Source organism: Phoca vitulina, unplaced genomic scaffold (assembly GCF_004348235.1).
Source record: "Phoca vitulina isolate PV1807 unplaced genomic scaffold, GSC_HSeal_1.0 scaffold2, whole genome shotgun sequence".
Classification (NCBI taxonomy): Eukaryota; Metazoa; Chordata; class Mammalia; order Carnivora; family Phocidae; genus Phoca; species Phoca vitulina.
Window position 1 is genome coordinate 76,880,538 of NW_022589705.1, and position 122,744 is coordinate 77,003,281.

The 122,744-nt window shown below is 51.7% G+C and overlaps 11 protein-coding genes across 18 annotated transcripts; 3 read left to right on the forward strand and 8 right to left on the reverse strand.

The window, feature by feature from the left end:
- The first annotated feature begins 5,079 nt into the window (after positions 1-5,079).
- On the forward strand, positions 5,080-7,474 carry MARCKSL1 (MARCKS like 1). The gene is made up of 2 exons (XM_032388968.1): positions 5,080-5,356; positions 6,193-7,474. Exons 1-2 carry the CDS (start codon positions 5,270-5,272, stop codon positions 6,703-6,705), a joined length of 600 nt encoding a protein of 199 aa, XP_032244859.1. The 5' UTR covers positions 5,080-5,269; the 3' UTR covers positions 6,706-7,474.
- A 153-nt stretch (positions 7,475-7,627) lies between these two features.
- Positions 7,628-39,387, reverse strand: HDAC1 (histone deacetylase 1). Its single transcript, XM_032388956.1, has 14 exons — positions 39,115-39,387; positions 32,777-32,889; positions 20,542-20,659; positions 15,083-15,157; positions 13,566-13,704; positions 12,965-13,106; positions 11,845-11,937; positions 10,560-10,668; positions 10,337-10,477; positions 9,723-9,831; positions 9,498-9,628; positions 9,069-9,221; positions 8,523-8,571; positions 7,628-8,247 (listed from the first exon to the last, which is right to left on the reverse strand). The coding sequence occupies exons 1-14, from the start codon at positions 39,161-39,163 to the stop codon at positions 8,220-8,222; spliced, it is 1,449 nt and encodes a 482-aa protein (XP_032244847.1). The 5' UTR covers positions 39,164-39,387; the 3' UTR covers positions 7,628-8,219.
- A 3,832-nt stretch (positions 39,388-43,219) lies between these two features.
- LCK (LCK proto-oncogene, Src family tyrosine kinase) lies at positions 43,220-65,667 on the reverse strand. The gene is made up of 13 exons (XM_032417630.1): positions 65,545-65,667; positions 51,773-51,882; positions 51,411-51,492; positions 51,130-51,220; positions 50,798-50,896; positions 50,563-50,666; positions 50,265-50,414; positions 49,821-49,973; positions 49,506-49,685; positions 47,059-47,135; positions 46,813-46,966; positions 46,598-46,729; positions 43,220-43,864 (listed from the first exon to the last, which is right to left on the reverse strand). Exons 2-13 carry the CDS (start codon positions 51,875-51,877, stop codon positions 43,662-43,664), a joined length of 1,530 nt encoding a protein of 509 aa, XP_032273521.1. The 5' UTR covers positions 51,878-51,882; positions 65,545-65,667; the 3' UTR covers positions 43,220-43,661.
- A 2,713-nt stretch (positions 65,668-68,380) lies between these two features.
- FAM167B (family with sequence similarity 167 member B) lies at positions 68,381-69,514 on the reverse strand. Its single transcript, XM_032417645.1, has 2 exons — positions 69,254-69,514; positions 68,381-68,617 (listed from the first exon to the last, which is right to left on the reverse strand). Exons 1-2 carry the CDS (start codon positions 69,512-69,514, stop codon positions 68,381-68,383), a joined length of 498 nt encoding a protein of 165 aa, XP_032273536.1.
- Positions 69,515-71,804: 2,290 nt separating this feature from the next.
- Positions 71,805-78,061, forward strand: LOC116622527 (myotubularin-related protein 9-like). The gene is given in 11 exon segments (XM_032388985.1): positions 71,805-72,008; positions 72,186-72,294; positions 72,534-72,659; positions 72,774-72,947; positions 73,433-73,659; positions 75,132-75,293; positions 75,468-75,609; positions 75,692-75,912; positions 77,420-77,552; positions 77,554-77,572; positions 77,654-78,061. Coding segments are annotated over 11 exon segments (1,629 nt in total). The 5' UTR covers positions 71,805-71,823; the 3' UTR covers positions 77,785-78,061.
- On the reverse strand, positions 78,037-85,218 carry EIF3I (eukaryotic translation initiation factor 3 subunit I). Its single transcript, XM_032388996.1, has 11 exons — positions 85,137-85,218; positions 84,952-85,044; positions 83,749-83,836; positions 83,372-83,437; positions 82,299-82,448; positions 82,080-82,207; positions 79,774-79,884; positions 79,574-79,663; positions 79,138-79,211; positions 78,347-78,439; positions 78,037-78,211 (listed from the first exon to the last, which is right to left on the reverse strand). The coding sequence occupies exons 1-11, from the start codon at positions 85,137-85,139 to the stop codon at positions 78,130-78,132; spliced, it is 978 nt and encodes a 325-aa protein (XP_032244887.1). The 5' UTR covers positions 85,140-85,218; the 3' UTR covers positions 78,037-78,129.
- A 5-nt stretch (positions 85,219-85,223) lies between these two features.
- Positions 85,224-91,850, forward strand: TMEM234 (transmembrane protein 234). Of its 6 annotated transcripts, XR_004297590.1 has the most exons (7): positions 85,224-85,273; positions 85,563-85,714; positions 86,546-86,612; positions 88,739-88,831; positions 89,436-89,692; positions 90,201-90,362; positions 91,148-91,850. XR_004297590.1 is itself a non-coding variant. In XM_032389030.1 (6 exons), the coding sequence occupies exons 1-5, from the start codon at positions 85,258-85,260 to the stop codon at positions 90,356-90,358; spliced, it is 486 nt and encodes a 161-aa protein (XP_032244921.1). In that variant the 5' UTR covers positions 85,224-85,257; the 3' UTR covers positions 90,359-90,362; positions 91,148-91,850. The 6 variants fall into 6 exon arrangements, 4 of the variants coding, with proteins under 4 accessions (XP_032244921.1, XP_032244935.1, XP_032244923.1 ...); XR_004297591.1 differs by lacking the exon at positions 89,436-89,692 and having other exon boundaries at positions 90,289-90,362; XM_032389030.1 differs by lacking the exon at positions 89,436-89,692.
- On the reverse strand, positions 89,859-94,372 carry DCDC2B (doublecortin domain containing 2B). Its single transcript, XM_032389058.1, has 9 exons — positions 94,104-94,372; positions 93,135-93,186; positions 92,621-92,697; positions 92,263-92,394; positions 91,843-91,989; positions 91,698-91,737; positions 90,949-91,084; positions 90,489-90,592; positions 89,859-90,233 (listed from the first exon to the last, which is right to left on the reverse strand). Exons 1-9 carry the CDS (start codon positions 94,370-94,372, stop codon positions 90,138-90,140), a joined length of 1,053 nt encoding a protein of 350 aa, XP_032244949.1. The 3' UTR covers positions 89,859-90,137.
- A 488-nt stretch (positions 94,373-94,860) lies between these two features.
- Positions 94,861-97,960, reverse strand: IQCC (IQ motif containing C). Of its 2 annotated transcripts, none has more exons than XM_032388972.1 (5): positions 97,337-97,960; positions 96,958-97,101; positions 96,494-96,734; positions 96,120-96,238; positions 94,861-95,997 (listed from the first exon to the last, which is right to left on the reverse strand). In XM_032388972.1, exons 1-5 carry the CDS (start codon positions 97,943-97,945, stop codon positions 95,161-95,163), a joined length of 1,950 nt encoding a protein of 649 aa, XP_032244863.1. In that variant the 5' UTR covers positions 97,946-97,960; the 3' UTR covers positions 94,861-95,160. The 2 variants fall into 2 exon arrangements, with proteins under 2 accessions (XP_032244863.1, XP_032244864.1); XM_032388973.1 differs by having other exon boundaries at positions 97,521-97,640.
- CCDC28B (coiled-coil domain containing 28B) lies at positions 97,872-102,544 on the reverse strand. 2 transcript variants are annotated; one of them, XM_032389007.1, is made up of 6 exons: positions 102,416-102,544; positions 101,056-101,246; positions 99,710-99,876; positions 99,397-99,587; positions 99,173-99,195; positions 97,872-98,055 (listed from the first exon to the last, which is right to left on the reverse strand). In XM_032389007.1, exons 2-6 carry the CDS (start codon positions 101,217-101,219, stop codon positions 98,001-98,003), a joined length of 600 nt encoding a protein of 199 aa, XP_032244898.1. In that variant the 5' UTR covers positions 101,220-101,246; positions 102,416-102,544; the 3' UTR covers positions 97,872-98,000. The 2 variants fall into 2 exon arrangements, with proteins under 2 accessions (XP_032244898.1, XP_032244907.1); XM_032389016.1 differs by lacking the exon at positions 102,416-102,544 and adding an exon at positions 101,488-101,560.
- A 3,061-nt stretch (positions 102,545-105,605) lies between these two features.
- TXLNA (taxilin alpha) lies at positions 105,606-120,409 on the reverse strand. The gene is made up of 11 exons (XM_032389071.1): positions 120,298-120,409; positions 119,524-119,733; positions 118,341-118,679; positions 116,790-116,881; positions 114,012-114,182; positions 112,482-112,676; positions 111,731-111,850; positions 111,431-111,505; positions 110,622-110,714; positions 110,128-110,223; positions 105,606-108,964 (listed from the first exon to the last, which is right to left on the reverse strand). The coding sequence occupies exons 2-11, from the start codon at positions 119,699-119,701 to the stop codon at positions 108,638-108,640; spliced, it is 1,686 nt and encodes a 561-aa protein (XP_032244962.1). The 5' UTR covers positions 119,702-119,733; positions 120,298-120,409; the 3' UTR covers positions 105,606-108,637.
- Between the last annotated feature and the right edge of the window lie 2,335 nt (positions 120,410-122,744).

Here is a 122,744-nt window from a genome sequence, read left to right on the forward strand (position 1 = left end):
TGGGGGATTTTTGGTTGGAAAGTTGTAAGCAATCCACATTCCACCCGTTTGGCCGCCTCTTCCCCAGTGGCACCCAGGATCTGAACAGAAACTGAAAGTTGGGAAGAGGGGAGGGAAGGGGGAAGGGAGAGGCTCGGGCAGCCCAGGGCACCCGGGTTGAATTTCTGGTGACCTCATCGAGCCTGGGGGAGATAGGCAGGTGAGCCGGTGACACACCTCTTGGCTATTGGGGAAATTGAGCCCCAGAGAGCCAGCTCGGTTAGTGACTAGGCCTTGGCCAGGTTACACAACCACCCCACGCACGCACGCGTGCACACACACGCACATGCTCGTTCACAGAGACCAAGGGAAAAGCGGGGGGAAGGAAGAAATAAGAGGGCTGATCGGCCTAAAATTTGGAAAGAGAACCTACAGAATCCCTGTCCCTGTGATTTGGTGACTGGTGGAATGGGGGTGTTCTAGTGAAGAGCCCCTAAGATGCCCCAGGACCCAGCCCCAGGTTCAAGGCCCATGACTGGCAGGGAGGCTGCGGACCAACCCAGAACCCGACGTACCCAGGATGCTGGGGAGTCGAGTCCCTGGGTTCCCGAGCCTGTGGCCGCCTGGCCTCTCGCTGCTGACACCCTACGTACTCCTCACGGGCCCAGTGTGAACGCCTCTGGCCGAACCCAGCACTGCTCTGCTCCTCCGAGATCCTGAAAACCACCCTCTGCGAGTTCTGACCTCCACCTCTGCTGCTTGCAGGAACACCCCCTGGCCCCCCGGCTCGGTTCCTCCTCGTAAACAGGAACAATGAGGGGACACATCTCAGCAGGTCAGGAGATAAGGTATGGAAAGCAGCTGGCACAGGGCTTGGCATGCAGTTGGCATGAAAGCAACGCTAGCAGCTGTGATTATTGTGTGTGGTCATTCCCCCCTTCTCAGAACTCTCCCCACTGGTCAAGCATCCCCATGGTTCTGTGCTCTGGGGTCTTTCCTCCCCCTCTCTGCTGGCCCCCTCCCAGACTCCTTCCCGGGGCCCCGTCCTGCTGCCCTTCCAGTGATAGCAGTCCTCACGGCCCGGGGCCTTCCTGGGTGACCTCACGCACAGCTTGGCTCCCCTTACCTTCATCTAGCAGCATCCAGAGGCCCAGATTTCCTGGGGCCACTTCTGACTTAAAACCTACTGTCTGTTTTCCCTGTGAGGTCACTAGCCAGACTTTGGGCCCTGGCCTTTGGCTCAGGAAACACGATCTGATGGCGTATCTCTGCGCTGCCTCCTGGATGTGCTCGCGAATGTTCCCCGGGCACCTCAGACTCAACAAGGCTCAATTCAGCAAGCCCCCCACCCCCACCCCCACCAAGTTCTCTTTCCCTCCGTTCTCCTGTCTCAGTCCACGGATCCACTTGGCCAGCTGTCACCCACAACAGAAAGGCAGGCGACAACATGGTCACCCCCTTCTCCCAACTCCCTCCCAACCCTGCAGCCAGCCAGTCATGGAGTCCTAGGGATCCTGTCTCCAAACCTTGCTCCGGATTAGGCCTGTCCCTCCACCTCCACCCTCACCCAGATGGTTTGCTGTTCCCACTTTGTCCTGCTCTAGACTTTTCCTCCATCCCTGGCCCATGCATGTGCCCCTCCTTCATGCAGCCTCCAGGGCCCTTAGCTGAGCCTGGTCTGGCTCTTTTTCTCCCCTTAAGGCACTGCCAGTCTCTCCCCCAGGATGGGAAACCCCTGAGGGCAGGGGCCCCGCGTGACTCACAGCTGGTGCCCTGCCACTTGTGAGCAGAAGGAGGAACTCTCGTCTTCGTGAGTATGAATCACGGAGTCCAATGTGTCACTGGACAGACCAGCAAACTGAGGCCCGAGCAGAGAGGAGTAGCTCACCGTTACAGCCCAGGAGGAGGCCAACCCGGAGCCAAAACAGGTCTCCTGGTCCAGCTGATGGTCCCCAGAAGGGGATGGGGTGGCTGGGGCTGGGAAGCCCTTGCCAAGTCACCATTCCTGAGGCCTCCGTTGGGACCTAGCACATCTCTGATGTCTCTTCCCCTCGCCAGGCCTGGGCAAGTGCTGGTCCCTCTGCTAGGAAGGCCCAGCCCCCACCTCTGACTCACAGCTCACCTGGCGTCTAATCTGACCCCCACCGCAGGGCCCCCTCAGAGACCTCAAAGTGCACGTTTATGGGGCCATGTTCTCTTCTGCCTTCCTCCCACCTTCAGCCCCACCCCGTGGCTCTCCTGAGGTCCTGGGCTTCCTGCCAAGGAAACTCATTCCCTTCCATCCAGGGAGGCTAGGAGCATCTCAGGCCAGGGCCAGGGGCTGAGGCCTCACCGGAGAAGTGGGACAGTCGGGGGGCCATGTGAAAACATGGGGGTTCTAGTCTCTACGGCTGCCTTTCCCCCGTGCATCCCAGAGTTACCCTGTCCTTCCCGTCCTCCTTTCCCTGCCCCTCGGTCCTGGCAACAGCCCAGACCTGAGAGGTTCTGACCCCCACGGCCTCACACACAGCCGACACACGAACACCAAATGGCTACTTCTTCATCCACACACTTACACAGCCACACACACCCACAGTTGCACACCCAGTCACAGGCAGACACAGTCACCAACACACAATCTCGAGGACAGGCAGGCACACACCCAGAAAATGTCAGAGGCGCCAGGAGTCACCAAGCCTCTCTCACCCTGAACACACACAGCTAAACAAAGATGCAGACTCACACAACCACACACGTGCACACCTGGTCACACACACACACACACAGAGTCACAAAGTCTCTCCCACACAGACAGATACAGAGCAATACACAGTCACACACAGAGAGAGACAGACACACACAGTTGCACACAGGCCCCTGGAGACCCAGAACAATGGGCGCATTGTCTGGGCTAGCAGCAGCTGGGGAGGAAGGAGCCACAGTGTGGACGGAGGAGGCCGTGGGGGCCCCTGTACCACCCCCCTCACGCCCACAGCATCCTAAGCCTCTTCCCTCTTCCAGAAGCCAGATTCTGCTGGGACCTGGATTTACTGAGGGATTGGGCTCCCAGACAACCCTTCCCCGGCCTCCAGCGATGTCCGGTGGGAGACGCACAGCTCCCCTTGGGGTCCAGGTTCCCTCTGGGGCTCTGGAAACTCAGGGTCCTGTAGTTCTGAGGTTCGTCTCTCCTCCTGGGATTTGCCTGTCAGCCCCCCGGTGCAGAGCCTGGAAGTCCGGACGCTTGGCATCTGCTCTCAACCTCTGACCGCAAAGCCTCGGGGACCCGCACAGCCTCCATCCGAGCCCTGCCAGCCGGTGCCTGGCAGCATTGTGGGCTCCCTATTGTGGTGGAGACAGAGATGCAGGGCACGAAGCCCATCCCTTAGCGGCAGTGGGTGAAGGCACCGGTCTCAGTGAGCGGCAGTGGGGCGTGGTGCCCCTCCTATCCCAAAGCTGGCTCTTCTCACCTCCCACTCTGACCAGGCAGTCCCAGATCTCAATGGAGAATTTTTCCAGGGGCTTCTTCACTGTCCCCACCTCATTTTAGTAGGTCTTTCCAAACCCCTCCTCACCCTCAGTTACTGGCATCTGCTGTGTGCCCTTGGACATGTCCCTTTCCCTTTCTGAACTTCAGTGTCCCAGTCTGGAAAATGGGGAGGTGGGTATTAATGAAGCTGAGAATCTCCTGTGGCTTCAGAGTAGGGGTGAGGCTGGAGGCTACGGGGGTGAGTGCTGAATGTAGATGCCACCTCAGCCCTCCTCGGCCCCTCTGTGGTCAGGTCTGTGGGGAGTTCCTGATTTCTCAGGCCCTGGGGTGTCTCCACACCTCACAGCCTCAGGCCTCCCAGGAGGCCTTACCCGTAGGAGGGAAGGAGGGAGGGAGGGACGCGCTGAGCTGTCCAGGACACAGCCTTGCTTTTGCAACACTTTCCTTCCTCCAGCCCCCATCCCCTTCCTCCTGGGGGCTGAGGGCAGGCAACCGGACACACACACATCCGGGGCCAGTCAGGACTCTGGGGTTCCCACAGACCTGTCCATACCAGGGGAAGGGGAAGTGGCAGGGGACTGGAGCTGGAGGGTCTCCAGCCACCGGCTCTCTGCCCCTGCCTCCGGGCTCACTGACTCTCAGGCAGGACAGGCGGCTACGGCTGGGCAGCCCTGGGGGCTGTCCTCAAGGGGCTGTCCCAGGAGCCTTGGTGATGTCCCACCCCTCCACTGGAGTGTTTGAAGTTTTGTTGAATCCCCTCCTGGAGTTCCTCTGCCTGCTTGGGGAGCCCTGATGTGGGGAAGCAGATGTGGGGGGAGAGCATTTGACAAGTCAGACGGGTTATGTCAACGTCTCTGAGCCTCAGACTCTTCAGCTTTCACATGGGGATGGAGAAGCCCCTCAAGGTCACAGGACCGCCCTAGCCGGGGCTTTGTAATGGGTCCAGGCTGAGGGCAGGAGGGACCGAGGGCGAGCTGGTCTGTGGGGGCTCGGTGTGACTGGCTGCCAAGGGACTGGGAGGAGAGAGGAGGGACGGGCCTCACCAGGCTGACCAGAGTGACTCCGCGGCGGGCCAGACCCTCCAGGCTGACCCGGGCAGGCAGGCAGGGACGTGGGTGGGACCTGTGACGGGTCTCCAGGCCTGAGGGGGCGCAGATGCCGGCGCGGGGCCCTGCGGCTTCTATGACCACATTCTCCGGAGCATAACTCAGGACCAGCCCTCTGACGAGTCTGGGCATGTGAGCCCTTCGAAGAGTTCTAGGGGGAGACTGACAGGGGCTGTCAGTGCAGAACCAAGGCGTTGGGGGCCACTCCAGGAGCTGGGGCGTCCACCCTGGGAGGTGGGCGGTGAGAGGAGGGAATGATTGCTCTCCCTTTCCTCTAAGAGCCCCCCTCTGCCCAGCTCGCTGAACGACCCTCCTCTCCCCTTCCCACGTTGGACCCCACCCGTCCGGGGCAGGTGAGTGGGCTGGGGGTACCAGCCCGCCAGCGTCGCCCACTGCGCCAGCGGGGCCCGGGACCTGAGCCCGCCTCTGCTCCTCGATTGGGCGCTCATTTAAATGTCCGGCCCCGCCCCGACTCGGGGCGCATATATAAGGCGGCTCGGCGGGCGGCGGGCGGCATTCTGGCGCGGAGCGGAGCGGTGGCGGGCGCAGCTAGCGGGTCGGGCGCCGAGAGGGGGTGCAGCTCGGTTACCCCCCCATACCCCTCCCCCTCAGGCGCGAGCCCCACCCCTCTGCCGGCCAGGCCGACCCGGCCGAACTATCCCCTGCGGCGCGAGCCCGGGGCGGCCCCGGGCGCCCCCCCCCAGCAGACCCCCCCATCATGGGCAGCCAGAGCTCCAAGGCTCCCCGGGGCGACGTGACCGCCGAGGAGGCAGCAGGCGCTTCCCCTGCTAAGGCCAACGGACAGGTGGGTGCGCTCGGCACGGCCCGACCTAGCCCCCTCCTCCCGCACCTCGCCCCTTCTGGGGCCCTGGGCCGGGGCCGCGCGCTTTGTCCGGCCCGGGACACGCGGCGCCCCCTCCCCCGCCCGGTCCCTTTGTTCTCGGCGCCGCAGCCCCCGCGGGCGAAGCGAGGGGAGGGGCGGGGAGGGGGCGCCGGCCCGGCCCCGCCGCCTTCTTTGTTTGCGGCCCCGGCCCCCGGCGCTGCCCCCCGGCCGCCCCGAGTGCCGCGCGGGGAACAAAGGCGCTGCCGGGCCGCGCCAAGGGGGCGCCCAGGGGCCGCGGGGCGGGTGCCCGGTGGGGGGTGGGGGAGGGCACTCCACCCGCAGACCCGACCTCGGTGGCTCACAACCTTTTTTTAGTGGGGAGCGGAGATGTGGGGGAGAGGTGGGTGGGGGGCCGTTTACACAAAGCGGGAGGCTGGGAAAATGGGCCGTCCAGGTGCGGAGAAGAGCGCCCCGGGGCGGCTTCCCGCCCGATGTCGGCTTGCTGGGCTCGCCCGCCCGCCGGGGATCGGCGGCCGCGAGCGGGTCCCCGCCGAATGGAGAGCGCGCCCCGGGGGAGGTGGGTGGGGGGCCACGGGACCCCAGCGCCTCCTGCCGGCCGCGGCCTCTGCGCGCTCGGCCCCCGCGCGCTCGTGAGGACGGGAGGGAGATGTTTGACGGGATCCCGGTGTGGGTGAGGCTACAACCAGCCTCCGCGGTTGCAGAAGAGTCGGGATCCCATTGCCTGGAAGAGGTCAGGGGCGGGCTGGGGGAGGAGGGGTAGAGCCCCGGCCCTCATTGCTGTCTCCTCTGCCCTGCAGGAGAATGGCCACGTGAAAAGCAATGGAGACTTATCCCCCAAGGGTGAAGGGGAGTCGCCCCCCGTGAACGGAACAGAGGAGGCAGCCGGGGCCACTGGCGATGCCATCGAGCCAGCACCCCCTAGCCAGGGCGCTGAGGTCAAGGGGGATGCCCCCGCCAAGGAGACCCCCAAGAAGAAGAAGAAATTCTCTTTCAAGAAGCCTTTCAAATTGAGTGGTCTGTCCTTCAAGAGAAATCGGAAGGAGGGTGGGGGAGATTCGTCTGCCTCCTCACCCACAGAGGAAGAGCAGGAGCAGGGGGAGATCGGTGCCTGCGGCGAGGAAGGCACAGCCCAGGAAGGGAAGGCTGTCGCCACCCCTGAGAGCCAGGAGCCCCAGGCCAAGGGGTCAGAGGCTAGTGCTGCCTCCAAGGGAGGAGACACAGAAGAAGAGGCAGGGCCCCAGGCCGCAGAGCCGTCCACTCCCTCGGGGCCGGAGAGTGGCCCTACACCTGCCAGCGAGCAGAATGAGTAGCTGGGTGGGGGCAGGTGGGTGATCTCTAAGCTGCAAAAACTGTGCTGTCCTTGTGAGGTCACTGCCTGGACCTGGTGCCCTGGCTGCCTTCCTGTGCCCAGAAAGGAAGGGGCTGTTGCCCCCTCCCAGCCACGTTCCCTCTCCTTTTCCCTCCTGTGGATTCTCCCATCATCCATCTGGCCTTCCTCTTAAGGCCGGTTGAAGATGGTCCCTTGCAGTTTCCCGAGTTAGGTTAGTGATGTGAAATGCTCCTGCCCCTGGCCCTACCCCTCCTGTCCCCGCCCCTGCAGAAGGCAATTGCTGGTTTTCTTCCCCAATTCTTTTCCAAGTAGGTTTTGTTTACTCCCCAAATCCCTGAGCCAGATGTGGGGTGCCTACACTCCCAAACCCTGAGTGTCCAGCCTTCCCCCCACCGTTGAGTTTTTAGTCTCTTGTGCTGTGCCTAGTGGCACCTGGGCTGGGGAGGACACTGCCCCTGTCTAGGTTTTTATAAATGTCTTACTCAAGTTCAAACCTCCAGCTTGTGAATCGACTGTGTCTCTTTTCTGACTTGGTAAGCAAGTATTAGGCTTTGGGGTGGGGAGGGAGGTCTGTAATGTGAAACAACTTTTTGTTGTCTTTTTTCCCCCTCCCATTGTTGTAAATAACTTTTAATGGCCAAACCCCAGATTTGTACTTTTTTTTTTTTTCTAACTGCTAAAACCATTCTCTTCCACCTGGTTTTACTGTAACATTTGGAAAAGGAATAAATGTCATCCCTTTAGTAGTGGTTTTTAATGAGTGGTCTTCTGGGGATAGGGTGAGGAGATCGGTTAACTTCAACCCTTGAGGGAGGGATTAAGGTGAGGGGTAAGTTTGTGGGGTTGTTTTGTTGTTCAGGGGGTTGCCCAGGCTCTCAGGGACACTGCTAGGAGACAAGCTCAGGAGGATGTAGAAATGTACCATTTTATTATTACAAAGATTCTCACGAAAATGAAAATAGTATCTCAAAAAGGGTACTAGACTACCAGTCTCCACCTGCAGAATTGGGCGAGGATAGAGGGCAGGCAGTGGGAGTTCCTTGGCTCACACGGGGCCAGTGGGAAGGCATGATACAGAACCAATCTAAAAATGGCTGTTACCTTAAGGAGCCTGATTGGGGGGGGGGGTCCCTGAAGACCCAGCCACTCCTTCTAGAATGCTCAGTAAGGGCACCTTTCCAAAGCTACTAAGCAGACACTTGGCATTTCAGGATTTCTGTCCCATGGCTGCTTAAGAGTATGCCTTCCAGACCCGGCACCCTTTATGGTTCAAAATTAAGAACTGGGGAAGGATGGTGGCAAGGCAACCACTACAAAAGCTCACTCGTAACATGTGCCCTGGGCTCAGGGCCCTGGTTCCTGTCTAGTCCCTGGGGATATTTATATTTAATATATTTTTATATAAATACACAGAGAAATAGAAAATATAAAATCTGAGGGGTTGTGGGAGAAAGGTGGGGAACTTGGCAGGAAGCCAGAACTGGAGAGGTCTGCTCAGGCCAACTTGACCTCCTCCTTGACCCTGTGGAGAGAGCAGAGACTGGCATGAGATAATATACCCCAGAGGCCTTGAGGCAAAAACATGGGGACAATGACTTCTATAGGACCCCAGCTGCCCAGGTGACTGCCGAGGGCTGGGGCTTCCTAGCTCTGCCTAGAACTGCAGAGACGGACAGACTCGTCCCTGAAAGAGGTCTTTGTAAGCTGCACCAGCTGTCCCTGCGCCTTTCCTCAGCGTAGCGGACAAAGGGGCTGGTGCTCCAAGGCCAGGGAGATGGCCGACAGCTCCTTCCTCACCCTTTGGCTTCTTGCTTCTCCTCCTTGGTTTTCTCCTCTTCTGTGACTTCTAGAACATAAGAGTGCAGGGATGACCAAGGGCTCCCCTCCAGAAGGACCCTTGGAATCTTAGCCTGAAACCCCTTCCCCAACACTACAGCTCGCTGGACCTGCAAAACAGAGAAAAGCCCATCCCAGGCCCTCCCATTGAGCCCTGTTGAGAACAAACAGGTCGGACCGGTTTCCCAGCCTGCTAGTGCCTGAACCCGGTGGGCGGAGGCAGCCCCCTGGGAAACTGGGGTGAAGTGCTGGGAAAAGGGCTTGGGATCGAATGTGACAGCCACACTCCTGACCATAGGGAGCCCAGGCCTGGTAGGGCTCAATCAGCCAGTGGAGATGACAAATTGAGTTTCATTCTTTTGTGCGCCCTGCCACCTCTGGGAGCTGAGGCAGAACCCCACAGAAGGCAGGGCCTGAGTCTGCTCCCTCCTCCCCGTGCCCTGCACAGATTCATCCTCCTCTCTGGTCTGGGGCTCAAGACCCAAGTCGGGTGTGACCCAAACCCACCTTTCTTCTCTTCTGGGTCTTTCTCTTTTTCATCCTCAGTTTTGACTCTCTTGGCTTTTTTGAAGTTGGAAGAATTCTTGCGCCCACCTTCTCCCTCCTCATCAGAGTCCGAGAACTCTTCCTCACAGGCAATTCGTTTGTCAGAAGAACAGACTGGGAGGCAATGGGAAATGTGGGTGAGACAGCAGATTAGCTTTACCTCAGGGTCTGTGCCCAGTGCTTCCCTGTGTGTCCTCCAAGAGACACCAAGGGAAGGGGTGACCAAGAAGAGGGGAAGGAAAATCAGACTCCCTAAATTGTCCGAAGTACTAGAACTTGGGTTTCTCAACAGATGGGTAGCTTGGGAGGAATGTGGAACCAGGAACAGTGGTGGGAAGTCAGAGCTGACTACTGATTGAGCAGGTACCAGCCCCTGGGTCTGGGTCTTACTCGAGATGCGCTTGTCAGGGTCTTCTTCATCCTCGTCGCCACTCTCCTCTGGAATGGCATCCTCAGGAATCACCTGCATTTGGACCCCAGGTGCGTGGGGCAGCATTCTCAGGTTCTCAAACAGTCGCTGTCTATGGCCAATGGTAGAGAGGGTGGCTGGGCTCTGGTTAGGGACAAACCAGAGCCTGGAATTTTCAGTCAGGGGGTGTGTGGGGACATACTCACTTGATCTTCTCCAGGTATTCATTGGTATTCTGGTTGGTCATATTGGAAGGACTGATGTGAAGTTTGAAATCTGGTCCAAAGTATTCAAAGTAGTCATTGTACGGAAGCTCTAATTGGGGCAGGAGAGAAGAGTCAAGAGACCTGGCTACCATGGGACACTGAGAAAAGCATTTGTACGTTTATCTGGAACTGTCAACCCAACGATCTAACAGAGTACTTGGGTACTTACAGGGTTTCAGTCTTTTTAAAGCCATTCTCCAGTGTCCACACACACACAATGAGAAGGCACAGCCCCAGGTTTAGAAAAATTTAGGCGGTGCTCATTGGGAACACTTCCTCACTGACTACCCCAGTTTCCCTACGGAGTAGAAATTCCAAAGCTATAAATAACCACAGATAATTCTGTCTAGACCAGAAGCGGGAAGGAGAGAGGACAGGGTCAAAAAAGGACTCAGGAGAAACGGATGGTCTGACAATCACAAGAGGATAGGCGGGAGAATCAACAACTAGTATCAGAAGAGGAGAGCCCACATGGCCAATGGGAAAGGGCTCGTGAGCTTGAGGACACATGCGCTCCAGCTCTGCCCGGCCCAACCTGGCCCTGGAGCTATTACCATTCGGGATCTCTGTGTCCAGGGCCACGGCTGTTTCATACGTCCAGCAGCGGGCCACGTTGCGGATGGTGTAGCCCCCCCCTCCCAGCATCAGCATGGGCAGGTTGAAGCTCTTCACAAACTCCACACACTTGGCGTGCCCTTCGGTGGGAGAAAGGGGTGCTGGGTTACAGGAGCACCCGGCAGGACCCTGCCCACCTGTCCCTATGCTACACGGTCTCACCTTTGATGGTCAGATTGAAGCAGCCTAACCGGTCCCCGGACAGGGAGTCGGAGCCACACTGTAAGACAACTGCACTGGGCTGGAACATCTCCATCACTTTAGATATGACCTAGAAGGACACGTCCTGGTCACCACTGGCTTTAAGAAAAGTTATGTGGCGTTTGGGGCTGCAAAGGGTGGGTGCAGTCCTGCTCCCTATCACTTACTCCCACCTTCCCACCCTCCCTCATGCTGGCTGGTAAAGAGGAAACATCAGTCTGGGCTTCTTGTTTCCCTACTTGGGATTTCACTTTTCCAATTTGAAAGGCTCTCCAAGATCCTTCTAGCTCTAATAATGCTGAACCTAGAAAAGCCTCCTCATCTTTCCCTTCTTTTCTTTCACTGCCCAAACTCCAGTACCATTTCTTCTGACCCTTAGCTGCATTTGCCCTACACCTTCAGTCCTGCAGACCTTGAGCCTCATATTCTGAGGGAGCACTCACTTTTGTCTTTCCCTTTCTGACAAGATTTTGATGTTACCCAGGACAAAGACCAGACTTTGGGCTTTGCTGTCACCCTTACTACAAGGCATACATAGGCACTTGACTACCTGAACTTACTAGGTTAGTACTCCAGTTAACTGTTCCTTGTGGCTTGCAGGCAAAGATTTAACTCCTCAGCTTGGCATTCAAGGCTCCCTTTGAAATACTGACCCCAACGTACATTTCCTACCACATCCTTCAACAGTCCTCCCACCCATCATACTGGCCTACATACAGTTCCGTATTGGCACCTCTGTGCTTCTGCTGGTGCTGTTCCCCCTGCTGAATGCCACCCCCACCCTCCAGCCTCCACCTCCTTCTTGGGCATGGGCAACTTTTTCAGAGTCCAGCTCAAATATCACCACCTCTATGAAATCATCTCTGACTGCCCTCTCCCCAGCCCAGGCAGTGGTTTGTCTCTCTCTTCTGTTCATCCTGCAAAAACAGTAATGACCACATGCTATCCCGTGTATGTGCCTGCCTCCCACAATGCAGACTGGGAGGTCTTCAGGGGCATGATTCATGTCTTGGATATTCTTGTATCCAACAGAGGGTCTGACCCACAGGAGGCATCAATAACTATTTGGATGAACTTCCTTCCTCTAGCTGACCACACAGCATACAACCCAGGGTTAAAACACATCTCATTTCCCAACCAGCTTCTCAGGGGCGGGAGAGGTCCCTGGGGTATGCTGGGAGTACTTAGCTTACCCCTCCCTTGGACTAAGCCCGATTGCAGCCCAGGTGGTGGATAAGCCACTTACCGGCTTGAAAATGGCCTCATAGGACTCGTCATCGATCCCATCTCGGAGCGGGTAGTTAACAGCGTAATACTTGCCTTTGCCAGCCCCAATATCCTAATCAAGAGGGACAGTAAAGTAAAACTGAAAGATGAAGCTAGGAAGAAGTTCAAGGATGGGGGCTGGAAGGCTAAGGACAGAGGCAGTGGTTCTAAGAGAGACAAGTGGGGCGCAGGAGCGGAGGCAGGGACAGAACAGGGGCATCTTGGTTAATACCAGCCCCCTCACGGGCAAGTCTAGCTCATATCTCTGGACACACCACTGAGCCTGCGCCCAGGCTGAGAATGGTTTACGGAGCCAGGGATGGAAGATCCTACCCCACAGCACAAGACCTCTACCTTTGGACTGGGTTGGAGCTGCTGGTGGCTGGGTCACAGAAATAACACCCACCCTGGGACAACTTTTCCTCCCCAGAGAAGGTAGAAGAGTTCTTTAAAATTGGAAATGCCCACTTATTCTAATGCCACAGCAAACAAATGAATTCGTGCCACTTTTTCACCAGAGGGTTACCGCATGGCAAAGGGCTGGTTTCATATTCATGCTAATAGAAGCAGATACAACAGTTCGATGAGTTAGCTTCCAAGGACTCTTATCCTGAGGTCTACTGATGGGCTTCAGTAAAGGGAAGTGTCTTTAATTAACTATTCAGTATCAGATACAAAAGATTTCCTATACTTTCCTGGGGACAGAGTCCGTAGCTTTCAGTCAGATGATCAAAGGGGAAGGTTAAGAACTCTTGAGATGGTCCGTAAGGGTCCCAATTCCTAGCCCATGGGAGAGAACCTGATGTTTCTAGCCAAAAATTCAAGTCGTATGGGACATCTGAGTAGTGTCATGTAACTTAGCTATGGCCAGGAGGGACCTGTCTTGAGTCATGCGACCCCTATCCCTCCCACCTCTTTGGGCCCCATCACTCCCTTCCTCCAGAACGAGGGAGGGAAGGAGACCAGGGCAGGTACCCTAGGCTGGGGTACGGCGTTCTGAATAGCAGAAGCGGCGGGACGGGGGTTCTGGTGGCACCAGACAAGAGAGTTAGAGCTGGCAGCTGAGGGTGAGTTGGTAGGCCCCTGAAGGGAGTTCTCACCCGTAGGTCCCCAGTTCCTGGGAAGTACTCTCCGTATTTATGAAAGGACACAGTCATGACCCGGTCTGTGGTATAGAAGGCCTCTTCCACGCCATCGCCGTGGTGAATATCAATGTCAATATACAGCACCCTCTGGTGATACCTAGGATCAGAAGGGGGTCAGGGGTCTGGGGGCTCTCTGGGAATGGGACGCGCCAAGGGCGCCAGGTCCCAGCTTACCGGGCTGGCTGCCTCCCTCAGGTATCTCTAAGCACCAGAGACGTGGAAACTGGCTGAAGGAAGGTGGAAGAGCGGCAGGGTGTCTCCAGAGGCCTGACCAAGCCGACCAAGTCCGATCTTCCTACTCTACAGCCAGGGTCAACTCCAGCCACACAGGGACACTCTGGAGGCAGGATCTGAGCAGCGCCTGCCCCTGATCTTGCCGTGGGCTCAGATCAAACCAGGACTCCGTCAAGGAGAGGATGGCCAGAGACACTCACTGAACACATCCTAGCCAGCACACCGCTAGGAAAAGCAAACTAGGGAGGCAAGCCCAGGGGGAGAGGGAAGTGGGAACCTGGCCTAAGGTGCTCCTCCAAGAGACAAGGCCAGGCAGGCATACTTTAGCAGTTCCAGGATGGCCAAGACGATATCATTGACGTAACAGAAGCCAGATGCCTCAGACTTCTTTGCATGGTGCAGGCCCCCGGCCCAATTCACAGCGATGTCCGTCTGCTGCTTATTCAGTTTCACAGCACTTGCTGCGTGTGGGAGAGTGAACATAAGATGGTTAGCAAGCCGTTCTCCCCTTTCCCCAAGAAGCCCAGGAAACCCGGTGAGACGTGGGACCTATCTGACAACGGGACGGTACGATCCACAGGCCAGTCCTCTCCCCGCTCCCTCCCCACTCCAACAGGGAGTAAATAGGACACTGGCTACTCTAAACAACTTTTTTCCAAACTGAGGCTGGCAACCCATCAGTAAGCCTTAAAACTGGTTTAGTGGGTCACGATTAGTGTGTGTGTGTGTGTGTGTGTGTGTGTATTAAACAAAACAAACTAGGATAAAATGACAGTAAAAATAACTGTTCTTCTGTGAAACTGGCTTCAGAGTGAGAACGTGTGTGCACAACCTCGACTGCAAGTGTAAATGTATTTCTTACTGGGGTTCATGGTCAAAAAATGGTGAAGATACTAGACGTATTAGGAGCTCAAAGTACAAACAGGCCCCAGAAGTGAGAGAAATACACACTTGTGTGTTCAGGTGCATTCGCAGCAGTGTAACTTTTAACAGCAATAAAAACATGGAACAAGCCAAGTGATCCAACAAGAGGGGACTGATTATATCGACCGAAGTTGGTCCATAAAATGGAATAATCATGTAGCCACTAGAAATCATGCTATAGACTACTAGAGCTACAGGAATTTTAAAGATTTACTAAGTAAAAGATGCAGACACAAAACTATACACATGTGACACGTTTTTGTAAAATACAGATGTATATGTTATATCCAGATATATACACACAGAAAAAAAAATGGATGTACAAACAACAAAATGGTAATAACAATTATTTGTGACAGTGTGATTGTGGGCAATTTTTTCCTGTGCACCTCTTTGTTTTCTGAGATTATATTGGGAGCTGGGGGAAAGGGGAGAGGACAGAAAACAATGATCATAGGAAAATATATATTTGTTAAGAAAGGGCTTAGAGTAATCGTAGAGGTAACCTAGAAGTTAATAATGGAAGGGGGAGATATGTGGGGAGTATTTCTGACCTCTAAAGGTAATTACTATGGTCTTTTGTAAGACACAGATGATGACACTTCCCATTTTTATAGCACTTTGCAGTTTGCAAATTGCTTCTATGTACAGCATCTCCACAACCCGAGGCCTGCAGGGAATTCCAGTATGTAAGATCTCTTGTAGGAGAGGACAGTCAAGGACACCCGTCAGTACCATGTCAGAGACTGAACCTGGGCTAGGACTGAACAAGAGGATATTTTAAAGACCTAAGGTAAAAACCCACAGGACCACTTTATGGGGTCACAGATCAGTCCTACTGGGATAGCGGCCTAAAAGGCAGACCTCACCAGTACAACCCAGCACAGCCCGTGAGGAGGGAAGTATATTCCTTACCCACAGAGCCACCAGTAGATAACTGACAGAATTCAAACAGGCCATCAAATACTGGACAGTCCTCACCGACGTTGACTTAAAAGACACAAGAGAAAGGTTAGTTTCCACAATTCCTTTAGTTTTTGTTTACATTATCTATGAGCCTATGGGGGCGGGGGGAATAGAGAATCTTCAGAAGACTTGGGTTCTAGTCCAGGCTCTACTACTTACTGGTTTTGTGATTGGGTCAAATCATTTAACTTCTCACAGCTTTGGCTCATTACCTTTAACTAGCAATCATGACATCCGCCTCACCTAAACATTGAGAGGATTAATAGAAATCTTATATGGGGAAGAATATAGCAAGTAAGTACACTTAGAAAATGTTGGCTCTTTCCTTGAGGGAGAAAAACTGAGCTGCTTACTCCTGGGTTTGTTCTGGATCTCACTCCAGCTGACCAAAAGGCAGGGAAGAACTGAGACCTGCATAACTATCATCCACCGAACGCTTAACAATGTGCCAGACACTGTGCTAAACGTTTTAAATTCCTTATGTCCTTTATCCTCATATAACCTTCTAACCTTCTGAGACAGGATTTGGTCTTATTTTATAATCGGGGAAACCTGCTCAGAGAGGTGAACTTCTAGTCAATAGCAGAGGCGGTATTTAAGTATCGGTCTGCCTGCCCTAAAAGCCCATGAAAATATACTCTGGCCTTCTTCCCAATAATTTCTTATACAATCTCAGTTGGTTCTCATCACAACCCCATGAGTTGGACAAGACACCTCAACGCCACCGTCCACAGGAACCAACGGATCCGGAGGATTAGTAAGCAGGCAGCGGCAGAGCCAGGATCAGAGCCCAGGTGTCTCGACTCCCACAGTCCAGTGCTCTTTCTACTACACCTACAAGTGACAACTGGAGTCAAGTTATTTCAGGCCTAAAGGGGCACAAGTACAAACTACCACGTAATGAGGAAACACATGCAAACAGTGATGCAAATTAACTGAGAGGCCGGAATGGAAGCACACCTGAGGGCTGTGGAGTCACAGAGCTAGAGAGGAACCTTAGGGCTCCAAGTCTCCTCTCCCAGAAAAGGCAACTACTAGGGGCGCCCGGATGGCTCAGTCGGTTGAGTGTCCTACTCCTGGTTCTGAGATCGGGCTCCGTGCGCAGCACAGAGGCTGCTTGAGATTCTCTCCCTCTCCCTCCCGAAGTCCTTCCCCTTCCCTCAGACTCCCGGGCTCTTTCTCTCTCTCAAATAAATAAAATCTTAAAAAAAAAAAAAAAAAAGGAAACTACTGAGACATGAATGATACACAGGAAATTAGAGGCAGGGTAGGTTCTTCCCTGCCCCAGCCTTCCTACTGCACCTGTTGCTATCAGCTGGGGTTCCTCAAGTAGAGCAGGGAGGAGCCCGAGGAGGAGGCTAGCAGAGCCCAGCTCAGACTGTGGTAACCTTCTGAGAGACAGCTGAAGCTCAAAGTCTGCAATAACCACAAGTGTTACCAACTCTGGCACTGCCCTAAACTTGAGGGTGCCCTGCCAAGACAAGTGCTCTGAGGAAGTGTGGCCCATGGGGGTGAGCAGTAGTACGTGGCTCTCACCCCCACTGCCCAGGTAAACACTGGGAGGTTGTGTCAATAAGAACTTTGGTCCCTGGGGCCAGGCTCTTTATCCACTGGCAACCAATTGCCCCCTCCTGCTGCTTCCTCCTTCATTGGGTTTGGCCTGCCTAGATTTCCAGAGTTTTGCTTATATTCCCATTTGGGATGTGGAGCCACCATGGGAAGAAATGGTTGTTTTATTTATTTTTTATTTTTATTGTTATTATTTTTAAGTAAGCTCTATACCCAGCGTGAGGCTGGAACTCACAACCCCAAGACAGAGTCTCGTGCTCTACTGACTGAGCCAGCTGGGTGCCCCAAGAGATGGTTGTTTTAGACAGGAGAAAAAAGTATTTTCCTTCAGGCCCCAAACCAACATGTGGTTCAAATGGCTAGCCCATTATTCTCAGTTCAACGAGCTGTGTGACTGGGAGATGGAAAGGGGGGAAATGGGAGTGCAGACCCTCACTTGGGCTAATGTCTGAAACAAGGGAGGACTTTTCGATGGGTTTCCCTCTTCCCACTACAAATACCTTTCTTATTCTTAGGCTGGTGTTAGACTGAAGGGTGCAATACTGGGTGAGAGATGGGAGAGCGGAGGGAGATGGAGAAGACGGTAAATAACACACTGCAGAAAGAGATGCATGGGATAAACAGGGACTCAGGAGAGGCCTTCCACCACTGTGGTGCTGTAATGGGGTGGAGTGGAGGGTAGGAGAGAAAGGGTGTGTGATCAAGGGGAGGCACCCAGGGGGGCTTCAACTATATTGGTAATGTTTTTTTTCTTAGAAAGAAAGACTGGTAGTGGGTACTTGGATGTTCATTCTATTACTTTTTATACTTTTGTGTCTGTGTCTGAAATATGTTACATGCAATGTATTTAAAAGTACTCCAGAATTAGGAAATGAGTTCTATTCTCCATTCTACCACTACTTTGCTGGGTGACCCTGGGAAAGTCATTTCACCTCAGTCCATAAAATGGACAACAATATCTCTAAATTTTGCCACCATAGTTCTCCTTTATCATTTTTCCACCATGTTTCACATTCTGATAAACTATCTGGCAAAAAAAAATTTTTTTAATTGCATTTATTGATGTTCGAACCCATTTCATTTATTCATTATTATTTTTAAGAAGGCCTGAGCCCAGCAGGCCACGAACTCCCTGGCAGGCAAAGGCTGGCTGACAGAGAACCGACTGTAAATGGACAGATCACGCCAGACTGTCAGGGAGCCTACCGTGTACATCACGGTCCCATTTTAACTAATTAAGGTATTAGGTCAGAACTTCTGATCAAGGTTCTCAAAGTCTCAAAATGACCACAAAACATTTATTACATTCTAGCCAAGAGCAAGGAAGCCTAACTTACTTAGTCTTATTACACGTATAACTTCCTAGGTTAGGTGTTGGTAAATACAAAAAAAGAGCTCAGCTCCCACATCCCTGTTATTGTCTCTGTGATATCCCTGGTTATACAGCACTTCACTAAGTGACATCTTTCTATAACCCCATGAATCAAGTCAGGAAGGTGCCTGAAAGTCCTCAGAGAGCCTCACCCTTCCTAACGCATCTTCAATGAGAGAAAATCCCAGACCTAATTTTTTAATGCACAACCTTAGAATGCTAGTTTCAGGAAGACTGGAGCAAACTGGGAGCCAGACCCAAAGCTGGGCATTCCTCAGAGCCTAATATTTTATGTCTGCCTTGATAGATTTGAAAATGAAAGTTGGGACGCCTGGGTGGCTCAGTTGGTTAAGCGTCTGCCTTCGGCTCAGGTCATAATACTGCCTTCGGCTCAGGATCAAGTCCCACATCAGGCTCCTTGCTCAGCAGGGAGCTTGCTTCTCCCTCTGCCTGCCACTCCCCCTGCTTATGCTCTCTCTCTCTCTCATTCTCTGACAAATAAATAAAATCTTAAAAAAGAAAAAAAATGAAAATACTATATCATCATAGCAAAAGTTACTATTCATTGACAGTCAGTGCTATCTCACTTATCCCCCCAACTTCCACTATGAAATAGGCACTATTATCTTCCTTTTTTTTTTTTAAAGGTTTTATTTATTTATTTGAGAGAGAGAGAGAGACAGCATGCATGAGGAAGGGGGCAGAGGGAGAGGAAGAAAGACAAGCAGACTCCCCACTGAGCAGGGAGCCCAATGTGGAGCTCGATCCCAGGACCCCGGGATCAGGACCTGAGCCGAAAGCAGACGCTTAACTGACTGAGCCATGCAGGCACCCCTGTTTTCCTTTTAAAGAAGAAAAAACAGGGGTGCCTGGGTGGTGCAGTCAGGTAAGCACCCGACTCTTGGTTTCGGCTCAGGTCATGATCTCAGGGTCGTGAGATCAAGCCCTGCATCCGACTCTGGGCTCTGGGCTCCATATTCAGTAGCAGAGTCTGCTTGAAATTCTCTCTTCCTCTTCCTCTTCCCCTCCCCCCTGCATAAGCACTCTCAATCTAAAATAAATAATCTTTTTTTTTTTAAAGATTTTATTTATTTATTTGAGAGAGAGAGCGAGCGAGAGCAGGAACACAAGCAGGGGGAGTGGGAGAGGGAGAAGCAGGCTCCCCGCTGAGCAGGGAGCCCGATGCGGGGCTCGATCCCAGGACCCCGGGATCATGACCTGAGCCGAAGGCAGACGCTTAACGACTGAGCCACCCAGGTGCCCCACAAATAAATAAATCTTTAGAACTAAAGAAAGAAAGAAAGAAGAGAAAACGAGGCTCAGAGAGGCTAGGGACTTGCTTAAGAACACACAGCAGCTAAGTGGCAGAGCGAAGGGATTCAAACCAAGACATCAAAGCTCATTTTCTTGCTTCAACACCAAGCTGCTTCCCTAATGAGAATCCTCTCTGCGGACAGTGGGGCCTGATCACTGGCCTAAATAGGTTATGAGAAGCCCTAAAGCCATCTAGAGCAAAGGAAGGAATTCGTCTCATCTTGGAAGCAAATAAGATCTTGTCAACTCAAAGAGCAAATACTGCACTTCAAGGGGGCAGCAGCTCCTGGAGTTGTAAGTGGTAAAGAAGTCTGACGCTTTAAAAAAGGTCTCCGTGGTTCTGTAATCATTACAACCACACAATTATTGTAACAAATAAACTTTCTGCCTTGGGAATCAGACTACCTTGTGGCCAGTAGCAACAAGTGCCACAGATTTGCTGATATTTCAAATAAGCTGTTATGAGCTAATCAAAACTTCTTCTGGACAATGTTGTTTCATTGTTTTATTATATGAGATATTAGGTGCTGAGAGATAATTTCTAAAAAAACACACGGGAGAAGTCAGATACGATAGTTTTTCTCCCACAGCTGAAACAATCCCCATGATTCCTACAAACCGAGTGTAGCTTCTGAGATGCCACCTGCTCTGGGGTTCAGGTCTCAGGAAGCAGAGGCAGAATCACCTCAACTCAAAGATCACATCATCTAGAGTCTGTTCTAAGTGGCCACTCGATTCTCAATTAATACTCACAAAGTGAGAGCAGTTATATTTGTAAGGGATGACACCCAGTCCATTTTACAAAAGAAAAATCTAAGGGCAAGTGACCTGCCCGTCAGTCAGGAGTCAGGGCTGGGGCTTGTACCTCCTGTGTCCCTCTCCCAGGTCAGTGCTTTTTCCATTACAACATTCACAGTTTCCTCGGCATAGTGTTGTGAACAGAACTAGACAAAGATCAAACTCTATTCCTTATAATCAAGATGCAAGGAAAACTAGACTTGAGAAAAAAGCAGCACTTCGGCATCCTTGAGAGGCAGGGGAAAGCAGGCGTCTGCTGAATGGGAGATACTAGGGAAGGCAGAGCAGACCTCTGCAATTCAAAGGCAGATCCAACTGGGGCCTCGAGAGTAAGGAGGGAACAGAATGGACTTACATCTCTGCATCTGCTTGCTGTACTCCGACATGTTATCTGGGCGGATGGAGCGCAAGAATTTAATGTAGTCATCACTGTGGTACTTGGTCATCTCCTCAGCATTGGCTTTGTGAGGGCGCTAGGGGGCAGAGGGGAGAAAGGACGCGTTATTCCCGACCATTGCCAGTCTTCAGTCAGTCTGCTCTGAACACCTGTGTCTGCCCAGCATTGAGCTAGGTGCTATAAAGGTTTTTTAAAAAAAAAAAAAAAAGCAATTACTGATTAGATTAAGGCCTCCGGAAACTAATCTAATCAGGCACATAAGATTATCAAAGGAGAGGCAGCATCAGAAGGCCCTGACAGCAGCTCTGGCTCTGTTGCTTAGGCCAGTCTATCTAGTGAACCTCAATTTTCTCATTTACTAAATAGGGGCAACTTCTACCTCACAGGGATCGTGAGAATTGGATGAGATGTTCAATCTCTTTGTAAATTGTGAAGTGCTTTACAAACTCTTATTTCTTTTTAATATTAAGTATAACAATATATAGTTATGGGCCAAATGGCTCCAAGAGTTCGAGAAAAAAGGGTGACTAACAATAACTGAAATAGGAAATCTTTCATAAATCATCATCACACCAACAATTCTGATCATACCCTCCCCACTGAAGCCTCCTTGACATGGTAATTTCTGGATTATCCTAACATTCTGATTCATCTTTCCCTCTTTTTAAAAATTCTCTCCTCGGGACGCCTGGGTGGCTTAGTCGGTTAAGCGTCTGCCTTCAGTTCAGGTCACGGTCTTAGGGTCCTGGGATCGAGTCCGGTGTCAGGCTCTGCACTCAACCGGGAGTCTGTTGCTCCGTCTCCCTCTGCCCCTCCCCCTTCTCATGCTCACTCTTTCTTTCTCTGTCTCAAATAAATAAATAAATAAATAATAAAATCTTAAAAAAAAAAAAAACCTCTTCCTCTCATCCCTTAAAGGTAGGTCTTCATCTAAGATGACCCTCTGCTTTTCTAACTACCAATACCTTTCTAGTTTATAAAGTATTTTCAATACACACCTAACATTGTTTACCCTGAGCCAGGCACTGTATGCTATTTTGTGATCCTTACAACAACCTCTTGAATTCCGTACTGTTAGTACCCTCACTTTGCCCACAGGGAGGTTAAGTAATCTGCCCAAGGTCACACAGCTGGTAAATCGGACTAGGAACCCAGAGGTCTGGATGCGGGCACTAGCTGACTCTTGTTTCATCCTCACTTAATATAAGGAGGGATGTAAGACTAAAAGATGGAGACTGTTTTATATAAAACACCCAGAGTGAAAGAAGCAAGACTTGGCTCCAAATACTAAGTTGTTTTTACGATATTAAGCCCGTTACCCTCATGGCAATGTTGCGGACGGAGCTTTGACTATCTCTTCTACATAGATACCTGCCCACACTCACTCCATCTTGATTTCTGCTCTGAGCTCCAGATCCACAATTCCAACAGCTTCTCAGCCAGCTCCACCTGTGAATCCTAGAGGCACTTCAAATTCAACTGAATCTAACAACTTATAGAGAGCTCAGAGGCATTCAAACTTCGCTTCACTTCCAGACTTCTCTTTTACTATTTTAGTTAATGACTCCAACATCCACTCAGGCTGAGAAACTAAGTATAATCCTTAACTCCACCCTTTCTTGACTTCCATTTCAATCCACTGCCTATCCCCTGCATTATACCTCCTCCATAATCTTGACTGCATCCACCGCCTTATTTCTCCTATGCTCTTCTTTCCCAGGGTTCCCATCCTCACCACCATCCACCCAGTTGCTCAAGACAGAAGCCACCCTTAATTCTGCACTCCTGATCTACTACATTCAAAAAAGACAAGCCCATCTCAAAAGCTGCCTCTTTTACGAAGTAAAAGCAAATCTTGCTCTAAGAACCTATTTTCATCCCAGGCCACAAAGTTCTAAGAAATATGACCTCACAGTCAAAAATCACAAAACATGCAGGGGCGCCTGGGTGGCTCAGTTGGTTAAGCGTCTGCCTTCATGATCTCAGGGTCCTGGAATGGAGCCCCGCATTGAGCTCCCCCTTCAGCGGGGAGTCTGCTTGTTCCTCTCCAGCTGCCCCTCCTCCCTGCTTGTGTTATCTCTTTCTCTCAAATAAATAAATAAAATCCTTTAAAAAAAAAATCACAGGGGCGCCTAGGTGGCTCAGTCGTTAAGCGTCTGCCTTCGGCTCAGGTCATGATCCCAGGGTCCTGGGATCGAGCCCCGCATCAGGCTCCCTGCTCAGCAGGAAGCCTGCTTCTCCCTCTCCCACTCCCCCTGCTTGTGTTCCCTCTCTCGCTGTCTATCTGTCAGATAAATAAATAAAATCTTAAAAAAAAAAAAATCACAAAACATGCAAGGAAACAAATCATTAAGAGTGAGGGCTCATAGAAACAACGAATAGCAGAAAGATTTACAGAGACCTTGGATATATGTTTAAATGGAAAAAAAAAAAACTGCATTACATTTCTATATACCAGTAAACAATCCAAATATAAAATTTTTAAAAGATACAGTTCATAAGAGCATTAAAAAGAAATACTTGGGGAAAAAAAATCTAATAAATGATGTGCATGACCTTTATGGAGAAATTTATAAAACTTTAGACTGACAGCCAAAATCTCAACAACCCATCAACAGCTAAATGAATAAACTATGGTATATTCTACAGTAAAATACTACATAGCAATTAATATGAACAAACTACAAAAAACAGATAGTGTATAATTCCACTTATATCAAGTTTGGCAAAATTGAACTATATTGTATTAGGGATGCATATTTAGGTAATTAAATTATGATGAAGAGTGAGGAGCAATTAATAGAAAAGTCAGGATTCTGGTTACCTCTGCAGCGAGAGAAGCAGCTGTGATCAGGAAGGGGCATAGGCAGGGTTCTACTTCTTGCACTAGCTGGTGTTTACATGCGTGTTTACTGTATCTCAATTTGTTAAACTGCGTGTGTTTTATACACTTTTTTGTACATGTATTATATTTTACAATAAAGAAGCTAAAAGAAGCCTTTATAGAAGACATTTAAAAAGAGTTAATTAGGGGTGCCTGGGTGTCTCCGTTGGTTGATCCCAGGGTCCTGGAGTCGAGCCCCACATCAGGCTCCCTGCTCAGTGGAGAGTCTGCTTCTCCCTCTGCCTCTGTCTCTCCCCCCACTCATGCTCACTCTCTCTCTCTCTCTCAAATGAATAAATGAAATCTTTAAAAAAATATAAAATAAAAAGACTTAATTACAAAAATAAATAAAAAGTAAAATAAAAAGTCCTAAATAAATGGAGATATGCCATGTTCATAGACTCAAAGACTAAATATTCTCAAAATATCAATTCTCCCTAAGATGCTATAAAGATTCAATAAAATTACAACCAAAATCCCAGCAGATTTGTTTGTAGTACTTGATGAGTGAGTTCTAAAATTTATATAGAAGTACAAAGGGCAAATAGCAAGTCACTTTTTTTTTTTTTTTAAGAACTAAGTGGGAGGACTTGTGCTACTAGATATCAAGACCTACTGAAGCGCTATTATAATTAAGCCACTGGGTATTGGCATATGGGTCAATAAGCAGATCAAGTCAACAGAATACAGAGCCCAGAAACAGACCCACACACAGTGCCTGGCACAAAGCAGGTGCTTTAAGTATTTGTGGAATGAATGAACAAATATGGACATCTCATATATAAAAGAGCTGGCACTTAGGTCAGTGGGGAAACAACTGACTTCAGTAAATCAGCTGCAGTATGGGGGAAAAATTTCAGTGGATTCCTACCTCAAACCGTATTTAAAAATCAATTATAGATATAGTAAATACATATATGTGAAGGCAAACCTATAAAGCTTTTATTTTTTTAATTGTTTTTATTTTTTAAGTTAAGCTCTTTGCCCAACATGGGGCTTGAACTCACAACCCCAAGACCAAGAGCCACATGCTCTACTGACAGAGCCAGCCAGGTGCCCCCTATAAAGCTTTTAAAAGATGAACTTAGGAGAACACCTTAAGAGTTGGGAAGGACTTTCTTTCTTTCTTTCTTTTTTTAAGTAATCTCCACATCCAACATGGGGCTCAAACACAATCTGGAAATCAAGAGTTGCATGCTCTCTCGACTAAGCTAGCCAGGTGCCCCAAGGGAAGATCTCTTGGGACACAAAAGCACTTATAAAGGAAACAATTAATAAACATGACTATATTAAAATCAAGAATTTCTCTTCATTAAAGATACATTAGAGTGAAAAGACAAAACCAGAAGAGAAGATATTCAGAGCAGGGCGCCTCGGTGGCGCAGCTGGTTAGCGTCTGACTCTTGGTTTTGGCTCAGGTAGTGATCTCAAGGTCATGGGATCCAGACCCGTATCAGGCTCCACACTCAGCGCAGATTCTGCTTAAAGATTCTCTCTCTCTGCTCCTCCCTGCCATGTACTCTCTCTCTAAAATAATCATTTTTTTTTAATAAATGATCTTAAAAAAAAAAGATATTTAGAGCAATATACTGATACTGGACTATCTATACTAGAATAAAGAGCTACTACAAATTGGTAAGAAAAAGAAAGCCAAACAACCCAAAAAAGGAAAATGGGCAAAAGAAAAGACATTTCACAGTAGAGGTCATACAAATAGTTAATAAACATATGACGAGATACTCATTTTCATTGGTCATTAGCGAAATGCAAATCAAGCCCACAATCACATACTATTTATACTCCTTTGGTTGGCAAAATTGAAAGTCTAATTCCAAGTATAGGAAAGGATATCAATCAAGGTATCTTTTTTTTTTTAAAGATTTTATTTTAAGCAATCTCCACACTCAGTGTGGGGTTTGAACTCATTACCCCAAGATCAAGAGCCTCACAACTCCACCAACTGAGCCAGCCAGGTGCCCCTCAAAGTATCACTTACACATTGTCAGTGGGAGTATAAATTCATTTGACCACAATGAAAAGCAACATGGCATTTAATATTCATATACCCTACAGTCCAGCAGTTCTAGTACTAGAGAAACAGCCAAAAGAAACTTTTGCATATATATACTAAGAAACATGTACAAGAATATTCAAAGCACTGTTCCCAACATTAAAAAATGAGATACAAATTAAGATCATGGGAGAAGGGATAAATTGAAGTATAATGACAAAAAATTATTCAACAGAGGAAAATGGAAGAACGATAGCTATATGCAGCAAGGTAGATGGATTTTACTAACATAATATTGTGTGATAAAAGCAAGTCACAGGGGCACCTGGCTGGCTCCGCTCGAAGAGGATACAACTTAAAAAAAAAAAAAAAAGATTTTATTTATTTATTTATTTAAGAGAGGGGGGGATAAGCGGGGAGGCGAGGGGGAAGGGGCAAAGGGAGAGGGACAGGGGAAGCAGACTCCCCACTGAGCGCAGAGCCTGATGCGGGGCTAAATCCCAGGACCCTGAATTCATGACCCAAGCTGAAGACACTTAACTGACTCAGGTGCCCCGGAAGAGCATGCAACTTTTGATCACAGAGTCATGAGTTTGAGCCCTACACTGAGTGTGGAGATTATCAAAAATAAATAAATAAACTTTAAAAGGGGAGGGGGTTTGCCTGCGTAGCTTTTTCAAAAAGTTCAAAAACATGTAAATAATTACTATATATTGTTTAGGCATATACACACAGGATAAACATTTTTTAAAAAGCAAGAGAATAATAAACACAAAATTTGGAGAGTGGGGTGTAGGAATACGGATGTCCATAGCACCATTAAAATATTTAATAATGAATAAACAAACAGTAAAATACATACTTTAAAAAGAAGACCAAAAATGGAACTTCTTTTGATGCTTATGAGCCAAGGATAATGTTTATTCCAATTCTGTATAGCTAAGGTCCAATTAAAACAAAAACAGGCAATCAAATAGGAAGATGGGTAAAAGGCTTGAAAAGGGACTTTAGGGGCGCCTGGGTGGCTCAGTTGGTTAAGCGTCTGCCTTTGGCTCAGGTCATGATCCCAGGGTCCTGGGATCGAGCCCTGCATCGGGCTCCCCGCTCAGCCAGGAGCCTGCTTCTCCCTCTCCCACTCCCCCTGCTTGTGTTCCCTCTCTAGCTGTCTCTCTCTCTATGTCAAATAAATAAATAAAATCTTAAAAAAAAGGAAAAAAAAGGGACTTTAATAAGGAAACCTGGGGGCGCCTGGGTGGTTCAGTCAGTTAAGCATCTGCCTTCAGCTCGGGTCATGATCCCAGCGTCCCATGATCCCAGCGGATTGAGCCCCGCATCGGGCTCCCTGCTCCGCGGGAAGCCTGCTTCTCCCTCTCCCACTCTCCCTGCTTGTGTTCCCTCTCTCACTGTCTCTGTCAAATAAATAAATAAAATCTTTAAAAAAAAAAAAAAAAAAAGGAAACCTGAATGGCCAATAAACATAAAAAAGATCCTCGATCTCCCTAGGATTCAAGGAAATACAAATCAAAACAACAGTAAAATATCATTTCATGCCAAGCTAAACTGGCAAAAAATTAAATATGACAAAATCAAGTGTTGGCAAGGACTTAGAGCAACTGCAATTCTTCTATGTTGCTGGGAACTGGAAACCATTTTGACATTAATAAGGGTAAATATGTGCATATGTCCTGTACTATATTCTTTCAATGAAACAGTGAAAATAAATTCAGCTCTGCGCATCAACATGTATGACTCTTCAGGAACATGTTGAGCAAAAAAGGCAAGTCACATGTAGGACTCCATTTACATAACATTCAAACATGTAAAACTAGAACATGTATTGTTTAAGAATTCATACTGGTAAAATTATCTTTAAAAAGCAAGGAGGGGCGCCTGGGTGGCTCAGTCGTTAAGCGTCTGCCTTCAGCTCAGGTCATGATCCCAGGGTCCTGGGATCGAGCCCCACATCGGGCTCCCTGCTCCGCGGGAAGCCTGCTTCTCCCTCCCACTCCCCCTGCTTGTGTTCCCTCTCGCGCTGTGTCTCTCTCTGTCAAATAAATAAAATCTTTAAAAAAAAAAAATAAATAAAAATAAAAAAAAAAATAAAAAGCAAGGAAATAATAAGCCCCAAACACAGGGCAGAGGTTAACTCTGGGGAAGAGAGCAGACAGGATCAGGGAAGGGCATATTGGGGCTTTAGCAGTCATGGCAATGTTTGTTTTCTTAAACTAGGTGGTATTAATTGTATTGTGATTCTTTATACCTTCATATTTTATAAAAATTCTTTCATATCTACTCAATATTTTATAAAAACATTTTTTAAAAAAAGCACAAAAGAACAGAAGGCGATGAATAAGAAGCCTGGGAATATACAAAATTAGCATCCAAGGCAAGGAAGAGAGCAGAATTGTTGATTATGTAAATAGGAAGGTTCCTGGATGAAAAATGAGGATATAGATTCTGGGAGAGATTAATTAGATGTGTGGAGGCAGAATTGGGGGAGGGACCAACTGTGTGAAAGACTTCAAACTTGTCTCCTTCAGGTATAGAGATAGAATACAGCAACTTTTTTTTTTTTTTAAGATTTTATTTTTAAGTAATCTCTGCATCCAACATAGGGCTCAAACTTACAACCCCGAGATCAAGAGTCACATACTCTACCAACTGAGCCAGCCAGATACCCCAGAATACAGCAACTTCTATAAGAAGTCTAAGGAGCTTCTTCCAGGACTGACTCTCAAAAGCCATCAATTTAAGGAGAGATAGTAAATGGCTATCTGTGCTTTGGGAAAGGAATACTAGGATCACAGCCCAGAGAAAGGAGAAGATAGAAGGGATGAATGCACAGAAACACTGTTGGGGGGAGAGGATCAAAGATTCATACTCAATGTTAAGAGGTAGGGCCAGAGAAGAAAATGGATCACATTAAACAGAACAAGTCTAGAGATTTAAGAAAGAGATTATACTGGAGGGCGCCTGGGTGGCTCAGATGGTTAAGCGTCTGCCTTCGGCTCAGGTCATGATCTCAGGGTCCTGGGATCGAGTCCCGCATCGGGTTCCCTGCTAAGTGCAGAGCCTGCTTCTCCCTCTCCCTCTCCCTCTGCCACTCCCTCTGCTTGTGCTCTTCTGTCTATCTCTCTGTCAAATAAATAAATAAAATATTAAAAAAAAAAAAAAAAAAAGAAAGAGATTATACTGGAATTTTGCTTTAGAAGTTTACAATAATACCTACAGATGAAGAAATTTCCAATAAGGTATTATTATCTCTATGACAGCCACTGTTAGATGCTTCCCAAAGAGCCATTCTCTCCCTTCTTGTTAACAGATCTCAATTTGGTTGGGTATTAATGTACTCAGCCAAAGGAATCAAATGTGATTAGTCTAAGCCAACTGCTGCTGAATGGTCTAAGGATGGCAAATGACTCAATGAGATTTAAGGGGAAATCTGCTGGGAAACTTCTGGGAATGGTTTTTCTCTTTAATAAAAAAGGGAGGGGGGGCGCCTGGGTGGCTCAGTCGTTGGGCATCTGCCTTTGGCTCAGGTTATGATCCCAGGGTCCTGGGATCGAGCCCCGCATCGGGCTTCCTGCTCCACGGGAAGCCTGCTTCTCTCTCTCCCACTCCCCCTGCTTGTGTTCCCTCTCTCGCTGTGTCTCTGTCAAATAAATAAATAAAATCTTAAAAAATTAATTAATTAATTAATTTAATTAAATTAAAAAGGGAGAGGGGGTGCCTGGGTGGCTCAGTCGTTAAGCGTCTGCCTTCGGCTCAGGTCATGATCCCGGGGTCCTGGGATCGAGCCCCGCATCGGGTTCCCTGCTCCACGGGAAGGCTGCTTCTCCCTCTCCCACTCCCCCTGCTTGTGTTCCCTCTCTCGCTGCCTCTATCTCTGTCAAAAAATAAAAAATGAAATCTTAAAAAAAAAAAAGGGAGTGTGGGGTAGAAATAGTGGAGAATGATCCATTTGCCTCCAGTTCCCTTCCTCTTTGTATTCTATTGTACAAACACATGATACTTGGAGCTGAGACAGCTATCATGGGATTTCAAGGCAAAAAACAAAAGGATAAAATCAAATAAGCTGGGGTGCCTGGGTGGCTCAGTCAGTTAAGCGTCCAGCTCTTGATTTCGGCTCAGGTCATGATCTTATGGGTCACGAGATCAGCCCTCTGTCAGGTTCCACGCTATGTGGGGCGGTTGCTTGAGATTCTCTCTCTCCCTCTCCCTTTGCCTCTTCCCTCTATCGCTTGCTCTCTCTCTAAAATAAATCTTAAAAAAAAAAATCAATAAGGTAAGGATGGCTGAGCAGGGTAGAATAAGCCTGGGTCCCTTATGACATCATCAAAAAATCCTGGGACCATCTACTTCTAGGCTTCTTGTTAAAATATTGCTTAGGCGGGCACCTGGGTGGCTCAGTTGGTTAAGCATCCAACTCGTGATCTCAGCTCAGGTCTTGATTTCAGGGTTATGAATTCAAGCCCCGCACTGGGCTCCACATTGGGCATGAAGCCTATACATATATTGCTTAGGAATAGGGAAGAGGACAAATGGACACATAAAGACCCTGGAACCAGAGAGATCTGGGTTGGAGTCTTACCTCATCTGTTAATAGCTATGTGATGTTGAACACATTAATTATCCTCTCTGACCTTGTTTTCTCATCTATAAATTAGGGTTGCAATAAGGATTACATGAAATAACAGGTAGCCCTGGCCTACCACCTAAACAATCTTCAATAAACGTTAGTTTATTTTTCCTCTCACTTGAAGATAGCATCCATTTTTTAGTATCTTAATATCACTCATGGAGGTTAATATAGTCCCTGGGGTATGACAAGTATTCAACAAAAATCTACTGAATGAAAGAAAGAAAGAGGGCTTGAGGTAACTTTTTTTTTTAATTTTTAAAGATTTTATTTATTTATTTGACAGAGAGACAATGAAAGAGGGAACACAAGCAGTGGGGAGTGGGAGAGGGAGAAGCAGGCTTCCCGCCAAGCAGGGAGCCTGATGCGGGGCTCGATCCCAGGACCCTGGGATTACGACCTGAGCCAAAGGCAGACACTTAATGATTGAGCCACCCAGGCGCCCCTTGAGGTAACTTTTAAAGATGAGTAAAATACGACTGGGCAGAGTAAATCCTCTCAGTCAGGATAGGGTGGATAGAGGCAGAATCTGATCTGGCTGACTTAGAGGATTCTGAGAGGGAAGTGGCAGGAAAGGAGGCAGGCTGGGGCCAGATTAGTACGGTAAAGATGTGTATGAGGCAGCTCTAGAAGGTCTTGGTGCTCGCTATTCCACATTCAGGTATCCTCTCTTTATCTAAATGCTAGTCTGCTCCCTAAAGTCCCTCAAAACCTCTGTCTGCTACCTTTTATGTTTTTCATTCCCAGATGCCTTTCACACCTGAAAAAGCTCTCTGGTCCCAACGTCTGTCTGCTCCTCTACCTTCCCTCCTTGCTTCCCCAGCTGCCTCCAGTAGCTCTAGGGACATAACAGGGCCATCTGAGACAGAAGACTCATCTCCTTGCAGTCTCTGGAACGGTAAGGAAGGATCCTGCTGTTGCTAGGTTACTTAAGCTGCCGGCACAGACTTTAACCACAGACTCTTAGGCGCTAACCATAAGGCAACATGGGCCCCCAGCCCTTCTTTATTTTCTCATTTGGGCCTTTGCAACAGCCTCCTAACTGGCTTCCCTGCTTCTAAAATGCATGCCTGGGGGCCCCTGACTGGCTCAGTTGGTGGAGCATGCAACTCTTGATCTCGGGGTTGTGAGTTTTAGCCCCACATGGGGTGTACAGATTACTTCTCCCTCTCCCTCCCACTCACTCTCTCTCTCTCTCCCTAATAAATAAATAAAATCTTTTAAAAGTAAACAAATAAATAAAAATAAAATGCATGCCTGTTTTTATCTCTCTTTGATTTAAAATCCATTACCTGGAGATGCCTGGCTGGCTCAGTCAGTAGAGCAGGCGACTCTTGATCTTGGGGTTGTAAGTTCCAGCCCCATAGTGGGTGTAGAGATTACTTAAAAAAAAAAAAAAAAATCTTTGGGGCACCTGGGTGGCACAGTCGGTTAAACATCCAACTCTTGGTTTCAGCTAAGGACGTGATCTCAGGGTCTTGAGATCAGGCCCCACATCACATAATAATGTGGATTTCTAGCTTCTCTTTAAAAACCAGTAGGTGGGGGGCGCCTGGGTGGCTCAGTCAGTTAAGTGTATGCCTTTGGCTTAGGTCATGATCCTAGGGTCCTGGGATGGAGCCCCACATCAGGCTCCCTGCTCAGTGTGGAGTCTGCTTCTCCCTCTCCCCCTGCTTGTGCTCTCTTTCTCTCTCAAATAAATAAATGAAATCTCAATTAATTAATTAATTAATTAATTAAAAACTGGTAGGTGGGCAAAAATCAGCTGGAACAGAGTTAAGCAGTTACAGTCTATGCTCTCTAGTAATTGGAGACTTGTCTAATTCAACACAGTCCCGATCCCTCTTTCTTTTAGGCAGTGGATTTTTTTGATCCTGGCCCATCAGAATTGCTTATGACATAGTACAGCACATCTAATCCTTGCTGACCTCTCCAGCTCTAGGTTCCCCCACTCACACCTGTGACCTTTACACTATAGCACTACCTGAACACCAAACTACTTATAGTTTCCCCAAACACACCATATTGTTCTCACCTCTTTGCCTTTTTGTCTACACTCTTCCCTTGGTCTAGAATGTCAGTCCCCTCCTGAACTCCAAGCTAAATTCTATTCAATAGTTAAATTTCTGCTCAGATAGAACCTCCAGGAAACTTTCCAAGGCTCCCTTCCTCCTTCACTTCCCATTATCTCTGCATCTTGTACATTCTTTAACTGTTGCACTTATAGACTGTACTACAATTTACCTGTGTAACCGTCAGTCTCTAGCACTGGACTGAACCCTTTAAAAACAGAAACCTCTTGGGGCGCCTGGGTGGCTCAGTCGTTAAGCATCTGCCTTCAGCTGAGGTCATGAACCCAGGGTCCTGGGATCGAGCTCCGCATCATCGGGCTCCCTGCTCAACAGAGGGCCTGCTTCTCCCTCCCCCACTTCCCCTGCTTGTGTTCCCTCTCTCGCTGTCTCTGTCAAATAAATAAAATCTTTTAAAAATTAAAAAAAATAAAAATAAAAAATAAAAACAGAAATCTCTATCATTTACAGTGTCTGCTACATAACAGCCACTCGACACATTTGATGAATGAGTAGTTGAGAAAATGAGATGAATAACATATGACCAGAGCTGATGGGGTTAGGGAGCGGTGGGGCTCCCAGTAACTCACATAGATTTCCATTTTTCGGTAGAGACCATAGTTCAGTAGCAAATTGTGAGTCATGCGGATTCGGTGAGGCTTCATTGGGTGGCCTTGTCCATAATAGTAATTTCCAACATCCCCTGAAGAAGGAAGAGTGACAATTTCAGTGACACAGTTAGACCCACTCCCAGGAGAATCCAGGAGTTTTTATAACCATCTCCTAGTCAAATTCTTTCTCTTTCTTTCTAGTCTCCAAGATCCTTACCCACATCGAGGAAGGGTAACTCCAAAATAAAAAACACAAAACAGAAACAAACAAACAAAAAAAGCAGGGGGCCCTGGGGAGGTCAGCACTTAAGGATGTAAGTCTAGCCCACAGGCACTAGACAGTGTAAAAGGTTCATTCCAAAGCTTACTGGAGAATAGCAGGCAGTGAGGTGACTCACCTCACTGTATCTCCAAAGGATTCACTCCCACAACAGGAAAATAACCACTACTATTCAGAATTATTGTAAGTCACAGTTCACCTCTTTCACATTATAACACTTTATGGAGTTAAAGCACATTTACATTCATTTTCTTACTGGATCCTCACAATAACCTGGTAAAACAGTTAGGACAGGAGTATTACTCTCATTTTATAGATAAGAAAACTAAACTCTTATCATCTCTTGCTTCAGCTATAGCAATAGACTTCTTTTTTTTTTTTTTAAAGATTTTATTTATTTATTTGAGAGAGAGAATGAGATAGAGAGAGCATGAGAGGGGGGAGGGTCAGAGGGAGAAGCAGACTCCCCGCTGAGCAGGGAGCCCGATGCGGGACTCGATCCCAGGACTCCAGGATCATGACCTGAGCCGAAGGCAGTTGCTTAACCAACTGAGCCACTCAGGCGCCCAGCTATAGCAATAGACTTCTAATTGGTTCCTCTGCCTTCAACTCAAACTATCTGCCACACTGACCAGTTATTTTTCTAATATACAGCTTTGATAACATCACTCCCCTGCTCAAAAATCCTTAATGGCTCCCCATCTTCTACAGGATAAAGAAAAACTTCACTAGCCTGACATTCAACCCACAACACTCTCCCTCTCCCAGTTCTCTCCCTCTCCCAGCTCTCTGCTCTAAACTGGAGTAGGCAAAATATGGCCCTTGGGCCAAATACTACTGGCTGCCTGTTTTTTAGAAATAAAATTGTATTGGAACACAGCCATGCCCATTAATTTAAATACTGTCTATGGCTGCTTTCACATTATAATAGCAGAGTTGAGTAAACAGTCACCACAGAGACCCACCCACATGGCACACAAGGCCAAACATATTTACTATCTGGACCTTTACAGAAAATTTGCCAATCTCTGTTCTAAACACACTAGATGATTATGAGCATCCTGAACATGGCATTCACCTTCACACCCAAGTAGCTTTTGTTAAGACTGTTCCTTTGACCCGGAATGTCCTTCCTTTTCTGATGATCCTCATACTACAAAGCCCAGCTTTAGCGCCAAATATATTCCTGATCAAAATAAATGGTCATTTCCTCTCCATTTGTATGTATCACTTAATAAATTTTGTTTTGAGGGGCGCCTGGGTGGCTCAGATGGTTAAGCATCTGCCTTTGGCTCAGGTCATGATCTCCAGGTCCTGGGATCGAGCCCCACATAAGTCCCGCATCAGGTTCCCTGCTCAGCAGGAAGTCTGTTTCTCCCTCTCCCTCCCCACCCCATGCTCTCTCTCTCTCAAATGAATAAATAAAATCTTTATAAATAAATAAATAAATAAATAAATAAACTTTGTTTTGTATCTGAATTACTTATTTATCTATTTATATCCATAAGACTGGATGCTCCTTGAAGGCAAGGACAAATGCACCCTGTACAACATAAAGGCTAAATAAAGATTCAAGGAATTGAACTAAGTGAGACTTAGAGATGTTAAGTGCCTATTTAAGATCACACAGCTAACAAGTGATGCAGGGGTCAACTCTTCTGACTCCAAATCCAGTATCCTAAAAGCTGCACTGGGTTTCCCCGGTATCTACTTCAGTTTGCACTTAATCTAGAGGGCTCTGTGAATCTCCTTGGCACAAAGTTCCTGGCACAAATATTCCAAAAATCAAGTGGGGGTGCCTGGCTGGTCAGTCACTAGAGCGTGTGACTCTTGATCTCAGGGCCATGAGTTCGAGCCCCACTTTGGGCAGAGAGCTTACTTAAAAAAAACAAAACAAAACAAAACAAAACAAAAATCAAGAGAACTGCACACCCAAGGCTCTCTCCTTAGAAGTCCATCAGGATGAGGCAGATCTTTGAGCACCAGTGGAAAGAAGGTCCCAACCCCTTATGCATCATGGTTTGGTGGTGTCAGCAACAATCTTCATTCCAGGGAGCAAAGCACTGTGGGAAATGCTACCAATAGCAACCAAACCACGCTCCAATGCTCTTTGTCATAGACATGGCCAGGGACAACAGGAAACTTCTAAACAGCTGGATGTTTAGGATCTCACCCTCTTCTCTGTCTTTTTAATAGACTTTACTTTTTAGAACAATTTTAGATTTATAGAAAAATTACAAAGATAGTAGGGGAGAGTTCTCAGACACCCCACAGGCAGTTTCCCCTATTATCAGCATTCTACATGATAAAATAAGTATTTGTTACAATTAATGAAGCAATACTGACACAGTATCATTGACTAAAAGCCCATGTTTTATTCAAATTTCCTTAGTTTTTACTTAACGTCCTTTTACCCTCTTCTCTTCTCTTCATCTTAGTGAGGCCTCTGAGGGCAAGAACTGTGCTCTCAGCCAGAACCACAAGCCAGAATACAGTATTTGGTGGCATTCAATTGGGGCCCTTGTCTCATACAGACACAGACTGAGATGCAGTAGCAGAGAAGGCAGGAGGAAATTTTGTTTCCAGAGACCCTCAGACCACCTTACATGGGGATTATCAGAATAGGTTCTCAAGGCATTGGCTGAGACATCCAGATGCAGACCCAGTTTGAAGGCAGACAGTAACATGACCATTACCATTACATAATTGGATTCCTGGCTTACCCATGTCTCTGGCCTGGGCCTTAATCCCTAGCAACTCCCCTGCCTATCAAACCTGAATTCAGCCAAGGCTTAGACTTGGGGAACTAAGATAACTTATCTAGAAGGCTAGGGGAGTACCTGAGGGTGGGGCCCAGAGGCACCATCCTTTTCTCAACAGCTTCTAATCCGGTTGCAGAGAGACTTTTTACAAGAAATAATCTTTTCTATTCAGATACTACCTTTATAGTTTAGAGAGCTTTTCCCACTCTTCTCATAGTTTTTCAGTTTTATAGGAGAGTGACCTGAGGCCTACAAAGGTAAAGTGACTTGCCCAAAACTGCAAAGCTTCTGAGGGGCAGAACTAAGTCTGGGTCCCAAGCTGGTGACCTCATTGCAAAACTCCCAAGCGGTTTCTCAAAAAGTAAGAAGTCTCCTTTGTCTAAAGGTCTTTCCACTTTTTCTCATTTTAAACTACGGTGTAGAGATCACAAAACTGTGCAAACTGATATGGCTACAAAGTCATAGGCTCTAGCCTCAAATGGGCCCTCACCACTGCTCAGCAGTCCTTCCAAATTTATTTTCCTAGCTCCCTCTTTCACAACAGCTACTTAACAGCTATCTCTCTTTGAGATGCCTACTCTTCCAACTGCCCTCCCCCACTCACAGGAAAAGGAATATTCGCTTACTTCATGTGGAAGACTCCCTCAACTTTCTCCCCATCCAACTTACCTACATTTGAACTTTTCCTTGCCTCTAAACATGAAGAAACTTCCCCTTGAAGGCTAGTGTCCCTCCCTGTGCCCTGGTTTCCATCTCACCTGGCCTCCTCAGGAACCTCCATCATTACCAGCCCCTCTCCCTGTATCTTCAACCACTCCCTCTGGCTATTTTCCATTCGGATTTTGAATATGCTCAACCCTCAGCCACTACGTCCCCTTTTATAAACAACCCTTTCTCTCTGCCCCAACCAAGCTTCCTTTGAAAAGGGTTCAATCTGATACCTTCTCTTCACCCATCCATTCATTCTTCAATAGACTGCAATCTAGCTTCACTTCACTTCAAACTGTGCACAAGAAACAGTTCTTGCAGACACCTGGCCACTCCCTCCTTCTTTTGGCTACTCTAACTCAAGACTTTTTGGTTCATGGGGGGCCTGGGTGGCTTAGTCGGTTAAGCATCTGTCCGACTCTTGATCTCAGCTTAAGTCTTGATCTCACAGTCGGTCGTGAGTTCGAGCCCCGTGGTGGGGTCCATGCTGAGTGTGGAGCCTACTTAAAAAAAAACAACAAAGAAAAGACTTTCTGGTTCACTTACATTCCCTCTGTACAATTTAATCGGCAAGTATTTATTGAGAGCCCACTATGACTGAGGCACTGTTCTGGGGGCTGAGCATACAGAGCTAGATAAGACACGATCCCATTCCCTAAGGAGATTACTGTCTAAGAAGAACAAACAAGTAAACAGGCAATTCCAATACACAGTGACAAGCGCTATGACAGGGGAGTACAGAGCATGAAGAGCACTAGACTTTTCTCAGTCCACTTCCTTAGAATTCCACCTGGGATTCTCTTCTCTTTCCACCCTATACAACTTCTTGGGTGATCACATCCTCTTCTGTAACTAACATTATCATCTGTATGCTGACAACTACCAAAAATCTCTATCTTCTCATTTCTATCTTCTCAACTGCAGACCTGAATGGCCAACTATCTACTGGATGCCTCTACTTGGATATCCCCCAGTAGGGATATCCCTCAACGAATATTTCTTTAAAAAAAAAAAAAAAGATTTTATTTATTTATTTGAGAGAGAGTGAGAGAGAACATGAGCGGGGGGAGGGGCAGAGGGAGGACAGGGAGAAGCAGACCTCCCACTGACCAGGGAGCTCAGATCCCGGGACTCCAAGACTCTGGGATCATGACCCCAGCCGAAGGCAGACGCTTAACCAACTGAGCCACCCAGGCGCCCCCCAACAAATATTTCTTAAAAATACAAAACCCAAAGTATCAACTGATATAGCCTTGTCCAAACACATCAAACTGCCCAACCCAGGAGTTTGGGATCCTTGCCTTCTTCCTTACCCCTACATTTGTGTACTTAACTTCTGTCTCAGAGTAATAGTTCTAAGGTATAAATGTGATGATGTCACCAGCCTGCATAAAACTTCAATGATTCACAAGTGCACTCAGAATAAAGTTGAACTTCCTTAAAATAGTGTCTCCAGCCCTTCATGATCTGGTTCCCATTTACTTTTCCAGCCTCATCACTTGCAACCTTTCCCTCCACCCTATTCCCTGACCTTCTACACTCTTGCTCTCAAACCTATGCCTCAGCCATACTGTACACACACCTGCTGTCTTTCAAAAATGCTGTCCTCTCTCTTACCTCTAAACTTAATGTCATCTTTGCCTTCCCTGGGCCTGGCTAATAACTCCTGTTCTTCAGGTCCTGAGTGAGATGGCACGTCCCTCCCCGACTCCGCAGGCTAGGCTGGGTGCCTCTCCTCTGTGCTCCCAAAACACTCTGAGCTTTCCTTTATCCCAGCCTGACAATGGAGAGCAATCTGTCACTGCCCATCTCCCCCTCCAGACTGAGAGGAAGATGAGAAGTGACCTGATCAGCCCCATGGCCCCAGCACCTAAACGTCCCTAGTACAGAGTAAGCTGCTCCACAGGCTTCTGTTAAATGAAAAAGTCTGTTTTAACAGGTTGCATCTTTCTCCTTCCAAGCCCAGGGGCCCCATTTCCCAGCAGCAACTGCAGGCCCAGCTCAGAGACTGGGGGAGGGGAGGCTGGTGACAGGAGGTGGTGACTCCTGCAGGACTCTCACCAAAAAGGATGAGGAAGCAAAGAGGCAGAGGAAGACCTTTGTATTCTCGGCAGGAAAACATATCCTTGCACCCTTCTCCGCCAGATCCTGCCTCCCCCCTCAGACTCAGCCTCCCCTCCAGGAGTCCGACTCAAACTCTCCCCATCAGGCTTCCTGAGAATCCCCCCCCCCCCCGCATCAAGTTACCCCAGGCTTCCCCACAAGACCCCCACTCAGCCTCAGCCTCCTCCCTCAGCCTCGACCTCCTGCTCTCAGCCTCCTCCCTCACCCTGACCTCTTTCCTCTGAGCCTCCTCCCTCAGTCTCGACCTCCTTCCTCTCAGGCTCTTCCCTCTGCCTCGCTTTCCTTTCCTCTGAGCCTCCTCTCTCAGCCTCGTCCTCCTCGCAGCCTCCTCTCTCAGCCTTTCCCCAACGCCTCAGCCTCTCCCAGCCTCCCCGCTCGCATCTCCTCAGCCTCCCTCTCCGGATCCGGCCCGGCCCCGCCCCCGCCGCGCGCACGGTGCTCACCGTCGTAGTAGTAACAGACTTTCCTCCGGGTGCCCTGAGTCTGCGCCATCTTGCTCGCCTCCCGTCCCTCCCGTCAGTCGGTCCGTCCGGCCTCCCGCCCGCGGCTCCGCACAGCGTCCGACCCAGGGGGGGAGGGGGCGGGCCTCCAGCCCGCTCCGCCCGTCCCCTCCCGCGCTCACCTATAGCCGCGCAGCCCGGGCACGGCTCCAGCCAATCAGCTTGCGCAGGGACGGCCCGGAACTCGGCAGGGGGCAAGGGCAGCCCCGAGAGGCAGCCGAGGGCCCCCTGGGCCTGTACCAAGGTCTGCGACAGGGGGGTGGGGGAGCTGCCCGGGGACCGTACCATTAGTCCCGGGGGAAGAAAGCAGATCCGTACACTTCACGGTCCCATTTCCGTGTGGGAAGCGTGCTTGGAGATCAGAAGCCAACTTCGTAATTTTGTAGAGACTCAACCGAGGTCTACGGGGCGGGGGGGCGGGGGGGTGGGAAGTGACTTGCACAAGGTCACTCAGCTCGTGACAGGGTTGAACGTGGATTAGAACGGGGGTGTGGAAGAAGGAGAAATAAACTACAAAGGAAAGAAAACCGCTGTGGGCCAAGTACTGTGCAACAGCTTTACCGACGTTTATTTCAATGATTGCTCACAACAGCTTTGGAAGAGGCTTTTTATTCCCATTTTACGGATAAGGATAATGAACTTCAGATCTTTTGTGACCTGCTCAGAGTCACACAATTAGTAATTAAATTCAACTTTCAATAGTATAGATTTTTTTGAATGCTTACTGTGCAACAGAGACACTGTAACGAAGTTGCAGAACCCAGCCTTTCTTATTCCAAAGCCTGCCTCCCCGATGCCGTCACCCAGGAGGACAGAACTGATCCGTTCTCTTATACTAGAGCAGGGTTTCTCAAGCGATTGAAGCTATTAGCATTTGGAGCTGGATAATTCCTTACTGTAGGGGGCTGTCTTGTGCATTCTAGGATGTTTAGCAGCATCCTTGGCCTTTACTCATTAGATACCAATAGCACCCTCCACTCCCACCCCCAGTTGCGATAACCAAAATTGTCTCCAGACTTTGTAAAACTGTCCCCAGGGCAAGGGGTGTGTGTGTGTGTGTGTGTGTGTGTGTGTGTGTGTGTGTAAAATTGCTCCCACCCTACCCTTGAGAATCACTGCACTAAATTGATCAATCATCAACTGTTCATTATTGAAAGCTGAAAGACTGAAAAGCACTGTGATGAGCTATTAAAATAACTAAATACAACAGCATTAATATTTAGTGAGTACTTACTATTTGTGTGCCAAGTAAGTTACAAACTCAGGTCCTATAGTTGATAAGATACATTTTTATGCCTCTACAATTTATTTATTTATTTTTAAGTAGGCTCCACACCCAGTGTGGAGTCCAATGGGAGGCTTGAACTCACAACCCTGAGATTAAGACCTGAGCTGAGATCAAGAGTTGGATGCTTAACCTACTGAGCCACCCAGGTACCCCTATGCCTCTACAATTTAAAGAGTGCTTGGGCATTTGTGTTCCTCACTTGAAAACTGCATTTAGGCCACTAATTATAAAGGTAACAGAAGATCTAAGACTGGGCAATTCTATTATAGAAACAGCTAAAGGGCCAGGGAATAAACCCTGTTTCCAGCTCTGTGTTGCTGCTTCCTGGCTAATAACCTTTCTGACCCCCACTTCCCTCTTTGTAAAATGGAGAGGATAAGAATACAAAGTTCACCAACTCTATGGTTGCACACAGTAGCCAGACAAAGAGGAGGGTGGGGATCAAATGAGGTCATGGGTGTGGCAGCATTTTATAAAATGCAGAACAGGAATTAGAAACTCAGATCCTTCCAGAGGTGAGGCAGGTGGTATAAAAATAAGTGGATTTATATTAGTTTGATTCAGGTGCTTTGCATATTTCTAAAATTGGATTCTTTTTCACTTTCATAAAGCAATATACCTTTTCCCCATCTTTCCTCAAACACACTGCCATCTGCAGGTATCTTTCATTTTCTCACTTTTTAATGGAAATAGAGGTGAAAAACATTTCATTTTCCTCTTCATTATAAGAACAATTCATTATAAGAACAACAGTGCGAGCATGATGATAAATAACCACTAAAACTCAGTTTCACTGTCTGGCAAAGGAAGACTCTGGCAAAGGAAGAGCTCAAGCCCTACCTGAAGGGGGTGGCCACTACTCAGCTCTACGAGGACAGGTAAGCCCAGTGAAGCCAAATCTTCAAGCTGTTTTTTTCAAGAGAAGGCGGAAATCTGTAGTTTTATGCAAAATCTCCCCAGTTTTATAAATTGACTGCTAACTCATTCTGTTAACATACAAGACAGTGGGAAGAGCCATTCTTTTAAAATGTAAGTCAGATCATGGGGCGCTGGGGTGACTCAGTCAGTTAAGCGTCTGACTTGATTTGGGTTCAGCTCATGATCTCAGGGTCGTGAGATGGAACCCCTTGGTAGGCTCCACGCTCGGTATGGAACCATAAGATTCTCTCTCCCTTGCCCTCTGCCCCTCCCCCCACTCGTGTGTGTGTGTGTGCGTGCGCGCGCGCGTGCATGTGTGCGTGTGTGTGCTCATGCGCACACACACTCTCTCTCTCAAAAAAAAATAAAGCTTAAAAAATAATAAAATGTAAGTCAGGTCATGTCATGGCTCTGCAAAAATCCTCGCAAAGTCTCCTTGAAATGGTTCCTGCAAAGGCCACAAGGCCCCATAGGATCTCTACCACTCAGGCCCCCTGTCTGGACCTTGTGTCTCTGTGGTGGCCAAAGGAGCCTCAGGCTGTTCCCTCATCCTGGCCTCTCCTCCCCCATGCCACGTGGCTTGCTCCCTCATCTCCTTCAAATATTTGCTCAATGTCACCTTCTCAATGAGGCCTTCCCAGACCACCCTGTTTAAAATTGCACACTTCCCCCAAACATGACATTCCTAATTGCCCTTACCGTGCTTTATTTTCCCCTTAGCACTCCGCACCTTGTAGCATACCACATCATTTACTTCTTTGTGACTGTTTATTGTCTGTCTTCCCTTACTAGGATGTAAGCTCCATAAGGACAGAGATTTTGTTTGCTTTATCTACTGTATATTCTATGAACCCAGAACCATGTCAAACACACAGATGTTCAATAAATATTTGCCAAGGTGTGCCTGGGTGGCACAGTTGGTTAAGAGTCCAACTCTTGGTTTCCGCTCAGGTCATGATCTCAGGGTTCTCAGATTGAGCCCCATGTGGGGCTTGGCACTCAGCGCCCAGTCGGCTTGAGAATCTCTCTCCCTCTCCCTGCCCCCCACTTGTGCTCTCTCTCTCTCAAATAAATAAATAAATCATAAATAAGTAAATAAATATTTGCCAGATGAATGAATTAATTCAATGCTTAAAAACATCTTGGGGGCACCTGGCTGGCTCAGTCAGTAGACCATGTGACTCTTGATCTCAGGGCTGTGAATTCCAGCCCCACGCTGGGTATAGCGATTAATTAAAAATAAAATCTTTAAAAACATCTTGAAGGTGAATCAAAACATATCTGAGGGGCACCTGGATGGCTCAGTCGGTTAAGCGTCTGCTTTCGGCTCAGGTCATGATCCCAGGGTCCTGGGATTGAGCCCCACATCAGGCTCTCTACTCAGCAGGGAGCCTGCTTCTCCCTCTCCTGCTCCCCCTACTTGTGCTCTCTGTCAAATAAACAAATAAAATCTCTAAAAAATATATTTAAAACAAAACAAAACATATCTGAGTACAAATATAGCCCCAGAATCAGAAGCTGTAAAAAAGTGCTATTGCCCTTACATAACAGGAGGGGAGGGTCCTGGGACACACCCACTCCCTAGGAGGTTCTGGGTAGGGGTCACCCTTAATCCTTTGGGGGGGGGGGGATGTTTGAAGGAGTTCAAAGAACCCATACAGCAAAGTGTAGGAACTTCCTCTTGGCCCCCCAAATCAGCAGAGCTGGAAAAAGTTCAGACATCCCCTCATCCCATCTTTCACCCCAATTCAGGGTGACTTATTTTCCATCTTCTGAACCCCCATTCCCCCCTCCCAAGGAAGAGGAGATGGGAGTGGGGAGCTGAGAGATGTACAATCTTCATCAACAGTCATTTATTGAGCTCCCAATGTGTGCCAGGCACCAAGGAGGAGCACACAGAGGTATTAGATAAGGTCCCAGCCTTCAAGGAGCTTCTTGATGGCTAGGGGAAAGGAAAAGGGGGTGGGCAGAAGCTGGTGTCAATCACAGGCATCACTCTTCTCTCTGGTGGTCTTGGGAAGTAGAAGGGCCGGCAAAGGGACAACTTGAACAGGTGCCCAAGACATGTATACACATACCACACATGCACAAGACACCTGTGTGGGGCCCACACACTATAGAACCCCCATATAACACACAAGAAGTGTATGTGCCACACGTGGGTGGGATTCACACGCAGAGTCCATATGTGCATAGGCCACATGGGTATGACACAGAACTGCATCTTCCCCAGCCAGGTTGGCTAGATGGGGGGAGGGCTCCCGGCCACGGCCAGCTAGGTCTGTCAGGGCTGGGGCTGGTACTGGCCCTCCGTGGCCGTGAAGAAGTCCTCCAGCACACTGCGCAGGTAGTCAAAGGTGGGCCGTTCCTCTGGGCGCTCCTTCCAGCACAGCATCATGAGGTGGTACAGCTCCTCGGGACAGTTGTCAGGTCGCACCATGCGGTAGCCTCGCTCCAGGTTCTGAATCACCTCAGGATTGGTCATCCCTAGAAGTTGATGGGAGAAACAATATCAAGGCTCCAGGCTTTGGACACCCACGGCAGGGGTGATGTTCAGAATATTTAACTGGCACAGTGTGAGCACCAATCCAAAATGATCTTGGTCCGCATCAGTAATAAGACCATATGCTTCAGGTACCCACCGAATGTCAGTCACGCCACTTGGAGTGTCGGCTGTGGCTTAAGCACCCAATAACACGTACATGTTGACTGTGAGACCTTGGGTGAGCCATCTCCCCTCTTTGAGCCTCAGTTTCCTCATCTGGGAAATGGACCTAAGAGTAGCTCCTACCTCATACAGCTGTTAATGAAAATTGAATGAGTGCATATGAAGCACTAAATATAGGGCCTGGAGAGGAGATGCTGCATGAAGCATATCTGTGATTATTATGATTTGGTGGGGAAAGATGGGGTGGTCAGGGCCCAGGGGCATGGGAGTCCACAGACAGCACAAGGGTGAGGCTTCTCTGGCTGTGGGACCAGGCACATGAGATGCTGCATCGGGAAGCCAGATGGGCCCTGGACCCCAGCAAAGCAGACCCTGCAGAAGGTAGGTTCAGCAGGCCCCTCAATGACCCAGATTAAATAATTTGGGGGCCACATCCCTTAAAACCAGGAAATTAGAGGACATAGACCAGGGAACTAAATACCCATGGCTAGAGTCAAGGATGCAAACTCTGCACCCAGTCTAAATATAGCCCATAGACCTACTTTGTTTTGACCCTTGTCATGTTTTTATTTTTATTTATTTATTTATTTTTAAGTAGGCTCCACACCCAGTGTGGAGCCCAATGTGGGGCTTGAACTCAAGACTTTGAGATCCGGACCTCAGCTGAGATCAAGGGTTGGATGCTTAATCGACTGAGCCACCCAGGCGCCCTGCTGTGTTTTTAAATAATTTGAATCAATCATCAATATTTGGATATAGGCAAATTTTCCTAAAATTCCAAGTTTTGGCTTCCCTTGAAAAAGAAAAGATCTGGGGGCACCTGGTCGGCTCAGATGGTTAAGTGTCTGCCTTTGGCTCAAGTCATGCTCTTCAGGTCCTGGGATCGAGCCCTGCATCGGGCTCCAGGCTCAGCAGGGAGTCTGCTTCTCCCTCTCCCTTTGCTTCTCTCCCCATTCATGCTCACTCTCTGTCTCTCTGTCTGTCTCAAATGAACACATTTTAAAAATCTTAAAAAAAAAAAAGAAAAGATCTGTTTTGGGGGTCCCTATGTCTTAGTAGCAACCATCTTCTGAAGCAGATGCAAGTTCATCCAGGTCACCATTACTCCCCATTGTCTCCCTGACCCTGAAGCCATGTGTCAGTTGCCAATTATCATCATGCTTTCAATGCTTTTTTTCATCTTTTTAAAAATTAATTAGTTACTTGATTTATTGATTTATTGATTTTTAAGTGAGTTCCATGCCCAGTGTGGGGCTTGAACTCATGAGCCTGAGATCAAGAGTTGCATGCTATCCTACCTGAGCCAGCCAGGTGCCCCATACTTTTTTTTCTTCTAACAGAGAAATTCTCCATGGGTCCACCTCTATGGGCACAGTGGAGGAGCAGTAAGGACGCTTGGCAGGATGACTGGAATGTGGTTCTAGTCCCCGTGCTGCCCTTGGACTCTGATGGGGCCAATCCTGGGCAGAGTAGTCCTTCAGGCTCTCACCTGATTCTAAGGTGCCTTTACCTTTCTAGGAGCAAAATTCTGTACATAGTGCTCTGGGGATGTGGGAAGCTTCTGCATATCCAGCCACTGTGCTCCGTGACCTCTCTCCCCTGTCTTTGTGTTCCATTTCCTTTCCCCAGAATTTCCTAGCAAGTTCCTTTCAAAAAATTCCATCTGTCTTGGCTGAATTCAGGGGTAAAGGACTTTGTCCAGAGGCTAGAGGAAGGGATGGGAGAGGGTAGGAATTAGTCATTTATATGTCTCTCTCATTCTTTAGATGGAAAGTTTCAGAGGGAAGGGAAGTCAGTGTTTAGTGAGCACCTCCTGGGAGTCAAGCTCTTTCACAAATAGTCTCCGTTGTTCATATCAGGAAACTGAAGCTCAGAGAGGTGAAGTCACTTGCCCAAAATGATGATTATTAATAAAACCTAGGGGCTCCTGGGTGGCTCAGTCGGTTAAGCATCCAACTCTTGATTTTGGCTCAGGTCTTGATCTCAGGGTCATGAGATCAAACCCCGAGTTGGCTCCATGTTCAGTGGGGAGTCTACTTGAGATTCTCTCTCTCCCTCTCCCTCACCCCTCCCCCAGCTCGCTCTCTCTCTAAAATAAATAAATAAATCTTTAAAAAATAATAATAATAAAACCTAACACTCCTGAGTGTTTAGTATGGGCCAGGTACTGTTCTAACCTCATAATTTACAGATGGAGAAAGAAAGAATGATCTGATCAAACCCAAACAGAAAGTTAGCATCAGTGGCAGATCTGGTAATAAAGGCAGGCCTTTTCCCTCCTGAGCCAGATCCACTTCTACCATCCTAGGCTGCCCGTGTCAGAACTTAAGAAAAGAGCTGCGATTATTGAAGGAGGAGAGAAATCGAGACAGACATGGGAGCCAGCCCTGGGAGACATGGCACCTGACTGGGCATGCTGGAGTCCTGAGTGAATACAGAAAAAGCAGCTAGAAAGATTCAGAATCTGAACCAGGGATAGATGAAGTGAGTGGACAGACATGGATTTGCTGCTCTTCCCCATCACTCTTTCAGTTCCTGCCCTTGGCCCTGACCTGGGTAAGGGATGCGGCCGTGGGTGACAATCTCCGTCAGCAGGATCCCAAAAGACCACACGTCCGACTTGATGGTGAATGTCCCGTAGTTAATGGCTTCTGGTGCTGTCCACTTAATGGGAAACTTGGCTCCTGGAGGGAGGCAGAGTGAGGTCACCTGGGTCTGCTTGGCCAGACCCTGCAGGCCCCAGACTTCCCTTATATCGCACACCTACCCTCCCTGGCTGTGTACTCGTTGTCCTCGATGAGGCGTGCTAGGCCAAAGTCTGCAATCTTGCAGCTCAGAGTGTCAGATACCAGGATGTTGGCAGCCCTCAGGTCACGATGGATATAATTCCGCTCTTCAATGAATGCCATGCCCTCTGCAATCTGCAGACCAGGTAGGAGGTCAGCAGCCCTGGGCCAGACATCCTTATCCCACTTGGCTGTGCGCCTGCCCAGCCCCTCCCCAGTCTCCTTACTTGGGCTGCCATGTCCAAGAGTTTGTTGATGGTCAGCTTGATGCCTGGGGGGGTCTTGAGGAAATCCACCAGGCTCCCTGTGAGCAGAAGCAAAAGTTGCTCACTCAAGTTGCCCCAGCAGAAAGCTCCCAGACCCTTCTCCCCTAACTGGCTGTCTAGAAGCAGTACCTGATATGTGGAAAGAAGAATAAGGGGTGAGAATGGAGAAGTGTGCGTTCAAGGTGAAGGTACCCAGGATCTATGAAATCTTTTCCTGGGGCCTAGGATGGAGCATGCTTGGAGAAGTCTGTAAGCTTCTTGTCACCAATGGGGTAGAGTCCAGACTCCTTAGCCAGGTGTCCAAAACCCTACACGGTCCATACTGTAGTTTCTTCTCTTTCCCCCACTCCTGCCTCTTTCATTTCACCCACCCTAGACAATTTTGAGATTTTTCACATAGACCACTGGGCTCTCACCCCAAAGTCTCTTTGTCCCATCTCTGTCTGCTAAAAATTCTACTTTTCTTTCATGGCTCAGCTAGACTACTCCTCTAGGAAGCCTCTCTAGACCCTACCAGGCTAATAAATTGCATCATTATCTACATTCCCTGTGACATGCTGGAACTCTCCTGTGGCAAAACTCTGGTTTTCCTAGAGTTTGTGCCACATAATGAAAATGAACTTCCCCTGAAAGCAGGAGCCTTGTTTTGTCCGTCCGTGTTCCCAGTGCCCAGTCCAAAGTAAGCAGTGATAAATGTGTGCTGAAGGTATTGAATGGAGTATAGAAAGAGGTGCCTGCGGGGCTGAGGGACCACGTCTGGGAGCAGAGGGTGACTAGGAGAAGACCAGGGTTGAGAGTTGCTGGAACGGAGCTAGTGACTGCTAGCCCTTCTCAAGAGATTAAAACCCTGTGTAAAGACTGCAACAACCTAAGTATTCCCACTACGAGCACTGAATTAGTCACCAAAGATAAAAGGCTCCCCCAGACACAGCAAATATGGAGGTATCTACTGCCATTCCTACATCAGGTCCATGGCAGATGCTGCCGATCAATCCCAGCACTCATTTCCAATGAGCCTCAGAATCCTCCTCAGCACAGAACTCTAAGCAGCTACCAAATGAAGTTGGCCCACAGGGCAAAACCTATTTGCTACTTCCAGAATCCATTAGCCAATTAAGAGCTTTTTTTCCCGCGGTGCCTGGGTGGCTCAGTCGGTTAAGTGGCTGCCTCCGGTGCAGGTCATGATCCCAGGGTCCTGGGATCGAGCCCTGCATGGGGCTCCTTGCTCAGCAGAGAGCCTGCTTCTCCCTCTCCCTCTGCCTGCTGCTCCTGCTGCTTGTGCTGTCTCTCTCACTATCTCTCTCTCTGTGTCAAATAAATAAAATCTTTAAAAAAAAGAGAGAGAGAGAGAGCTTTTTTCCCTTCCTGGAAGGTGGACAGATCTTATACGCCCAAAGAATCAGAGCCAGATGACAACACAAACTTACTGAGCAGTTAATATATTGCAGACACTATTCTAACTGCTCTATATACACTGACTCTTTCATCCTCACAAAGGCCCTATGAGAAAGTTACTATACCATTATTATCACCGTTTTACAGATGAGGAAACCATAGCACAGAGCAGTGAAGTGATTGGCCCAAGGCCACACAATCGTGAAAGCAAGATTCTAACACAGGCAGTCAGATTCTAGAGCCCTTAATGACTACTCTAAATTATTTCTGGGTGAGCCCATTCAGATTTCTGATGTTATACTCCGGGGAAATGAGCACCGGAGATGGGACAGGGACTTGGCCTGTGTCACGGCAAACTGGTGACAAAGCTGGACCTGGAAACTTTTTTTGGGGGGGGGGGGCTAGAAACTTCTATCCACCTTCCTGGGTGCTCTCAATCAGTCCAAGGGAGGGCAAGGGGCTCACCTAGAACTGAAAAAGAGAGATTTGGGGCAGATCTGCCCTCCCAAGGGTCAGGGTCAAAAGGAAGAGAGAAATAGGGCTAGAGACCCACTCATTTGAAATCAAGCATCTTGGCCCTCCTGAGTGGCTCATGCGTTAAGCGTCTGCCTTCGGCTCAGGTCACGATCCCAGGGTCCTGGGATAGAGCTGGGCTCCCTGATGATTGGGGAACTTGCTTCTGCCTCTCCCCCCTGCCTGTTCTCTCTCTCTCTCTCTCAAACAAGTAAATAAAAACTTGAAAAATACAAGCATCCCGAGATCAAGGTAGGACTGCAGGTCAGGGAAGATGAGAAGTGAAAGCTCTTCCAGAGCCTGCCACCTTAGACTGAGCTCCCAGACAGGCTCGGACATCACACCCTCTTCCCGTCCCTAGTGATGAGTCTTTAGGGACCTAGGAAAACAAGAAGCCCTCGGTGCTGAGCCAGGCGAAAAGGCAGATCTCCTCCACCTTCTATCAGGGGCAGAGGAGATGGCAGCGCCCCCCAGCAGTCGATCACAGTGGCGGCACCCACCGTTCTCCATGTATTCCGTGATGATGTAGATGGGCTCCTGGGTGACCACCGCGTAGAGCCGGACCAGTCTCTGGTGTTGCAGCTTCTTCATGAGGTTGGCCTCGGCCAGGAAGGCGTCGGGGGACATGCTGCCCTGCTTCAGGCTCTTCACTGCCACCTTTGTGTGCTCGTTGTAGTACCCTGGGGCCGGGAGGGATTGGGGAATCACTGGGAGTCCGAGCACCCGGAGCCTGTCTCGGGACTCTCACGACCTCAGCGGATGCCTCCCCTTTCCCCTTTCCCCCTTCCCCGCAGTCCCGGGGGACCCTCACTCACCCATCCACACCTCCCCGAACTGGCCAGCCCCCAGCCGCTCCACCAGCTTCAGCGTCTCCCTAGGAATCTCCCACTCGTCCTCCCACCAAGGCTTCTGGGGCTTCTGGGTCTGGCAGGGGCGACTCAACCGCGTGCACAGCCCGTCCGAAGCATCTGCGAGCACAAGGGAGGGGGTTAGGGCCGTCAATACGGCGGACTCGGGTGTCCCCGCTGAGTCCCCACCGGGCCAAGTCCCCGTCCAAGGGAAATGGACTGGCAGGGGATGCGTGGGGTTGTCACCCGACCCTGGGCTATCGGGTACCGCACCTCACCCCCTGCGGGGAATAAAGGAGCATATGAGATGGGGGGAGGGCACCCCTGGGAGGGACTTAGGGGAGGCAGGCTGGTAGGGCACAGGTGAAGGAGCCTCGGGAGCACGTCTGAGGGGCCCCTGCTAGGGCTCACTGGTGTAATGGCGGACCAGCTCATGCAGGCCAGGAAAAGTGATGCGGGGGGAGATGTAGAAGCCGCCTTTGTCCAGGTTACGGATTTTGTAATGTTTCACCACCTCTCCCTGGTTCTGGTCGAAGTCCCGCACGGACAGCGAGAACGATCCTGGATGAAAGAATGGGTGGACGAATGCAAAAGAGGGGTTGGGTGGCCTCCTGCGAGGGGCGCCCCCCGCCCCGCGCGCCTTCCCGGGGATCACCGGGCCCACCCCTCCGCGCTGCGGCCCCGCCCCCGGCCCCGCCCGGCCGCTCACCGGCGGTGCTCTCGCTCTCCCGGATCAGGAAGGAGCCGTGCGTGTTCCCGGGCGCCAGGAGCTGCCGCTCAGCGTCCTTGCGGCTCAGGTTCTTGAAGAACCAGCTGCGCAAGGCAGAAGGGAAGGCCGTCGTCTGCCGTTGGTCAGTTCCTCCTCCATCGCCCTCAAGCATTCACCACCAGCCCTAGCACCCCACCTCTGCTCCCACCCTTCGTCACCGGGAGTCCCCACTTACGGTTCAGGCTCCAGGCTGTTCGCTTTGGCCACGAAGTTGAAGGGGATGAAACCTTCCTGGCCGGTGGTCAGGGACTGCGCCTTCCACCACTCGCCGTTCCTGCGCGACAAAGGCAGTCGGTGGGGTCTCCTTGGACTTGGATTGGGCTGGAAACCTTCAGAGCCCCCCGTTACACCGTGCCACCCCACCCTCCAGCCCAGCACTCTGGAGCCTTCTATTTTGTCCCAAGGGCCCCCCCGCTGCAAGCCAGTCAGGGACCGCGCTACAGGGCATCCCTGCTCCCTCCCATGCTCCGGTAGGGCAAGGATGGGTGGCGAGGAGGGGGCACTCACTGCTCCAGGATACGGAGCTGTTCACCCTTCTCGAAGCCCAAGTCTCCATCGTGAGAGGGCTCATAGCTGTGCAGAGCGATAACCAGGTTATCTGGAAAGACAGAGGGCGTCAGGGAGAACCAGGCTGGACTAGGCTGGGAGCACAGAGTTCAGGAATTACAGGGTAGCAGAGACCAGGGGCGAGAGAGGCAAGACAGGGTAGAGAGTGGATAGGAAGATGGAGGCCCACAGCCAAGGATCCATGGCCCTTAACTTTCAGGCCCTGCTGGTTGTGAGGTCACCTTGCAATGGTGAGGCTGGGGGGTTGCAGCCTTCGTAGGTAACCAGTGGATCCCGCACGTCAGAGCCATTCCAGATGGGCAGCTGTGGAGTGGGGGGTGAAAGTGGGGTCAGAGAGCAAGAACCTGAGTCAGATCCTGGCTCCCTTCCCCACTGCCCTGTTTTCACTTCTCCAGCTTGGCTGGGTCTTATCCCTGCATTTGCCAACTACTTAGGAGAGTCCCTTCCCCTCTCTGGACCTCCTTTCCTTTCTGTTTTCCAAGGGGAAAGGGCTACTCTGTTATTTCAGTGGTGGTCCATTTCCTTCTCCTGGCTTGTATACTCCACCCAACTCCCTCACCAAGTCCCCCGTCTTGCCTCTTACCATGGCCTTGCCGTCCAGTGGGACTATGGGGTAATGGCAGTTCTCACATACATCGATGTTTTCCATCCAGTCATCTTCAGGGTTTGAGCTGCAGCTACAGCCCATGGTCCCTGGGGCAATGGAGAGGGGGCTGAAGGGGCTCCCCCAAGATCTACTTCCCCAACATTAGACATCCTAGGGCCTTGCCCTGGGAATTTCCAGAAGTACCTGAGATTGTCAGGCCCCCATCCCCATTCACCAGCCACAGAAAAGCTGAAATGGGTCGAGTTGGTCCGGTAAGGAGCTCCCTACTGGTGCTGTCTCTGAACCCCCAAGTAAAGTCACACATGGGCCCCCACTGAGCCCTAGGCCCCGCCCTCCCACCTGGGATGGGCAAACCGCCACAGATACCTTTGTTAGCCTAGTTGCCCACTTCCTGCCTCTCCCCCAACCCTCTCTTTCCTCCCATCCCCCATGTTAGAGGACTGCCTACTAGAGATCACACACACTTCCCCAGGCCCTGGGGGAGCCCTAAATTTTGATCCTCCCTTACCAGAGAGGTGTGTATGCCCCACCTCCTAATTACAACTCCCCTCTCTGGCCCAGGAAGCTGAATAAGAGATTCCTGCTCCCTAATGTCAGAGATCAGGCCCCCAGCCCCCCAGCCTTCCCCAGAACAAGTCTCCTTCAGAGGGTGTTTTTTTTTTTTAAAGATTTCATTTATTTGACAGAGAGAGACACAGCGAGAGAGGGAACACAAGCAGGGGGAGTGGGGAGAGGGAGAAGCAGGCTTCCCGCTGAGCAGGGAGCCCGACGACGCAGGGCTTGATCGATCCCAGGACCCTGGGACCATGACCTGAGCCGAAGGCAGACGCTTAACGGCTGAGCCACCCAGGTACCCCTCCTTCAGAGGGTTCTGATTCTCACCAGCAGAAAACCCTTCAGTGTTGCTATTGGCCATAACTTTTTTATTTGTTTGTTTGCTTAAGCAGTGGAAACTTTTTGTCATATGTAAATCTGACAAACTTTTTGTCAGATGGAAATCAAGCAGAACCTCATAGATAAAGCAGGTAAAAATGGGACTGTTCTGCCTGAAACAGAGCAGAGATGTCATTGTGAAGCCCCTAGGAGTCCTGAGACACCTCCTTCCCTGGGGCTGCTCCTCAGAACGGCTTAGAAAGCACTAGTCCTCAGATAAAATTCAATTTACCATTCAAGACCCTTTTTTTTTTAAGTAGGCTCCAAGCGGGGCTCAAACTCAGTGTTGCGATCAAGCCCTGCGCCAAGATCAAGAGTCCGAAGCTTAACTGACTGAGCCACCCAAGCATCCCATGACCCTTTAAAAAAATTTATTGGGGCACCTGGGTGGCTCAGTCGGTTAAGCGTCTTCCTTCGGCTCAGGTCATGATCTCAGGGTCCTAGGATCAAGGCCCGGGTTGGGCTCCCTGCTCATCAGGGAGTCTGCTTCTCCCTCTGCCTGCCCCCCACTCATGCTCCCTCTCAAATAAATAAATAAATAAAATCTTTAAAAATAAAAAATAATAGGGGTGCCTGGGTGGCTCAGACGGTTAAGTGTCTGCCTTCGGCTCAGGTCATGGTCCCGGGGTCCTGGGATCGAGCCCTGCATCAGGCTCCCTGCTCAGCAGTGAGCCTGCTTCTCCTTCTCCCTCTGCCTGCCGCTCCCCCTGCTTGTGCTCTCTCTCTCTGTCAAATAAAAAAAAAATAAAAAATAAAAATAAAAAAATAAAAAATAATGATTTATTTATTCGTTCTAGAGAGAGAGAGCACATGCAGGTGGCAGAGAGAGAATCCCAAGTAGACCCCTCTGCCAAGCTCAGAGCCCGATAGGGCTCAACGCCATGACTCTGAGATCACCACCAGAGCCAAAACCGAGAGCTGGACGCTCAACCGACGGAGCCACCCAGGTCCTCCCCCATGACCCTTTAATATCAAGATCAAATCCACCTCCACACTCTATTCTGGTACACACACACACACACACACACACTCACACAACCTTCATTCTGAGCTACCCCTGCCTTTCCCAAACACCCCCTACTATTTTCTTACTCCATGCCTTTGCACATGTGGTTCCCCTACCGTGAGTGCTTTCTTGTCTGCCTACTGAGCTAACTCAACCTTTAAGGCTCAGCTCAAATATCACCTCCCCCATGAAACCCTCCCAATACCCTGTTCCTACAACACTCTACTCAGACACAGTCGTCAGTTAGCACTGAGTGCCATGACTAGATGGATTTATGTGTCAGTCCTGCTGCCTTTCCCACCCCCTTGATGAGATGGGGGGTTCATTCAGAACAGAAGCTGTGCTTTATTTGCCTGAATGTCCCAGCACCCAGAACTACTTGTCATTAATAAATGTTGGTATGTGGAGGGTTCATGCACAGACTCTTCCATCTACAAGGGTCTTAGAAATCACCAAGTCTAACTTCTGATTTTAGACGAGCAAACGGAGGCCCAGAGAGACCTGCTTAAAATTAAACTCACGCGGGGGCACCTGGGTGGTGCAATTGGTTGAGCGTCCAACTCTTGGTTTCGGCTCAGGTCTGATCTTGGGGTTGTGAGATTGAGCCCCACCTCGGGCTCCCCACTCAGTGCAGAGTCTGCTTAAGTTTCTCTCTCCCTCTCCCTCGGCCCCTTCCACTCCCTCAAATAAATAAATCTTAAAAAAAAAAAATTAAGCTCACATGGGGCACCTGGGTGGCTCAGTCGGTTGAGTTTCCGACTCTTGATTTCAGCTCAGGTCATGGTCTCAGGGTTGTGAGATCAAGCCCCCCCACCCCACCCCTCGAGCTCTGCACTCAGTGGGGAGTCTGCTTGGAATTCTCTCTCCCTCTGTCCCTCCCCTGGCTTGGGCACGCTCTCTCTCTAAAAATAAATAAATAAATAAATCTTTTTAAAAAATTAAACTCACACAACCTATTTGGGACAGAACAAAGCTAGAGGTGCTAATCCATGCTGGGACCAAGTAGAAGTGGGGAATAGTGGAGATTTTGGGGTTTGCAAGACTGAAGGACACATGTCAATTACATCTCAACTAAAAAAGAAAAAAAAAAAACTCAAGGACAAGCCTCAGAGTCAGAGATCTAAATTCAAACCCCAGTTCTGACATTTACTATATGACTTTGCTGAAATCGTTCTTCCCAAGCTTCACTTTTCCTTTCCTGTCCAGTGGGGATCATCATCCCTTTCTCATAAGCTTACACAAATGTTAGCTTAGTTTAGGGCTTAGAAAGACTTCTATCACTGCTCATTCTGCCCTCCCAACATCTACTCCGGAGGATGGGAGAATGGGATTGGTAAATAATCCTCCTTACTAGAAACTCATGTTTCTTAAACTGAGATACTCAGAACCCGTCATGGGTACCAGAAGTCATGGGTGTACATCTTCCTAGAACATGAGTGTTATCTGACCTTATTCATATAGTTAAACAAACATAGATCTATTATGGAGGAACATGCAAAACGTACATGGAATTTTAAGCCAAATCAAGAGACTTTCAAGGAAAAGGGTACACATTCACTCTCCCCTCTACTGTTAGGAGTCCTGGAACGTGGGGGAGAGACATTTGAGAAGTCCTGCTCAACCATTCATCTGTGACAGCAAATGGCTTTTTTTTTTTAAAGATTTTATTATTGGGGCGCCTGGGTGGCTCAGTCGTTAAGCGTCTGCCTTAAATAATAAAATTTTATTATTTATTTATTTGACAGAGAGAGACACACAGAGAGAGGGAACACAAGCAGGGGGAGGGGGAGAGGGAGAAGCAGGCTTTCCGCTCAGCAGGGAGCCCAACGTGGGGCTGGAGCCTGATGTGGGGCTCGATCCCAGGACCCTGGGACCATGACCTGAGCCGAAGGCAGACGCCTAACGACTGAGCCACCTAGGCGCCCCTCTGACAAATAAATTAAAAAATAAATAAAATAAGATCCTTTTTAAAAACAATATCTTATTTACTTACTTATTTGAGAGGGGGAGAGAGAGAGAATGAGTGGGGGAGGAGCAGAGGGAGCAGGACAAGTGGACTCCACGCTCAGGGTGGAGCCCGATGTGGGGCTTGATCCCAGGACCCTGAGATCAGGACCTGAGCCAAAATCAAGAGTCAGACACTTAACTGCCTGAGCCATCCAGGCGCCCCTGCAAATGGCTTTTTTGACACCTAATTCTATTATGGCTAGGAACTAATGAGCAGCAAAAGCCTCCAGAGAGGCACTGATAACCATCTGGAAGCAGCCTAAAATGAGCTGAGCTATCGAGTGAGGCTGTGAGCATCCTGTTTTTGTGACACTCAAACGGACCTTGGAAGATCACAGGTTGGTTGTACTGTAGAGAGAACGCCAACATTAGATGGAGTTGGACTTAGATCTGTAAGGTCCCTTCCAGGCTGACATTCTCAGAGGCTTCAGAGAAGAGTAAGAGAGAGATGAGAAAAGCTTGAGGTTGAGGTAAGTGAAGGAGTTTGGATTCAGCAGTGAGGAGAGGCCAGTGAAGGGCCAGGAGTCTAGACTGCAAACCACAGGGCTGGAAGCTGGTACCTGGACATGCGGGGAGGGGAGAAGGGGAAAAGAGCCCCAAGGCCTCGGGCCAGGGTCCAGGACAGCATGCAGACAAGACCTATGTCCTGGACTAAATCTGGGCCTCCCAGAGAGGACCTGACGTTCCTAAAGACTGGGGCCAGGAATGAGGAAAAAGTCAAGCTGTGTCTTGATTAAGCCAAAAGGAACTCTAACTCCTCTGGGAATCTGACCCCTAGTGTTTCCTCCATGGCTTGCTGTGTGGTCCTGGAGCTCTCCGGCTGCAGGGAGCAGATCCTGCCCTCTATAAAAGTGTGAACTATGGAGTGTAGGGCCCGGCAGCAAGCGTGAGACCATAGGATCTGGCAATGCCAGAAATGATTTTGGTGAGTGGCTCCCAGCTACTGGGAGCTCCATGCTCTTGGAAGGCCCCAGGATAATGTGGGAGGCCTGCAGGTTATTTCAGTATTTTAAAAAACCTAAAGGGAGGGACGCCTGGCTGGCTCAGTCGGTCAAGCGGCTGCCTTCGGCCCAGGTCATGATCTCAGGGTCCTGGGATTGAGCCCCACGTCGGGCTCCCTGCTGAGCAGGGAGCCTGCTTCTCCCTCTCCCTCTACCTGCCGCTCCCCGCGCTGTACTCTCTCTCTCTCTCTCTAATAAAAAAATAAAAAATCTTTAAAAAACCTAAAGGGAAATTGTACTATAATTTGTTTCTTAGCTTGACGAATTATTTTACTCTTTCTTCAGTGCATACTGATTGTCTCTGGTTAAAATTTGAATTAGAGAACATGAAAGTGAGTACTTAAACAAAGTAGTTTAGTAGGCAAAAACTTCAAAATCACAAGATCCCTAACCCAGGAGGGTGGGGAGTACAACAGGGGAAGGGGCCAAGGAGTCTGGGAGGGAAGAGTTTAGAAGCACTAGTGTACTTTACCAGCCTTGTTTTAAAGATGGAGAAGCTGGGGGATCAGAGAGGTTACGTAATTTCCCCAAGAGCATGTGAGGACCCTAGGCAGAGGCAAAACTCAAATCAGGTCCCTACTCCTTAATCAAGGTACCCTCTCTACTCTTCACTCCCTGGAAAGACCAAAGGGGGTGGAGGATCCTGAGAGGTCATGGAGGAAACAGGGCAGGGAGGCAGGTCTGACAGGGTGGGGAGCTACTCTTCATCAAAAATTTCATCATGGGGCGCCTGGGTGGCTCAGTCGGTTAAGTGTCTGCCTTTGGCTCAGGTCATGATCTCAGGGTTCCGGGATTGAGCGCTGTATTGGGCTCTCTGCTCAGTGGCAGGTCTGCTTCTTCCTCTCCCTCTGTGATCTCTCTCGCTCTCTCTCAAATAAATAAATAAAATCTTTAAAAAAAAAATTTGATCATCGTGCTGTTAACAAAGGCCTTTTTCTCCAAGGCAATTCTCTTCCCACCCAGAATGCATGCTTCTGAACGTACATTTACCTGACAGGTGAATGCAGGTCTGTGTATATGAAGGCACATGATTCAGTGAGCATCGTGCTTTTGTGTGCAGGCCCGTGGGCTTGTCTGAGGCTGTGTGTGCAAATGGATGTATCACAGAATGGGGGGATGTATAGTTTGCGCTTGTCCCTATGTAATTGTGAGGTCATATACGGATACATCTATTTATACAAAATGTGGGTCTCATCCTTCTCGTCTTAGTTTGACGAAAATTACTGGGTAGCCAAAACGATCTAACCAGGTTAATAAATGAGGTCAGTAAAAAGAAAATCAAAATTAAATCTTAATATAAATGTCTCATTGTCAGGGGTACCTGGGTGGCTCAGTCGGTTTAGCGACTGACTCATTTGACTTAGGTCATGATCTCGGGGTCCTAGGATCAAGCTCCCTGCTCAGCAGGGAGTCTGCTTTTCCCTTTTCCTCTGCTCCTCTTCCCTGCTCATTCTCTCTTTCTCTCTTTCAAATAGATAAATCAAATCTTTAAAAATAATAAACAAATGTCTCATTGTTTGAAAGAAAGAAAAAGAAGAAGAAGAAACAGATCCAGAGAATCCCCAGGGTTCTCAGAACCAGCAATGAGGGCAGATTCTGAAGTGAATGACAAAGGACATTCTCTTCTCCCAACTCAGGAATTCAAGGTCAATAGCAGAGATTTTATAGATCTAGACTTCCTCTGACCAGGGTCTGTAATGTTCTCAGTGAAATTCAAAGCTGCCCGTGGTCCACAGAGCACCCTGTGTCGATTATAAAGAGCCACCCCTCCCTGGGGTTTTAAACTTGGAGAGTAGAGTGAGGGCTAGACCTCAGTCCCCACCCCTTCGTGCCTCTCAGCATAGTGCCCAATACACGCAGCGGCCCTGCTCATTTGGTAGAACTGATAAAAAATCCCAGGCTACGTGCAGCTCTTGGCCTCGATCATCTGAACCCGGACCTGTTTAGGGTTCATATCACCATGAGTTCCGATTCTTGCCAATTCGTTCACCTTTATCAACTCCATAGACGTTATCTCAGCTGGCTGGGCCTAGGACGTGTTGTGTCTCCTTAAAAAAAAAAAAAAAAAAGGCAACCCTTTTCCTCCCTTAAACTGTAAAGCTATTCATTTATCGAACATTCTGTCCATAATGTGTGCCAGCTTCTTGCCCGGGTTTCTTAGCCAAGAGCAGGTAGGCTATCGCGCGGCAGACCATCATGGTGCCCTGGGCGACTTTGTGGCAAAATCAGTCGGGAATCATCTAAAACATTTTCTTGGCCTTTTACTTTGGCCGAGATTTGGTTGTTAGCAAAGTTGTATATGTTCAATGAAGAGCCTTGGGCTTGGAGGCGACCCACACAGATCCCTCATCGTGGTGCTCAAGAATCAGGGTTGGTAGGCATGGTAAATGATTTCTAATGGGTAAAAGAGGGATGTGTCCTGAGTTCCCTCCTTTTTCATGTGTTCCTTTGTGATATAACAATTCCTTTCTTTTTTTAACCATAGAGAACAAAAAGGTAAGCTTTCTCTTCAATGCAAACAAGATGGATTTATTCTCACAAATCTGAGTGGCTTGACCATAAAACTGATTGTTAGTTAATTATTGCCAGAAAAATGGGCTACAGAGCAGTGATGCTAAAGCTGGTATTTTTGGTAGAGGCCCTCCAACTAGTAACTTGTATGTACTGCTGATCCCTTTTAGTGAGTCTGCTCCCTGTGGACTTCTGTGCGCATTTTGTGACATGGGGGTTTTATCATGATGGACGGAGCCTTACTTACAACTTGGCAAGCCATGATGCTTTATTTAAGTTTCTGGGAGTCTGCAGGTCATGGAGTCTCAGCTCACCATATCCATGTCTGAGTGACACAAGGTCAATCCCAAGGCCTCCCAGGCACTCACTGGCAGAGGGCCTCAGAGCAGTTTACTAAACCTCTCTGGGGGACGCCTGGGTGGCTCAGTCGGTTGGGCGTCTGCCTTCGGCTCAGGTCATGATCCCAGGGTCCTGGGATTGAGTCCCACATCGGGCTCCCTGCTCAGTGGGGAGCCTGCTTCTCCCTCTCCCTCTACTGCTCCCCTTGTTGTGCTCCCTCCCATCAAATAAATAAATAAAATCTTTTAAAAAATTATAAGAAAAAATAAAAATAAACCTCTCTGAGCCTCTCTCCATTCCTTCATCTGCAAAATGGGAATTAAAGTGGGACCTGCAGGGGTACCTGGGTGACTCAGTCGGTTAAGCATCTGCCTCTGGCTCGGGTCATGATCCCAGCGTCCTGGGACCGAGCCCCGCATCAGGCTCTCTGCTCAGCGGGGGTCTGCTTCTCCCTCTGCCTGTCGCTCTCCCTGCTTGTGCGCTCTCTCTTGCTCTCTCTGTCTCTCTGACAAATAAGTAAATAAAATCTTAGGAAAAAAACTAAAGTGGGACCTGCAGGTAGAGCTGCTGTAGGCATTACCTGTGAGATACAGATGGTCCCATAAAGTGCTTATCATGTGCTCGATACATGCTAAGAACTAAATAAATGAGAACACCGTTGACCCTTGAACAACATGGGTTTGTGCCGCCTGGCTCTGCTTATTCATGGATATTTTACAGTAGAATACTATAAATGTATTTTCTCTTCCTCATGATTTTCTTTTTCTTTTTTTTGTTTTTTTTATTTTCTTTTTCTTTCTTTTTTTTTTAAAGATTTTATTTATTTGAGAGAGAGAGAGAGAGAAACAGCATGAGAAAGGAGAGGGTCAGAGGGAGAAGCAGGCTCCCTGCTGAGCTGGGAGCCCAATGTGGGACTCAATCCCAGGACTCTGGGATTGTGACCCGAGCCGAAGACAGTCGCTTAACCAACTGAGCCACCCAGGCGCCCCTCTTTCTTTTTTTGTTTAAAGATTTTCTTTTTAAGTCATCTCTACAACCAACATGGGGCTCAAACCTACAACCCCGAGATCAAGAGGCACGTGCTCTACCGACTGAGCCAGGGGCTCTGTCTTCCTTATGATTTTCTTTTTTTTAATTAAAAAAAATTTTTTAAAGATTTTATTTATTCATTTTAAGAGAGCAAGAGAGAGAGAGAACAAGCCAGGAGGAGGAGCAGAGGGAGAAGGAGAAGAAGACTCCCCACCGAGCAGGGAGCCCAATGCGGGGCTAGATCCCAGGACCCCGAGATCCTGAGACCATAACCTGAGCTGAAGGCAGACGCTTAACCGTCTGAGCCACCTAGGCGCCCCTTCCTTATGATTTTCCTAATAACATTTTCTTTTCTCTAGCTTATTTTTAAAGATTTTTTTTTAAGATTTTATTTATTTGACAGAGAAAGAGACAGCGAGAGAGGGAACACAAGCAGGGGGAGTGGGAGAGGGAGAAGCAGGGAGCCCGATGTGGGGCTCGATCCCAGGACCCTGGGATCATGACCTGAGCCAAAGGAAGACGCTTAACGACTGAGCCACCCAGGCGCCCCTTCCTTATTATTTTCTTGATAACATTTTCTTTTCTCTAGCTTATTTTAAGAATACAGTACATAAGACATGTAACATACAAAATATGTGTTAACCAACTATTTATGTTATCAGTAAGGCTCTGGTCAACAGTACGCTATTAGTAAAGTTTTTTGGGGAATCAGAGTTATACGTGGGTTTTCGACTACGTGCGGTCAGAGCACAAACCCACTGTTGTTTAAAGGTCAACTCTAATTGCTATCTGAGGCTAGCAGGTGCATTTCACTGCATCAGCCTTAAACATTTTCCAGTCTAAACGCTAACATTAGCTGTTATCAATCATTTTCACTCTCCTTTGTGATTTTGGGCACTTCCACAGACCACCTTTTCACCTTTAATATATTTACCTAAAATGGAAACTTTGCTACCATACATAAATGGAAAACCAGTATCACCAGCCATAGATAGAAATCAGTATCCATTAAAACAAACACATAGTATCATATGTAAATTCACATTCATTACCCCCTAAAATCACTCCACGCCAGAGAGGCACAAGCCTTACTTCGGGACATGCTGCAATGTGAGACAGAGCTTTGGGCTTAGACCTCTGTTGGTAAGTTAGAGGAGACGCCATTTTCCTAACTGGCCAGCCTACTGACAAAAATTTAACGGGCACCTCTATGTGCCAGGCTCTGATCTAGTGCTGGGGACACAGAGGTGAGCAGATAGAGAGGTTCCTGTCCGTTGGGTCCTGCCCTCTCTGGCAGGACACTCCATGTCACAGGAGGCCATAGGCCTGTCTTCAGCTCAGTGACTGGTAATGTCTGTGACTCAACACCAACGCCGGCAACACAAAACAGCCGTACTGGTCAGGAAGGAGCTTTGCAAAATCACTGCTGCCACCCATTTACCAAGTTGACGTTTAGCTAAAATCACTAAAAATGAGGTCGATCTCCACGTACTGACATGGGAAGACATCCCAGATATAACAGGGCAAGCAACAAAACAAAACAAAACAAAACAAAACATGGCAAGGAAGTTACAGAACAGAATGTAGCATAGAAACCTGTTTTGCATTTAAATGTGTATATTTAGGGATTCTTTTCAGCCAGGTTCTGTGCTAAGCCTTTATTTGCATGTTTTCATGTAATTCTCACAATAATCCTATGACGTAAAGGCTATTATTATCCCCATTTTACACATGCAAAAACTGAGGCACAAACAGGGTGAAGCGATTTGTCTAAGGCCTCATAACAAACAAATAAGGGGCGGAGTGGCGAGTTGACACTTGGTCTATCTGCCTCCAGAGATGGGGCTCTTAACCACTACACTTGGCTGCAGCCATCCGTAGGAAAATCTGGAAAGATGCATACCAAATTGTTCGCAGTGAACACATGCCAGCAGTGAGACCAGAGGGGGTTGTGTTTCTTATATTTCTTTTGATGCCTCTGTATTGTTTGGATTTTTAACGACAGGCCATGTGCTAATTTTGTAGTTGAAAAACAAAAAACAACAAACCACCACCAACGCAGAAACTCTGCCAAGAGACACGATCATTTGAGGAGGATTCACTGCAGAACCTACCCTTCCATTCCTCTCCTTGTCTCAGGAAAGGTAGGCATGGAATGAATGGGGCCTCCAGGAAAAAAGGCTTCTGTGACCAGAGAAGTTTGGGAAATGCTGAGTGAGACAGAATTGACCAGGCCCCGTCTCTCGGGGAGTTTTCAGAGTGCTAACAAGCTGACATTGACCAGGAAGTTAATATGGGCCAGTCTGGAGCTGAGGCCATGTTGGTTTGGCCCCAGAACCATTCTCTCGCCGGGTGCCTCATGGAACTGGCGTTCTTTAGAACAAGCATTGGAAATGCAGCACCAGCTATTTTAAAGCCAACGTCAAAGTTTGTTGTTGGAGGCCACGTCCCTGGATGGTATCTTGGTCCTGCCTACCCCCATCCCACCCCCACACCCAGCTCTCCTCGGCATTGCTTTCACTGAACTGAGCTTGACCTTGAGGTCATCAGCCTGTGGGGGTGTGTACAGATCTGTAAGATCCAGTGTGTGTTGTGTGTGTAGAACCTGCCTCTGCTTCTGCCCATATCTGCACGCGGACACTTTCTGATGATATGTCTGGTGTTTGGGATAAGATGTGTGTGTGTGAAGTTGTGTGTGTGGGACTCTCCTCTAAGGCAGACCCTGTGGCTCAGTCTAGAATTCTCACACCTACTATATACAGGAAACAAGCTCATTTGCAAAGCCACACCACAAGTGTGACAGAATGAGCGGTCCGCCAGCCGGCCAAGGTGCTGAGGGTGGTCCGCCGGCCGGCCAAGGTGCTGAGTAGGTGTAACTCTGGGTGTGAAAAGCCTTCCCTTTGGTGCCCCATTTACAGGAGGAAAGGCTGCCTAACCTCTGATAAGCACCTACCATGTGTCGGGTATAACCCTTGGCATATTACAGAGTCCCCACACGCATTCTGCAAGGGAGAGATTTATTATTGCCTCTACATAGTTTGGAGTCTGGAGAGGTGAAGTCGATACTGTTCAAGGAAATGGCAGAAGCGGCATTGTACTTGGGTCAGCCTGACCCTGAAAGCCGTGTTCTTTGCACTACATCATACCCATTAACTCTCTGGCGTTTGGTCTTGTTATGCCCTCATGGTACCCAAGAAACAGAAACCAGGGACAGTGACCTGGGCTCATGTCGTAAGTGCTTTCCAAAATGGGCCTTTGTCCTTCCCAGAACTGTGCTGACTCTTCCAGGGAGCCTTCCAGATCACCTGAGGGAAGTCTTCTGTTCTCTGAGAACCTCACCTCATTCTCTTGCCCTATCACTTGGCCCTTTACCCCTTGAGGAGAACCTCCATCCCTGAGCCATGAGGGCAATGGACCCTGAGTCATCTATCAGCACATGCTGGGTGAGAGGGGTGCAGGTTCAGGGTGCAGATGAGCCCCCCTGAAGCACAGGGAGAGCCAGTGTGTTCTCTGGCCCCCACAAAAGGCTGCAGTCCTTGGACTTGGAGACAAGAGAAAGGCTGGGACATGCTGACTAGGTGGAAATTGTGTGTCAAGAAAAACTCCAATGGCAGAGGGTAGGGCAAGGGAAACCTGGAAAGTCTGGTTCACATGGGGATGCCCCCCATAAACTGAAGGCTCAGAAGAAAGTGAGGGGGTGGGCAGATAGCTGACTATGCCTTCCTGGGCCTCTACCTTCCTGGGGTTTGAAGCAGCAATCAGGAAGACCAGTTAGTCCTACACACGCATTGGAGGGGGTGGGTATGGAAGCCAGAAGAACCAAGTGGAGGGGGCAACCTGTGACACTTGGCAGGGGCAGGAATGGCAACTTTCCAGATGGAAGTGCAGACGTTCCTAGCCCAGGGCCAACTGGACCCCTGTCTCGGTTAAAAATAGCCCTTCCTCTGCCCTTCCTTTTCCAGTCTCTGTCCTTCAACTACCCAGCCTCCGGTCAGATACTTCCGCCCTGGAGGCCCCAACCCAGATGATAAACATGCCCTCACATATCCATCCGCTTCCAACAGAAGACACTTCTACCTCTCCAGCACTGCTGGTCACTGAGGCTAAAATCACTTCTCAGGTGTCCATCCGGATGTTCTGGGTGATTCCTCTCTCTCTCAATCTGTCTCTCACTCAGAAGATTCTTGTCACTGGCGTCTGCCCCAGCAATCAGTAGGATTCCTGGGTCCCGGGACTCAAGCCTGACCATCACCCTGCCCCATGGATGGGGGGCAGTCCTAGCCTAGGCCATCATCTTCTCCCAGGGACTGGCTCTACCTCTGCCTTGCTGAGCGACTGTGGGGAGGGAGGGCTTGGCCTCTCTGGGCCTCAGGAAGTTCATCCATCATGGGATCGGGGACTGGACTTGGTGATTTTTTTTTAAAGATTTTATTTATTTATTTATTTGAGAGAGAGTGAGAGCACGAGTGGGGTTAGGAGGGAGGGCAGAAGCAGAGGGAGAGGGAGAAGCAGACTCCCTGCTGATCAGGGAACCCGATGCGGGACTCGATCCCAGGACCCTGAGATCATGACCTGAGCTGAAGGCAGACGCTTAACTGACTGAGCCACCCAGGCGCCCCTGGACTTGGGGATTTCTGAAGGCCTTTTTAATACCTGACAGTCCATGTGCCAGATTTCCAAGAAAAGGCTCCCAGCGAGGTAGGGACCGGCGGCAGACGGTGTGGCAGGGGCAAGAACCAACAGCTACTCAGGTAAGGCTACTCCTTACCAGCTGCCACCCACCTGACCTCCAGCAAGATTTTTCTCTCCCCCAGCCTGTAGGGCTGCTGAATACCCAGGGGCCCAGCCCCAGGCCCAGATGTAGCCCCCACTGTCGGGCCTCCCACCGCAGTCCCTAGACCCCTGTTCCCAGTACTCCTTACCTGCCCAGCCCAGGAGCCCCCTGGTCCCATTCACATGGTCCTCCTGGCCTAGCCTGGCTGCTCACACACAGTTTCGGCTCCCTTCGCTGAGGTAGCCACCTCCTGTCTCAGCGCGCCCACGTCCCACCCTGACTTCCTGCCTCCTCCTGAGGGCTCCGCAGCCAACAGGGCCCCAGCAGCCCAACCACAAGCCTCCAGCACCCCAAGCTTCCTGCTGCCATAGCCCCCCACTCCTCAGCCCCTGGGGGTCCTAGATCTCTCCTGAGGGGGGACTTGGAGCTGAAGAGAGAATCTTTAATGGAACCTCCCCTCTTGCCCCCCAGGGTGCACCTGGACGAGAGATTCAAGGGCAGCCTTTATACCCCAGTGAGCAAGGGGCAAGCAGACATACACTCAGCTTTTGGTGAAGGACAAGTGGCACCGCTGTCACGGTCTGAAAGCTGAGTGACCCTTTCGTTACAGTCTAGAGAATGCAAAGATAACCCCACTTCAGAGTCAGAGGAGAGAACACTCTCCCCGCTAAATAGTTGGGGAGCCGAACACCGTATGTTACAGTCAGATGTCAGGCTAACATGGCGGCCTAACGACAGTCATGTCATCTCAGGGCAAGGGACGGTAACTTTATTAGAGTCAGAGGGGAGCTAACACCCTCCTTAGAGACAGAATGCTGGACAGCAAGCTGTTTAAGGAAGCAGGCAGGACAACCCCTTTGAACCCTGTTCAAGAGACCAGGTTACAGCCCGTGCTGTGGGCAGAGGACAGGATCACACCCACTAATTAGAGAGACTTCTAATTCAGGGAGAGGCAAGCCACAGCCCCTGCGAGAAATGTAGGGCCTGCCACCATCTTCTGCAACAGGTGAGAGACAAGACAAACACTCCTGCCCGGCTCCCAGGTGCAGGCCGCTGACTGGTAGGCCTTTCTGTTGGAGGCAGGAGACAGGAACCTAGTCACACGCAGCAAGCAGGCCCAGAATCTCCCTTTCCCTTGGGGCCAGGCTGAGGGTGGCACCCATCACAGGCTAAGGGCCAGGTCACCAGTGTTATGAGGAACGCTGGGTGGCTTCTATGAAGCACCAGAGCTGGGCCCTGCCAGCCCCCCCCGCTCCGCCACGCCCGGCGGCTTCGTTCCCCCACCCCCGCCGGGCCCCCCCCCCCCCCCCCCCCCCCCCCCCCCCCCGCCCCGGCCCCAGGAAAGTATAGATGTGTCACAGTCCCCACCACGGGAGCCTACACTCAGTGAGCAGGCTGGGGGAGGGGAGGCCACAGAGCATTGTTGGGGTTTGTGAGGTGGAAGCTGATGTTCTGTGCACCTCAGCTACAGAGGGAAGGGGGAGACAGGAAATGGGGGGGGGAGAGGAAGCCCGAGCTGGAAAGTCAGACAAAGCGGGCACTACAGAAACAAAGGCTGAGGAGACGCAATGTTAAAAAACCCACAGAGTGACCCAGAGCCCTGCCCGGCCCATCTCCGGGCCTCCGAACAGCAGTACTACTACTACCAGGGGTGAGAGCAAGGATGAGCAAGAGAGAGTTCGTGGGTTTTGAGTGTTGGTTTGTTTTTAAGATTTTATTTTTTATTTTTATTTATTCTTTTTTTTTTTAACGATTCCATTCATTCATTAGAGAAAGACAGAGAGAGCACAAGCAGGGGGAGAGGCAGAGGGAGAAGCAGACTCCCTCTGAGCAGGGAGCCCGATACGGGGCTCGATCCCAGGACCTGGAGATCATGACCTGAGTTGAAGGCAGACTCTCAACCATTTGAGCCACCCAGGTGCCCCTTAATATTTTATTTATTTATTTGTTAGAGAGAGAGAGAGCACAAGCAGGGGGAGCAGCAGGGGCAGAGGGAGAAGCAGACTCCCCAGTGAGCAGGGAGCCCGATGCGGGCCTCGATCCCAGGCCCCTGGGATCATGACCTGAGTTGAAGGCAGACGCTTAACCGACTGAGCCACGCAGGCGCCCCGGTTTTGAGTGTTATTAAGCATTGTCTCACTGAAGACATCCCCAACTACTTGTGCAGTAGAAGTAGCATAGTAGCGTTTCCAGTTGAGAGGTAAACAAACAGCTGCAGGGACCTCCTCAAGGTCTGATGGAAATGCGTGGTGGAGGGGCGCCTGGGTGGCTCAGTGAACCTGTCTGCCTTCAGCTCAGGTCCTGATCTCAGGGTCCTGGGATCGAGCCCCACATCCAGCTTGCTGCTCAGAGGGAGTCTGCTTCTCCCTCTGTCCCTCTCCCTACTCGGGCTTTCTCTTTTTTTCTCTCTCTCTCTCTGACTCTCAAATAAATAAATAAAATATTTTGAAAAAAGAAAAGAAATGCACAGTGGAGCTGGCTTGGAACTCAGGTCTACCAGGTCCTGCATTCTTCAGCTGCCCCTTGACCTGTCACCTGTCATAGGGGTGATTTAGGATTTCAGGCTCTTGCCCAGTTCTGAACTTGATAAGAGAGGGAGACAGTGCTGGAGCTGAGGGAGAGATGGGGATCCATCTGTTCATCTCCACCCCAACCCGGGCCTTCTCTCCTGCAGTGGAATCCCTGGCCCCAGCTACAGATAAACACACAGCGACCTTGGGCCTGAATAAATGACTGCAGAGACCTTGATGGAAGCAGAGAGGGCCTTTATTGAAGAGTTGGGGGGGTCTGTGAGCTTCTCCCCTTCCTCCAACGTCCCCTCCTCAAGCTAGGGCAGCAGGGCTGACAGGATGCTGGGGCTTTATACTCCCAGAGAACTGAGTGACCCCCCAACCCTCCCACCACCCCTTGCCAGGTGCTGGCGCCTTTGAGGCACCCCTCCCTTCCTCCTTCCCAGGGGGTCTCAGGAGGCACGCAGGTGCCCCTCAGCAGAGGGTGAAGCGCCGGGCACTGATGTTCATGCGCGTGAGGCCGAGGTGCCGCAGCGGCGGGGCCAAGGCGAGGCCGGCCCCCGGCTCCAGCTCCAGCTCCAGCTCCAGCTCCGCCTCGTCCAGCAGCTCTTGGTGCAGGTGACAGGCTTGGTCCACCTTCAGCCGGTGCAGCTGGGCCCGCAGCCGAAGCAACTGCCCCGCCAGCTGCCGGTCCTGAGCCTGCATCTCCCGCTGCGGCCGAGAGGGGGCGTGAGACTGCGCACTGGTCCTCAGCCGCTCGGGCCAGCCCTCCCTTCCTGTCAACACCTGGGTCTTTGCACCGGTTGTGTCCCCCCCACCCCTCTCGCCCCAGCTTGATCCCTCCGCATCGCTCAGATCTTCTCTAAAACTAAGGAGCGACTGTTACACAAATACAGGTCAACTAAACTGCAGTCTCCAATTTAGAGGCTAGACATCCTTTTGTTTGCACATACTGGGTTAAGAGCCACCTGCGTAACGCTGGCCTCCGCAGATTCTGCCTACAGTGTGGTCCGTGCCTCATCTTGTCCTGCACTGCACCTTTGCGCTATAGCAATTCCCAGAGTAGGGGAGGCCATGCCTTCCCCATCTATGACTGGTGGCCCTGAAGGGCAGGGCTCTGTCCCCAGAGCCACAGGAGTAGTCGGTAGTAGGTAGGTTGGCTGGAATCCTGCTTCAGCAAGTCTCCCTGAATAAATCACTGGACAAGTCCATTCACAGCTCCTTAGCCCCAGGACAAAGCCACAGGAGTAGGGCAGTTGCTGGAGGTGAGGTCCATCCTCATCCCCTCCCCACACCCACGGTTGGTTCTCGGGTCCTAAGGATGACTGCCCACCCCACCCGACTCACCAGCTCCCGGCGGAGCCACTCAAGGGCAGAGTCCATTGAGTCGAAGCCGCAGAGGGCCCCGGGGCCCCCCAGCCCAGGTCTGGTTTGGGCCCTGCGCCACGCCTGGCTCTGGACGCGGGCTGTCCACTCCAGATACGAGGGCCGCCGCGTCTGCAGCTGCAGCTTGGCCGTCAGGGCCTTCACAGAGTCCAGGCTCTCTTCCTCCTCATCCTCTTCATTTTCTTCACCCACCGCCTGGAATTCCAGTGGCCCCAGGGACATGGTGGGTTTGGGGTGAGTGACGGGGCAAGGCTGCAGCTCGGGGAAAGGTTGGCAGTATGGCTGGGGGGTGACGGCAGGAGCCGAGGGTGACAGAACTGTGCCAGGGAGTGTGCGATGGTGAATGTTCAAGGCGGGTCAGGGAGGCCGAGTGCGTCAGGGTGGGTGAATAGAGAGGTATGGGAGGCCGAGTGTGCAAGGGCTGGGATTTTCCTGGCCTGCTAACCCGGGAGCCACGTGATGCCATCCGGATGAGGGCAGGAGGAGCCCTGCTCCTCCGGCCCCTTGGATGAATTTTATTGTCTTTGCCCAAAAGGAGACACCCTGTTCCCAGAAAGGAAGTTGCTCCAGGATGAGAAAAGCATCATCCACACTAGAGTCTTGGCCTTCTTCCCAAGACCCAAGTTAAGGGGGGTGGGGAATGGATAGAAGGCTGATGAGCTGCCCTCTGTCCTCATGACATTTGGACATGTCACGGACTCTCTGTTGGGACAGATCAATGATTTCAAGCTGTACTTTAAGGACCTTTAGGTTCCCTTGGAAATCCCTCAAGGACTATGTATGGGATAAGGCAGAGCCCTAGATGGGCTCCTAGACCCTCCCTCTCCCTGCCCCTCCCAGGGCTTCAACCAGAGCTGTTCCCTTTTTTAAACTTTGTATTGAAAAATACCAGACACACAGAAAATTTCACACATCGTAAGTAATGACAAGCCTTGCTGAATTCTCCCGAACTAAACCCACTTGTGTACCCAGCACCCAGATGGAACAACTGAGCATTACCGGCATCCAGGAATGCCCCTGGCCTGTCACTACTCTCCCAATCTCTAACAGCTACCATTAGTTTGCCTTTTTGTGTACTTCCTAATGGTTCTCAAACTTTATTTTTTTTTAAATGTGTTTTGGGATTTTAAGATTTTATTTATTTGAGAGAGACAGAGAGCACGCGCACAAGCTGGGAAGAGGCAGAGGGAGGGAGAAGCAGTCTCCCTGCTGAGCAGGGCTCAACCCCAGGATCATGATCTGAGCGGAAGACAGAAGACAGACGCTTAACCAACTGAGCCACCCAGGCGCCCTGGTTCTCAAACTTTAGTGTGCATGGAAATCTCCTGGAAAACGTGTTTAAAGAGACACGTGGCGGTGGGGGTGGGGCTGATAATTTGCATTTCTAATGAATTCCCATCCCAGCTGGTCTGGAATTTTACAATTCATACTCTTTTATGTCTGGTTCCTTTCACAGATCATTCCGATTTTATGTTTATATTATGGGTGTCCACCTATGATTTCTTTTCTTTTTGTGCGTGTGTTTTTTAAAAGAAGGGTTTTGCATACATGCGTGTGCACACACACGCACACCCACACAAACCTGGAACCTGGTGGACCAAAAGGCCCTTTGAAGGCAGGTGTCTGTCTTATTCTTCTTAGTAATCAGCACTTAACACAGTGTAGGCATCAGTGTTTAAGAAATGAAAGAATTAAAAAAAAAAAGAAATGAAAGAATAATTGGATGGATGGATAGATGGATGGATGGGTCCTCCAGTAAATCCTTTCACCTCTTGTAGTTTACCAGCTTGGGTGTGTCTCTTGCCAGTCGGAAAATCCCAATGAACAGAACCTTCCTCAGTCATCTTTGTGTCCCCATACAGGGGCCAGCTCGGTGTATGGGCAATTCATATTTGGTTGAAGGATGGAGTGATAGTGAGAGGAGAGGGCAGGACTAAGCCAGGAGTGGCCCCCGTAGAGGGCGCCCTCAGGCAGGGACTTCCAGCTGTGGTGGGGGAGGGGCACCAGCTACACAGCTGCTTCCATTTAAGGTGGACTAAGGGATTTCCCCCACCCAGCCTCAGATGTAGGGGAAGGAAGCAGACAGTTCCCAGTTTCACACCCACCCTTTCTACCCCTTCCACCAGGGTACAAAAGAAGAGACGGTAATTTTTCTTTTTTAAGTCAATGAGAGTGCCAGCTCCTAGGTTAAAAAAAAACAAAAAAAACCAAAAATGTTGAGTGCCACCTGAGAACAAGGCACGAGGTGAAGGGCTTTAAGCAAGATTATTCTCCCCATGTCACAGATAGATGAAATTGAGGTTTCCTTCACAGGTTCTGGCCGGCGTCCTCGCTCAGAGGTGCTGGCAGCAGGAGGGGGAAATTCCTGTGAAACTGTTCGATCCCTTCCTCCAAGGGGCCTCCTTAACAGCTGTCCTGCCGGCGTCGCCAGCTGCCCAGCCAATTCCTGTCCCTTTCGGAGCCCGCGCTCGCCCCGCCTGACGCTCCGGGAGTCTGTCCTTCTGCTGGGCCCCAGGCCCACCACAGACGGAATGGAGTTCTCGGAGCTGATCCGTACCGGCCGGGCCCAAGCCAAGCTCCTGCGGGGTCCGGAGGCGCCCCCACTGCGTGGCACGCTATGCGTCACCGGCCACCACCTGCTGCTGTCGCCGGGGCCCCAGGCGACTTCAGACCTGTGGCTGCTGCTGTTGCGTAGCGTAGACTCCGTCGAGAAGCGGTGAGACGTGGCGGGGGCGTCCCCGTAGTTGCGGAGCTTGCGGCTCCGCGGAGGAGGGGGAAGGGCAAGCGCGGTTGGAACTGGTGCCCCCTTGCACTGCGTCCAATCCTAATAAACTCGTTTCTCCTCCCCTGGTGGGGGGCGGGGGATACTAAGCCTAAGCCCGTCCATCCCCAGGGTCTCGGGTGACTCCGGCACCATCACGTTGCGCTGTAAGGACCTGCGAGTGTTGCAGCTGGACATAGAGGGCGTGGCAGCCACGCTGGACATCGCCCGTTCCATCGAGGTACGCCAGCGGTGCTCCCGAGGCCCTTAAGCTACCCCTATTTCGTAACGACGGGAGTAAACAGGGGCTACTGCGCAGGGAGACTCAGCATCCAGTGTTATCCTGGGACACAGCTAATGGCAAGGGATGCAGGGTGGTCTAGAGCACTTGCAGAGGAGGGAGCTGCGGAGCGCAGGGGCCGGGAGCGCGCGGGTGAGAAGATTTCGACTTTGCCCAGATCCCCCGACTTCCTTCCCCAGGCGCTGTCGTCCTTGGAATCGGCCATCACTTCCTTTCCGTTCTTCTACCGTCCCAAGGGCTTGAGATTGGGCGACGCCGGGCACTTCCACCCACCCGAACGCTACTACAAGCGAGTAGCTCGCGAGGTGGGTGCGGTCGTGGGGGCCCGCGGTTGTGCGAGCGCCGGGCCTGGAAGGGGCGTGAGGACCGGGCGCTCACTGAGTGCCCTAACCTGGCCTTCGCCTCTCCCTGCGCCGCAGACCAACGCGTGGCGGCTGAGCGAGGTGAACGGGGACTTCAGCTTGTGCCCCAGTTACCCCCGCGCCGTGATCGTGCCTCGCGCGGTAGAGGACGAGGCCCTGGTGCGCTGCGTCCGCTTCCGCCAGAGAGGCCGCTTCCCTGTGCTCAGCTACCACCACGCTCCCAGCGGAACCGTGAGCCCGCCCGTCCCCGGACTCCGCCACTAGGAACAACTGCGGCCCTTCTTGGCCCTTTTCTGCACTGGCCCGGCCAATTCGCGGCGCGCGGGCAGCCCAGGCTCCTGCCCTTTCTGGCCCCGCCCCCTCCGTTCCCTCCGCCCCCCCGGACTCTGACCCCGCCCCTCTGTCCCAATACGGAGTCTTGCCAATCTGGGCCGGGTCCCCGGCCGTTCGGGTCCCTGGAGCCTAGTCCGATCTTCGTCAACCCTGGACCCGCCCAAGGTCTACTCTTCGGGTCCCTTTCCCCTCCGGCTACACCCCACCCAAGCCCGGGCCCTGCGCCTTGTAAGTTCCGGGGCTAGGTTCCCTGCGCTCCAGCCCGCCCCTGCCAGGCTCTAGACCCGCCCTAGTGTGTAGGCGCTCCCTAGGGGCTCCCCGAGCGACGTCCCCGGGCCGGGGCTGGGTGGCTATGGCTTCCGGAGTGGAGTCCCCGTCCGCAGGTGCTGCTCCGTTCCAGCCAGCCCCTGACTGGTCCCCAGAAAAGGCGCTGCGCTGAGAACGAGGAGCTGCTGCGAGCTGTGCGGGCGGGGGCTCGCCCTGGGGCCCGGGGCTTCGTCTTGGACACGCGCTCGGCTCAGGCCGCCAAACAGGCCCGCGTGACGGGCGGCGGCACCGAGGCCAAAGCCGCCTACCCGGGCTGGAAACGGCGGCACCGGCCCCTGGAGAGGTGAGAGGTCTTTCTGTCCTCTTCTGGGCGCTCTCCCACCGGACTCTTCGGGGATACGAGTGTGTGTGGCGGGGGGGGGGGGGGTGGGGGGGGTAGTAGGAGTAGGGGGTGTCTTCCAGGAACCTTGGGGACTGACTGTTAGGCATTTCTGAGTAGCCATCCTATCCGGTGAGCATCCCCACTTGCACCCCCCGCACAGAGCTCATTTCTCTCTAGGTACCCCCAACCCTGCCTGGAAAGAAAAAGCCTCTCTTTACATTAAACTGGAATTTGTCTTCCACGAACAACCTCACCACACACACACACACGCGCGCGCGCACATACATGCACGCACACACGCACATACATGCACACACACTCACCTCTCTCCCCATCGGTCCCAGCCCTCCCCTGAGGGCTCTACCTGCGCAGCTGTATCTATCCAGGTAGTGGTAGTACCAAGAGCAGGTCCTCAGGGAGTGTTTGTGCTTTGAGGAGAGTGGACTGCTCCCCTGTCCAGAATACAAAACTGTTTATTCCTTTATTCAACCAGTGTTGATTGAGCACAGAGGCTGGGATGGTGGCCAGCCCAGACGGGGTTGGGAGATCAGCAGTACGTGGGCAGTTAGGGTTCAGTGTGATGAGCGGCAGCACAGAGCAGGTGCCCCTCTCCTGTGTGTAGGGAGTGCAAAGAAAGTTTCCCTGAGAATTGGGAGGTGTTAGCTGGCACCTGGAAGAGGAGTTGGCCAGAGAGCAGAACATTCCAGGTGGAAGGAATGGCAGGTGCACAGGGGCAGAGCTCCTGGTCATTTGTCCTGTTTGGGGAGCTGCAAGCACTTCAGAATGGTGGACGTGTAGACTGTGGGCTAGACACAGAGAGAGATGGGGCTAAAGGGGTGACAGGGACCAGAGCAAAGGTCTTGAATGTCATGATTATGAGTTTAGACTTCATCCTAAAGGCAGGGGGCAGCCACTGAAGGCTTTTACACAGGGCTGGAAAAGTCTCCATGAGATTTTCTGGCAGGAGGTCACCTTGGTGATCTTGAGCAGGGCAGTTCCTGGGAAGCAGGAGCAGGTACCAGAATCCTAAGAGTGCTGTGTTTCTCTTGTCAGACTGGGGCGCCCCAGGGAGTACCGTGTTGCTCCCATCAGACTGGGTTACTTCAAGGGCACTGGGATGCTTCCATCAAATTGGGGGTTTCCCAGGGCATTGTTTCCCAGGAGGGTTGTGTGACCCCTCCCCAGGTACCCCCCAACAGACTAGTTCTCCCCCAAGGGGCCTGGGGTCTCCTCCATCAGATTGGGGAATCCTCCAAGATACTGAACCATTTCCATCAGATTAGGTGGGCTCCCCAAATGGTCCTGTGTCCCTCTTGTCAGATGCGTTCCTCTGAGGGTTCTTTGTCTGCCTCATTGGTCTGGAGCGCTTGTTCCCAGGCTGTGCTCACCAGAGCTTGGGTGGAGATGGGGTGACCGGATTCCCGCTCGTGCAGGGGATGGCCCCTACAGGAGAGTTTCGTGCGCCTGGTGGAGGCCTGTGGAGACCTGGAGCAGAGCACGGACTGCTGGCTCAGTCAGCTGGAGGCCTGCCACTGGCTGGCGCATGTGAAGGAGGCACTCAGCACCGCCTGCCTAGCAGCCCAGGGCGTGGGGAGGTAAGCCCCCTGCCACGAGGCCAAGAACAGGACGGATGGGCAGGGCCCTCAACCCCTGGGCACACAGCCATGTCTCAGTAAGCACGGACAGCCTAGAAATGGGCCCATTTGGTTCCTGGCCCGCCCACCCCAGGCTGGGAAGGCCTGGCCACTGTTAACAGCCCTGGCCCACAGAGAAGGGGCCTGCGTCCTGGTGCATGGGGCTGAAGGCACGGACAGCACCCTGCTGGTGACTTCGCTGGCCCAGCTCATCCTGGACCCCTCGAGCCGGACCAGAGCTGGATTCCAGGAACTGGTGGAGCGGGAGTGGATCCAGGTAAGTGGGTGCTCAGCCCCAGCCCTGCCCCTCCATCCAGAGACCCTGCTTCCTTGTGCCCATCGCTCTGCCCCCTCCCCAGGCCGGCCACCCCTTCCAGCTGCGCTGGGCCCACTCGGCCTTCTCCCATGCCCGCCCCAAGCACGAGGCACCCACCTTTCTCCTCTTCCTGGACTGCGTGTGGCAGCTGGGCCGCCAGTTCCCGCTGTCGCTGGAGTTTGGGGAGGGGCTGCTGCTGGCCCTGTTTGAGCACGCCTATGCCTCCCCTTTTGGCACCTTCCTCTGCAGCAGCGAAAAGGAGAGGTGAGCGAAGGGGGTGTCAAGGCGGGTCAGGGGCCAGGCACAGGCCAGGGTCAGGTACCTGCTGCGTCAGCACCGAGGTCCCTAGAAGACATCTGTCCCTTTTGGATGAGTTTCTCTTTGGGGAAAACTCCAATATTTTCTCCTCCCCTGCCTCCAAATCTCACCCTTCCCCCTAACTTCTGCAAACCCAGATTTGAATGGGTCCACGGCCAGTCCTTCAGACCTACCCACTCTGTTCAGAGCCAAGAGCAAACACAGCCCTAGCTTAAAAACAAGGACTGAAGGGGGAAGTTGCTGCCAAATAAGTCATTTCTGGGGCTCTCTGCCACTTTGCAGGGCTGATTCTAGTGAAGCAAAGGAGTAGAGGTTGAAAACGGAGTCAAACTGTTTGGGCTTAACTTCCGGCTCCATCACTCACTTTGCTGGTGATCGTAGGAAACCTGTTTCCTGTTAGTAGCAAGGAGGCTTCTAGTAGCAGCCGGCATGTCTGGGGGCCGGGGCTGCGTGTGGGTGAGCTGGGTTAAAGCATGCGAAGTGCTTGGCGCAGAGCCTGGCACGTGGGCACCCCAGCAGTGGCTGTTCTCACGATCTGGTTCGCCTGCTGCCTGTGCTCCCAAGCCCCCCAAAGCCATCTTTCTCTCATCAGTCTGACACGAGGGGAGGGTTCACTCCTCTTCTCGCTTTTGTTGCTCAACCACCCCCCCGCCCCAACGTTGTTTTCACTGACTCCACTACTGGGTCATCCCGGTTAGAAACTCTTATCTCGATGTATCTCCCTCTCCCCGGTCCTTCATATACAGTCTTTCTCCTAAAACTTTCTTACCTTGTCCTTTCCTGGCAAAGGCCCCTCCTACCGACCCCAGTCCAGACTCTTCTTTCCATGTGGGCTGTGGGAACAGCTGCCTCACTGTTCTAGGTGTCACCAGTTTAAAAAACTCACCCAACAGGGGCGCCTGGGTGGCTCAGTTGGTTAAGCGTCCGACTCGATTTCCGTTCAGGTCATGATCTCGGGGTCATGAGATCAAGCCCCGTGTCGGCCTCCACAACGGGCTCCGCACTGGATGTGGAGCCTGCTTGATTCTCTCTCTTCCTCTGCCCCCCACCCCCTGCTCGTGCTTTTTTTAAGAGAAAAAGACAAAAACCCACCAACACTCACTTGGGCCCTCTCCCATTTTCTTGCTCTTGGCCCTGTAGTCTCCCCTCCTAAGTATTTCCATGCTTTTGCACACCTGGTGAACTTCTGCGGACAGAACCAGCCCAAGTGGCACATTCTCAGTAACCTTCCCTGACGCTTCCAGGCAGAGCTAAATGGAACTCCTGAACAACTAGGACTTTGTCTTGTTCTACTTTATTCCAGTGCTCAGTACAGGATCTGACTGGCAAGAACATTTGCAGGAAAAAGGAGAGATTATCACTGCCCCCAGGGTGGCTGTCACCCACCTAACCAGGGTCTCCAGTCCAGAATCCCAGAAGGCATAGCTTGAGTCTGGAAACTCACTCCCTACAGATGCCTGTGTGAAGTGAGGACTCGAACCCACTCCTTGTGGTCTGGGCTCAACCAGCCAAAAGAGCAACGGAAACTCCGGAACTCGCTCTACGTCCCCAATCCCTTGGCCATCTGGCCTTCTGTGGAGCTCCAAGACCCTGCGACTATGGCAAGGTGACGCCCTACCCCACCTCCTTCCCTGGGGAGCTAGCCCCTCTGCTCAGCGTCCTTATCTGTCCTCCTCTTCCTCCTCAGGCCTGTTTCTGCGCTGGATCAGCCTGCCTGAACCTTCAGAGGTAGCCTGGGAGAAGGTGTGGCAAATAGTGACAAATAAGAAGACAGAGGGCTGTGAGCCAACAGTTTCAGCCTCTGAGCCCCAACTTTAAGTGCTGGCTCCTTGGATAGTGGTTGAGATGTTCCGGAGACCCCTCCAGGTCCCTCAGCACCTTTGGACCTTGGATGAGGGCGCCTGCAACCCAGCCTAGTCCAAAACATACTGAAGCTCCAGGTTTGAAGTGTCTGTGGTGTAGGGAGGTCTAACTAATAAAGATCTCCATGACTGGTAGCAGCTCACTGGGGTGTCACTGAGAAGGGAAAAGGATGACACAGTCCCCACAAAATTTCTGACCAGAAACCACTTATTTCCAAATGAATTTATTACTCAGAGTCCAAAACTTTCTGTGAGCCCTGGCCCAGAAACTTCCCCTGGTCCTGATGGAGATCCAAGCTTCTTAAGCCTCAAACTCAAATTCAAAGTACTGTGGGTCAAAGTAGTGGATGCGGACATAACCATCTTCACCGCCACTGCTGTAGCTGCAGAGAGAGAGAGCCAGGGGCCAGTCAGGTGTCCCCTCTGGGGCAAGGCAGGCCCAGGGGCGGGGGGCAGGGCACAGGAAAGGGCCAGAGGCCAAAGCGGGGCTGAGCTCAGTTCCCTGCACGGAGCCCTACCTCTTGCCGTCGGGATGGAAGGCAACACTGTTGATGGGTCCGAAGTGACCCTTGACTCTTCCAAACTCTTCTTCAAAGGCCAAGTGAAAGAACCTGGAGGAGAGTGGTGGGATGAGACAGGTCACTCTCCATCTCCTTCCAAGACATGCTGGACGTACCGCTCCCCAAATGCAAAGCAGAAAGTGGGGAAACGGGGATGAGGGAGAATGAATGTGAACAAAATAAGAGAAGGGTGAGATTGGACCCAAGTGTCTGCCTGCAATCCTGGCTAACACTTCGTTACTACATAGTAACTCATGCATTTAATCTGCACGATTTTATAAGGGAAGTGTACTATCGCTGTCCCTAATATACAGTGGAAGAAACCAGGCACAGAGAAATACAAGGATGGGTCCAGGGCCTCAGAGGGAGCCCATGGTCACGCCCGTTAACTGCTACGCCACACACTTGTCACAGGAAGGCCACAAATCTGGCTGTACCTCCTAGCAGGCAACGAGATAAGGAAGTCTCCTCAGGTATGTGGTTTGTGTCTATCACAAAAGACACTCTGTGGGATTTCAATTTGGAAGAGCCCCCCCCCCTTTTTAAGATTTTATCTATTTATTTAACAGAGAGAGAGAGAGCACAAGCAGGGGGAGTGGCGGGCAGAGGGAGAGGGAGAAGCAGGCTCCCCGCTGAGCAGGGAGCCCCACATGGGGCTGGATCCCAGGACCCCGGGATCATGACCTGAGCCGAAGGCAGACGCTTAACCAACTGAGCCACCCAGGTGCCCCTACCCCCTCTCTCTTTACCTGGCTTCAAACTTGCCAATCCTGGTGGAGGTGGTGGTTACATCCATGGCTTCCTGACCACCGCCCAGCACCACCTGAAGGGAAGAAGAAATTCTAGACAGGCCCGAAGGGCAGGCAAGTCCATTTTCCGTTTTTTACCCCCAGCCCATAAGCTTTTATACTAGTACATCAGACTGAGTATATCAGTACCCAGTACGTGAGTACTCAGTACATCAGACTGAGAGGATGCTAAGGGCAGGCCCGAACAGGTCTTTTCAGTCACCTCCTGCCCTGCCCTCTGGGGCTTCCCAATCATTCAGCCTTCTCATTGCTCTGGTAATCTCCTCTCTACCTGACACTATTTCCTACAGAATTCATATCTCAACTGCTAGATGAACACCTAGGTCCTGGAAGCATTCTAAGGCGTCAGCAGGAAGCCCAGGTGGGGTTCCCTTACATGGTCGTAGTTGGGAGAGAGGGCAGCTGAGTTGACTGGACGTTCTGTCCGGAAAGTCTTCTGGTGTTCAAGAGTTGTGGAGTCAAAGAGCTAGAGAGAGAAGACAGGGGAAGAAAATCTGTACCAGGAGTCTTCCTGAGGGAAAGCTGGGCAAGGGGAAAGCTTTGCAGGGGGTGGGAGGACTCCTCACCCAGGCTCACCTTGGCTGTGTTGTCCTTGGAGGCGGTGACAAACATGGTCATGTCCCTGGATAACTGGATGTCATTGATCTGCCGGGAGTGCTCCTTAACATTCACTAGGACCTCTCCAGACTGGGGAAGGCAAAAGAGTGAGGGTCCGGGCAGCCCGAACTCCACCAGCCCCACTGCTCTGCTGGGGTTCTATACTGCTCCCTGTCCGGACTGGGGGGGGGGGGGGGGGGGGGGGGGGTCGGGGGCGGGTGGGCCGAAGTATCCCCTGAACCAACATTCACCCCCACTCCCGAGCCCAGGCCCCCATCCCAACCTGGCCCACATGTACACACTTCAACACTGCTAGTCGGGATAGGAAAACACAGGCTTCTGGTGACAAATCTACGGACCTAGTAACTAATCAGCACATCACAAGGGTAGAGCCGTTTCCACTTCCTCCTTCTTGTCCCCGGACTGTGAATAGTCACAATTTGCCGAGCACTGTGCCACGCACTCAACACCTGACTTCGTTCACCCTCACAACAACCCCATGAAGTGGGTCTTTTAAAGGACATTTTCAAAGGCAGAAAGTAAGGTTCAGAGCGGTGATGTGACTCGCTGGAGGTCCTGCAACCTGTAAGATGCAGAGAGCCTGCGCTCACCCCCTGCCCAGCCAGGGTCGGGGTGACAGTCCGCTGGGACTGCTGCATGTCCAGCTTTTTCTAGAACTTCTCAAAGAGCCATTGCACCTCCTGACTTCCCCTCCCACGCAGCAACCTGCAATAGCCAGTGTGCTACAAAGAGCAGAGTTTGAGGGTCTGCCCTCAGAAGTACCTCTTGCTGCCTCAATTTCTCTCTCTAGAAAACAAGATGACTAAAAGCCCACCACCCAGGGTCACGGTAGGGACACTGGGACTGTGTCTCATTTGACTTTGTTGTGACAGGAACCTGGCCTATGTTCTGCAGACACTGATTAGATGATTAAAAGGCCTTGTGAGCGCTGTGCCTCACACACAGTAGACCCTCAGAGAACTTTCTTTTCCTTTCCTGAATTATTTTTGTTGTTGTTTTTAAGTAAGCTCTATGCCCATTGCGGGGCTTGTACTCACGACCCTGAGATCAAGAGTCTCCTGCTCTATTGACTGAGCTAGCCAGGCGCCCCTTTCCTGAATGATTTTTACCTACTCTGTGAGAAGGATGTATTTTTGTCTCCTCCATCAATGTGGACACATGGTAGGGATCTATCTGGCTCCTGCATTTCGGGGAGTAAGCCCCAGCTTTGCAGTCAGGCCTATCTGAAGGCACAGAACAGCTCCACTAGGTGCTCGCACCAAGCATCATGTGTGCCTTTGACCTTGGTTCCCGTTCCTTTCCTGCAGGTGGGTCTGGGGCCTAGTGGACTACAGTCAGTGTTTGCTGAGTGACTGACTAGCCCTTATGGTAGTACACACCAGCAGTGCCCAGGGACCCGGGCACCCAAATGAGAATCCAAGACAGGCCGGCTTGACCCTTTCCTTACCCCCCATCTCATCAGTCACCCCTAAATATCTCTTGACTCTGTCAGGGGCTCCACACCCCCAGAGCTATTTCCTCATTCAGGTCCGTTCTCTGAACTAAGCCTGCAAAAGCTTTCTAAAGAGAAAAATCTGATCACCAATCACCATTTAAAGAGTCCCTACTGCCCAAAAGAAAAACAGAGTTACTTACCTCCTGACACTCAAAAAAAAAACCTAGTCGCTACTCACTTCCCCCAACACTGTGTCCCAACAACCCTAGACTCTTCTGAACAATCCCCCCATTCCCTTAACTCCGTGCTTTTGTGTGCACTGTTTTTTCCGCCTGTGGAATGGCCTTCTCTTCTTGCTTGAAGCTCCACTTATTCTTCACGGGTTAATGTACGGGCCACCTTCTCTGTGACAGAGGGCACTTTCTCTACTTGGCTGAGACCTCTACGGCGGCACAACTCACAAACCAACTCCTGGGTTAGCCGTCTGCCAGTCTGGCTCCCTGGGGGCAGGGCCCACGTCTGATGCAGGTCTTTGTCCTCAGAGCCCAGCACGAGGCCTGGCACTCAGTGGCGGCAGGAAAGGGCTTCCTTGTGATCACTATGAACGTATCCAGAGTACTCTGTGACAAGTTTTTCAAACGCCTGATGTCATTTGATCCTTGCAACATTTTACAGATAAACAGACTCAGTGAAGTAACTTGCCTGGGTTCATATAACTAAAAAGTGGTGAAATCTGTGTTCGAACCCAGCCCTTGCTCTTCACTGCTGCGCTATCCTGCCTCTTGAAGGGAATCATTCTGCTGGGCGTGGGCCCCACCCTCCCCCTCACCTTGGCGCTATACTGGTTGAGCTCTCCGCCTTCGTGGCCTGCGATGATGCACTCCCCCAGGGGTCCCCAAACAGCACTGGTGATCTTGGAGTCGTTGCAAGGGATCTTCATGTAGGGCTCATTGTTGTCTGTTGGGGGGGGGGGGAGATGTCAGGCCGTGGGCTCTGGAGCCACGCCCTTCACCCCAGCCCCAGTCCCAACCCCCCAGCGCTGGCTCACCGATCTGGCTTGGATCCCGCAGGTCAAAGAAGCTCACAAAGCACTGGTAGCCCATCTGCTTGTCGGTGGAGAACATGATGATGTTGCCCCCAAAGTCAAAGCCACACGTCCGGACAGCTGAATTGGTCTTGAGGAGGGCCAGCTGCTTCCCTGGGGACAGGCAGAGTCTGGGCTACCCTTTGCCCTATGCCATCAAGGGGAGGACACGCCACATCTGCCTATCCTCCTGTCCGCTGTGTCCCCTGCTCTAGTGACCACAGCCCCCGCCACCGCTGCCTCCCCACCATCTGTCCTCAGACATCCTGCTGCTACGCACTGCTCACAGTGCGTAGCAATACGTCCGTCTTCTCCTCAGAATGCCTTCCTCCAAAACAAGGATCTGCTCGAACTTCTCTGCATGTCCCCAGAACCCAGCATCGACCTGGCACAGAATTGGGTGCCCAGTAAATATTTACTAGATGGAGCAGCTTAATAGGCTCCCGTGTCTTCGGCCTGTTCTTCCAATACTCCCCGCTGCTACCTGAGCTCGCCAAAATGAAACATACTCTTCCCTGCTCAAGGACCTCCACGGCATGCCAACTCCTACAGAACGAAGACAAGCTCCTGAGTCTGGCATTCGAGGTCTATTCTGACCCTAGCCTGCCGCCTCTTCTCTCCTGACTATTTCATCCCCCAAGAAACAGGAGCTCCCATCAGATCAGATAACTTGGAGAGGATACTTGCCATGCTTTCATTCCAGAATGTGCTAAAGTGATGACCTCTTCCTCATCCTTTAAGCCTCAGCTCGTGTGACATTTACCTTGGGAAACCTTGCCGGGTTGCTCCCATCCCCACTCCAGGCAGTCAGCTGCCCCCACTCTGGCCTTCCACAGTGCTCTGTGCTTTCTCTAAGGTGCCTTATAGCCTACTGCACTGCCTCTTTTCTTGTCTGTTTTCTTCTCCTTGGCTCTTTCTCGTTCCTTAGAACAGGAGCCATCTCTGGATTTATCTCTGTTTCCCCCAAACCTGTTCACCTAAACAGGTACACTGTAGGTCCTCACTGTCTGGTGAAAAAGTAAACGATCCAGGCTTACCTGTTTCACAGTCCCAGAGACGACAGCTATTATCAGCTGAGCCAGTGAGGACATGTTTGGTGTCCCCTGAAGAGGGTGTTAAGAAACATGACTGAGTTCATCTGAGCCCTCGTCCTCCTGGAAAACCAACTGAATTACCTCCCCGTTCAGCCCCAGACAGCCTTTCTTCCTCTCTTACCTCAGAGCATTCTGACCTCCTCATCTAGAACCAGAACTTGTCTTGAATGTTCCCTCAACCAGTGAAGGGACCGGGTATTAGGAAGTAGGTATCATTCCCTAGACCCACAATAGCATCCCAAACTCCCAACTCCAAGTCGGCAGCCTCTCCGTTGCTCGCAGACCCTGGGAGCACAGACTCAGAGCAAAGACAAGGATACAGTCAGCGTCTACACACCACACAGCTCCAGTATGGCCCATGTAAGTGCCCAGCCTCTCACCGTTCACAGAGTACCACACATTGACAATCTGGAGGAGTCAATGACAGTGTGACAGATGGTAAGCATCCCAGGCAATGGCCTCCTACTTAAGAGGTTCCCCAGGAACCCTCAGCAGCCTCTAGCCAGGCCGGATTTTGCCCTCTCTTGCTCATCTCTTGGGAAACAGCAGGTTGCTGGTAAAAAGACCAACTCCTGGATTTTCCTCCTTCCTGCAGGTAAGTGGCAGGGGAGTCAGGGGGCTTGCAAAAACATCTACATGCCATTGTCCCAGTCCTTCCTGAAACCCTCCACTACAGTGTTTCTCTTCTCTGAGCTTATTTTCCTGTCTGTAAAATGGACACAACAATAATGCCTTCTTCAAAGGGTATCTATGAGGCTTCAATAAAATGATGTCTAAGGAATTTAAAATATAAGTGACTAACAATTCTCTACTAATATGCACAAGGTACTTACTGTGTAAGCTCCTTACTTGAATGATCTCATTTAACCCTGAAGACAACCCCATGAGGGAGGTACTATTAGTACCCATAATTTATAATAAGGGAAACCAAGTTTAGAAAGGTTAAATGACACGCTCAAAGTCACACTGTTACTCGGATGCAGGGCTCAGGATTCAAATCGGGTCGGCTGGCTTTCGAACTCCCACTTTTAGCCACGAGAGTTAACATCTTCCATACGGAGGTGTCTCAAAAGGCAGTACATGAGGGACTGTTTGCACTCAGTGAAAAGCAGGATGGGGCCCAGAAGGACCTACTGAAATGAGACCAGGGACACCTCCCCCTGTAAAGTAGTCCTCTGTTGTCCCTCACTGTCCAAGGATCAGCTTTCCGCCTCTAGAGGTGGTCCGTTCCCCTACCCTGGAAGAATAGTCACTCTTGTCCCCATCTCCCTTGCATAACGGTCTCTTGCTCTTTTGCTCCCGGCCACTCCTCCCACAACAACAGTGTTCTTTCCCAGTATAATGCTCTCGCCCACCTACTCCAGGGGTGGTCTCTCCCTCCTCTCCTAATGGGGAGCTCTTTGGTTCCCTTCTCACGGCAAAAACGGCTTGTCCACCCCTCGCCCTGGCAGAATGAACTCGCCCCCTCCCAACGCCTCCCCCCGCCCCAAGATCCCGCCGGCCCGCCCTCTGCCGACGCTCACAGGGTCCTTGGCCACCGTGAAGAGGAGGTCTCCCTCACGGTTGTACTTAATCTGCGTAATGGATCGCTCATGGCCCTGCAGCAGGATCGGCTTCTGTGGGGACAGGACAGGTGTGTCAGCGCCCAGGATCGGCCCCGCCCCAGTCCCAGACCCCCACGCTAACAGCCCAACTCAGGAGAACTCACCATCCCGGCACTGACGCGAGGAAAGAAGCAACGTGAGTAGGACCGGAAGAGGCTTTGGCGCCACTTCCGGATTGTGGGTCTCCGCCCCTTCGTTCCCGGAAGTGGAGGGAGCGGCGTTGCCATGGCGGCGTCTCTGGGTGGGTAGGCGGCCCCGCCCCTCTAGGGGCTTCCCAAACCTTGCCCGGAGTTCATTTCCCGCCCCACCTCCACTACCTGACCTTCACCCCTGCCCGAACCCCAAACTCCGGGCTCTCGGACCCATCTCCCCGGCCTCCCGGGGCCTGTCCTACCCGCCAATCGCACCCGGCGCGTCGGAGAGCGAGGGAGGGATGTGGGGGTGGCTGGCTGGGGAAGGGAGGTACGAGGAGGGCCGGGCCGGCGGGCAGCGGTTTTTGGGGGGTGAGGGTCACTCGCATCTCCATCCAGGACAGGTGCTGGCTCTGGTGCTGGTGGCCGCCTTGTGGGGTGGCACACAGCCGCTGCTGAAGCGGGCCTCCTCCCGCCTGCAGCAGGTTCATGAGCGGACCTGGGCCCGGCAGTTGCTGCAGGAGATGAAGACCCTCTTCTTGGATACTGAGGTGTGTCTGTGAATGGCCCCTTTCTCGCGCATAGCTGCTAAAAATTTGGTGTCTGGAATCAAACAAGGCTGGGTCAGAATCTGCGCCCCACCAGCTTACTCGCTAGAAGCTCTTGGACGAGTCACTTGTCCTCCTTGAGCCTCAGTTTCATCGTCTGTAAAATGGGAATGTTAATGGTAACCATCTTATTGGGCAGTTGTGAGGATTCAGTGAGGTGAGGCACATAGAGCACTTAACACTGGGTCCAGTATGGAATTAGTGTTCAATCTATGGGTGCTATTACTAATATTTTATTGGTGATCCCTCCAACAGACCTTCCATGGGAGGACTTGGGGCTCAGATTGACCCTGGGGCGGGAGGATAAGGAAGGATATGGAGAACTACCTCTGACCCCAGTGCTGCCAGTCTAGGCTAGTGGGAAAGACAAGACATAGACACAACCACCTCTCAGGACTAAGGGCCACGAGAGAGGTACTGATTAAGTGCTTCCTGAGTTCACAGGAGGGAGGCTGGAGCTAGGAGCCTCTAGGAATGCTTCTTGGAGGGAGTGACATTGGCATTCAGGGACTTTCGGGATGGGGAAGATGGGGAGGATGGGAACTAGCAGGGCTGAGGGAGAAGCATTAAAGGCAGAGGCATGGAGTTCAGTCAGTAACTTGCTGCCTGCTCTGGAAGGGTCCTTTTCAGTGGGCTAATCACTCTTTGGACCTTTATAGCTGTAAGGAAGCTTCCTTGTAGCTTCCTTCAAGGAAGGGCATTATCTAGAAGCTCAAAGAAGGCAGTGCTTCTCAGTCAAGCATCACGTTGACTGCAGATTTCTTCTGTTTCCAGTACTTGATGCCCTTTTTCCTCAACCAGTGTGGCTCCCTTCTCTACTACCTCACCCTGGCATCAACAGGTGGGTCTCTGACTTAGAACTGCTATGCTCAGTGCTGGAGGCCACCTGGAGGAGTCACTTGGGGAGGGGGCCTGAAACACCCTGCTGCCATGAGTGAGGGAGAGCCCACTCTCTCTGGTTGCCTCTTTGCACCCTCTTCTCTAAGCAGCTGGGGCACAGTGGGCTGATTATGAGTATGCTGCCAGGCACTTGGGTTGGTTTGAAGCCTGGTGGTCTTGTGCAGCAGTGGAGTCAGAGGGGAGGTTCATTTTGCTGTGCCAGCGGCTGGCCTTGACTCTCCTGCTTCCACGGTGTGCTACCTGCCTGACCTTGAGCAAGTCTCTTATTTGAGTGTTGGTTTTATACGATGGTTTTTGTAGCATTGAGAGGATTAAATTCAGTGTATGGGAAGCATCTAGCAGAGTAGCTGGTGCACACTGTAGGAGCTCCGTAAGTATATATTTCCTTCCTCCCCCTGATTGTTGACTGTCCTCTGCTGCATCAGGTACTGTACTAGCAGGGGCGCCTGGGTGGCTCAGTCGTTACGCGGCTGCCTTCGGCTCAGGTCGTGATCCCAGGGTCCTGGGATCGAGTCCCGCATTGGGCTCCCTGCTCAGCGGGAAGCCTGCTTCTCCCTCTCCCACTCCCCCTGCCTGTGTTCCCTCTCTCGCTGTGTCTCTCTCTGTCAAATAAATAAATGAAGTTTTTTAAAAAAAGATACTTTACAGCTGTACTACAGAGATATTGCAGGTTTGGTTCCGGACTACCGCAATACAACAAATGTCGCAGAGCAGATCAGATGAATTTTTTGGTTTCCTAGTGCATATAAAAGTTATGTTTAGGGGCACCTAGCTGGCTCATTCGGTGGAGCATGCACTATTGATCTCAGGAACATAAGTTCGAGCGTAGCGTTTACTTAAAAATAAAATTGAGGGGCGCCTGGGTGGCTCAGTCAGTTAAGCGTCTGCCTTCAGCTCAGGTCATGATCCGAGGGGCCTGGGATCGAGTCCCACATCGGGCTCAGCGGGGAGCCTGCTTCTCCCTCTCCCTCTGCCATTCCCGCCCCCCCAACTTGTGCTCTTTGGCTCTCTGTCAAATAAATAAATAAAAATCTTTTAAAAAACTGTTTTAGTTTTTTTTGAAGATTTTATTTATTTATTTGTCAGGGAGAGAGTGCGTGCGCGCATAAGCAGGGGGGCAGCAGGCATTGGGCAAGGAGCCCAATGTGGGGCTCGATCCCAGTACCCCGGGATCATAACCTGAGCGGAAGGCAGTCGCTTATCCAACTGAGCCACCCAGGCGCCCCTGCTTCTGACATTTGACGTTTTCTTCTCTTACCTCCATAAGGCCCAAGGCTGAGCTGAAACAGAATCAGATGGGCTTCACCAGCTCTTTTGTTTGTCCATCTCCGTTTAGTTCAATCGGCGCACAGGATTTGGAGTCCGGCAGGCCTTGGTTTAAGTCGTCGGTTTGCCTCAATGTATGTGTCTTCTTTGAGCTTTTGTTTCCTTTACACAAAGTGATGATGCTCTTCTCTCAGTGCTGTTGTGAAGATCAAAGGAGATGAGTACACAGTTGGCACTTAATAAATGGTGGCTGTGCTGTTACATTCATCCTACTGCCTCCTTTCGGCTTTGGGGCCTATCTGTCCTGATATCCTTGCGATCGCAGGAGCTCTTCGAGTGCAAAGACCTCATCCTTATCCGCAAACCAGGGTGGTCCCAGACCACCTTATAGTTCGGGTCTTCGTGCTGGAGTGGAGGGAGCACTGAATTTAGAGTCGGGAAACCTGGTTTGAATCCTTAGCTTTGCTGTGATTTCATCGGGAAAATGAGATACTTTTTTTTTTTTTAAAGATTTTATTTATTTATTTGATAGAGAGAGAGCACAAGTAGGCAGACAGGCAGGCAGGCAGGCAGGTGGAAGGAGAGGGAGAAGCAGGCTCCCTGCTGAGCACGGAGCCCGATGTGGGACTCGATCCCAGCATGCTGGGATCATGACCTGGGCCGAAGACAGAAACCTAACCGACTGAGCCACCCAGGTGCACCCCCCTTTTTTTTAACAGGCTGTCTTGATAAAATGTGTTTTGTGCCTAGAAAGGCATTTTTTGGCATCTCAGAGATTTTTTTTTCATTCTGATCACTCAGATCTGACCCTAGCTGTGCCCATCAGTAACTCTCTGGCCATTGTCTTCACACTGATTGTCGGGAAGGTCCTCGGAGAAGATATTGGTGGAAAAGGTAAGTCAGGCCACTGCAGGTGTGGGAAGCCACTCCTTGGGCCTTGCCACCCCGGTTAGTCCTTTCCCAGAGCTGGCTCCACGGGTGGGGAGGAGAGGATCTTTCCCCATCCCTCCCCTTTCCTCAGCAGCTCTCCTGCTTCCTTATGGCCATCAGAGTTTCCTTCCCCTGGGCATTCTGGGGACAGACCCCATCTGCACTGGTCCGTCAGCCCTGCACCAGCTCCTAGCTTGGCTGGGCTCAGCCCCTCAATTTCTGCCCGTTCTCCCAGGAGCATTCACAGGCATGGTGCTCACCGTGGTGGGGATTGCACTCTGCGTCACGAGCTCCGTGAGCAAGACCCAGGGGCAGCTGTTTGCCCTTTGAGTGGGCCGACACCACCCTCCAGCCCTTCTGTGTCCAGGAAGCCCCTGAGCCGTGAGGCACAGCCAGTGAGCAGATAGACCTAGCACTTCCCCCTGAGCCTCAGCGCCCTCACCTCTTAGGGGGCGAATAGCTACCTCGTGGTGGCTCTCACGGGAGAACCGCAGGGAGCCATCTGTTCAGCTGCTTGGATTTAGCACGAGAGACTTCATACCTCCCCAGCAACCTTTCTGCCCTGCAGCGCTCCTCGTGCCATCATGTCAGGCCCCTAGCCCAGCCACCGTCACTATGGCCCGATCCAGACTGTCACAGCAGCTGGGTCCACAGACCGCCTGGAGACGGCCAGCCGCGGTCTGTGCCCGAGATGCCAACAGGAGGCCTCAGGGCTGCCAGAGGCCTTGGCTGGCTGAGGCAGGGACCTGCGGGGAAGAAGGGACGTCGGAATGGCAGGTGTAGAGGAGATGAGCAGCTAGGAGCCTTGCCTGGCCCACCTAGAAGGTGGGTGGAAATCTTCAACCGCCTGCCCTTCTTAGACAGCCTGGGGCCCCGGCACCGCGTCACTTCTGCCACGTGGTGCGGTGCCCGGCGAGGGGTAGCCTCAAATAAATCTGCACCGAACAGACGGAGGACAGTTAAGTATTCTTTTATTGCAGCAGACCTGCTCCCAAGTTTGTAGCCTCCCCCTTAGCTCGGTTGGCTCCTCCTGTCTCTGACCAGAGAACCCCATAGGAACATGGTCTCCATGGCTAGGGCTGCCCGGCTCAGAAGAAAAGGACGACTGGGCTGTGGGTTTAGGAGCAGAAGAGTGGGGCGGGGCTGAGGGGGCTACAGGGTATCCTGTGAGCCCAGGGGCAGCGCTGGGTCCCCTGGAACAGGCTGCTGGAGACGAGGATAAAAGGTGGCTGCAGAGTGGCCGCCCCAGGTCCTGGCTGGACAGCGGCTCTCAAGGTGGCAGAGACGGGGTTGAGGCTGAGACCACTACCCCAGCCCCAGGCTGCTTTTCCAGGCACAGGGCCTCGTCCACCATCTGCGCTGCCCTCTGGAGGAGGCGGAAGGCCGTACAGAACAGCATTAGTGTCCCTTGTCGCCTCCAGCCCTCAGCTGAAGTTTCTGACCACAGGAAAGGAAGAGACTTTACAAATTTGGCTCTGCCCTCTCATTTAACAAGGTAGGAGGTCGGGCTTGGAGAGTTAGATCTGCTCACAGTCCCAAGGTGGGGGCTCTCCTGGGACCCCAGGCTGCCATTCCAGCTCAGAGCTCCTGAACCAACATACTGCATCCAGCCCCCACCCACCTGATCCAAGGGTTCCTCCGTGCAGGTGTCTTCATCATCTGCCACTTCCTGGGCCCCTGCTGTCTCCTTCCTCGGGTGGAGAGCCTCATACACTCCCTTGACTCCTGAAGAAGGATGCCCGGGCTGAGGAGCCCTGAGCCTTTTCCTTGCCCTTCTCTCCCAGCCCCTTCCCCTCCACAGTCCCCACTACCTTGGAGGCTGGCAGGGTAGCTCTGAGGCAGGCCATTGGCCCCCATCCCTTCCAGATCCCACCCCTGAAGTTTCCCTGTGCGTTTCATATTGCCAGCTCCCCACAAAGAAGCCAGGGACTGCGTGTGCATGTGGGGCAGCGGGAAAGATCTGTGTTGAGGTCAGGGCCAGCTCTGTCCTTGGTCATTCTGCCCCCATGGACCTCTCCACAACAGGGACCATTCTGTGTCACTGTCAGAGGGTGGGTGAGAAGGGCCCAGGGTCCCCTCACCTGAGGGAAATGAGAGCGTGGGGAGCCTGTTGCTTGGCTGAATGGCCTGCTGGGGTCTGGCATAGAAAGCAGATGGCTCAGTGGGGCTTGGTTCCTTTGGAGAGGGCTGGGGTGCCTGTGCCCTGGGGCCCTGGGCCTGTAGAGGACATACTGGGCTTGGACTGGGGGTGATGGTTGTTCTTGCCTTCTCTCCTGCCAGGCCAAGCTTGAATGCCCCTGGTGCCTGTGGGAGCTGGGGAGAGATGCCATCCGTCTTCATAGCCTGCATCCTCCCTCCCGGCTCCCTCTTCCCATCAGGCTGCCTTATCCAGGGACAGAGCCGCTGGTGCCCGGCACTCAAGAGGCCCAGTGAAGCCAGGCCGTGTCCTCCGACCCCCACCCAGTGCTCACTGGCTCATCTCTTGGGAAGGCTCAGGCCTGGGATCAGCTGGGGAGCTGGACCCCGCTACGCCAGAGAGCCCAGTTCTCTCCCCCAGTGGCCCGCCTGGCCAGCAGAGTCCGCAGGTGTTCATTGAGCCAGGCTGAGCTGTCTCCAGCTTCTGGTCTGGCCCTTGCCACTCAAGACCTGTGTCCCCCTGAGCAGCTGACTTCACTCCGGGGAACCTGAGTGCCTCCTCTGGGAAATGGGAAATGGTAACCTGTGTTCCACAAGAGGATGCAGTGCGATGTGGAGAGAGCCTGAGCTGGAAGAGAGGCCAGCCAGTCACCCCCCTCCTTGCCTGCCTCCCATGGCCTCTCCCGTCACCTACCCGCGGCTTGTGGGGCTTAGACTTTGGGCCTGGGGGGTGCCTGCAATGAAAACAAAGGGTTTATAGCAAGTAGGCAGAGCAGGCATGGGATCAGGGTGGTTTCCTCTGCTCTACCCTGCTGCCCCGCCGCCTGACCCGTCCGTACCAGCAGCCCCTGGGCCGTGAGGGGCTGGGCACCAGCAGCTCCACATAAGGGAGGGCCTGGAACTCCTCCTCTCCGACCGCCACATAATAATGGCCGTTCACCAGAGCCTCTCTTGCTGACAGTGGGAGCCCCTCCAGGCTGCAGAGTCTGGGAGAGAGAGGTAGGTGGGTAAAGGCCAGTGGACAAGATGCCTCTTCATACTCCGCAGACTATGACGGGGTACATGCTGGCCGCTGACCCTCCGAGCACCCGGGCCAGTCACCTCGGCTCTGCCCTGGCTCCAGGGGCTCAGCTGCGGGGGCCTCTCCCTGTGGCGTAGAAGGAAGTCCCATTTGGGGAGATGTGCTTTCCTTTCACCTTGTTGTCCGCTAGGACAGCCGGGACCAGCAGGGAGGCTCCTTCCCCGGGGCCCACACTCACTTGCACACAGCCCCGGCCTGCAGTTTGGCCTTCTCAGTCAGGAGCTTCAACACGGTTTCCCAGTCCTCGCCAGCAGCCTGGGACAGCTTCAGGCTAAATGGGGGACTTACCAGGTCCCCATTCCTGAACACACTGGGACAAAGAGCAGTCTGGTAAGGAGAGGGGTCCCCAGAATGCCCTACACATGAGAGGAAGAAGGGCAGCACGGGGCCGGAAGATGGTCTACAACCCGGGGCATGGGTCCGTTTTCACCCATCAGGCATGTTGGGACCAGGGGCTCTGGAAACAAACCCACCCACATTTTCTTGGTCTCACTGAAACAAAATCTATGCTCCTGCTCCCCGACACCGGCACTCACTGGATGTAGCAGGGGGAACCTGCAGGTGGTCGCGGTCCAAGGGTCCTGTCACCTGGGTGGTGAGTCACAGGAGGACCCTGAAACCCAAGGCAGGCCCTCAGATCAGGAGAGAGTTGAGGCCTTTGGCTACGGGTGGGTCAGTCCAAGGCGGGTAGGGTGAGTGAAGGAGGGGGCAAGGAGGGATGGGATGGGTCACACCTTTCACCAAAGGAACATTCTACCTCCCCGTAGTCACATTCCAACCACTACCTTGCCCCCGTATGTTTTACAGCTTCCTCTTTCCATTGGGGACCACAACCTGGTGATAAAGGCTCGGCGAGGAGCAAGGGATAGTCTTGAAACCCTGTACCCCAGGAAGGGTAGCAGCTGGCTCCAGAGTGCATGTGGAGAGTAGCCCCCAGGGACCTGACAGATCCTGTTATTTCCAGAGCCCCTGATTTCCCAGATGAACCTGGGGGCAATCCCAATAGGGGTGAGAAGACAGGGCTGGAGGCCAGCCTCCCCCAGGACTCACTGGTAGTCTGCTGCCCTTCCCACCTGGATCCTTCCGTCTGGGGGATAAATAGCTGAAAGGACAGATGGGTCACAAGTCATCTTGGGAAGCCTGAGACCTCAACACCCTGGTAGCTGCCAGAGTGAGGGTCTAGGGCTACAGCTTACCAGGGATCCATCCCCACTGGGATAGTCTCAAGACATCCGTCCAGAAACAGACCCTGGCCCTTGAACCTGCCCTAGGGCCCAGCGTCAGGCTGACCATCTGGACTGGGGGCTCAGACACAAACCGTTAAGGTTAAAGGTCAAGAGAAACTAGTTCATTAAGCATCATACTCTATCTCAGAAATTTTCTCATTCACGAGCTTTCATCTCATTTTCTGTGAAAGAGAAAGTTACGTGACCTACAGTAACACGGAAGTAAGTGACAGCCCAGATTCTAAGTCTGTCTGGCTTCCCACCCCTTGCTCCTTACGCTACCATAAGCAACCCCAGGGGACAGCTGAGTAGCACCTAGAAGTCAGATCTGAGTTGGGAGCTCAGATACTCAAAATTCTTCTCCCATCTTGGAAGGCATGGCCCCACCCTGCAAATGGGGATGACCCCAGCCCGTGGAGAGCACAGGATGCCTAATCACAGCAGGGAGGAAGTGATGGATGGATTTAGCATTTGGTGATGGTGGTGGTAGCGGATCCAATCAAGAAGAGCCTTTGGAAAAAGGGGCTCCAGCTGCAGGAGAACGTTCTCCTCGAAGCCTGGTCCTGACTGTGATGGGCATGAACATCAGTGTCATACTTGGCCTAGGGCTGTGGCTTCGCTGTTTGTAACCTGTGTACTCTGAGGCATCTGAAGAGCGGGGAGAAGACCGCCCCTGCGTCGGGCTGCTGTACCCCAGAAGAGAACTCACACGCACAGCAAGCACTGAACACGAATACTATCGCTCTTGCAGCTCCCTCCCCCCCGCGCCTCTAACCAGCCCCGGCCCACTCACTGCAGCTTGCGGAATCTTTCGAAGCCAGCAGCCACATACTGCCCTCCATTCTGCAGGTCGGCCAGGTCCGTGACACGGTGGCCACCACGAGGCGTATAGAGGGCCCGCACAGCCACCGGGGCCTGCACAGTTGAGGTCACCTCACGGAGGAAGGTCTCCAGGGTGGGGCAGCGGCGTCGGCTCACCACCAGCTGGCGGCCTGGGGAGAAGGGGTCCCCGTTCCGGTATACCACCACCCTCTTGGCTGCTGGATTGCCACCACCGGCCATCGTGTGTCCTCAGCGAGAGACGCAGAGCCGTTGCCAGGCAACTAAGGCGGGCTGGGAGCAGGGCCAGTCAGAAGTGGAGTCCTGCCCCCTCACCCTCCACCAAGGAAGGTGGGAGAGACTGCAGGGCCTTCAGGGTCTCATCCAGCCGACCCTTGGTGGGGCCTCGTGAGAGTTGGGCGGGTCTGATCACTATACTGGAAGGAAGACCCTGGGCCTCAGTGAGAGAGGCAGTGGTGGGGAACACACCGAAGCACAGATGTTCTAATACTGGATAGAGGGAAGAATCCGCAGAGGCTCCCTGCCACTCTGCAGCCCAAGGGCTGAGCTCAAAAGACGATCAGCTTTGGGGACTGCTCCCAAGGATGGCCCATCTGCTCCTGGACTGTGGCTCCCAGCCAGCCCTGGGGAAGGTGCCCCATGCCAGCAGGAAAGCAACAGGAGGGCCCAGTGTCTATCCTGGACAGAGGCAGAAGATGAATGCAACCAGGTGCAGAATCCATGAAAAATTTTTATTCTCCATTAGGCTCCCCACTATACTTATCCCAGGAAACGCCCTATCCCAAAATTTGGATTAAACCACAGGCAGAGGATGAAAGTATGTCCTTCTCCCTCCCCTCCCCATACTGGTGCCAGCTCTTTGCTTCAGCTTCTCTTGGCCCCATTAGCCACCAACAGCCAAGGGCAGAAGGAAGAGCTGGTACCAGGGAGCAAGGATGAGGCCTGCCTCCCTCATCACCCTTTCATAGCACCCCGCTTTGGAGCCTGGTCTTCCCCTGGCTCCCCAGGGCCTAGCCTGGTGGTCCTGTTTTCCATGGCCTGTCCCTCCAGTGGTCCTCCCCCATGTGGGCTGACCCTGTCAAAGACAGTTTCTCAGGCGGCCTTGATCGCCATGGTACGGTCCTCTGGTTTTTCCCTTCCTCATGGCTAGGTTCATTGGAGGTTCTATCCCTGGAGCTTTTCTCACTAGGGAGCTGGCCCTTAGGTGGTTTAGTCTTCCAGAGACCCTGGCCACCATGCTCTGCCGAGGTCCCATCCCAGAGGCCACAGTCCTCTGAGAGGTCTAACTTCCGTGGACTAGCTCTTTGGCAATCAGGGTCTCTGTGTTCTGGCCTCCTGGGAGACTTGTCCTCAATATCTGGGTCTTCACAGAGTGTGGGCACCCGGGTCCTGGCCTTTTCAGAACGGTAGCCCCTAGGTTTGAGGCCTTTGGGGGTGTGGTCGTGCAGGACAGTCATTAGCTGCGGGCAGGTCTGTCCAAATGTCTGTTCCCCATGGTCTGGCTCTTCGGTGAGCCTGTTCTCTAAGGCCTGGTCATCTGATGGTGTGAGCAGCTGTGGCCTAGCCGTCCTGTAGCGTGGGTCCCTGTACTTGACCCCAGCCGTGGTTTGGTCTGTAGTGGCCAGTCTTTCTGGGGACTTGCGGGGTGGTGATTTGAGCCTCCAGCAGTCATCCACATGGTCTGGCTCCCTAGCAGTCCTGTCTTGGTAGGACTGGTTTTTCAGTGGTGGGCTTGTTTGTGACCCAGCCCTCTCATAGGTCTGTGCCCTGCGGTCTGGGCACACGCTGGGCTTGTCTCTAGGCTGGTTGGCCTCTGGGGATGTCAGTGTTTGTTTGAGAATTAGGTACTGTTGGGAAAGAGAACAGACACTGTACCAGGCAGGACTGCTTGAGCACAGAGCAGGAGGCTTTTCCCTAACCCCCGCCCTTGGCCCTAAATGTGCAGGCAGGGCTCCAAGGGAGTGCCTACCTCCTTACGGCTATTGATGGCCTGTTGTAGCCACAGCAGTTCCATGGCCAAGTGGTTGTGGTGGTACTGGAGCTCCTGGAGCTCAGTCTGGCTGCGGGGCAGTCCTAGACTCGCAGCTTCTGCGAAGGAGGGAAGAAAAAAGGGAGAAGGCTTTAGGGGTACACACTGGCTGCTGGCTACCCTTAAGCCCTGGCACCCTCCCCCTGCCCACCCCCGAGTTGCCCTTAACGAGGCACTGGGAAAAAAGAGAGGGATGCAGCTTATGGAGCACAAGCCTTTCTACTTTTCAGATGGGAAAGCTGAGGCCCAGAGCACGTCAGGGGCTTGCCCTGAATTGAGGCACAGAGGTACCTGGTTTTCCATCCTTGACGTACCTCTGGTCTCCCCTTGGCTGGGATTCCTGGCTTTCCTGCTGTGCTCATCCCGAAGCCAGGGGCTGTCACCTCCGCAGAGAAGACTTCCTGAGTTTGCGGAGCTCTCTCCTGACTTCTTCAGCATCACCTCCCCCAAGACAGCTTCCCTCTCAGGTTCTTTACATGAGAAGCTGCTCCGCAGTTCCTGCTCTGGATTTGGTGCCCTCCCTTGGGGTTTCCGGGTCCGATGGGATTTTGCCTTCTGAGAAATCAGAAGTATGAGAATCTCACAGCTAAACTCTCCAAATATCTGGGTGCCAAGATTTAGCATACAAGGTGGTAAGGATTAAGGATTGGCATGTGAGGAGTGCAGTCTCTTCCACTGAGAAAAGCTTGTCAACGGGAAGGGTGGATTCTACCATTTCCTTGAATCCCCTCTCCAGGTCCCTCCTAACCCTCCCTCCTTCCCCTGGGGTGTATACTACCGCTGGGGGAAACTGGGGCCTGGGAATCCAGCCCTCTGTCCACTGAAGCGCGCCCAGGTCACCCTCGAGTTCTCGTACAATAGCTTCATACTCATCTCGCAGACTCTGGAAGTGGCGTCGGACCAAGAAGCCCCGGACGCAGGCCTGGCGTGGAGAATAAGGGGGAAAGAAAATGCTTATCACTGCACAAGTGGGGGCATTTGGGGGGTTTTCCTGGAGAGGTCGCCCCAGGGACTAAGAGGGGCTCTGGCCGCGGGAAAGGACAGGTGACGCTGTACGTCAGGACGGTCTCCGGGGGTTCAAGGGAGGATGCCGGACTGGATCCCTCTCTTGAATTCAAGGCCCTTCCCACCACTTCCTGGATCCCGCAGGAGCGTACGGTGGGAGTGGAAGGCCGGTGAGGGTCCGCGGGTCCCCAGCATTCTTCAGGGCGGTGGGGGTGGGACGGTAATTCCAGAGGCGGGCACGAGGGTAGGTGACTGAACGTGGTAGCCTCATCTCGTTCGAAGGTCCCAACCCGAGATGCCGTGGTGGGAATCGTGCGCCCCCGGCCCGCTCCGCACCTGCAGCACCGACACCGTCCGACCCAACCGCTCCCGCTCCATCCGGGCGCCAACAGACCCGCGGCTGGCCGGGCGCCTGCCAGTTGCGTCACTAGTCTGCGCCGCGCGCAAGGCCCCGCCCTGCCGTCTCCAAGGCAACCCCACTCCTCCGGCGGCCGCGGCCAGCCTCGGGCGGCCGGTTCCCAATACCCGCTTCCAGACCCGCCCCCCGCCTCCGCCCGACCGAGCGGGACCGCCCAAAGCACAGTGTGTCGCGGAGGGGTGTCTCTGCGGAGGCCGGGTGCTGGGGGCCTTCCCGAGTGAAGGCGCAAGGAGGGAAGGAAGCAGGCGGAGCCGGTGTCTTTCTTTTTTTCTGGTTTAATTCCATCCAGTGCCCCCCTCCCCCATAGCACCTGGGGAGCCGCGGAATACCCGATCGAGTCCATAAAAGGTCACAGTTTGAAGGGCATGAGAGGGGCAGTCTGGGCCCGAGTCCGACATCTACACGGCTGACTGCTCCTCAGGCTCGGCGTTCTCGGCCAGGTGCAACTTCTGTCTGTGCCAGTCAAGGATTGCGATGCTTTGGACCCCAGTCTTTCCAGCCCTGTCTGTCCATCCTGCACAGGCTTAGTTTCCCCAACTGCACAAAGAGGCGGGGTCGGAGGACTCGGGTGATCCGTGGTCCGAGTTGCAGTCCACACCCGCCCTTCTTGCTAGGTAGCTTACTCCCTTCTCTTTTGGTCTAGATCTTGCAGGTACGCGCACCCGCACTATTTCTGGCTGAGACTAGATGGGGAGATAATCTAAATCAGTGAAAATAATTATTCAATGTTGAAAGAGTAGGAAGACATCAGACAAGCTTTGCCATGGATTGGTGTCAGCTAAAGTACTTGCAAAGATTTTCTTTCTTTTAAAGATTTTATTTGGGGGTCACCTGGGTGGCTCAGTCGGTGAAGTGTGCGACTCTTGATTTTGGCTCAGGTCATGATCTCGGGGTTGTGAGATCGAGCCCTGCAGGGGGATTCTCTCCCTCTCCCTCTGCCCACCCCCTCTCGCTCTCTTAAAAGAAAAAAAAAAAAGGATTTTATTTTTTTCATTAGTGTAACTTAAGAGGTTTTATTTTATTTTTATTTTCTTAAAGATTTTATTTATTTATTTGACAGACAGAGACACAGTGAGAGAGGGAACACAAGCAGGGGGAGTGGGAGAAGGAGAAGCAGGCTTCCCGCAGAGCAGGGAGCCCGATGCGGGGCTCGATCCCAGGACCCTGGGACCATGGCCTGAGCGGAAGGCAGATGCTTAATGACTGAGCCACCCAGGCACCCAAAAAGGTTTTATTTTTAAGTAATCTCTATACCCAACATGGGAATCGAATTCACAACCCTAGAGATCAAGAGTCCCAAGCTCTACCAACTGAGCCAGCCAGGGGCCTCACTTGCAAGGATCTTCATTAAGTAGATAAATCACATTCCCTGTAACTATCTTTCTCCTGATATTTGGGACAATTCTGCCTGGGGGGCAGTTTGTGACTAATTCTGCTTCAGTAGGACAGAAAGGGGAGACGTTGGTTATAGTGTAAATACTCCTAGAGGGTGGTGGGGAGAAGGAAACTGATTTTGTCTGTGGGAGGTGTGGACATACATACACACAGCAGGGTCCCCTGGAAAGGATACATAGAATTACTAAGATCTTCCAGCTGTCAACAGAGAGAAAAGGAGGTTTCTGTCAGGAGAGGCACCAGGCCAAACCCCAGATGCCCTGCAGGCGATCTTCTGGTAGGGGTTGGGGCTCCATGCACCCCCAGCTTTTCACCCAGGGGCCAGGAATAGCTTTAGGATCATGTACCTCCCCCACCCCCCAGTGTCCCCAGGAACAGAAGCACCCAGCCCTGACCCACATTGCTAAGCAGCTGGTCCAGGTTTCGGTCAGCCATCGTCTTCTTCTGCTCCTCAGGCAGCCCCTCAGTGACCCCGTCCTCTTCCTCCTCGTCCTCCTCCTCCCCACACACGTCCAGGCTGAAGTGCAGCCGGGCCAGCTTCTCCTGCATCTCCCGCACGTGCTCCAACTGCTCAAAGGAGCATTCCTTCCCTGGACAGGACCTGTCTGAGCCCTGGGAGCACCGTGGGACCCTGGCCCCAGCCACGGCCCAGAGACCAGGCCCTCCAGCCCCACCCTCATACCCCCTCAGGCAGCCCCTGGTGGGAACTCACCAAAGGCCTGCAGCCGGCCCGAGTGAAAATCATTGAGCAGGTTCAGCAGTCCCCCCTCCATCTCATAGACGTCTGTCACCTCGGTCAGAAAGGAGTGCTGCAGGGGAGTGCCTGCCGAGCCGCCCCCGCTTCCGGCCAGCACCGGACGGCATTTCTCCTTGCCTACCCTGGGTGGGGTGGGCATGGCCATGGTCACAGGGTGGGGGCGGCCAGGTACCCGAAGGTTTTTTCTGCCCTCTGCCTATGCACTAATTCATCTTCCTCTCTACTCCTGAACAGAAATGGATGTTTGCTCTTGCAGCCCTGCCCGGGGCACCGGGACTGGGAAGGGAAGGGAGTGGGTGAGGAGGGGTAGGGAGAAGAGGTCAAAGGAAGGCTTTTTCTTCAGATGACACTCCCAGCCAGAACCGGGCCTGGAGGGGGGGGCTTTTGGGTTCCTGTCTGGGCCCTGCACTCATTCCTCCCATGGCCCTGGGGGAATCGCTTGTCCTCACTGGGGACAGTTACTCCTTATTGTCACGACAGCCATCTTACCTCTCCCAAAAATGTCTTTCTGCTCCTCTTCTATTTCAAAACTGTTTTGAATTTTCCATTGTCCCCAGGATAACACTGAAGGACCCTTCTCAGCCTGCCCCCCCTTCTTTCCTGTTGCATTTCCTACTGTTCTGTCTCCAGCCCTGAGCTTCAGCGACACCCCACTGTGGTGGTCCCCAGACAGATCTCTCAGGCAGGTAGTGTGCAAAGCCACAGGGGACACAGTCACGGGAGAAAGCACACCTTGTGTTTCGTGGGAAACAAACATGGAGACATTGTACGGTAGGATACAAATCCCCACTTATTAAGAAAAAGTAAGCAAAAATTCATATTGTACATCTGAGTCTCCCCGTACCATCTCCTGCTCCATGACACTTGAGGGCCACCAACCACCTGTGGTTGCTGTGGAACCACCCAGGTTCCGGGAACCTCCTAGGCAATATTTTTCTTCCATACTTATGTCAGGCAAGTCCCTCAGCTTAGACATTCTCTCTCTCTCTCTCTCTCTCTCTCTCTCTCTCTCTCTCCAGTGTGCCCTACAGCCTCTCCTTCTGGCAGCATCGCGCACTCCCTGCTCTGAGGTGCATCAGCACGGCGTGAGATCCCAGTCACCCCTCTAGCCTTTCCCCTACACCTGAGGGCACAGACTGGGGCTGAGGCATCTCTGAGCTCTCTCAGCCCCAGGGAAGGCATCAACAGTTGCTAAGGCTAAGGCTTAGGCTAAGGCTGTCTTTACCTTCCTTCGCACAGGGCTCAGCCCAGAGTGGGGGTGGGGTCCCTCCCTCCTTGCCCTGCTTTCCTTCTGTACCCACCTCTTGAACTTGGCCCGCTGCTTGGGGGACGGCAGATGAGGGAGTCCCAGGGCCAAGGAGCCGCTGTGGCTGGTGGGCACAGGGACCCTTCGTAGTGTTCCCGGGGCCTGGGCTGGCTGGGTCAGGCAGGGCTTGGGACTCCTTTTCTTCTTCTTGTCCTCCATTGGATGCCGGCTGGGCCTCAGGTCCCACTGAGATAGTGAGAGGCAAAGGCATCACTTGACCCAGCCACCCCTGAGAGCTGCACAGGAAGGGCCCCGGGACCTTCCCACTGCCCCCTCATGACTGCCAGGGCCTCGGTCCCCTCCTCTGTCCAGGACGGGCAGGCCCAGATGCCGGCGCCCTCCCGCTGGGGTCTTGGATGTGTGTTTGAAGGACCTTCCAGGGCCTACCCCAGGCCCCCCCCTGCCCTCCAGCCCCTGGCCTGAAAACCTGGCCGCTGCCTGGAAGGGCTGGACCAGACACTGTTGTCCCGCTGCTGCTGGGCTTTCCGGTCAGGAAGCTGGCAGAGGAAAAGGAGGGGGAGGCAGCGAGGCTGTGAGCCGGCAGGAGGCCAGCGGAGGGTTAGGGCTGTCTTAACCAGGTCCTCTTGTATTTATTTAATCAGCTGTCCGGGCAGATGCTGACAAACTTTGTCGGCAAGGGAGGTGACCAAGGTGTGGGTGGGGGCGCCTGGGAAGACCTCAGTGTCAGGCAGTCACCCCCAGAGGATGGGTGACGGCGCTCACTGTGGGATCCCCCACCCACTGGGACACTGGCATCCCTCCTCTTCCGCCCACCCCCAACCCGAAACATCAGGCAACTCCCAGATGTTCTCTGGGACGGGCTCCCTGCCGCTGCGGCCAGAGTGGGGTGGGTGGTCGGGCAGCTGGCCGTCTCGGCCTCCAACAATGGCTGGCCTATGGCTGGCACTGCTCAGCCTCCGGTCCAGCTCCACCCCCTAAGCCTCGGGTCAGCTGAGGTCCTCCCGGAGGAGGTCCCGGGGGCTCTTTCCAGGGGCTCTCCCAAGCTGCTCGCTCCAGGATGCCGATTCTGGGATGGTGGCGCCACTGGGGGCATCAGCATTGAAATTGGCACCTGGCTGGCCGGCCCCAGGGGGTGTGGTGGAGGGGAGACCGGAGCACGTCCTCCGTCTGGCGTTGCAGCAGCTTGGCCCAATTAAGGACTTGATAGAAGAATTGGAGCAGGAGCCCCTGCTCCCCGGGAATGGCTGGGGGCCACCTGGGATCTATTTCCCATGCTCAGTCTTTAAAGCCATGTGCCAAAAGGATCGCTCGGCTGGGGAGCCAGGATCCAAAATGGAGCGTCAGACCCGAGACGTTCCGCACGCCCCCCCACACCCTGGAAGGGGGCAACTGACCTGGAGGTGTGGCGTCGGGAGTGAGGCTTCGGGGCCGTTCCCTCCGCGATCGGCGCTCTCCTCCTAGGGAGCCGAGCGGGTGGAAGTAGAGCTGGCAGGAGGTAATTTGCATTTAAAGAGAAAGTGACCTTCTTTAGCGGTTGGGATGCGTAAGATGGGAGGAGACTACAACAGTTACTAGGCTGTCGCTCTCACTTGACTTTACCTCCCCAGCTGAGCTAAGGTGACTAGCGTTGGTTGTGTGCTGGCCATCTAAAAAACTCACTTTCCCATCAGTTCGGGGAGAAGCTATAGTCCCTTACAAAATGGTGGTGGCTTTGTCAGAAGGGGGTGGGGCGATAGGGATGGGGGGGCAGAAAATGTACATAAGCATGTAATATATAAGCATACAAGATACATATACATAAGCCTGTAAGAAGCAGCAGCAGGAAGAAACTGCAAGAGAAGACAACCACCTATTGAGTCTGGGTCCCCTGTTAAGCACTTTATGTACATTTAATCCTCATAACAATCCCGCAGGAGGATACTGTCATCATCCCATTTGCCGAAAGTAAACTATAGTCTTTTGAGGGTAATACCACTCACCCCACGATACCCAGACACTTCTCGCTGGTAAGCAGTGGGGGCTATATTCAGCGCCTGATGAAGTGATGAGACCAAGCCTCCTCCCTCCCCACCCCCAGGTCTAAGAGACACGTGTGGGGAGCATCAGGTCAGAGGGAAATCGGTGCGATAACCTGGCACTTGACCCCAACCCCCAGGAGGCTGACCCAGCGCTGCCCATGCTGCCTGGGAGGCCAGATCAATGGGGCAGCTATTTAAAGACCTGGCAGAGGCTCCCAGCTCAGGTCCCCAGAGAACCATCTGATGCAACAGGAGACAGGCTTATCCTTGGCCCGGTTGCCCTGCGGTCCCAAATTAACTGCCCCAGGGCAACGTGAACAGCACCCCGGTCCCCCTTCCCCTCCCATGGGCAGGAGCAGCTTCCTGGCCCCTGGGCCTCCGGGTAAGTAAGGGAGGGATGGGTTCTGTTTCCACAGGCACCCATGCAGGGACCTTTCCCAGGTGCTTCCAACATCTAGACTGTTTCAGAAGGGGAGACATTAATTCAGGACTTTTTCAATAACCAGAGGCTGGAGGGAGGGTTCTGCAAAGGTGGAGAGGACAACGGGTAAGCTGCTCTCCTCCAGCTGCTAGAGGGGCACCAGGGCTCCTCCAGGAAAGTGGGGGCAGGTGCAGGAGCACCCCCTAGGGTGAAGCTATCCTCAGAGATGCATGGCTTGGGAGCTTCAAGAGTTGGGGCGGCCTCCCTGGACTCCTTCCAAAGATCTTTGGCTGTGGCCAGCCCAGAAAAGTATCAACCTGTTTGGACTCTGATCAGAAGGGGCAGAGGCTCCGAGGGGACAGTCACAGCCAGTGTGAACACATCTGCTTGTGGAGGCCTGGAGGGAAGGGCCCTTTACTTGTCTCTGCCGTTTGTTGGGCATTCACATACCATCCTTTGTGCCAGGCCAACCCAGGCTCCAGAGAGAATAGGGTGCTGGTACAGGAGCCCCAACTTTTGCACCTAGGCTTGGCAGGGTGAGCAGGAATGTGTAAAAAACCAGCCCATTCTTCAGAACTGCAGGCAGAATGTGGTCTTCTCAAGGAAGGTTCAAAATCAAAGGAATTCACAGGTAGGCCAATGCCAAAGGATGCTGCCCGTGGCAGACAGCCCTGAACAGCAGTGCTCATAGTGACCAGCCATCTGATTTTGGGCCTCAATTGGCCTATGCCTACTTCTCTGGTCTCCTTACCTTATGCCTTCCTCATGGATCTTCCCAATGTCCTATTTAAACACCTTCAGTGGTTCCTGTCCTCTGGATCTAGCCCAGATTCCTTAACCTGTCACACAGACTCCTGGTGACCTCCTCCCATGACCCTCCTGTGCACCTGCATTTCGAGATGAACTACTTCACTACTAAATCAAGTTGTCAAACTTCTACCTGTCCTTTGGGTCATAAGGCCCTTCCAGGTGTCCACCCCTAGCTCTTTGCTGAAGCGGACAGGGGCTTCCTTTATGGTTCCACAGCACCACCATCGTTTCTTCATCTAAAAGTATCTTTCGGGGGGCGCCTGAGGGGGCTCAGATGGTTAAGCGTCTGCCTATGTATGGCTCAGGTCGTGATCTCCCAGTCCTGGGATCGAGTCCCATGTTGGCCTCCCAGCTCAGCGGGGAGTCTGCTTCTCCCTCTCCCTCTCTCCCCCTGCTTGTGGTCTCTCAAATAAATAAATAAAATCTTAAAAAAAAAAAAAAAAAAAGTATCTTTCGGGACGCCTGGGTGGCTCATTCGGTTAAGCATCTGCCTTTGGCTCAGGTCATGGTACCAGGGTCCTGGGATCGAGTCCTGCATTGGGCTCCCTGCTCAGGAGAGAGTCTGCTTCTCCCTCTGCCTGCCGCTCCCCCTGCTTGTGTGCACTCTCTGACAAATAAATAAAATCTTAGAAAAATAAAATAAAAAATAAAAGTACCTTTCTCCAGGGTGCCTGCTGACTCAATCAGTAGAGCATGTGAGTGCATGATCTAGGTGTGAGTTCCAGCCCCACACTGGGTGTAGAGATTATTTTATTTTTTTAAGATTTTTGAAAGGGGCACCTGGGTGGCTCAGTCGTTAAGCGTCTGCCTTCGGCTCAGGTCATGATCCCAGGGTCCTGGGATCGAGCCCCGCATCAGGCTCCCTGCTCCGCGGGAAGCCTGCTTCTCCCTCTCCCACTCCCCCTGCTTGTGTTCCCTCTCTCGCTGTCTCTGTCAAATAAATAAATAAAATCTTAAAAAAAAAATATTTCTGAGAGAAAGAGAGAAAGCGTAACCAACTGAGCCACCCAGGCGCCCCATAGAGAGTACTTAAAAAAAAAAAAAAAAAGTATCTTTTCTTCATCACTAGCCTGACCCTTCATGGGGCAGGGGCAACTTGTCATTGAATGAAAGAAAGCTGATGCTTCTATGTATCTGAGCATCATGCCAACTTTGCCACGGGCTCTGCTCAGGCAGCTCAAATGAATTTGCCTGTGATGACTTGGCAGGCAGGGCACACTCCGGAAGATGCACGATATGGCCCAGCCAAGGGCTCTGCAGCAGATCCAGACAAGTCAGTGACGGCCAGGTGGATCCAGAAGCACCAACTGACCACAAAGTCAGGAGAGAAACAAGTAAGGCAACAGACTCTTTATTTAACGTGGTTTAAAATACATCAAAATCAAGTCCCTGGCTGTTGTGAATACCAAAAGGAGACAAAAAAAAAAAGGCTGTCAGCACAGCTTTAAAACAAATCTGGGTGGCCAGGTCGGGCCATATGGGAAGCAGTTACAGGGACAGAAGGCAGCACCCCTCCCCCAGGCAGGTGCCCGGCTGTCCCTGGGGCGGCCACCTCTGTGCTGTTCAGGTGGGAGGCCCGGGCATCAGCTGGAGAATCAGCTCAGTAGGCTTGGCCCCCCCCCCCACCCCGCCACCAGGGCAGTTCCACTGGCCTCTCGGTCGGCCCTCAGCAGGGCCACTGTGATGGGAGCGGAGATAACCATCTTTACAGACAGAACATCCTCTCACAGAAAGTGCCTGAGCTCAGCCCATGGTCCAAAAACCTCATGGAAAACAAAAGAAAACGAGTGCTGCCGATACATCCCGGGAACCTGGCGCACGCGAGGCTCTCAGGCCAGCAAGGTCTGGAGCACACGTTACGTCAGCAGGGCCAAGGGCTCGGGGCAGAGAGCCTCACCGGCAGTGGTCCCCTGAAACGCTAGCAAACCTAAGAATCCAACACAGCTCTTGGTCCTAAAACTGAGGTCATGTGCTCGGGCCCTGCCCTGGGGAGGACGGCACCGGCCTTCATCCGGACAGGCCACCTTCCCCGCATCCGGCCCGGGCTCGGGGCCGGAAAGCAGAACAAGCAGAGCCGCTGTAGTGCTCAGCGTGGTCTGGCCGACGGGGAGGAGAGGGAGAGGGACAGCGGGGGCCTCATCTGCAGCCTGGCCCGGACACCTAGGCACGGCTGGGGCCGCCCTGCTCGCCGCAGCCCCACAGCAGCTAGACTGGCTCTCTGGGGGTGGCTGCGCCGCACAGCCGTGGTCCCCCACAGCCGTCCTCCTCCACCCCGTGGGCTCCACAAGGTGGCTGAAGCAAGGCGATCGTGTGGGCTACCGCACGCCTCCTGCTCTTGAAACCGGCCAGGCAGCAGCCTGCCTCCTCCCTGTGCTTCCAGAGCCCAGCACACCCTGTACGCGGTTGGCAGTTTGTGTGTCCCAGCCTGACACAGGGCCGGGGGGGGGAGGAGAGGGGGAAAGAAGGCCTTACTGGGGAAGGACACGGCAGATCCAGGGACCACTCCAGATATAGCCATTTCAGAGGGCAAGATCTTAGGAAACACTTGTCCACAGGAGAGGAGCTCAGCCAGGGAGGGCAAGTAGGTGTCCACACTTGTCCCGGCCGCCAGGGGGTCCCGAGAGCTGGCTGCAGCAGGGGTCAGCGGGAAACACTCCGCCGCCCAGCAGGGGCTCCTGCCGCGGGGGCAGAGGAAAAACGGTGTGCCGGTCCCGTGCCATCTCTGGTCTATGTCGTTAACGTGTTTCACGTGCACTTAGCACTCTTCATGAACCTGTTTATGTGAGGGACTGAAGTGAAAGGCATGGAGAGCGGGCTGGCTGTTGAAGATGAAGGGACCTGCAGGATAATGAACTAGCTTCAAGGAAATCCAGCAAGAAACAAAAGCTCCACCATCCTGTGCCTCTTGGTCCACGGCTCCCTCAGCTACACTGAAGCCGAGGCCCGGCTAGACGCGGGGTGTAGGACCTCACGCCCACCAGAGCCCAGCTCCCCACCCGTGCCTCATCCTGTTGTTCCAGGAAATTGCTCTGTACAGACTGATGAATATGCAACCGGCAAAATTTTCAGTCCAGAGCAGCAAGTACTGGGGGGTGTGGGGGCACCAGACCCGAGGATCTGCAGCCGTCCTGCGGGTTTCTGAGGCTCATCAACTGTCAAGTCTCATTCTGTCCCTCAGCTGCCAGACAAGAGCTGGGGGCTTCCACACAGGAACTGAGACATCAAGGACATACTTCAGCTTATTCTTTAGGCAATGGGACCAGGGCAAATCTCAAGGATTGCACATTAACGGTGGGGTTAGAAGCAGAAACAGACTCCTAAAAGCCAAGGGGACAGCTGGGCACGGGGCCCAGCAACTGCCACATGGAGACAGTGGTGATGGGCATCAGCAGTGGCCTCCCAGGACCGAAACACATAGGCAAGCTTGTGGCAAAACCATCAGATGCCCTTCTCTTCCTCTTAACCGCAATCTGATTTCACCGAACAGGAAAGCTCAGCACCAACGTGGCAAAGATACCAGGTGGGGTGTTGAGGGTGGGGGGCACTGGAGGCCAGCTGCGCCAGTGCCCCTCCTCCTTCCTCAGATCAATACACACACTGTCATGTGCAAAACAAAAACAAAAAACAGAAACCTTCAGAAAGCATCCTTTGGGTGATCTCTTGTCAATCATTTGTGCAGGCTAGAGAGGCACCTGTGAATGATAAGGCTACTGAGAAGCATCGCTGGCCTGGTCCTGGCACCACCTGAGGGCTCCCTAACCGTGTACCAGCCCACAGCAACTTTCTCCAGGTCCCCTGTCCAAAGCAGGACAGCAGTTGGATCCCCAGCTCTGCGGGCCCCGCCCGGGGACCCCTTTCTCCAGGTTAAGAGAAGCAAAGGAGCTTCCAGGGGAGCTAGGTGAGCCAGAGCTGCCCAAGCCCTGTTAACGAGGGAAACGCAGTCAAGGCCTGAGTGTATCACTTGTCACAAGCCCTGAAGGGCAGGAAAGGGGGGATCTGAGCCTCAAGTCAGGCAGGGGAATGCGCAAGTCACTTGTCCTGCCAGCTCACTGTGACAGCAGCTACAGATGGCAGCTCCTTTCAGACTCTTCAGCTCCCAGAAGAGCCAGTGACTTCACCCGTACACACGCCCACCTCCAGTGCAAGCCCATGTTCCACTTAGAGACAGAAAGGTAGGAGGCCTTGCACATATGCCGTATGTATGTAAAACTGACCCACAAAATCCAAAACTGCCAAGTGTCAGATGCCAGCCAGGTCGGAGCACCCTGGGCCTCAGCACTGGACTGCTTAGCGGTGGGAGCCTTGCCTGGGCCAGGCCTGGCTGGGCTGCTTGCTCCCTTCCCAGCACGCCCCCCATGCCAGGTTCCCTAGGCGGTGGTGGAGGTGGACTCCTGGGGCCCCGCTTGGCCAGGCGTTTCTGTGCTCGCTGCTCCAGGGCAGCAAGGAGCTTCTGTGACCCTCGGGGAGCTCGGTGATTGGGCTCCAGGACCCTCACAACCCTGATCCCTGGAGGCGGCTGCAGCCTCCGGTCTTCTCTCAGGGCCGCCGTCAGGGAGGGAGCCCTGGCCACCAGCACTCAGGTCCTGTACCCTTTTGTTCAGGTCATTGCGCTCTGTCTGCAGCGCCCGGCACAGCTTCTCCAGCCGCTGGATTTTCACCTGTAGGCCCTCCAGCTCTTTGTCCCGGAGTGTTTTCTAGGGAGGGAAATGGGGCCTCAGTGCCACACCATCAACCCCCCACGCCACAGAGTCACGTGGTAGAAAACATTCACACTTGAATGATACTGAGAGCAGACCAGAGCCAAAAGCTGGTCCCTTCCTAGTGAAACAGCCCTGGAGTGTGCCAAGACGTGGCTGCTGGTAGGGGGCAGTGTGGCGCCGAGAAGGAGCGTGGCTTGAAGACAACTTATTTCTCCATTTATCCGCCAGATGACACAAAGTTAAGACCTGGCTTTTAAAGCCTATTTCCTTATCTGTTAAAATGGCCTACTGGGGTGCCTGGATGGCTCCAACGGTTCAGCATCCGACTCTGGATTTCGGCTCAGGTCATGATCTCAGAGTCACAAGATAGAGTCCCACGTCAGGTTCTGTGCTCAGCAAGGAGCCTGCCTGAGATCCTCTCCTCTCCCCAACCCTGTACCCCTCCCCTCTGCTCACACATGCACCTGCACACATGCTTTCTCTCAAATAAATACATCTTTTTTTTTAAGGTTTTATTTATTTGAGAGTGCATGCACATGTGCACAAGGGCGGGGAGGGGCTGAGGGGCAGACAGACAAGCCGACTCCCCAATGAATGGGGAGCTCAACTTGGGGCGATCCCAGGACCCTGAGATCACGACTTAAGCCGAAGTCAGATGTCAGATGCTTTACCAACTGAGCCACCCAGGTGCCCCTAGATAAATAAATCTTAAAAAAAAAAAGGCTAACATCAACCTCACAGATCTTGAGAAGATTCAATGAACTGCCATTACCTAAAACATTCAGGAGGATCTAGTATATAGTAGCTACTCTAGCAATTAGTTCCTTTCTTCTGCATCTCAAACCATGAAATCAAATTAGCTGAGCTACTCTGCATATAAACCGTGTGCACCATTGGTACTCCCTGGTTTTTCGGTTCCTGTATTTCTTTCATCTGTTCTCTGCTTCTACTGCAGACCTACCACTGGGCTCACCATCTCCCATGGGGCAACAGTGGGCAGTGCCTTTGGACAGATGGACACGTAAGTCCCAGCGCCATCTCACGCCAGCTGCATGACTTACTGGTAGGATGCAGAGGAAAGGGCCCAACACTCAAAAACTGCCTCCCCGCTGCCCCCCGCCCGCCCCCGCCCCAGCTGCAGAGCACACGCAACCCACCTCCTCAGCCATCTCCAGCAGGGCCTTGTTGCTGCTTTCCCACCGGGACCGGTACATGGTGGTTTCTTTCTCCAGCTTCTTGATCTTCTTAGTCATCTGGATTATGGGATAGAAAGAAGGAAATGGTCAGGGGGCCAGACCATCTGTGCATCTGTGTCTCCAGGGAGGGGGGGGGGAACAGTCCCAACAGGGCAAGGTATTACGGGCGCAGTCAGTGCCTTTGGTGCCACCTTGGGACATCTCAAGGTCAATGCCACCACCACCACCAAGGACTGACAAGGCTGCCCCTTGTCCAGGACAACCTGGAGGACGCACTTATCAGTGATGCTTCCTTGAGAGGGGGGGAAAGGCTCGGATCCCTCCTTACAGCCCACCCTTGGTATCAATCACACTGTTACTGTAAACAGCTCCCCAGGAGGCACCCCAGGGGCTGGGGCTTCTGGAAGACAGGCCCAGTGTGCCGCTGCAGCCACACCCAGCCTGGACACTGTTACCTTCTCCATCTCCTGTTTGAATGTGGTGAACACCTCACTGCTTTTGGAAAGAGTGTTCTGGAATTCCTCAAACTTCTCTGTGTATAGGGCCAGCTGGGTGAGAAAGAAGCCGAGATAAGATCAGGCTTCTCTGGAGGACACTTCTGGTTAACACAGTCAGACCCAACCTTGGACCTCGGACCCAACAATTCTATTGAGATACCATTTTTCTTTTCTTTTTTTAAACGATTTTATTTATTTGACAGAGCAAGAGAGCATAGGCAGGGGGAGCGGTAGAGGGAGAGGGAGAAGCACGCTCCCCACTGAGCAGGGAGTCAGACTTGGGCTCGATTCCAGCACCCTGGGATCACAACCTGAGCTGAAGGCAGATGCTTAACCGACTGAGCCACTCAGGCACTTGAGATACCATTTTTCTTTAAAACAAAACAAAAACTATGTATTTGGAAGGACGGAATCCAAAATGTTAAGCCTAGAAAGCAGGATTTGGGGTGACTTATATTTTGCTTCTATGTATGTTTTCAAACTTTTCTTCTAAAATTAAGTACAATTAATGTAATTAAAAACAACCGTTCCATCCCTGCCTCCTCAAAAGCAGCACAACACTTCCAACTAGGAACGAAGTCCTTCAAGCTCACCTAGCCACCTGGTCACCACCATAGGTGCTGGGCGGGTCCAGAGAGAACAAAGGCTCAGCAAGGTCACACAGCAGTCAAGGTGGTCCTAGAACGAGGGTCTCATTTCCCTCCCCCAGGATGGGGCCCAGTGAGGGGACCTCAAGAGGCACAGGATCAGGACCCACTCTGTCTCACCTGCTGCTTCAGGTGGGTCTCCTGCTGCTTCATCAGCTCGCACATCCTCTGGGACTCCACTGCCTCTTTGAGGAGCTATTTCCAAGACAGGACCCCAGATCCTATCAGAAGCCCCTAGGGGCTGTTTGGTCTTTTTTAGCCATATGCCCCAGGACCCACTGAAGCTTCCTGCTCTCTGCTGAGGAAGCAACGTCCTGGTCTGGCCAGGCGGCAACCTCTCCCTGACACCTGACTTATGAGCTGAGCCAGAACCCAACCTGCCTCCTCCCAGACTCCCCACCCTCAGGGCCCGAGCCTCACAAAATCCTTCTCCCGCTGGTGCCTCTCCTCTGCCTCCTTCAGCATCTCTTGGGCCTGCTGGAGCTTGGCATCCACCAGCTGCTGCTGCAGGTCCTTGTGTTTGAAGACTTTGTCGATATGCTGCAGGAAAGCATGGTGGGAGGGCTACCTGTCAGCAGCTCCCTTTCTCAGGGAGGCCTGGTGGCTACAGAGACGTCCCATCTGCAGAGACCAGGGTCCCCTGCCCAGCCTCCCATCTCACTCTGACACGCTGGACTCCTCATGTTCCACAGCACTTGGGCCCCTTGTCCCTGGAAGGTCTACTTCCGAATCTCACCTTGTTTCTCTCCAGTCAGTCCTGGGTGGGCACAGGGATGAAACTCGCTCCCAAGAAGCCAAGTAATAAATACACTCAAACCTCCGGCCCCAGATCACTCGGCTGGGCTAACAACCCTCACTTTTGTAGTCCGACTCCCTTGTAAATGGGAAGAAAGGACAAAAACGACACCTCCACCAACACAACAGCTTAGCTCCCTTGGCAAAGATCTGCCCCATCTATAGACCAAGACTAGATGTGCAAATTTCAAGGCAGTCCTAACTGCCGGAGGGGCCCTGGGGGCCGGGAGTGGGTGAGACAGCAAGAGGCGGTGGACTCAGTGTGGCTTCAAAGATCAAAGCAGCTGAGAAAAGGCACGTGGGGACGTCACCTACATTCTTAATAGGAAAGGAAAGATGGCCTGGAGGTGGGTGTTGGCTGCGCAGGATTCCTTACCTCCTCCCGGAGCTCGTACTGCTCGATCAGCTTCTTGAGCCTCTCTGCCAGCTCCATGTTCTCCTGGCGCAGCTTGGAGTTACGCTCATTGTGCTGTTCCATCTGCAGCTGAATGTCGTTCAGCGTCACCTGGAAGTGTGAGGTCACCTCCTTGCGCTTCTCCTCTTCCTCCCGGGCCCGCTGCACGCCTTCTTCCTGGGCAGAGAAGTCAGCCCCAGCTCCATCAGCCGCAGCTCCCCAGCCAGCCATGGTCTGTACTGACAACCCTCTCTGCTCTCAGAGTAAGAAGCGGCCAGGTTGCAAGATGTCCTGCGATGGGGCTCCCAATGGACCCCTCTATCAGGTGACAGCAAGGGAGAGATTCTTGCCCTAGAACGATGCAGGCATTCTAGAGGAACCTGGATCTCCCGAAGCCCATTCTTCCAGACCTCAGGTTAAGTGGTCTTGTTTCTGCACTTTCATTTCTCACCTCTCACCCCCACTGCCCACCCCTGACCCCTAGTTCGGTAGTACCCAGGGTTGGCAAGATTGTGCAGAATTAGGCATGCAGACACTGTTGGTGGGAAGGCAATCTGGCAAAAGCTATTAAAATTTACAATGTGCACATTCTTTGACCCAGACATTGCACTTCTGAGGTTTATCCTATGGATAAATTGTATACAACGAGCCGGGGAGATATATATAACTAGAACTTCCACTGTAGCTCTATGTATATAGTAGTGTAAACTTAGAAACAACGCAGCAATTCCTTACCTGGGGCACTGATAGAATACCATATATGCACACAATAATGCTGTCAAACAGAATGAGACAGCCCTCAATAAACTGAGAGGGAAAGGCAGCTACGCATTCTGGGAAGTGAGAAGACGGAACGGGATGTGAAACGATACACGATGACGGCTCGGTCTATACAGAACCCTATGTGGGAGCGCGTACAGATGCAGCTAGTCTGCGGGCTGTACTTAAACTTGGGCGTAAGTACGTGTACTTCCCAGTGGTTTCTGATGGACACTGGGGTTGAGGAGGGTGGGCAACTGTCACTTTTAAGCTGCTATACTTTTGTCACCTTTGAATCTCTCATACCAAGTTTATATTAAAGTTGAAATGCTGTCAAACTAAAAATGAGCAAAACACATTGCAAAATACCATATATTTGCTGATCCAAATTTGTAAGAAATAGATAAAAGATCCAGAGGTCACAGAGGTGACTGGGCTTTAACCAGACTGACCCCGCCCCCGGAGAAGCAGAACGAAGAGAAAAGCCCCAGCATTCCAGACCGACCAAGGCTGGGAGAGGAGCTGCCTGCCAGCAAACTGAACAATACGGAAGCCCTGCCTCCCGGGCTCCCTCAGCACCTCAGCCCTCACGTTACCGGACACGAGTATGGGTCAAGGGGTTCTAAGAAGCTGCCGCTAAGGTAGGGGCGTTACCGGGGACACTGATGTCTCTGCTGAAAGCCCGTGCTACTTTTTAAGGGCAAAGCCCACCGAAGAGTGGAAGGCAAGGGAAGCAGTCGCGGGCCGGCCCACCTTGAGCGAGCGGTTGTGGCGCTGGAGCTCACGGCACAGGCTCTCCAGCTTGCTGCGGGCCAGCACGGCCTTGCTGTGCTCCCCGCGCAGGTGGTCCTTCTCCTGCACCAGCTGGCTCTGCTTCTTCTGCAGCAGCTTCATCTGCTTCTGGGAGTTCCGGTGCTCCTCCAGCTGAGGACAGGCAAGGCAAGGAAGTGCCGTGTGGGGCCCTTCCCCAGGGACCCCGGCCCTCTCCCGACGCCGGTTGTTAAGGGCTCCAGCTGGACACCGTGCGGGTGACTCATACCTCTCTGAAAACCCCGAGGGCCCCGTGGCAGGGATACAGAAACGGGCCCTCGGGACAAGCAGGGCTGCAGACCCCAGCTTCTCCCTGCTCTGACCAGAGACAAAGTTCTCAAGACTCTCACCTCTTGGGACACTCATGCCCTCAGATGAGACCCCCACCACACCTTCTTGTACTCAACAGACCCCCGTCACTCCCTCTCGCTGCTCCGAGACTCTGCACCATTTCTCTCCTCAGTGTGATTGCTGTTACCATTTTGGCCTTTTCATTATGGACAGATCTTAACCTCCTCCTCAGACCCCGTCCTCCCCCCCAGATCAGCTACCCTCCTGTGAGCCCATTCAACGTGGATACAGTGTGACTCAATTATGTAATGACAACTCTTCCAATGGCCATGTTAAAAAGGTAAGTAGATGAAATTAACACTAGTAAAATATTTACTTAATCTAATATCTATTATTATAATACTCAACCTGAAACCAATGTAAAAAATTTGCGTATTTTATTCTTCCCCTTTCCTTAGGTGTTTGAAATCCAATGTGTATCTTACGCTCAGAGCACATCCAAATCCAGACTAGCCACATTTCAATTGGCTAATGGTTACTGTCCTGGACAGTGAGATCCAGGTTTTGTCATTACCCAGAAGCACACACATCTCCATTATCTCATCCCAGGGCAGGACCACTATCACCTATCATTCTAGTTCCTTCCCTCCAATATCTGTGGTCCCAGAAAGTCTACCACAGTGGACCTCCAACCTAATGACCTAATCATCCTTCCACTTTCCTTGAACTCTCCTTTAAATAATCATTGACCGGGCGCCTGGGTGGCTCAGTTGGTTAAGCGACTGCCTTCGGCTCAGGTCATGATCCTGGAGTCCCGGGATCGAGTCCCGCGTCGGGCTCCCTGCTTCACAGGAAGCCTGCTTCTCCCTCTCCCACTCCCCCCTCTTGTGCTCTCTCTCTCTCATTCTCTCTCTCAAATAAATAAATAAAATCTTTAAAATAAATAAATAAATAAATAATCATTGACCTTCTTACCTGTCTTAGATTTCTTATACCCTCAACTCTCTTGCCCCTTTTTCCTAGCAAAACTCCAACCCTGATATACCAGCCTTCTGATTCCTCTACACCACACTGAGGCAGCCTTGCCTGAAGAATCTCACTTTAAGTTCGTGGCCACCCCTTTGGGGCAGACCCTTGTCTGCCACGCAGCCCAACTATATTCCTTATGTTATTCACACTCCTCTTCCACAGAAGTATTTCATCGTCCTCCTTTTCAATTCTCCTCCGCCCCAGCAACAACTATCTTTCTCATTTTGCTGAGAATGGAAGCAACCAGAGGCACAGGGGCAGAAGCTCCACCTCTGCCCACCCACCTCCAGCTGCCTTCTCCTTTAGTCACCAGGACCCAGCCATGCTTCCTACCACAGCCTGCCCTCCCGCTCTGGCCCCTACCTCCTCGTCTACTTGAGAACATCACTCTAGCGACTCAGTTACTCCTCTCTTCATCAATCTTTCCCCGGCTGGCTCATTCTAAAGGGGTGGTATCTTTTTCATATCCTGTCCTTTATTTAATCATTATAATAACCCCACCAGGCAGGTGTGATTTTCACAATTTTACAAATGAGAAAAATTCCCTATAGGAGAATTCCAGCTAATAAATGTGAATGGAGTGAAAGAAGTTAAAAATAAGTAGTCAGGAAATGACCCTGGATGAACCCATTCATTCAAATTCTGATGGCAACCTGACAAGGGAGAAACCTGGGTGGCCCCACCTGAACCCAGTGGACAATCTTCCATCACTAAAAGCGGGAGGAGCACACTGTTTCTCTACAGAGAACCACTTATGAAGAGCTCTTATCAAAAGTGTTGAACTTGGATTGGATCAAGCTTCTAGAGCTAATTTCCACTTTATCTACAGGAACTAAGGAACAAATTAATTGCCACCACAAAGCGAGAAAGTGAGGCACCCTACAGGACAACTGATCTGTAATATGTCAATGTCATGAGAAAAAGGTCGGCAGTAAGATGAAGACTGTTTTGGAGTAAAGGGAAAAACAGTTGTAAGGACCCAATGCATTAAATGGACCTCCCTAGACCCTGATTTGATCAAACAGACATTTTAAACAACCGGGGAAAGATTCGGATTAGAGAATATCACGTGACCAGCGCTAATTGTGTGAGGACGGCGCTGTGCATTCCACATTTTGGGGAGATGCACACTGAAGCACACAGGTGTGAGATGACGTGGTATCTGGGACTGGGGCCAGAAGCCAGGGTTCTACCACTGGAATGTGAAGGGTCTCCTCTTACAGTCGGCCTGGAAGAGGCCAGCTGGGACTTGACTCCCCACATAACAGATGCGGAAAAGGTTGAGAGAGAGGCTGAACAGGAATTAAGCCATCCACCTGCCACTGCACCCTCAACCCCATGCCAGGTGGCCTGCTGACTTTCCGAGGCAGGGCGGGTGCAAGGAGAAGGGGGAGAACTGACCAGTTCGGCATACTTCTTGCACAGAGCTGCGAGCTTCTCCTCCGGGGTGCTCAGCGTGTTCAGTGTCTGCATCAGCAACGTGATCTCCTTCCCTACAAAGCACAGGGAGCGAAAGCATGGACCCCTTTCTCTGGGGCTCTCCCCAGGCCCCCGCTTACACTCTTAGGCCTCGAGGCAGCCCTCCACCATTATACTTTATATTGTTTGTTGAACAGGCTGCTGTCCTGTCAGACCGTGTGCTTCATGAGGGTGGCCGCCAAGTCACTTCTGCCTATTCCTGTGACCCCAGTGCTGCCCGGTACTGTCCCTAGTGCCCATCTCAGAGGACGTGCTCAACAACTGCTTGACAAATGACTGAGGCTATGTGGAGACTCCGTGGTGAACACTGCGAGTGGGAGAAAAAAACTTGCCTGCTCTACCAGCAGGAGAAAAAAAGACATGCCACTGGCCAAGTGCTACTTGTTGACGCAAGGAAGGCCCTTCTGAAAGAGGATGGATGCAAAAAAGGAATAGGTCTCCTTGGGAACGACTAAACTCTTGTCAACAGAGGCAGCCACACAGTGAACTTTATTTGTTCCCTCCCAAACACTGAACTTTAAATCAAATACATCTTCCAATATTTGATCCCAAGATTAAGAAACAACAAAAACAAACAAAAAACCCTCTTTCAATTAAGATGACAGGCAGAGATGCGGAAGTAAGGACTAAGACACGGATATATCACTTAACTTTGATTCTTTAACACTCACACTACCTCCCCCCCATAACTTCCTCTCACTGTCTGTGCCTGAGTCAAGGGCTCTTCCTTCTGTCTCCCGGGAGGGCTGCTGTACAGAGCACAGCACCCAGCTCCTTAAGTGTCAACCCCAAGAGGCCCAAAAGATCAGTGTGGAGGCTGCAAGCATTGGCATACAGGCCACATCCAACCCACACGTGGGTTTTGTTTGGCTCCTAGCATATTAGTTGCCAATTGTTAAAAATCCAGAGAGATTTCATGTAACTCTGCATAAAAGGGGCAAAAAAAAAAAAAGGCTGGCCACACTTAGCCTGTAGTGTTACATGCTATCAGCATGCTGGGACCAGAGGGCAATCACCCCTTTGGATGAAGTAGACAACATCTTGTCCTCATAGGATCCCCTGTCTAACTTGGCTTATTTGAGTTTTCAACCCTGGTCTAGTCCAAATCTTACTGCAGACAGGCGAAAACTAAGGACCAGAAAGGAAAAGGTCTTGCCCAAGTTCACAGAGCAGGTTAGAAACAGTGCTGGCTGACACAAGAGCCCGCCCAGGCCTCCTGCTCTCCATTTTCTCAAAGATGGAGCAGGGTAGATTTTGGTTCCTATCTACTCCCAAGGCCAGAAGCCCCTGTGCAGTGAACAACCTACATGCCTCTGTTCTACGGCCCACAACCCTGGCTTGGATCAAACTAATGTGACTTGCTGCTCTGGAAAGTAGTTTCCTCTGAATCCTGGCAGAGCAGGTTAGCCCAAGGAATGTCAGGTCCAAACTCCCCCGCCTCACCAGCCTCGCCAGCAGCTGCCCTCTGCTCACCCAGACCCTTGGCTTTCTTCTTCTCCTGCGGCCTTCGGTGATCTCGGTCTCCGACCTCGTCACTTGCCCGGATCTCATCTGTGCCCGGCTCCCCCTTGGAGGTCTCCTTCTCACCATTGACTACCGGGGTCTCTGGCTCAGGCTCCCCATTCCGCGAAGCATAGGTCCGGGACTTGTCTGCATCTTCGGGTTCAGCAGGCTCACCCTGTGCCCCATCCTCACCTGGGCCCCCCTGATTGTTGTCCACACAGTATGTACTCAGGATGTCTTCCAACTGGCGGCTCAGCTCCTCAGAGACATCACGGAGGGCCCCAGACTGAGCAGTTTTGGCTTGTGCTCCTACAGCAGGGCAGGATGAGGGACAGAATGAGAAACAAGATGGTTATTCCACTGGCTGGGATTTTTCAGGCCCAAACTTACTGGTTTGGGTTAAACGTTGCCTACCTTCTTTAAGCCTCAGTTTATTCACCTATAAAATGCTATAATTATTTCCCACTACTGCCCACCATGTCTGTTTTGAGTGTGAAAGAAATCAAGGAAATAAAGCATCCAGCACATAGGGATGGCATGTACCTGGAGCTCAACATCTGGTCCATCCCCCTTCTCCTCCCTGCAAAAATCATTTCTGGCTATTAAAGTTCCAGGGGCACCTGGGTGGCTCAGTTGGTTAAGCGGCTGCCTTTGGCTCAGGTCATGATCCCAGGGTCCTGGGATCGAGTCCTGCTCAGCGGGGAGCCTGCTTCTCCCTCTCCCTCTGCCTGCCTCTCTGCCAACTTGTGCTATCTCTCTGTCAAACAAATAAAATCTTAATAAAAAAAAAAGTTCCAGAAAGGCCTCCAATGGGAAGAGCAGTTACCCACTGGTGAATATATATATATATATTTATAGTATTTATAACCTGGGCTGGCTGAGTGTCTCATTTGATTGCCACCTGATTTAACCCTGTCAAAGCCTTCTCTCAAGACTTCTGTTCCCGTGCTTAGAGTGGGAGGCTCTATCAACGTCCCCCCCCCCCCCCGGGAAACGGGGATCTGGGGGTGGCACAGACTCAGCGCGGTCGCCCTCTCATTCTACATTTCCTCCTTCCTGGGTACCCAGCGGCACAGGCCTCCAACTCCAGAAGCTACCCTGGCGCACCACAAACTCCTCCCCCTGCCCGCTGGAAAGCAGAGCTGGCACACACCCTCAGTCTTCCCCGGAGCCTGGCTGGAGGAACCTTCGGCTTCTGTCGCAGGAGCCGGCTGGCTGGGCCGCCCCTGGGTTCCCTCTGGTCCTGCTTCCGCTTGCCCCGGGTTGGTTTTTGGGTTGGAAGTGTTGCCCGACTGCTTAGCAGCCCCATTCTTTTTGTCTTGGTTCTTCATTGTGGTTTGCAATGCTAGGCTGGGAACAGATCCTATAGAAACAAGCACACTCGCTATTTTCCGGACTTCAAAATTCTTCACAGCTCGGAGGCGAAATCCCAATACCGGGTGCACAAAGCTTCTTAGAACACACTGGCCGGCTTTCACCGGAGGGAGCCAACGGTTCCGTCTCAGGCCGGTCAGGGAAGCACGGCGCGCCCAGGCAGGTTTTCGGGGCGCCGCTCCAGAAGTAGGGCAGGCGAGGCCTCCTTTTTCTCGAAGCCGCTTCCCGGCACTACACGGCCTCCTCACCACAGGCGGAGCGCGGGATAGGCTCAGGGCCGGAGACTGACGTGGCGGGACGCTCGATTCCCATCCCTCCCCCGGCGCCCAGGACCCACGTGGGCCCCCCCCCCCCGCCGCGCGCGCAGCCACCCACGCCCCGCGCGCCCTCCAGCCGCGCGCCCCGCCCGCCCGCGCATGCGCACAGGCCCCAGCCCGGTCCCCCCCGGCCCGCGCCCTTGCGCGGAATCTGCATGATTCCCCCCACTGGCCGAGAGCGTTCAGGCCCACAGACCTTCTGGTCGCCTAGCCCGCCCAGCCTCCGCGACACGCACCTCACTGCCGACCTCCCGACAGCTTCGCCCGCTCTGGCCTCGCACCGGAAACCCTGGGTAACCGCTGCCGGCCGAGCCGCCTGCTCCTGCCGCAGCCAATCAATAGCCGGAGCTCTCGCGGGGCTTGCTGGGAAAGATGAAGCGAAGGCGGCCTCTGAGGCGGGTGAGTTGGGAAAGCGGGGAAGGGAAAGGACTACACCTCCCGCCATGCACCGGGGCTGACCCCTCCCCCCGCCCCGCAACTTCCAAGGTGCAATAGAAAGGACTTTAGTTCTGGGAGCCGGATGCCCAGGAGGTCTGAAAGGAGCTAGTCATTCTGCACAAATACTCGAGTCCATCTCGTTCCTATCGTGAAGTTATAATTCAGGCCCAAAGCCCTGCGACTGGCTGTTCTTTCCTGCACACCCCCACCGGTCCTTACCGTCTGCTGTGAACATCTATGACTAGGAACTCTGAGGACAAGGGATAGAATATTGGGCTGGTAATTAGACCTATATTCCAGTCCTAACCTCATCGCTAATCTGTGTGACCGGGCATTCTTTTCTCTCCCAGGGCCTCATTTTCCGTATTCAAATGAAAACTTTCCATAACAATAGTAATTCTTTGAGCGTTTAGAGTGTGCATTTTTCCATCTACTAGCTTAATCCTCGTAACTACTTATTAAGATTAGTACTATTAGTTATTTCTATTTGCATTTGAGGACAGTAAGTCAAAAGTTACTTGTTCCATCGCTGTTGAGTGGTGTGAGCAGGGATTCAAAACCAGTCTGGGACAGTACCCATTTTAACTCCTGGACTACTCTGACTCCTACCCAGAAGAAATAACCATGGCACCCTTTCCCTGAGGATGAGTGAAGGTAATTTGGTGAAATTATTTACCCCCCGCCCCCAACTCTCCCATTACCAGCCTGAGTCCCTCTTTGGAAGGAGCTGAGGGGGCTCTGCAAGAAGTTTGGCCTCAGCAGATTCCTGAACTTTTTCTGACTGGCCCACCCTCTACAGACAAAATCCGAGTTGCCCTGGGGCTAAAGGGGGAAAACCGAAACTTCTTCCAAATGTGAGATCACAGTTCTTTATTCAGCTGCCTATAGATAATGGAATAAAAAGCCAACAACCCATGTACCTGGAATTTAATGTGTAAATGGTTTGGCTTCTTTCCAGCCAATCCTGCCCATGCCCTCTTTTTTGCTCCTGCTATACTTTTACTATTTCCAGGATTTCCCAGTTTTTTGCAGGTGCTATTCCAGCTTCCAAAATGCCCTTCTGACAAAAACAGCATTTTGAGGTCCAACACAGAGGTCACTTTAGAGCCTTCCCAGTGCTCTGCAGTCTGTCCCTGCTCCCTAGGTCTGGATAGAGCTCTGTAACAGCATTAGTAATGAGATGTTGAAATTATTTGCTTATAATTCAATGAACATTATAAGAACTGTTGGCTAAATTGTATTCCTAAAGCCCAGCATCAGTCCAGGGCAGCGAAGGCAGAGAATGAAATTGTGCAAATCGAGCATTGTTTTGGGGCTCTTAAGGATGTTCAGTATCTTCCCCAGTTAGACTTAAGGGCAGTGCTCTTCCTCATCCCTTAGACTGTTTACCAGGTAACTTTGAGAATATGGTATAATAGTATAAAGGTGGAACTCAAGCCAGAAATGTTGGGGATCCAGGTGTCTCCCAACTAAGGCCCTGATTATTTCCAGAAAAACATGTTGGAAATCTCTTGAGGTAACATATAAATCAGGCCTTGATGGCTTCCCATGGGAAGAGGGTGTTCTAGGCAGAGATAAAGAAGATAAGAACAAGGCATGTGTGGGGTAAGGGGGTGGAATGGTGTAGCTAGAAAGATCAACAGTGGCCTACACGGGCCAGCTGGGTAATGAGTAGGTAGGCGAGGAATAAGAAAAATTGAGAAACATGGGTTAAAGGTTCTCCTTTGCTGTAAAAGAAAATAGCAACAATTATTAACATTTTCCAGATTGTCGGGGAGACCACTGGGAATGGTGGGGATTGTGGTAAAATAGAGCTCTTGCAGATTGTTTTCAAGCAGAAACTTAGATCCAGTAGTGCCAGAAATTTTTCAAGATAGATCTTTTAAAAAATGATGCCAATGAATTAAACATACTCTATCAGCCAACCAAAACCTTCCTTTTAGATTAACTCAGCTTTTTGGCTGGTTGTTTGTAATCTCTGTCCTAGGAATTGACCTAAATGGGAGTAGTCTGTATGACCCCAGTGGCTCAAAGGGCTGTTAACTGGAACTGATGAAATGTCAAAATCCTGTAGAGAAACTCTAGAAAATGCAAACTAAACTATTGTGACAGAACACAGATCAGTGGTTGCTAGGGGTTGGGCGGGAAGGGGGGACTCCACAGGGGCATGTGGAAACTTCTAGAAGTGATGGATATGTTCACTATCTTGATTGTGGTGATGGTTTCATGGGTGCGTATGTCAAAA

Bases quoted from the DNA above. Each gene is read 5' to 3' on its own strand.
- MARCKSL1 (XM_032388968.1), top strand. From the start codon at position 5,270: ATGGGCAGCCAGAGCTCCAAGGCTCCCCGGGGCGACGTGACCGCCGAG. The intron at 5,357-6,192 runs GTGGGTGCGCTC...TCTGCCCTGCAG, and splicing joins CTGCTAAGGCCAACGGACAG to GAGAATGGCCACGTGAAAAG.
- HDAC1 (XM_032388956.1), bottom strand. From the start codon at position 39,163: ATGGCGCAGACTCAGGGCACCCGGAGGAAAGTCTGTTACTACTACGAC. The intron at 11,938-12,964 runs GTGAGAACTCCC...CCTCTTGATTAG, and splicing joins CAGGAACTGGGGACCTACGG to GATATTGGGGCTGGCAAAGG. The intron at 9,629-9,722 runs GTGAGTATGTCC...CATTGGCCATAG, and splicing joins GAATACCTGGAGAAGATCAA to ACAGCGACTGTTTGAGAACC.
- LCK (XM_032417630.1), bottom strand. From the start codon at position 51,877: ATGGGCTGTAGCTGCAGCTCAAACCCTGAAGATGACTGGATGGAAAAC. The intron at 50,667-50,797 runs GTAAGTGGGGAC...TGCCTTGCGCAG, and splicing joins AACAGCCTGGAGCCTGAACC to CTGGTTCTTCAAGAACCTGA. The intron at 49,974-50,264 runs GTGAGCCCTAGC...TTGTGCTCGCAG, and splicing joins GCTGGTCCGCCATTACACCA to ATGCTTCGGACGGGCTGTGC.
- FAM167B (XM_032417645.1), bottom strand. From the start codon at position 69,514: ATGTCCCTGGGGCCACTGGAATTCCAGGCGGTGGGTGAAGAAAATGAA. The intron at 68,618-69,253 runs GTGAGTCGGGTG...TCTCGGCCGCAG, and splicing joins AGTGGCTCCGCCGGGAGCTG to CGGGAGATGCAGGCTCAGGA.
- EIF3I (XM_032388996.1), bottom strand. The intron at 79,212-79,573 runs GTAAGGGAACCC...TCTTCCCTTCAG, and splicing joins TCTCTCCCAACTACGACCAT to GTGGTGCTGGGCGGTGGTCA. The intron at 78,212-78,346 runs GTAGGGCTCCGT...CTCTCTCTGCAG, and splicing joins TTCCATCCCGACGGCAAGAG to CTACAGCAGTGGCGGTGAAG.
- TMEM234 (XM_032389025.1), top strand. The intron at 85,715-86,545 runs GTGTGTCTGTGA...TTCTGTTTCCAG, and splicing joins CCCTCTTCTTGGATACTGAG to TACTTGATGCCCTTTTTCCT. The intron at 88,832-89,435 runs GTAAGTCAGGCC...TCTGCCCTGCAG, and splicing joins AGAAGATATTGGTGGAAAAG to CGCTCCTCGTGCCATCATGT.
- DCDC2B (XM_032389058.1), bottom strand. From the start codon at position 94,372: ATGGCCGGTGGTGGCAATCCAGCAGCCAAGAGGGTGGTGGTATACCGG. The intron at 92,698-93,134 runs GTGAGTCCTGGG...CTTGGGTTTCAG, and splicing joins GGAAGGGCAGCAGACTACCA to GGTCCTCCTGTGACTCACCA. The intron at 90,593-90,948 runs GTGAGGGGACCC...ATCCTTCTTCAG, and splicing joins CACGCTCTCATTTCCCTCAG to GAGTCAAGGGAGTGTATGAG.
- IQCC (XM_032388972.1), bottom strand. From the start codon at position 97,945: ATGGACTCGATCGGGTATTCCGCGGCTCCCCAGGTGCTATGGGGGAGG. The intron at 96,735-96,957 runs GTAGTATACACC...CTGATTTCTCAG, and splicing joins GGCCCCAGTTTCCCCCAGCG to AAGGCAAAATCCCATCGGAC. The intron at 96,239-96,493 runs GTACGTCAAGGA...CCTCCTTCGCAG, and splicing joins CAGCCAAGGGGAGACCAGAG to AAGCTGCGAGTCTAGGACTG.
- CCDC28B (XM_032389007.1), bottom strand. From the start codon at position 101,219: ATGGAGGACAAGAAGAAGAAAAGGAGTCCCAAGCCCTGCCTGACCCAG. The intron at 99,877-101,055 runs GTGGGTACAGAA...CACCCCACCCAG, and splicing joins CAGCGGGCCAAGTTCAAGAG to GGTAGGCAAGGAGAAATGCC. The intron at 99,588-99,709 runs GTGAGTTCCCAC...GGTCCTGTCCAG, and splicing joins GGGCCGGCTGCAGGCCTTTG to GGAAGGAATGCTCCTTTGAG.
- TXLNA (XM_032389071.1), bottom strand. From the start codon at position 119,701: ATGAAGAACCAAGACAAAAAGAATGGGGCTGCTAAGCAGTCGGGCAAC. The intron at 112,677-114,011 runs GTGGGCCGGCCC...TTCTCTGCCCAG, and splicing joins GCCACAACCGCTCGCTCAAG to GAAGAAGGCGTGCAGCGGGC. The intron at 110,715-111,430 runs GTGAGACAGAGT...TTTCTCACCCAG, and splicing joins AGACCCACCTGAAGCAGCAG to CTGGCCCTATACACAGAGAA.